General features: G+C 37.0%; 4 protein-coding genes across 6 annotated transcripts; 2 read left to right on the top strand and 2 right to left on the bottom strand.

Moving 5' to 3' along the window:
- Nucleotides 1–22,359: 22,359 nt before the first annotated feature.
- LOC113049532 (forkhead box protein D1-like) lies at nt 22,360–25,538 on the bottom strand. The gene has a single exon (XM_026211949.1). It carries the CDS (start codon nt 23,905–23,907, stop codon nt 22,873–22,875), a length of 1,035 nt encoding a protein of 344 aa, XP_026067734.1. The 5' UTR covers nt 23,908–25,538; the 3' UTR covers nt 22,360–22,872.
- A 2,796-nt stretch (nt 25,539–28,334) lies between these two features.
- LOC113049531 (transcription factor BTF3) lies at nt 28,335–33,594 on the top strand. 2 transcript variants are annotated; one of them, XM_026211948.1, is made up of 6 exons: nt 28,335–28,479; nt 29,258–29,326; nt 29,410–29,523; nt 30,024–30,225; nt 32,187–32,243; nt 33,233–33,594. In XM_026211948.1, exons 2-6 carry the CDS (start codon nt 29,258–29,260, stop codon nt 33,277–33,279), a joined length of 489 nt encoding a protein of 162 aa, XP_026067733.1. In that variant the 5' UTR covers nt 28,335–28,479; the 3' UTR covers nt 33,280–33,594. The 2 variants fall into 2 exon arrangements, with proteins under 2 accessions (XP_026067733.1, XP_026067731.1); XM_026211946.1 differs by having other exon boundaries at nt 28,409–28,542.
- Nucleotides 33,353–37,362, bottom strand: LOC113049530 (ankyrin repeat family A protein 2). Of its 2 annotated transcripts, none has more exons than XM_026211944.1 (9): nt 37,266–37,362; nt 36,284–36,586; nt 36,025–36,183; nt 35,877–35,942; nt 35,341–35,438; nt 35,005–35,130; nt 34,674–34,740; nt 34,499–34,579; nt 33,353–34,338 (listed from the first exon to the last, which is right to left on the bottom strand). In XM_026211944.1, exons 2-9 carry the CDS (start codon nt 36,534–36,536, stop codon nt 34,283–34,285), a joined length of 906 nt encoding a protein of 301 aa, XP_026067729.1. In that variant the 5' UTR covers nt 36,537–36,586; nt 37,266–37,362; the 3' UTR covers nt 33,353–34,282. The 2 variants fall into 2 exon arrangements, with proteins under 2 accessions (XP_026067729.1, XP_026067730.1); XM_026211945.1 differs by having other exon boundaries at nt 36,284–36,657; nt 37,266–37,343.
- A 7,239-nt stretch (nt 37,363–44,601) lies between these two features.
- Nucleotides 44,602–102,679, top strand: LOC113049528 (rho guanine nucleotide exchange factor 28-like). The gene is made up of 36 exons (XM_026211943.1): nt 44,602–44,805; nt 53,393–53,439; nt 61,405–61,555; nt 62,677–63,147; nt 66,924–67,107; nt 67,257–67,446; nt 69,034–69,094; nt 70,143–70,189; nt 70,410–70,476; nt 76,511–76,611; nt 77,236–77,525; nt 78,520–78,715; nt 78,868–78,982; nt 80,851–80,937; nt 81,652–81,694; nt 82,166–82,267; nt 82,791–82,914; nt 83,610–83,745; nt 83,994–84,049; nt 84,261–84,321; nt 84,451–84,583; nt 85,050–85,168; nt 85,276–85,416; nt 85,503–85,753; nt 86,336–86,461; nt 86,567–86,684; nt 86,802–87,053; nt 87,195–87,271; nt 87,661–87,839; nt 87,968–88,053; nt 88,487–88,675; nt 89,141–89,379; nt 90,776–90,823; nt 91,974–92,489; nt 97,065–97,386; nt 101,446–102,679. Exons 2-36 carry the CDS (start codon nt 53,407–53,409, stop codon nt 101,601–101,603), a joined length of 5,469 nt encoding a protein of 1,822 aa, XP_026067728.1. The 5' UTR covers nt 44,602–44,805; nt 53,393–53,406; the 3' UTR covers nt 101,604–102,679.
- Nucleotides 102,680–115,000: the final 12,321 nt, after the last annotated feature.

Here is a 115,000-nt window from a genome sequence, read left to right as displayed (position 1 = left end):
TTCAGTATTCATTGAAAGCTATGAGTGACATAATGATTTTACACAACATATATACAGATAGATAGATAGATAGATAGATAGATAGATAGATAGATAGATAGATAGATAGACAGATAGATAGATTGAGGAATTAATTCGAATTTTGTTAAAGATTTAAAATATAAAACATAAATTCTATATAAAAGAAAATATTATCACATGCTCTTCAACAACATAAATGTGCATAATATTAAACATCTGAATTATAGTCTATTTGTGGCGCCTTTTAAAAAAATGTAAAGACGAAAATTCACCCTTAGTGACTTCTGTTTATTGAGGAGATTCGTTGAGATGGAAACCCTGCTAGAAAATGAGAAGGATTTGTTTACATCAATGGAGATTGTTTTTCATAATCTACCTTTATTTGTATTACTTGCTTTAATTTAAATCAAGACATGCATTGCTGGTTTTAGGTCAACATGCTATATGCTATATTATTTTGGCAATATGTGCGAATTTCCTGTAAATTTCTTTGCCACTAAAATCAGCAATGTTCTGCAATTTATTTCAGCAGCTCATTGACAATAGAGTTTCTTAGCTTTTTTTACTGTTGCGGGCGTTTAGGGTCTTATAAAACTATTTGGAGCTTAAACCAGTTATGAATTGCTTGCTGAAACTATTTGCCTTATTATAATCTTTCTTAAAGCCATTTAAATCACTTCAAGGAGGTCGTGAGGTGTATTTTAAGCAACATTGTCGTTAATTATTTGTTCAGTTAACGGGTATAGGCTATATTTGAATGAAAAATATTTCATTTGTATAATTTTAATTGAAATCTATTTAAGACAATTTTTTGAGGCTTTTGGGAAATGTCATATAAAATGGGAACACAAATTGTTTAATCATAATCAATATCCTATTCGCTAAAAGTTTAAGAGAATGTATCACTATGGACGAGACTGTTTTTAAAAATAGTCTAAAACATGTGAACAAATAATAATTTATCGACAGTCTAAAATGTGCAAACATTTAAGATGGTCCCTCACATTTAAAATACATAATTTGATATAATTTGATATAAAATAAATTGTTATACAGTGATGAAGAATGATGAGACAGTACAAACTGTTTATTTGGAAAAATCTCCACTTTAACTCTAAAGTGCGAAAAGAAAATAAGCAGGTGGCAGAATAGCTGTTTCTGTAATTATATATGATCAGTGAAATTCCTTTTTCCTATTACATAGGCTACATAATTTCTCTCTGCAATCGGCTCGAATTTGCCGTCATGTTTTGGAGCATGTCTCGGGATAGTGTGAGCTCGAAACCAGATGTTAATTCACGTCTCTTTTTGATGCTCAGAATTCGAATGATTTGAAAGAAGTTTGTGACACGGGCATTCTTCTCATATTTCAACTGAGAGAAGAAGGTTATTATGATATCGATTATATGATCTCACCCTCACAGTCACAGACTCAGTAAGTGTTAGAATCAAAGCCGGATCTGTTAGAGATTCGAAACGTTCACTGAACACATGTGCAAAGAGAGATGTGCGTGTGTGTGTGTGTGTTTGGGTGTGTGTGTGTGTGTGTGTGTGTGACAGGGATGCGTCTATGGTTGCCTGAGCGTTGTGGAGTTAAAAATCGCTCCTGAACTTCTTTTCACAAGCGTCTGGTTAGGTTAGTGGTCACGACTCCATAATCCTAAGTCTTGTCACAAGGCTACTCGCTTTTTCTGGTCTTTGCCGACAAGTTACAAAAGGCATTTTATATTTCGGTGCTCAGACCAATAAAATTAAACGAATAGCCTATTCAAATATAAAACTAAATATTAAAATCAACAACATTTCTAACGTATTAGAATGTATCTGAATCTCATACAATATATAAGCAATATATAATGATTACTCATGTTTATAATATCATTATAAAATGTTGCAGTAAATCGTGCATGTTATTAAAACAATTAAAATATTTTTTAAAATAATTAAGTTGGTCACCTAATCAATATTAGATCTAAATAAATATTTAAAATATCCTTTATATCAGAATCTCCCTCGGTCTTATTGGAGATCGTCTCTTGTGAAGATGTGGAGTTCAGTACAGATGTGTGTCTTGCAGTGCGTGTCTGTGAAAATAACAAGTGCGTAAATCTGCCTCTGCTAGCCTGAGCAGAATCAGACATCTCATTCACGCTTGAACGTAGAGGGGTGGGAGAAAACAGGAAGATTTTCCCTGTGCTGCCCGGGGGAAAAATCTCTGCAAATCCACAACTTTTCAGTTAAAAAGCCCGTCTCTGTACCTGTAAGCCTGGACCGACATTTTTGCCTGGTGACAATTATAGTAGGCTAATTTAATTATAGTAGGCTATGCTTAGGTGTCAACTAGGCTACAGTCCAATTTTATTTCAGCGGTACAGCTGCACTACCAAGACAAATAACTCGCTTTAAGAATCAATTCCAAAATATGATAAAGAACTGAAAAAAAAATATATATAGCCTATATATATATTTAGCTTAGCAACAATACGAAAAAAACTATATCTTCGGATCAGCATAAACAGATTTATTGCACTGTGCTCCGAATTAAGATATCTTTGTTAATAATTACACACCATAGTTTACGGCATAGCCTACATGCATCTGCTCAAAAGAACCAAAAATACAGCGCCCCCCTTATCCTTTTAATCGCGACCAGATGTGAAGACCGAGTAATTGATTTACCGCCATTCAGCGGCCCTAATGCAGACTGAGATGGTTAATTGTGTATTTACTCATTTCTTCGGGAAGTAGCTATAGGCGGCAGGCCCATCTTGACACATGAATATTCCTCTGGGTGAATTACAGCAACTTTTACCATGGTTTACCGTGATGTCTTTGCTCCCTCTCCCGTTTCTCTATCTCCCCAGGCTACCTGTCACAAACATCTGAGCGCCACATGTTAGCCTCCCAACCCGTCTCCTTACGCGAACAATCTTCCCTTGCTTCCTTTGCCCCTCCAGGTTTTCTTCCCAACGGATGTTTCGTTCCAGTGACCCCATGCGCGCTCTTTCACACGTCCTCCAGTTTCGGCCGTCTGTGTAAAAATCGGTCTATTTCACAACTAGGCTTTCTGTTTAATTATTCTCTCTTTAACACATCAATATTGTACGCAAAACAGTCACGTCCATACAATTCTTTGAAGCTGAAATTGAGCGCACCGGAAGTAACATCTGCGCGCGTCTTTAAACGGAGTTCCCGCTCCTGTATTGGATATATTGCACGCGACCTTGACAAACCCGCAGCGAGGCATGATAAACTGAGAGGAAATTCCAGCCCGGTCTTCAGGGAGACCATCGGGTGAGCTCTAAGAGTAGGCTAATTCGCCCTTTCGTTTACAGAAGGGAAAATTCTCTAGATTGTAATCGTCAAAATAAGTCTCTATGCTGCTTTAGCTTACACAGATGGCAGTCCCGATATCAGATGAAGTTCAGTAACGGTGTATCTTTACGCTTTGCCAACAGATAAGTCCCCGTTGGTGAAATGTTTGCTTCTGTGTACAATCTATTTTAATGACATCATAAACATATCGTGACACCTATAATGAATAGCCATTATACTGCACAAAGCTTTTCAATGGAGCGCAGTAGTTCAAGGGAATACTTTGGTGTCACGTTGCAAATCCTGGCCAAATAAATTAATTTTCCTTGCCGGACTGTAAACACTCGGCTAGCCAGGGCGGCAGCATCAATAGAAGAAGTGCGCATGGTATATCACAAACATTTTCCCAAACTGCTGCAGACTTCCAGACCAATTAGGGGCATTTTGCTTTGCATGGTGGAGGAAATAGCTCTCCACGCTGCAAAATGTCACAGAAAAGTTCCTGGGGCAAAAGCCTTTTCTTTTTTTTTTTCTTTTTTTTTGTGCATGTGAGTGTAAGCGTATCCCAGAAGTTCTAGTTCCCCATAAAAACGAGCACAGAGAGGGTTGGGATTTTTCATTGGATGTTTTCACTGCCTTTGCTTTGAACAGGTTCACCAAACTGAATGGGAGCTGTTGAGGTATGCATTTATACATTACATAGTCCAGTCAAAGCTTAGCAAAGCCACCTGATTTGCTTGTAATAATGAAATGTTAAAATAGTTCTTATTTCAGGCAGATGCCAAACACAAATGGTATCTGGCAGTTCCCTGACCTTATCTCCAGCTCTTTACTCTGGACTTTGAACTTGTGGATTTGTGCACAATTTGAAACACATATTGGAACATCTGGAGACATTCCTGGCAATTTAACGCCATGTCACGGTTTATTTATTTTGACTTTAATTGTTATTTAAGTTTGTTTATGTGCATTTATCTATCTACTTATGTAGCCCCATCTTGGCTGCTTGGCTGTAAGCGAATCCGTGAGAAAGTGCAGGATTAACCAGATGGGACGTCAGAATGGTAATGCAACTAGTAATATCATCAAATCTCTCTCACCCTTCATTAAAATAATTTAAAGAGTGGCAGTAAGGAAACTGTGGTGCATCTGTTTCGCTCAAGAAAGAAAAACATTTGAGAAATGCAGTTATTCCGGGCCAGTGGCTGCAGCACGTGCGTGAATACTGAGAACATAATTTTCATTTTTGCCATCAGTAAAGACTGATGAAATGCTTGTGAGATCTTCCGAGCATATGTTAGAATTATCCACTCCTCACCCACACAAAACATACATCCTTTTGTTATCATAACCTGTTTTACATTCTTAAAAATAAAGGTTCTGTTTATAACCAATAGGATTTTCACTCTGGTATCATTAGATAATTTTTGTGGGTTCTGCAAAGAACTTTTCTTGTTGATTTATTCCCCCCATGTACTGGTGCTTTAAAGAACCCAGAAACTAAGACTGGTCTGAAGAACCTTAAATGTAATATCAGTAACTTTCCCCCAAAACACTATAGAATCAATATAATTATTGACATGTGGAGAGGGTCCAGCAAAGAACTTTTATTTTAATAGTGTATGAAAAACAATGAAATGTTTATAATGGGTCACTAAAATGACCTCCTTTATTCTTTCATTTTTAAAAGTAACTTAAAATAACTTTATTATACGCCTCTATAATCCTACAATTCCTCTATGATTTTTTTTTTAAGTCAGAATCTCTCAGACTATTTAAATACAGCATTTTATGATAGGACGATTGTTTGATTTCTCAATAACCTGATTCTATCTTCAGCATGTTTTCCTTAACTACATTTTAGATTAAATGCAATGAAATCCAAAATGGATATTGCAAAAGTAAAATCGGTAACACTTTAGAATAAGGTTCCATTAGTTAATGTTAGTTAACTACTTTCGTTAACATGAACTAAGCAAGAACAATCCTTCTAGAGCATTTATAAGTCTTAGTTCATGTTAATTTCAACATTTACTAATGCATTATTTAAATCAAAAGTTGTGCTTGTTAACATTAGTTAATGCACTGTGAATTACCATGGACTAACAATGAATTACTGTATTTTCATTAACTAACATTAACGAAGATGAATAAATACAGTAATAAATGTATTATTCATTGTTTGTTCATGTTAATTAATACATTAACTAACATTAACTAATGGAACCTTATTCTAAAGTGTTACCGTAAAATCTTGTAAAAACTAGTAACAAGTAAAAAGGAGTTGCTACCCTTAAAAAAGCAAACATGCCTAAAATGTGAAAAAGTACTCCAAAGCAGCGTTATTGTGGTCTTTAGTGACCTTTGTGCTTATCTTGTCCAGATTAAGCTTTAAGATTGTGAAAATTTGATGAATATCCATTTGAAACAGATTCTTAGTCCAAGAATAGATTTTAGGGTTTAATTGTGCCTCAAAAAAAAAAAAAAAAGAAGACAAACAGCTGTTAAGATTTAGCATAACTTTGTGCCGGGCTGAGCCACTCTGCCATCGTGCAATTGAAATAATTTGCCTGAGGTTAGCTGCTAACTCTGCCGGGGGGGTTCCGTTCTTTTATGCCCAGCCATTTAGTTAATGAACACGGCATTAGGTTCTCTTGTGTTTTCGCATTAGAACATCCGCTCACCTTTCTTTGCTGAGCTGCGAGTTCTCCAAGAGGCTGGTGGTCAGATGAGTATTGGTAATGTTGTGTGACTCACGCCAGCTTCGATGTGCACACATGAGCAGATCTTTTGCAAGAGAGTCTGCTTTTTAAGCGCAATCTCTGTCCAAGTCAATCACCATGCGCAAGGCTGGGCCTAAACTTTAAATGAACAGAGTGTGTGTGGGTGTGTTTGAAAGCAGAGAGTATTATTATGAGTGATGAAAAGTGAAATGAGCCTTTGATTGAAGGTTTGATTTTTACATGTGTTATTTGTAGCTGAGTGCATAATGTGTGCACATAAGGTCTCTAGTGTTTGCCCATATACAGCTGTGTTGTTGCCCCCACCCTATACCCCTGCCGCTCACAGCCTTAGTGCTCCATGGAAAAGTTCATCAATATTTTGGCCGACCTTTGACATAACCTCTACAATTCTAACAATGGGATTCTGGGTACACTAAATGGCCATGTGGTTGGCAGGGCGGCGGGACTAATGAGGGAATGTCGTCTCGGTTTTACAGTTCAGGCCGAAAGCGGTCAAGTGGAAAAACGGCCCCGGACTGCCTCACGCAAACTTTCAAAGAAGGGGAGCACACAATCCCCACAAGGGCTTTTCTTTCAGTCCGTCACTTCAGCAGCTCACTCTCTGTTTCCCACTCTCTGATCTCTCTATGGTGTCCTATTCATTTTCATCTCTATCTACTCAGCCTATCGAGGTCTTTTTTCTTCTTCTTTTTCTGCTTCTCTCACTTCTCTCACTCGCTCACGCATTCTCTCTCGCTCTCTCTCTGGCTCTCTCTTTTATATTTGGCCAATTATCAGATTAAAGAACACCCAACACAATCTTTTTTGATATAATGAGTATTCACCCTCCCTTGTGAATCATCGTCATTAGAGAGACAGAGCCTGTCATCAGGCCTTCTGTAGTCTGTCTCTTGTGACTGAAGCCTGGTGGCCATCAGTTATGGGTGTTTACAAATGATGGTTTTGTTTTGCTTTATTTTATTAAATAGTTCCAAACAATGCCCGCACTTCTTTTTCAAATCAGCTTGTTAACATTTTTTGACATTTTGAATGTTCCACAAATGGTTTCAGTCAGTTACATTTTGCTCTAATGCATTTATACGAACACACACACACACACACACACACACAAACTCTCATAAATGGAAAATGACAAGATGAATGCAGATCATCACTTACAATAATATACTAACCCACACTCCGAATTCCAGAAAAACCTTGGGATGTTCAAAACCTTTTTTCTGTTTCTTTCTCAGTCATTATCAAAGTTGCTAGATGCATTAATTAATTAATAATCAATCGACTTCTCCGTATTCAGATTATTTGGCAGTTTGAATGATTGCTAGTAAATTTGCTTTCATGTTCCATCAATAAAAAAGAGAATGCAAACAAAGAGAGAAACTCTAAAAACCTGTCACTGGAATTTTCTTGTTAAGGAAATTCTGTGCTCCAGTGCACCCTCACATGAGCATTGTGTGTCTGTATGAGTATGTGCTTTGAGTATGTGTCCTGTAGCCTGTTGATTTGTCTGTCTACAAGTATCCTTTTCCAGTTGTCTGTTTGACCTTGATTTGGTGAGTGCATCCTAATAATATCTGACGCTTGTGAATGGCAGAGTTGCACAGGACAGCAGTATTTCCAGTGTGGCTCCGGATCACAGTCATAGTCACGCAAGTTCTGAAGTGTATTAATGTGTGCTCTCGCACCTCAACCTGCACTTTCTTTTGGTGCGTGTAAGAACTACATTCTGTCACAATACTTATCTGGGCCTGACCCCAAGAAATGCTGATTCTGGATGTGATCTCATCATCGTCTGGCAGAAATTCTAACAGTAAACTCACTCCTGCTTTTCAACACTACTAACAGTTTGAGTTTGGTTTATTATACGTTCTCGTAAAGCAAGCATTATATAAAATAGTCCAATGTTTTCTTACTTTGACAAATATATGCGGTGGGCCTAAAAAGTGTTTGCATTATATTTGACACTTAAAATGTCTGGATTTTCTCAGAACTAAATTCATGGATGTATGAAGGTTCACACAGCTGTCCAATGAGAATGACTGCTGTTGTTCTTATCATATTGACAATAAACATGTTCCGCTGTGTTTGACAACCAAAAAGTGTCCAGGAAATGAAGTCTTCATTTTAAACAATGTCTATTGTTTCATCTTATGAAATTTAATTTAGTTAAATGTTATTATATAGAAGTGTGCTTGTACTATCCTATTTTAAAAATAAATGCAATATTTGATATCTTGTTTCACAAAGCAAATATATTTACTTATTTTAATGGTGTCCAACTGCATATCTATGTCTGTAAATTTACATTTGTCAAATATGTGTGTATGTCCACAAGGATAGAAAAATCAGATTATTTATTTATTTATTTATTTATTCCTTTTAACCTTGTGACATCATTTATTGGTCCCCGTTACTTTTTTTTCAGTGCAAAAAGTTTGCTGTGGGGGTTAGGGGTAGGGATAGAATACACAGTTTGTACTCTATAAAAATGATTATGTCTATGGAAAGTCCCCATAAAACACATAAACTCAATGTGTGTGTGTGTGTGTGTGTGTGTGTGTGTGTTCATTCGTGTGTGGTGGATGCCTTCAGAGGTGGCAAATGCACAAATATACACCCAAGTCTTAGTAAGAAGGAGGTTAGTCAGACATTGAGTGGCTTGTCCTTCCACTAGATTAAACAGATGTTGAAAGGGATACAGATACACAGACAGACACACACATGCGCGCAATAATCCATCATTAATTAAAACCCTTCAGTACAGTCATAGAAAACTGGAGACTTAATCGATTCATGTCTGCAAGATGTCAGTGAGGTATGTAAATTCAACATATGAAGCTCTTGTCATATTAGAAATCCAATTTCCTGTTTGACTTCAGGACAGTGTCTGCTGTTGACTGAGCTCTGAGTTGTTGAATCATCCAACCCCAGTATTTTGTTTCCAATCTTGGGGGAAAATTGTGCAAGCATTGCAAGTTATTCACTGTAGGCAAACCTTCAAACCGACATCTGTGTGGTGCAGAGAGTTATTAGCAGAGAGTGTTTACCTCTTTCTCCTGCAGCATTTCATTAAAAAACTGCACAAACCATCCCTGCCTGTTTCCGAGTCTCGCTGCAAAAAATTTGTGGGTGAGGTGAAAGCTGCTAGGCTTTTTTTCTTCCTCCATTTGTCGGTGTGTGAGACCTTGGGGGATATCAGAGGTGTAACTCATTAATCCAGATGTTTGTGGTAGTTGGAGCACATTTAAGGAAGTCATACACCCTTTAGGCTCAACAGGTTAAATGTCAAAGGACGCACAGCAGAACCTTTGGAAAAACTGACACGTTGTGTGTGTGCGCAACAGGAACACACTCGCCTCGCTCTCTGTTTAGGAAGAAACCTTCATTTCACAGTGTGAGCTTTATTATACAAGTAGCCGTTTGCTTTGAATCTTTTCGAACAAACTGTGGTTGTGCAGAGATAGTCTTTCTGAACTCGGTTTCACTTCGTCCACTCTAAAGTTTTATGACCGCGTGCGAGGGAGAGCGTAAACGGGTCACGACCCGGCATGGTACTTTTTCTTTCAGAGGAGAAGATGGAAGACTTCGAGGGTCACAGAAAGCGAATGATCTGCTCATGACTGTGGAGAATGTGCATGTAATCTGCCACTGTGGAAATCAGTCAGACACGGTCTCTCTCTCTAACACACTCCCTCTCTCACTCGTCCTTCTTTCTGCAGGTCCATAAAGCTGTGGTGGGTTGTAATTCGTCCCAGTAGAGAATGCCTTGGAAAAACAAAGTATGAATGTCTCACATTGATTTGGGTCAGGAATGTGTGTGTGTGTTCTTCTGCCAGTTTGTTAAGTCATATTGGCAGTATATCATAAAACCGGTAAAGACACTATAGAAAACTATTTGACATTCAGCTAATAAAACTTTCAGTAAGAGGAAAAGAAAAACAACAGGTTTTATTGAAATAACTGACACAGAATCTTGATAGCAAGCCATATGGAAAGATAATCAAATGATATCACCATATTGTGGAAGTGTGAGTCACACATTGTGGATCAGGAAAATCACACATTGTGGTGTATGAATCAGATGTGGTTTTATGATTTTTCATTGACCGTCTCTCATAATTACATGAATGCATGTTAAAGTTTTTTTTTTTCATAATTTTAGAGCTCGTCCTCTTCCAGTATGTCATATGACTGCAATGAAATTCTCTCAAACAATCATGCAACTTTACACTTTGTAAACATACATTTTGATAACAAATTGTATTGTTTACATTTTTATCAGACACAGACAGAGATGTTAGAATTCATAATTTTTTTTTTTTAAATGTTAGATATTAACATTCATTAGACACCGACAGATTCTTTGAAATATCTTCTTTTGTGTTTCACAATATATATAAATCATACGTTTTGGAACAACATGACGGTGAGTAAATGATGACATTATTTTCATTTTTGATATACTTTTTTTGCACTCATTCCCAAAAATAGACATTGCACAATAAGCTAGACACTGAGAAACCATTGACCTGATATTCTATGTGTCAGAAATGCTTTTGTGCTCATGTTAAGTGCTTGTTTGCACATTTTTAGGTAATTTATCCAGCATAAATAGATCATTCATACATCAATAACAGAGAAATGTAAGTAGAATTCCCCCAAACTGCAATTTAATGGTTACTAAAACTGCATGTTCACTATGTTTCCTTTGGCACAACTGCTGAGCTTTTGTGTGAGTGTGTGTTTGTGCCCAAATGCGTATGTACTGTCTGTATGTGTCTGCGTGCACAGCTCTATGTCATTCTCAGTGAAGGATTTTCTTGCGCTTTCTCAGCCTAGATGATTTCTTGGATAAAACAACAAACACTCTGGTCAAACAAAGCTGAGAATGTTGTCTTAGGCTCTGGTGAACTATTAGTGAGGGACAAGCATGTGTTTTGTGGAACCTGTCAGAAACGCTGTGCAAATATTATTTCAATGCGAAGATGAATAGAGGCATGTACACTGGCAAATAACAGGGGTCCGAAACCGCCTAATAAAGAATTATAGATGAATTATCAAAAACAAACACAGGATAGCGGATATAATCTGCATGCAAACAATTGTCGCAAAAGGAACAACATGCTCAGTGAAAGACACATTATTTAATTCAGTAGCCAAGAAACAAACACAAACATGCATTAAAAGGTTGTTCATTTAACTACTCTTTCTCTCTCTCTCTATATATAATTTTTTCAGTTGGCAGGCTGATATTTTGCTCTCATTACTCCTAATTATCTGCCATATTATGTCCTTTGACATATAGCTTTTGTTATTAAAATAAAAATGAAATGGTAATCCTAGGGCCTGTTTCATAAAAAAGCTGACCAAATAAGGTTTATTTCAGTTAGTCTTACTTATTTGGAACCAGATCAGCTGATAATAAGTCAGACTAACTGAAATAAACCTGGCTTATTTGGTAAACTTGTTTTATGAAACAAGGTTGACCTTGTCTACAACCTAATATATAACCAATAAACACTTATTTTATTGGGGTGTGTGTAAGTTAATGCAGGTAGTTAAAGTGTGCAGAGACGTTGTGTTTTTATGTGCAGTTTTCTTTTGTAATGGACTCTCTTTACACACTGTAAAAAGTCAAAGTGAACAACTGTTATTTTTTCTTCATGGTCTGACCCTAAACTTTTAGTGTAGCCCAAATTATTAAGGTTGATATATATTGATATAGATAGGTTGGAAAGGTTGATTTAGGTGTTACCACTTTTTTCTTTGTTATAAATATTTTCACACTACGTTTTTTTATTCATTTCCAAAAGAACTGGTTTTGGATTTACTTTTTTTGCAGTATGTTTTGCAGTTTATGTTTTCATTAAAACAGATGGTATATAAAGCCCTATATGATGGCTTTATTTCAGAAACATGCAGACTTCAAACAATGATTAATGAATGGAAATTTGACCAAATAAATATTTGCCATTAGAATAAATCATGTATTAAATGTTATAGATTCCAGTTGTCTTTCTCTGGATGTTCCATAGGGGGACAGAGGGGAGGAATAAAAATGGAATGAAAATGTGAGTGTAGAGGTTTCAAAGAGCTGTGGGTTAAAGAGCAGTGCATTACACAGAGCAGCCGGTGTAATTAATGCTCACCACCCAGCAATAGAGCCCTCCAGCCAAAAAGCTGCAGAGAGGGGACTGAATCACAACTGTTGTGTTTCTGTGTGCATTAACTTATGTGAGTGTGTCTATACATGTACATTTTTCCCATTGAAGTGTTGTATTGACACTTTTTGATAAAGGTATAATTTCCTTATATAAAAGACTGGTGATATTTGAAATTTTGCATGCAAAGCTGAATTTTCAGCAACATTACTCCAATCTTCAGTGTCAAATGACCATTCAGAAATCATGCTCAAGAAACAAGAAACAGTTGTGTTGCTTAATAATTATCTGGAAATTATGAAGCAATATTTCTGGATTCTTTGAAAAACAGCTTTTATTTGAAACTGAAATCTTTTGTAACGTTGCAGCCTTTACTGTCACTTTTGATCAGTTTAATGCATTGCTAAATAAAATTGATTATTGATTTAATATGATAAAAAATGTAATTGGTAGTGTCTACCATGTATTTATGCTAATCAAAATAGTTTCAGTGTGTGATAGTGACATGCATATCAAGAGGTGGATTGGTGACTAAATTAATGCATCAGTGAGAGGGATGGAGAGAGAGAAAGAAAGAGGGGTCTTCTATAGCCAGGATATAATTTAAGAGTAGAAATCTGACAGTCACTTTGTTTGGGAAGAAAAAAAGGTTTACAGGACACTGAGAGAGATCAGCAGTCAAGGAAATCTACAGGCCTTCAGCCACACAGCATCTCACATATATATCCAGTTAACCCCCCACCCACAGACTCCACTCCAACCTCCTCCTGCGATCCGTTCAAAATCTACACACCTCACACACACATTCAAAGACATGCATGCACACTCCGACCACCCCGAAGCGTCAACCTTCAGTCGTCTCGGAGACCCCAACTACCGGCTCAGTTCCAGCCGTGTTGTGACAGGACACAGGAAGCATGTGCTGCCTTGGGAGGAAGTATCAAATCAAACGGCATCTTTTTCTACTTTAGGAGGAGATTCCGCTCTGGTCAGAGGTGCTTTACGCAGACGTTTAAAACGGGCCCTTTGGAAGAGGGGATAAGCAAAAACAAAAGCCTGCATTCATCTGGCCCACATCGGGAAACAAAATGTTATTGCACAGGCTCACTTTTTACCTGAGGGACAGAGAGGGCGAGGGGCCGCAGTCACTGTGAGAGAAAGAGATTGACATTGAGCATAAACCTTTTTTTTTTTTCCAGATAAAGTAATTTATCAACAGACAAAGACTGGAATCTGAAGGAAGACACTTTCAGCAGACATGGTACAACAAAGTCACAAGCCAAGCAAGGCAGGCAGAATTTGTTTTTGCCACAATGAAATGCAGCAGCTCAGGATACTGCTCTTTCTCCACAAAGATTATGCACAAAATTACTACTTTGAGCTGCTCTTGCGGGATTCCACTTCTGTTTTCCATTCTGTTGAAAAAATTAAACATCTGTTGTATTAATGAACGTGAAAGACTTGCACATTACATTTAAACCTGTATGACTCCTATTCTTATGCAGAACCTAAAATAACAGTTTTTGTCCATGCAGTGAAAAACAACATCGGACCCCATTAAGTTTCATTGCATGGAGATATATATATTTTTTTATTCTTCAAATGATTAAATTTTTCATTGTATGTACAAAAGAAAATTTGAAAATCTTGTTTCATGGTTCACAGATGAAATTCATACAGGTTTAGAATGGCATGAGGGTAAGTAAATAATACAGAATTGTCATCTGCATTTATCAAACAAAGGATCAAATCATGATGTATGCTAAATAATGCAGTTAGCTTCCTGTCAAGGACAGAATAATCGCTGTGTGCTTTGGCATTTGACTAATGCTGAACATGTTTCGGTTCACCATATAACCTTGGAAGTGCTACAAGAAGGCTCTGCACGCTTCTTTCCTATCTCATCCCTCCATCATACTACATAAGCCACTTTGACACTGAGGCACGGGCCTTTACCTCAAACCTTGTGATGCCTTTACTCACTGTGTAGTTTTTGATCACTATCTTGCACATTTTCAAAGCCCAATCTGTTTCAGGGGTTGCAGGGATGTTTTGGTGCTGTTTCCTTTATAATAGCAGAGTGGAACAAAGTTGCTGCTGTGTCAGATAATGATGGTGTGAGTCGAGGAGACTTGTGTTACACTGTACTGTACCTTTCACCGCCACCTGGAGAAATCCGTCAGTGACTGATGAAATTACGGCATCACCCTCGATCCAGAAGAAGGAAGTGGAGAAGGGAGGGAATGTATTGAGTAAGAGGCAGACTGAAAGAGCAAGTCTTCATGGGTGGTTCCCTCTGTTGTCTTTGGTTTAGTTGAATGACTGACAAGGGCGTCATGCAAATGCGAAGTTCAGAGAGCAAGCATAGACAGGAACTCTAAAGGTCTGCTTTCAGTGGCCACACACGTGCACGTGCGCTTTCTTTCACACATACACATTTTTGACAGCCATCCTCAAAATGCTTATTTTACCAACAAAATCTATGATTTGGTAGATTCCTTTCTTCTATAAAAACAAAACAAAAACAAAAATGATGGATGGCCTGTGAAACAGATATTGGACAACTTTAGCTTGGCTAACAAACACTGTGAAAATGTTTGATCGGTTAACCTAAAAATATACTTAATGTGGTAGCATTAAGCTAAACATGAACTGTATTAAAAAAAAACACATTAGGGTAATACCAACAAAAACACTTTTAAGATTCAAATTAGCTTCTTAAGCTAACAGATGCACATATTCAGTTTTACAGTGACTTTATCATAGAAATGGATTTTATGACTCAATGTTTAGCAAAGACTATTAAAGGGCAAAACCTTAAGCCAGAGAGAGAGAGAGAGAGAGAGAAAAGGGTAGTGGTGAGCCTCTGGTTAACGTCCAGTGCGGTGTGTGGTGTAGATTACCTATGGGTGTCACTGTGATGAATGGCCCGGCATTGCGTGCTAAAATGTTTATGCTCCAGTGGCGTTATTGCGTGTAACTGGCGTCCACAATCAGGCTGTTTGGGGAAATACGATTGAGTCGGTCATTATAGGATACATGAAAGGTAGGGAAGTGTGTCTGTATAAGCCAGATTTGAACAGACAAATAGTAGCATGTACATATAAAAACACAGAACTAGATTTGGCCCACTGTTCAGTCAGAATGTTTTATTGTACCTTCTATGCCATAAGCATAATCATAATTCTTTCAAATAAAATTTCAGTTAGTGCAATTTATTTAAATACTTATTTATTCCTTTAAAGGAAATAAGGAATAATTGGGTTTGCCAAATCAATACTGATGATTTAATAGATATGTTTATGGAATATTATAGTGATGGACAGTTTTGCTTATCTGGCTTAAACTTGCACATGTAGTGACTGATCCTCTTTCAGGACGTTAAAACCCATCATCTGTAACAAAACAATGTATTTCCCAGGAGTACATGTGCTAATATTGCAGATATCTGCTGTGTCTGTCATAATGGCTGTGGGTGTTGGTTTACATTTGAAATAAGAAATGTACATTTCAAATGTCTATAGTGATTTGATGTTATGTGCATTATACACATGAAGCACTGTCACTAAAAAAAAAAGTGAGCATAAAAACAGTGTTAAGCAAAACCACTGGATTTATATTCATAACCTCTCCACAGGAATCGCCTCAATGCAATGACAACACCGGCAGCGGGGGCAGATAGGAAGATAGGATGGGGAAAATATAGCAATGGACAGTTTTTTAAAGCAAGTACAGAAAAGAGAGAAAGGAGACAACGAAATAAAAGCAGAAAAGGGATAAAGAGAAAGCAGAATTGACAAAAGACAGAAAGAAAGAGAAGAAGAAAAGAGAAAGCATGAAAGGAAGAGAGAAGTAATTGACTGAAGTTGGGTGGCAGAGAGACTAGTGTGTTAGTGGGCTCTCTAACTCTCTCTAATTGGAGCTGTATTCAGACCTGCCTTTAGTTCTCAAACTTGCTAATGGAGCGTAAAACTCACACACACATACACACAAACACACTGTTCGGCTCTATACAGATACAGAGGATAAGTGTTGCTGGGCTACAATGTGAATAGATCAGAAAGGGATGCAACGCCTCCCATGGAGGGCATTCACTGCCTTATTACATCTCTACTTGTAATACCTCTCTTGCTTATTCACACACATGAACACACAATGGATTCTTAAAAGTTACATTAGTAGAGGATGTAATCAAAGTAGTACATAGTGTGTGTAAGCGTGTATCAGGTGAATTCTGCTTTTAATGTGGATTCAGACTTGTGAAACTTATTTGCAAAGCTTGTTCCCGTTACTTTTGCAGTATTTTGATGTGAAATTCCAGTAAATTTTAATGCAGTGTCTTTGATTTTTGAGTTAACCATTTTATTGTTTACCGTGGTTTACAATGTGCTTCTAAACTAAAACAGATTTCACTGTAAAACCTTTTTTTTTTCAATCATACAACCTGAACGTGCTCTGTGTGGTAACATCTAAATAAAAAAAATATATGTATTATATTAAATTGACTGCATTTGTTTTCACCGAAAGTCTTGTTTTTTCAGATCAAATCTGAATAGTCTTAGTTTGCATCATGAAACCGATATTATACAATTAAATTGTCTATAAGTTCTGTTACTGTACCACAACAAGTTTACTTTCACTGAAGATGTTATGATGAGCATAGGCTGTAATGTCATTGTGGGGTGTGACAGACATTTAGCTTTTAGACACTGTGTTATAGCTCTAACCCTGATCTCCATGACCTTTAAACCTGACTTGATAATCTTCTAACCAGGGATCTTGGGTCAAACTCAGCATTCCCACACAATCCTAAACACTTGAAAACAAGGAAGAATATTTCCAGGACTTTGATTGTTTCCAGTTTTGTAAACTGCAGTTTGTTTAAGTTTTGTAAACTCCAGCCTCTTGGTGTGGTTTCCTGGTCCTACTCACCCAATTTTCTGTTCTTTATATTTAAATTGGTTAAGAATTGTGGATGTAACAACATAAATTATGAGCACCAGTGTTTGTGTATTGTTCTTTGGTCTGATGCTGGCCACAAAGACATTCGCTCACTGTGTAGTCCACTCAATCTTCAACTTCCGTTTTTTTTTTCTTTTTCCTTCTCCTTATAGCTTGTCGAAAGAACATATATGAAGTAGAATTTTTGCTGAATTGCTTGAACTGTTATTATTATTATTATTATTATTATTATTGATGATTATGATGATTATGATGATGCATACTTAATTGGATATTGACAATAGACTTCGAATTAAAATAATACTGGTATAGTAATAATATCTTTATATTTTTTTTTAAAAAGAACACTTTATCTTCATATTTATTGTCGTTGTGCACAAGCCCTTTCCCTCCGTATATCTGCACCAGTTCTGTACTTTATGGTGAAGCAATTATTCTGTTAGTTTAGACTTATTTTCTTGATTTCATGAGCAAAAAAATATCTGCAACATATAGATTCTGCTGCTCCTGCTAATAATAAAAAAATTGAATTATGGTTAAATGGCAGTATTTTTTATAAATGTTTTATTCTGTCATTTTGTGTGTAATATATTACTATATTTTATTTTAGACATTGATTTCCTATTTTATAATTGTTTTATAAGCACATGCGTCTGAGACCAGAAGCTGATTCGTTTAAATTGCACAGAAATTGCAGTAGTTTTCGTATTTAAAGGCCAATGTGGTGAAATCAATGCAATTATTAAAATACGACCATAATACTAGTCTGCTTGAATTTTCAAAGATAACATCAGGTACCATTAGATTCGCATATTTTTATAGCATTGTAAATCGTAGTGAAAACTTATGAATCAAAAAGGCAATTATGTGAGCACAGCACTGTGTTATTCTCGAAAACAGTTGATCAGTAGGATATTAATAGGCTACATCACAGGAACATTTTTTAAACAATTCTTTAGATAAATCTATACATAATGCTATATTTATAAATTGTGTTGATAATGTTTATACAATATACAATTAATGTATATATATATATATATATATATATATATATATATATATATATATATATATATATATATATATATATATATATATATATATAAATATATAAATATATATATAGGCTATATATATAGAGAGAGAGGGGGGGGGGGTTGTTCAAAGCAGTCTATATCATAAATTGCCTTAGTTACGTAATCTCTAAGTGTCTGTATTTGAAACATCCATGTGTAGATTAAGTGTTTTTTCTTTATTACATTTGATGTAGGTGGTAAAAAAACGTACAGACACGAAATAATAATAATAATAATATAAAAAGTAAAAAAAGCAGCTTGTCATATATCTGCTTTTATAGGCTATATCTTTATTTGTAGTATCCTAAACTTTTTTGTGTTGTAGGCCTAAACATGCATTGGTGTGTATTGATTCTCTCTCTCTTTTATTTTATTGTATTTATTTATTTTATTTTAATTTTTTGGCAAGAAGAATTAAGGACAGGTGGAATTAAGAGATGAAGTGCTTCTCCCCATCTTGCCCTCCTCTTTCGGTGTGTGTGTGTGCAAATACATATGATTCAATTACGCTTGCTATTAATTATAGGCTATATTTAAAATGGGCATCTTGAAGCCTGGATTTTTTATTGGTCGGTTTTGAGTTCTACTCGGCAACATCCCCTTTAGCTTGTCCGCTAGCATTCTGTCTACACACCAGGACGCTCGGATAGTAACCATCTATAATTTATAAAGCTGGCAAGATGAAAACACTATAGTAGAGTTTAGCACGCGATCAGTCCTTGACTTTGCACGAGCTAAAATAATGTCTGAATGGATGCGCAAAATAAACCCAGGACCTCCCCGAAGCAGTGTAAAAAATAAAGTGGAATAATTGTGTTACAATATATGTTAAACAATTATATGTTAATTTCATACAGTCTGTTTATGCATGTACTTTTGCTGTTGTTTAATTATTTTACCGTGGTATATTTGCACAGATAAGACAAATATAGACTATTGTTTAAGGAAAATGTGCCTTTTCAAGTATATTTCATCTATGAGTTCTCACAAGTTGTCTGCATTAATAGACAAATAAACAAAGAAGTGCATAAATAAATGGATGTTTGGAGGGTAAAAGAGTATTCGCCCCTTCACGTTTATCTCCAGCCAATGGTTACATCATAGTGGCACTACACTCTTTGTGTGCACGTACGCGTGCGAGCGTTTCCTGCTCTATTGGCATACTGAACTATCTCTACTATGCATTTCCTCTGCGTAATCCAGAGAGGCTACTCCAGATTTCCAATAGGGTGACAAAAATCAGACAAATACAACTTTAGAAATAATACATTTGGTTTTATTTTTCATCGAGATTACCCACGGCTCGTTTTGAACCGCATCCGTGGCGCACTTTGATTGCCCAAAAATATTTTTTAATCTGGATTGGTCTCAAACATTTTCTATTGTGGACTTAATTGTCCTGCCTTTGAAGAAGTTTATCTATAATTACAGGCCATTATCCCGTATAAGCATCCCAGCAGCAGTTAATTATGATGGCAATGGCATTTGGTGAAGTTCAGCAAACTGGCCTCGGCATCTCTACACACATGCACGCGCTCTGTGAAACTGGCTGATTTCCTTTTACTATCTCTGGCCCACTCTGTAAATTGAATCCTGGTCCTTACAAATGACAGCAGATGACAAAGAAAAAGTGTTAGAGCGGTGCACTCCCATGGACAGGGCCAGCTGGATCAGATCACGCCGATTATCACCGACCTAAGGGCAGGGAAACAGCGCGTTTCTCACCCCAGTGACACTGTGCTGCCGCTGAGTAGCAATTACAGAGATAAATGTGGGAAACAACATACAGAGATATGTAGCATAGGCCATGATGGGGAACCGATCTACATCGCCGCTCCTGTTGTCTGTTAGTGAGGAGTGAATAGCCTTTAGTAGCCTAGTATTCCAACAATAATTTTGTAATTAGGTACGGGTTAAAAAACAAAGTCAAATTATCTTCTTAAAAGTAACTTTAAAAGTCACACTGATCGAGTGAAATATGCAGATACAGATAATTTATTTAACACGAATATTGCACAAAGCATAGACTGAATGACAGAATATATAATCCATAATATTTTATAACCAAATTATAAATCTTCTTTTTATTTTAGGTACTATTTATTCTGACTTTTTGTTGTGTAAATTATAGGCTAGCCTAATATTTCCTGAACATATTAGCCTAATTCACAATAACTGTGCTCTCTACCTTATAGGGAATAAATTGCGTTCCATCGTTTTATCACAATAATGTTTCAACTTTGCAGTTTCATCGATAAATAGGCTACGTAAGAGTGTCAGTAAATCGAAACCTGGCAGTTTTTCTTCTGAAAAAGGTGGCCACAGTCTTTCTCTCAGGCCTCAGTTGAACTGGACAGCCATAGGCGTATGGGCTACTATCTTTTCCAAATCCATCCTGGAATAATATTCCTGGAGAGTAGAAGTCTTTTACCGACAAAGTTTATCTCGTCATATAGCTCAGACAAAATACTCCCGATGCTGCTTGTCATTACAAAACAGCCCTCATGATAACCTTTACATTAGCGTTCAACTGCTCCTCCACTACCCCCCCCCCCCTCTCTCTGTGTGTGTGTATATATCACAGTCAGATTTCCTCAAGCAATGCATGACGCTGTCAAATGCTGCAACAGCAAAAAACGGCAATCATTGACCCGCGAGCAGAACTGCACAACCTCTTCTTTATGTAGTCTAATATATATTACAAGTATTATCAGGTATTATATATATATATATATATATATATATATATATATATATATATATATATATATATATATATATATATATATATATATATAAACTTTTATTATCCTTTTAAATTTGTCTTCATTGACCTTCTCGTAGTTTGTTGTTGTTTTATTTAATATGTTATATGCCTTAAATGGCTCCTGAAGGTCATGTTGCAGTTAGTTGTTAGTTTGATTGTTGGTTAGAAGTGGCTATATTTATGCATTTGAATCCTGTGCTTGTTTTAGGCCTATTTATTTTTTCAGTATAGCCTCCAAGAGTATCAAGACAACGTGAACACCTGGTTTCAGAGGCAGAAAGTAAGTCATATTATCCTATTTGCAGAGCTGGGTAGATTACAAATCTGAACTCGTTACCGGTTCCAAATTGCATGACAAAATTGTAGTAAGCGAAGCCCAATCCATTAGGCCTACATTACACATTTTAAGTAGTAATATAATCAGGCTTTGATTACTTTTAGATTACTTTTGGCCTAACTCGTTTATCACACCGTGTTTAATAGGTTAATCTTGTGCCATTTTTATATAAAAATACAAAGAGTAAGAAAATATATCCCATTCGTTGTAATTAACAACATGAAGCTCATTAAACATTAGGTTTCTCAAACTGGGGTTCCCAAAGGAGCTGCAGGAGATTCGTGAGTTTAATGGAAAACTAATACGTAATTAAATAATTTTAAAGGAACATTTAGCAATATTACAAAGTGTATATATATATATATATATATATATATATATATATATATATATATATATATATTTTTTTTTTTTTATTTGTTTACCTGCATGTCTCGTGACCATAAACCAAAGTCAGACAACCGTAAACATGCAAATGTGATGCTATTAAAATATTTATTTAGGTAAAAGGTTCAGATGAATAACGTGAATTTGTGCATGTGTTTTAAAGACAAAAGCATTCCAACGACATAGTAATACATGGTTAAATAACCCACTGACTGATAATTCATAGTAGGCCTATTGATGAAATGTTGAAACACTTCTTAAACCTGAAATGATTTTTGTAAATCCAGAGGTCAAATGCTGTGTAGCCCCTGACTAATGACTGTTCTTTGTGTGAATGTCCACAAAACTGGAAGACTTCTGAGTGTGTACTTTTTATAAATATAATTTATTTATATTATGAATAATATGTAATCAATAAAAAAGAAACTGTAGTCTGATTACTAGTAAAAAGTAATTTAATCTAATAACAAGTAGCTACCCTAATTTAAAAATGTGATACGTCGTCCAGATGACAATCATTAATAGGCTACCCAGCTCTAGCATTTAAAGCTATTGATACTATCAATAAGGTAATTTCCACTCCATCTTATTTTGCAAAACAATATTTATTATTAATGAAAAACAGACCTTGTAAAAAATATCACACTCCGAGTATACAATATCAAATAATGTACATTGTTTATTAGGCTACTGAGAAGTACACGTTGTATAAAAAAATGTTCGATTTTCACTCTTGTGAATTTTCATTACAAAGTACAAATAATAAAATCAGTTTGCCAAACTACAAAACATCTGTGTTTTCACACAAAATATATCATTTTAGACAATTTATTTTATAGCCTGTTAAAATGTTGTCCTGAGACGCCCTATATGCAGTGATCACTAGCACACCGACAACGAAAAGTTCGTGGGGGCGGAAATTAGATTGAACTAAAATGTTAACATAAATATATCTTCATATTTCACAGCTTGAATATAGGCACGAACGTGTTAATGTGCACCATTCAGCTGCGTGAAACAAACAATACAAAAAGAATCCTACCTTAAACACAGGAGTGTATCGCTTTAAATGTGACGTTTAGTAAAAAAAAAAAAAAAATTAACAGCCGCTAGTGCCATTGACAATCCGGTTTGCGTAGGATTCGTGTAAAGACATCGGTCCGTGCAAGACTCCCGGCAGAGGGGTTGGGGATTGCTGAGACGCGAGGGTCGGCGGAAGCACCGGGACCACCGGGGAAGTCCGTGAGGCACAATGCGAGTGCGTAGGGCTTAAAGAGCTCCCGATAATGCTGTCTATGGAGAAGGGTGAACGGTGAACCGGGGACTTAGCCGCAGTCTGTATCGGGGAAGAAAGCCCGGGGCTTAGAGGAGGATAGAAGCGAGAACGGGTGAGCTCCATAGTGTTTGGCATGAGGGAAGGCGCGGGGATGAGAGTTCCGGTGTGAGGATGCCGGGAAGAGGGCGGCGGCTGCTGCTGCTGCTGAAAGGCGAGGAGCGCAGAATGCGCATGATAAGACTGCAACTGCAGACCGTATCCACAACCGTAAGGTCCGTAGCCGTAGGCAGCGGCCGCGGGGAGAAAGCCTCCGTGATCGCGGAGAAGTTCAGGCGCCTGCTGGCGCTTAAAGCGTTTCCGGCGGCGTAAAAAGCTCCCGTTATCAAACATGTCGGCGGACTCTGGGTCCAGTGTCCAGTAGTTGCCTTTACCAGGGTTCCCGGGCTCCCGCGGTATCTTGACGAAGCAGTCGTTTAAGGACAGGTTGTGCCGGATAGAGTTCTGCCAAGCTGGAAACTTTTCCCGGTAGTACGGAAATCTGTTACTGATGAAGTCGCAGATCTCGCTGAGCGTCAGGCGCTTTTTGGGACTCTGGAGGATTGCCATGGTGATGAGTGCGATGTAGGAGTATGGGGGCTTCACCAGGGTGTTTTTACTTGCTGGCTTGTAGGGGTCCCGTGCGGCGGAGCCATCCACACAAGACGGTGAACCGCCGAGCAGGATCTCGTCGTGCATCTGAGCCACCTCATCCACGTAGGAGCGCGTCTGGCCGTCACCATCATCTCCCTCTCCGACCACGTCGATGTCGGTCTCCTCCGAGAGCACAGACGCATCCGACATCTCGGAGCTCAAAGTCATGGCTCTCTCGGGTCCCCGATGGGCAACGGTGTGCTGAGCCTGCGTGCTGCCTGCGCTGTCGATTCGAGAGAACTCATAAGACGCGCCGAGCAGATGCGGGAGAGGCGGAGAGGACGTGCCAATGTGTCACCAGTGCCATAGGCTTTTAATGGATTACTGTCGGCACGAAATCAAGAGGTCGCCCAAATCCCAACATCCACGCGCTTATTCTGTCTGGGGAGACCCTCCTAAAGGCCAGACCAGGATTCCAAAGAGGGCGGACCTTTCCATGCGCTTTATACCAGCTCGCTGATCACATGACAAAAAAGCGTCACCGCTTGCTATTGAAGAGATAAAAAAATATCAGTCTTTGAAAAATAATCTAAAGAACTGCGAGGTTCATCTGTTATCTTTAAGCAGTCACCGCTGCTCATTCTGCTGGTTTTGTGGGAATGTTCCTCTCTTGGGTGAAATACCGCTGTCTTCTTTAAAAGCCTATTGACTCGAAGATGTAAGTAGGATGTATGGTAGGACCCTCCCTGCTATTGTTATATTTCTCTTAATAGGATGAAACCCATAATATTTTTTCAAAACTGTATATGTCTGTTCAGGTGCATGGCGTTTAATACGGAAATAATGAAACTGTTGGTGATTTCAGAAATGCTTCAAAACATCCACTCGGTTATCTGCCTCAGTACGCATCGCAGTTTGCGTGACACGGGAGTGCTCTAGATCATCCGCGAGCCATTGGTAATGGAAAAAAGTCAGCTGTTAACTCGCATCAGTCACGCGGATCACGAAAGAGCATTCTAGCTCTGGAAAAGCAGGGCACATGCGCGTCTATTCCGAAAGGCTAACATTTTCATATTCAGAATTAATAGCAATTGGTATTTGGTCGGGCAGCAGTCTCCCTTTTATAAAAAAAAATGTAAACCAGTAGCATATTTGTATACAGTGTACTGAAATATTGGTCGTTTATGAACTGCCATGATTTTCCACATAAAAAGCCAGAGGTGCACATTGAACATCACTGAACAGTGAACTGGCAGTGCGCTTCAAAATGATAAGCGTCCTACGTGCAAACAGGCCTCAATTAAAACAAATAGGCCAATACATGACAATAATTAAAGCATTAAATTAAAGCATTAAAAGGTTAATGAAAAAGTTAATGTTGCTTGAAAATGCACACCCAAAAGTATCCACATATCATCAAAATTAATTAGAAACAGGATTAAAATGAAACTATCACACACGGAATCAAAATCATTTGTAGTTTTTATTTGTTTGTTTGTTAAAAAAAACATACATCTGTACAGTGTTTGTTTAATTTGTTGTTCTTCATTTTAGGGAGATATGTCTTTTTCTTTCTGTTTGCTTTCCCATGTTTGTTTTTTTACAAAGTGAGCCTATAGAGCCCATTCAGGATTAAAATTAAATTATAATACGCAGAATCAAAATCTTTTAGTTTTTCTTTGTTTGTTTGTTAAAAAAAAACATACTGCTGTGTTTAATTTGTTGTTCCTCCTTTTAGGGAGAATGTCTGTCTTTTTCTTTCTGTTTGCTTTCCCACGTTTCTTTTTACAAAGTCAGCCTATAGAGCCGAATGCTAGCTATTACTCTTAATAGATGAACAGGATTAAATAGAAAGGCTATCAAGTGTGACACCTAATTGTTGAGATTAACAAGGCACGTACAAACATTGAATTAAACAATTCAAGTGCGTATTGTTTTGTGTTGTTGTAATTTATTTATTATTTATTTAAATAAACTTAGTCATTAATGTCATCTCTTCACTGAATTATTATTATTATTATTATTATTATTATTAACAACAACTGTAATAATAATAATAATAATAATAATAATAATAATAATAATAATAATAAAACCTTTAGTTTACAAATAATTTTCTGGGCCTAACCTAAAAAACAATAGTCTGTCAAAACACTAGCTCTGCCAATTAAGAGTTAACGCGCTCTGCCAATTAAAAGAAAAACAAAAACATAGAGAAATTGCATATAAAGTTGGATAATAAAACAACTTGTGGTAGGAGTGATGAAAACATACTTGTCCAAAAGACACACAACGCTGACCCATAGAAACTCGTGTACCCGACATAAAATAAAGGTCTTTTCGACCTTCTCTAAATGAATTATCTTTTCCTTTTTTATTACAGTTCCATGTTGGTTCTGGAGGATGCAGTGGGTATAAGGGGTATTTTTGTATGATTACAAAAACATCTGGTCCGGTTTGATGGCCGTTTTATGGTAACTCATGTGGTCAGGCTTGTGTATTTAACATATATTTACTTCATCCAGCAGTTATAAGGGCTGTGAGAGTGCCATCTCGCGGCAGTTCAGTTGACGCCACTTTAAATCCTTTTATCTGTTTAACAAGTTAATGTAGGCAAACTTCTAGGCCTATAGTGTTTTGGTTCCGGATTATTAGTTTAGAATATTTAAAAAAAAAAATGCAGTTGTTTTGCAAGCAATGGGTTTATGTAATTTATTAAGAATAATTTGGCTGATAACTTATTGTATATTTATGATTACATTTATAAACTAGGCTACAAAATATTAAAAACATTAATAATAAAAACGTATCGAACAAAACATACAATTATTAATTATTTAATTATTATTTTTAATTATTATTATTACTTTTCTTGTTGGGTGGTCTTCTATATCTACACTCTAAAATATATGCTGGGTTTCCAACCAACTTGGTCAATAGCCTATGGACTAACAAAGTTTTTTTTTTTTTTAACCCGAAAGTTGGGTAGCTTAAATCCATATTTTTCCCACAATTAGGTTGAAACAACCCAGCACTTTTAAGAGTGATAGGGATTGATGTTGTGTGCCGTTTTATAGCCTACCACAAATCATGGTTGTAGCTATAACTAAAATAGGGTTAACTCAAATAGTTAGCCAAATTAGTTAGCCTACTATATATGGACTAAGTCAAAATGCGATTGTAAGATGATTAAACTATTTAGTGAAAAAAGTTAGACTATTTTAACTCTGAAACGGAAATATTAGCTACATTACAGACGAATATAGATTGCAAATTGTATGCATATTTCGGCACAATTAAAAAAATGATTAGGCTATAGCCTATAAATTGTGAAGATCGAGGTCAGAAAGTCAGACGGTCACAACGCGTTTGCACTGCAGCTAAATGAACTTTCAGCAGGCCAGGGGGACATATTTACCCTTAACAGATATGAGCTCAGGTGAACTGATTATTATTTTTTTAAACTGGATTTGACACTGGATTTGAAATAAATAAAAAATGTAGTTTTTAAAATATAATCAGTCTTTAAAAATAAATCAGCTGGGTGTTAGTAGGCCTGGTGATTAAGGAGGACAGTATGCGCAATCTGACATCACAAGAACTGCCAGTGATGTTCATATTGGCTGTGGTTTAATTATTCTGCCGAGTTTTTGAGAACCGGGGCGCAGTGAGCCGGGTCAGGGCTTGCATGTGTGGTTAAACCACATCTAAAGTGTTTCTAAAGTCCCAGAGGGGTTAGCAGGCGCTTTCCGTGCCACGGGGTACCATGAAAGCACTTCCCTGCCACGGCTGCTCTGGGTGACAAGTCCCATGAATATAATGTGAACTGCAGGGATTCGGATGTAGCCTACTCTACAATACATTTCACATACACGAAATAAAACCGATTGAAAGTTATAATGGTTAGTAGACCTATGTGTGCGTTTCGAAAGTGCTTGAGAAATTCTCCTGCTCTCCAACTAGGAGTAATGTATTTAAATAGCAGCTATTATGATGTAGTAGCCTAATACACAGTAACTATCGGTGTTCTAATATTTCGAGTAAGTGGGAAAATAATTTATTTTAAAATATTCCTCAGTAATAGCTACAACGTTTGGTTACTTCCACAGTTACAGACACGTTTCCCCCAGATTTGCATCCACATGGAAAAAGAAAAATTCTCTGAGGTGTTGGACATCTGCAACGCTCTTTATGATAGCCTACATTTATGTATTTAAATAGGCTACACATATACAATAACAACTGAACTGAGGTTATAGTTGCAACTAAAATAAAGTTACGGTTAGCTCGTTTCAGCATTCCAGATCACACATTTAGCCTATTGAAAGTAAACGCATTTATCCCTGAAAAATAGGTCTGGTTGTTTATACAGTCCTGTATTTCGATTAGTAAAATAATTGATAGTCTTACTCTTTAAGGCTTGAATTTATCTACATTTATTCTGTGTAAATATCGTTCTATAGCTAGGCTATTAATATAGGCTACTTTAATTGATAATAATTTTCCACCCAGCAGTAAATCTGCCAGACTTCTTCTAACAGATGTTATTAATACTTATAAAAAGCATACGCGTATTGATTTGACATTGCATATTGACAAAATCAACATACATTATAGCCTTACACAAATACCGCACAAACTTCGCTGGCTGAGCACTATTCTTGGCCCAGACTTGTACGGGGTGGGCAGGAATGGTTTCTGGATCCAGCCCACTGCGTCGCATTTCAGTCCTGTCGTCACTTCCGTCGTCCTCTCTCGCTTCCATCTTGCTCTCCGCGTGTGTTTGCTGCTAGCGTGCAGGTCAGTGAGGAGCTTTAAAATACTCTATTTCCTGCACAACCGCCCCCGGTTCCGAGGCTCAAGGTAAATAAGTACCTTATTTACCACACGCGGCTGCTGTTTTGTAGGAATCACCCGCGAAAAGATGTTTGAACCGGCTCGGGTGAGACTCGGCCCTGCTGGGGGAGACCCAGGCCTGAGAGCGCGTGAGATTAGCACTCCTGCTAGCTCACTGCAAACAAACCCCATGAGCCATGTTCATACATTAAAATTTACAAACAGAATTCTAATGTCGTTTCCATTTATTTTGCGTCTTCTCCTTCAGCGTTCCTAAAAACGGTTTTCTTAGTGAAACGAGAGCGAGTATCTATTCTGAGCGCAATCCCGTCGCATTGTTTTGTATTTTAAACTTTGAACGGCTGCATAATACTATCGGCCTGGAAGTGTTACGTCGAGGGTGTAAAAACTATCAGATTTTAACTAACTTTAAGTTAATATAGTCGAGTGGTCGCTCTTGCTCAACAGGCCTGACAACCAGCGCCCATAGTCTGCTCCTTTTTATTAACAACTCTTTCTCTACTAAAGGCCGTTTCTGATTTGTTCACAATGTTTGAAAATGAACAAAGACTTGAATTGGACGATTTCGTAATGGATGTGCATTAAGGTTTTCTGTCTTGTGGACTAAAAAAGCTTGTCTGCTGAATGTGTCGTTCAGACCGCACCCCAACAACTCTTTTGTGCTTTATGACTTCACTCCGCCCCACTCAGTAGCATTAACATCTTTCTTTGTGTCTTACAGATGAAAGAAACCATAATGAACCAGGAGAAATTAGCCAAGTTGCAGGCGCAAGTCCGCATCGGTGGAAAGGTAAGATAATATCATGTTAAATAGCTGTCATGTCTAACAAGAGTAGTATCTCGCAGACACACTGATGGTATTTGTTTTGATAGGGTACTGCCCGCAGAAAGAAGAAGGTGGTCCACAGAACGGCCACTGCCGATGACAAAAAGCTCCAGTTCTCCCTGAAGAAATTGGGAGTAAATAACATCTCTGGCATTGAGGAGGTAAGGTTTGGTTTCGGCTGAATACACCCATTCTGTTTACAAATGTGACCAGTCATATGTGACCAGTGATCTGCTTTCAGATGATGTATAAATCTAAGGGACATTTTTATTTGAGATTTATAAAACATCTGAAAGCTGGATAGATTAGCTTTCTATTGATGTATGGTTTGATGTACAAATGTGGCCAAGAGACAGCTATTTGAGGGTGCAAAAAATCTTAATGTTGAGAAAATCACCTTTAAGGTTGTCCAAATGAAGTCCTTAGCAAATACAAATTACTTATAAAAAGAAAATAAGGTAGGAAATGTATAAAACATTTTAATGGAACATGATCTTCAGTTAATATCCTAATGATTTTTGAAAAACCATTAATTTTGACCCATACAATGTATTGTTTGCTATTGCTACGAATATACTTGTGCAACTCGAGTGGTCCAGTGCCACAGATGTCTAAAATGTCTTTCTGTGTACACACACATCATTCAAATTTTGCTTTTCAGGTGAACATGTTCACAAACCAGGGCACAGTGATCCACTTCAACAATCCCAAAGTCCAGGCCTCACTGGCAGCCAACACCTTCACCATCACAGGCCACGCAGAGACCAAGCAGCTGACAGAGATGCTGCCCTCTATACTCAACCAGTTGGGTGCCGACAGCCTGACCAGTCTGCGCAGACTTGCAGAGGCCCTGCCCAAACAAGGTGTGTTCTGTTCTCAAAACTGAGTCAGATTGTACAAGTCTGAGACAGGTCAGGTCACATTTCATTTTGTACATTTTATGCAGCAAGCAGCATAAACTAACTGGCCTCACAAAGTGACTAACAGGTGTAAACTAACAGGTGTAAGCTCATGTTCTGGGGGAGGGGTGTGTCAATGCTGCTGTTCTGTCCCTAGAGAGTAGCCTATGCTTTAAAATAGACTTTTAGTTTGTTGTTTGTCAAGCCCCTGACATTTTTCAAAATGATTCAAAAGTGTCCCCCTCAGACAAATAGCAATAATATTGTGGTCCATAAAACAAATTGCATTTGAATTCTAGTTAACCTGACAAAGTGTAAAAAATGGTACCTAATTGCTCAAAAGTCAGAAAATTCCTGTTTATTTATTAAATGCGTCAATCTGAGGCGTTGCTATGGGTTGCGTGCTTTTCGCTCGACTGACTGATATTCCACAGTCGGTTTGGAAACCTAGACTCTGAAGCCATATATGGTTCTTTCAGTGAGTGGGTCGACAGAAGAAAATAAACCAAATTATATTTTAATTTTTTTTTTTTTTTTTCATCAATCAAAGCTAGTGTGTTGATTTAATTAAAAATCCATGCATTGTATAGTATAGAATATTACCTAATTCTGCAATGCCCATTTTCATTTATAATATACCCACCAATCATGATCTGGCACAAGTTCAAATCTGGATCTGTGGTTTGTCTCATTTTATAAATCAAATTACATCTGAGAAAATGGATTCTGCATGACTACAAAAGCACTACACAAAACCGTGTGGTGCCAAAAAGTTTCAGTAATGGTAATCAGAATTCAATTGACTTATGATTGTGTGATACAGCAGTTAAGTGTCATCTACAGGCCTTTTGTGTGAATATTATCAAGCCTGCATTTATTTGATCAAAAATGCTGAAGAAACTAATTGCGAAATATTACAATTTAAAATAATTTTCTATTTGAATATACTTGAAAATATCATTTATTTCTGTGATGCAATGCTAAATTCTCTGCATACTCCAGTCTTCAGTGCATGATCCTTCAGAAATCATTTTAATATGCTGATCTATAACCATTGTTGAAAATTGTTGTGCTGCTTTTGTTTTTTGTTTTTTTATATTTTTGGAACCTGTGATACTTTTATGGGGTTCATTGATAATTTAAGAACCACAATTACTAAAAATAGAGAGATTTTCAAACAATAGCAATATTTACCATCACTGTTTCCATCAATTTAACAAATCCTTGCTGAATAAAAACTAATTTCTTTAAAAAAAAAAAAATGATCAAGCTTTTGAATTGCAGTGTTGATTACAAAAGTTATATTTTAAATAAATGCTGCTTTTTTAAAAAAATTTTATTTCAACCAAAGAATCCTGAAAAAAGTATACATTGTGTTGATTAGCATTGCAAAAAATTATTTGAAAGTATATTTAAATTTTTTTCAAATAAATGCAGGCTTGATGACCGCAAGTGACTTCTTGCAAAAATATAAAATGGTAACGTTAGACCTATAATTTTTGTTTTTTTTAACATTGCCCCATTTTACGTTTGAGCCCCTGCCCCTGAAGAACTCGCTGCACCTCCAGGACTAACAAACCCCAGTTTGGGAAATATTTGGTCTAAAGAGAGACTAAACCACTTGACACCACGTTCAGATGTCGTCAGTTCTTTAATGTTAGTTAATGGCCACATCATACGCATGCAAACAAAGTAGTTCGTCAATTGTAGTTTTTTTTTTTTTACATTAATTAGTTTTCCTCAATTTACAAACCCCAGTTTGTGTAACCTTAGTCCAAAGCAAGCATGAACTATGTATTTTACTTGTGGTTTGTTTGACCTAGTGGATTTCCCCCCCTAATTTTGGTTAATGTACTTCTGAAGGCTTTGTTAGGAGTGATATTTAATTTTTTGAACGTTATTTTAAATTCTCCATTTTCTTGCAGCTGGTGATGGAAAGGCACCAGTAGCTGGTGGAGAGGAAGATGACGACGAAGTTCCAGGTCAGTATGTTGCTCTGAACCCCCCCCATCCATTTTTAAAAAATCATCCCTTGTATTTTAAATTGTAGCATTAACCATAAGATTATTTGCTTACATTTTCTATTATTCCTTGTGTATTTTATGTCTCCTAGCTTGAGCGTCACAATTATTACCATATGGGTTTCTGTGCGTGTGGTAATGTAAGCAAAGCACACTTGCTTGCGTTAGGACAGAGTCTTAGAAATTTCCAAAAAAGGAGGGTCTCAGCAGGTTGTCTTGGCTCTTACATTGTCATCATATACAAGTGTTTAAAATATCCTCTATTGTTTATGGGCACTGAAGGTTCAGTTTGCTTTCTTTTTAAAGAGAGGGGTTCGAACACATACGGTTGCTATTACAATTCCCCAGTTCTCCTCCCTGAGCAAACTCCAGTTAGTAACCCAAGTCTTGCACATGTACAGTATGATTACATCTCCGACACTGCAAAATTAGCTCACCCGTGTGATGACAAAAACAGTTAACAGCTTGTGCTATTGTGCCCATTACTGAGATTCAGCCCTTTCTGTCCCCTCTGAAAACAAAGTCCAGCCTTCTGTTAGTGATTTCCATTCTGATGCCCTGAGGCAGAAAAGTTGATGTTCCGTTTTATCAGATTTCATCTCCTAAAAGGCAACCTGCTTTTGATCCTCTGTGGTTTCATTTTTACAGCTGTGGACTTTTGAGTCCCCCAGTGCTCGTTTATGTTCTCTATGGAAATTACTTGCACACGTGGGCACACAAGTGAGAGAGAAGCAAAGAAATTGCCTTTCAGATCATGTTTCTATAAACATTTACAGATTGTTTCATAAAGATGAGATTTCGTCTTTCACTCTCCACAATTATTGGATGTCCAGTGTTTCTTCATAAATCCCGTTTTCCACAAGTGTTCAGTTTTTAATCCCTTTGAATTGTCAGTGACTGCATGTAAACCTGGTATTGTTTTACTGAATCCTTGTTTTCTCTCTTTGCAGACCTTGTGGAGAATTTCGATGAGGCTTCAAAGAATGAGGCAAATTAACGTCACGGGAAGGAAAGGCGTTTGAAATCTCTGGTCTCAGCGGAAACTTGTGGGACTTTTTTTTATTTTTTTTATTTTATAAATATATATTGCATCCCCGAATCTCCTATTTTCTTTTCATGCACTGATGTGACCCTCATGTGTCCAAGCTGAGAGTGTGAGATCGATTGTACTACACAAGTTCATGCACAGTTTTGAGTGTGTTTGTGCGGTCCAAGAGGCATCTTTGCCTCCAACCTTCCCTGTTACTGAGGCTCATTCATTGTAGCCTTTTTGAATCAACATCTGGAAATAAATATTTGCTATTGAAAAAAAGCTTATTAAATACTGTTTTGTGTTTTTGTTTTAATTGGGGATGAGATCATTCCATGCTGGTCACTTAAAACAAATCATTTTCAACCCCAATTATTTCTATGTAATTAGTACAAAAAAAGTTGTTTTTCAGACATACGCTCAAGTATAAATTAAGGTTTATTTACAGTGTTGTAACACAAGACTTGCATTAAAAGCGGGCATTCAAAGTGTAAAAACCTGGGAATGAAATAGCAATAACAAGTGACAGTTGAACTAGTACTTTTCTCTCTGTAAATTATGTTTGTTATGGTTTACCATGTTCTTTTCCACTCGAGTGATTCTAAAGTACCCAGATTTAGTTTGATAAACCATAATACCAGTTAAGTTTAATGTGAAAATGATTATTTTTTTAATTTAAATGTCAAAATAAATATATTTTCAAGTACACATTGGAACTAAGTAAAAATCAGTGACCTAAAACACACGTACATGAAACAAAACCCACATATATATATCAGTAGATTCAAAACGGTTAAGTTCCGATCTCATCAATTGCCATATGTTTGTTGATCTGTGCCAAGGTGGATTTAAAAAAAATGACAATTAACTTCATATAAAGTGTGTTCAGCAAACATGCAAAATAGTATTGTCCACTTCATCATAATCAACACTCAAATATTCACTCTAACTCTTCTCGTAGTTGCTCTGGTTATTCTTTGATACCTTGCAGAAGCTTCAGAAGATGGCCCTCCAAGACCTGTTGGACTGGGAGGCAACAATACAAGGAATTACAATGGCCGATGAGACCAACACAAAGACCAGGTATGATATTCTTAAGATGCATTACTTGTACTTAATAAAATAGTCATGTTACGTTTTGGAGACCCTATTCATTTAATGCTGATGGTAATCATGTTATAGCTACCATTTCGGTGTCCCATCGCCACAGCCATGTCCATAGCATTGAACCCAGAGTCAGACTCCATGGTTGGGTCAGCTCCACTCTCTGTCCAGTGATCAGAAATAATACAAATTTTTTTTTTAACAAAAATACCTAAACACTGCATTGCAATGAAATTAGTTCAAAGTAAGCCTTTTACCTAAGAGGATTTCCACACAGCGAACATGATTACCATGCACTGCATAAAGTAACGGTGCTCCACCATTCTGGAAAAACATAAGCGCTGCCTTAGGTGCAAATCAGTTTGCATAAACATTGATTCTGGTTACTAAAGATTAAAGTCATAGAAGTATATTTACACCATATAACAATACCAGGAAACGTCTCAAACTCGACAAACCTTTCCTATCCTTTTGCATAGCTATAAAACTGCCAGCATATTTTGATGAAGGTCACTAACACCAGATTATCATTCACAGGTCATAGCTTTAGATGTATTCAGGAATCGAATCAATAATTTGACCGCTTACCCAATCATACTCATTGACATCAACTCCACAGTCGATAAGCATTTTGACAATATCGGTGTACCCTTTACTGCAGGCTAGTGACAGTGCACTCTCCCTTCCCTTGGCCAAGAGATGAGGATCTGCACCCTGAAATAAAAGAGCTGTGAGCATCTGGAGTTCCAGCTATAGAATTGTATTTTTGCGTTGTGTATCAGGTGATTCTTCAAAGCCTTTTAGCTAAAATCTCAAAAGAATGAAAGAGAGGTGACAGAATGAAGAGCTCATGGAATGAAGATGGCAGCAATGCTAGCTGAGAGCTTTGTGCAGGTAGATTTGGAGTGTGTATGATGCGCTCACACTCTGTAACAGGAACTCCACCACAGCGATCTGTCCATGAGCTGCCGCCCACATCAGTGGGGTGAATCCCTCCTCATCCTGCAGGTTTATTACAGACTCTAATTCAAAGTGAAACAGGAAAGAAGACCTCATTTATTACAATTTTAGACATATATAGCTAAAAATTACACTACTGTTTAAACGTCTGGGGTCGTTCAGGTGTTTTTAGAATAAGTTGATACTAACAAAAATTTTTGACGCACACCTGTTTTCAACATTGTTTATAAAGAAAAATGTTTCTTGAGCACCTAATCAGCATATTAGAAAGACATGACTTTGAAGTGGCTAATGAAATTTCAGCTATCAGATTCTATTTAAAATAGAAAGCATTTTACATCATAATATTCCATGGCATTATTGTTTTTTTTTTGTTTGATCAAATAACTGCAGCATAGGTGAGCATAAGAAACTTGAAAAACCATTACAACCCCAAATTTGAGCAGTAGTGTACTGTATGTAAGTTCAAATTGCTTCACATCACATTAATTTTAACTAGCCTTGTTCTATTCGACTGGCTAAGAACACCATCTCTCCTTGTGCCGCCAACTGATGTATAGACAGAGCTAGAAAAAAATATATATGAAATGGTTAGAGTTTTAAAGATTAGGTTGACAAATACCCTGAGAATGAGAAATAAAGACTTACAGTGAACAAGCAGCGGTGTGGATGAGACCTCATTTCCACGGTGCTTGTTGGTGAGCGTGGTGGACTGCTTTATTGGAGAGAAGTGTTTGGTGGTTGATGGCGTGTAAACATGCCTAACCTGAATACCAGGTGAGGGAGATGTTTGAATATTACACTCCGCTGTAGAGAGAGAAAAAACGGATACAGGATATTTAAAAGAATTTGCTTAAAATTACATTGACTCAAGAGAAGGTTGTTTTGCTCCAATCATTTGCTTCACCTTTAAATAAGACCGAGGCCACCTCCAGATCAGAGTTCACCTGGTCCTGGATATTTTTACTCTCTTCCTCGTTCAGTGACTTCACAAAGCGTGAGCACACGTTCATGTCAAAGCGGTTGGGTAATATAAACTTTATGCCCATGGCATTCTGCGAGTTGGCATCCTCTGCTGAGCCAATGCTGACTGACGGCTCCACCTTGATGCTCGTCACCTCTGGTAATGAGCACAGACCCTCCATCTCCTCTGATGCCATCGGCCACTCACGATCTGTGATATCCCAAAACAAGCTACTGCAGCCTTGTCCTTAAATAGAAATCAAACCCTTACAGTGAGTGGATGATGTTTAGTTCCCATGCAGAATGAAGCTTTTGTACCTGGTATATTTAGAGAGAATTTTACATTAGCTGAAATATTTGAACAATATGATTAATTTGATTTAAAACAATGTAGCTCATATGAACACCTGCAACTCTTGTGGTTAAATCATTTGAAAGGCTGTCTTTTAGTTGACCTTTGTGCCTCACTTTGGTTCTATAACCTCGCAACCATCACTAAGACGACTCCATGAATACCGTTATAGTATTATAACAGATTTTTGTGCTGGAAATTAAACCACACACGTTTGAAAAAGCCCTTTAATCCTGCACAACAATGCATAATCTCACATGCCCGACGAACGCGTTTAATGGCAGCGTGACCAAAACAAGGTCAGCCCTAACGACGGTTATAGGTTGCACTATGTTAACAATAAACAGTAAGTGAAAGAAAAACTGTACATATACTTCTTAATTCAAGCATATGAAGAGAGCGCACCGGGTTAGCCTCACGTTAGGGCATTTTGGAGCATAGCTTGATTTCTAAAGCAGGATTAACGGACTGAGGCCATTGTCTTATTAAAAAAAATGGTTAAACGTATATTAATGAACATTTATATAAATGTAAACCGTCGTTTATTTTAAATATTGCAATCAGTTATACCTACCGAGTATTTAATATCGTTTGTTTTGAAACGACGGGATGTTCTTGAGGTTGAGTGTAAATAAAGTTTTTTCGAACGCAGAGAGGGTGGAGTCAAATGTGTTCATCTAATGTGTGAATACATGCTGTATACTGTACATGGTAAAATGTGTTTTTCACTGCTATTTCTGCAACTATCGCTATAAACTTGGCTATAAGTGTGTTCCATGCAATAAACATTTAAAATTACTTTTTTATTTTCCACTTTATTTTGGTCATAATAGTAAATTTAAGCTTCTGGTCTCTATTATTTTCATAACGAAAGTCTGGGTTTTGGACAAGGGTGAAACAATACTCTAATATAATATAATCTAAAGATAAAGGGCAAGAAATAAATGAAATCATATGTGGGAATTAAAGGTTTTCAAGAAACACCCTGCTGCACTTTTTACTTTATCAAAACGGTCCTTCTTCCAAAACTTTGGTTTAATTTAGGATAATTGAGCCTTTTTTTATCCATTCATCTCAATGTCAAAAATTGACCCAACTGACCTGAATTCACCCTAACGGTTTGAAACTGCAATGACAAAACGGTTTCTACCTGCCTTGCACTATTCACATTTGCATGAATTTTTGATTGACCCCCCCCCCCCCCCCCCCATTTGTTTTAAGTTAATTATTTTTAAATATTTTATTATTATTAATATTATTACATGAGTTCTAACATGAGTGATAGCCTATGTTTGTTTGGAGTCTGAAGCCAATTTTCCATGCCATCTATGAATTGTTTTATTTTATTTTATTTGTTTTTTTTATATATGTTTGAGCATGAGTTTTTGTCATTTGTTTATAACAAAATATTTGTGTAATTTTGGAATTAGTGGTCACTGGATATGTAATCCTCTATCAAAGCCATTCTCAGAACCGAGTGGAGCAATGCCTAAATATTTATGTAAAATCTGGTCCAAACAACAGAAAAGGAAATAAAGTAGACTAGAGTCTGTCCCACTGCAAACCACTGCAAAAACATCCAGATAATAATAACATTTCCATTCTCCACTTGCATAGAACTGAATCAGACAGCTGTATTTCTCACTGTAATATGTAAGGGATGTTTGATGAAGACAATATGAAAACTATGATTGAAAAACATTTGTTTTTTTTGTGATGCATGATTTATTTTAATTTTTATTCATTTTTCATAAAAAGAAGAAAGCAGTTCAACTTCAATGTTTTATCCTCACTATCCAGAAAGTCTGTGCTTTTGAGGGCTATGGCATTTTTCATACTTCATAGCCTCTATGATTTTGTATTCCATTATCAGCTATGCGATCATGCATTTATATTGCTATTTTTTTCCTTCTGGTTGCACAATGCTAATCAGATTATATGGGATATACTTAATATTTCTACACAACCTGTCAAAGTTCTGCTATAGCAGCCTCTAAGCTCCATTCACTTTTCTGTTCTCACTAACTCTCTAGTGCACTGTTTGTCCAGACCCCTGTGTAAATGAAGGAATTTATGCCAGTGATTGAAACAGACACTATTACCAGCCTTCAGCCCCAGTCTTTAAATACACACTGCACATGGAAATGCTTTTGAGGTCAATTAATCACTGTGTTCTTTGTCAAATAACTTTATAAATAATAAATTCAATAACTATATATAAATATATATATACTTTCTGTTGTCTGTCTTTCATCATCCTCGAAATGAAAACTTCAGGTCACATTTAAGAGAGCAGCGACCCCTTTGGTAATATGTTGAATAGCATGGACACAAACAGATCCTAATGTTCTTAAAAATGACTGCAGTACTGTTTTGCCATTGTTTTGTACATTGTATTAGACTACGTTGTCTTAGTGTAAGCTTTAACAAATAAAATTTTAAGATGAATATGTAAATACAAACAATTTCAACGGCCCTGCTTGACCTGTGTGCAGAGAGCTTTTCTCTGAGAAGCTGATCTGAAGGATCTAATTCAGCTGCTTGCTGTTTTTGCTCGACTCTGAACACTCGTGTTTCAAGGCTTTAACTTTTTGTTTGTTTTGAGTTGACTGTGAAACTAACTCACACACATGCCTCTAAAGCTCCAAAGTGGAGATTTCTTAACTGCGTGATTAAAGACTTTGTGGGATGAGGGAGCATTTTAAGCTCTTGTTTAGGACTTAGCCAGTTTATGTTCCACTAATCTGTTTTTTTTTTTTTTTTTTTTGGCTCCGGAAGGCCTGCTTGAGTTGAAACTAAATTTCATCCCAATCCCTACTCAACCATATTCTATGAAATTAGCAATGATTTTCATAAAGGCTAATTTCAGCTACTGAACAACACTCTGTTGACTTGCAAGAAGAATATCTTGATTGTTTGTTTACTGCATGTGCAAAACTCCAAAGAAGATGCACTTGCCCTATGTATGAAAATGCCAAGGCTATAACATCTTAAATAGAGGAATTCTAGGCAATAATTTTACCTGTTTCTATAATTAGAAAGAACAAAATAATAATGCTCATTCAGCTAATAGATTACAAAATCTTAAGTATTTATGATCTCGGACAAATATGAAAGAGTGAATTTGCATTGTTTGAGTTACAGCACTTAACAGAATAATCAAACTCTGTTTCATATGCCGGATAGGATTAGAAGTGATTTGAAGAATGTGATTAATCCAAGTAAAAAAAAAAAAAAAAAAAACTGTAAACTGTTCCAACACAAACAGACATAATGCAGCATTTGTTGAAAACTTTTGTTGAAACTAGGAGATTAATAGTTAAAAAATTAGGCTTTAGAGGCACTGACAATATAAATGGAGGGTAGTTTGGAAAATATGCAGCAATATTGTAGCTGCTTAGGATAGATCAATTAAGGTTAACAAGTTTCATGACTAGGGTCAAAAATTCTGCTCAGAAATGTAAAATACCACTAGTTTGTCTGACATAATTTGTATTTCCTTATTAAAATATAAATAGCCATGGACTGTGACATAGTAAACTTTATAGTTTTTCATAGTTTCTTTCTTTCTTTCTTTCTTTCTTTCTTTTTTCAACTTTTGTTTCCTATGTACAAAGTATTTTACATATCAACATGTGGGGAAAGCATCTTTGTGTAATGCACGTGAGCACTTGAATTTATTATTTTATAAATATATGTATTTAATGACATAATTAGGAAGGTTTATAAGGATAGACTGAAGCTAAGAACATGTTCACCAAAAAAAAAAAAAAAGTGCAAAGTTATAATTGAGTTATAAAGTTGTATTTCTTACATTAAAAGTCATAATTGACATTAAAAAGTCACAAAGTGTATTGTTATTGTGAATTAGTAAAAGAAAGCATTGTTTTCCCAGTCAGTCGCATAATGATGACAGAAGTCTTACACTTAAATAAATGTTCACAAAAGTAAAATATTAAAATTGAACACACATTTAGATTTTTTTCTTAATCGTAACTTCATTTCCTTTTTCTTCCTCTTTTTTTTGGAACAATAAAAAAATAACATTAGTTAATGTGTGATGTTAAAGTGTTACATTTTCTAAGCAAAAATGGAAACAAAGCGTTTCAATAAAACATGATATTTATGTGTTTAGTAGAAAAAGATCTCCTATTTTCACTAATCCAGAGAATTCTTCTTTGTACAGTTCTCCAGTCCAGTGACTTCTGATGGAGTTGAAAAGTAGTAAGAAAGTGCTGTGAAATGTAGCTTGGTGATTGTGTTCAGTGCTGTGCCAATGGAGGGCTCAGGTCAGCCGGAGCGAGAGATTGTTGCCTGACTGAAAGGCCACTCAGAGTGCAGTTGTGTTTACATGAAATGAGCGGGCTCTTGTGATCCCAAAGATCATGTTTTTGGACACCTGGGTCAAATTTGGACTTAGGTCTAAACTTGGATTCCAACTTTCAGATACACATCTACAATAAACAACAGCCAAAGAATACACACCACAACACTTTTCAGCCTGTTGGTTTATTTTTGCAGATATAATGTTGGCTGTGCACTTGCCAGTTTGGCCTGAGCGGTAAAATTATTTTGTTGTTTTATTTTAGCATAGTAAACTGTTGTTTTGTCTTATATTGTCAAACATAAATAATTATATGATAGCACTGTTTGAGAACTGACTGATTTATAAAGTGTCCATTTCTCAGTTATTTTGCCCCTTAGTTTATCTGTCTCTCTATGTTCTGGGATATGAGAACAGGAGGTTGATGGGAGATTGGGGATCTGTCATTCAGGGCTGATGGTGTGACTAAATCAGGAGCCAAAGGGGGGATGCAGTGGGAGACTTGCCTGTTGAATACATGCCGATAACGTGAGACGCTGAACACCCTTGCATGTTCTTCCAGTCAACAGGATTTCTCCTTTATTCAGAAATCATGCTGGAGCTTTTGTGGCCAGTCTTTTTGGGTTCCCCTGCTGTTCTTCACAGCGAGGATGTGGACCATTGCGTGATCCCACTAGTCAGATGGAAAGATTGTGATTGGGGGACTGTTTCTGTAGTTTTTTTATTTGATTGTTGGTGTTGTTTGTGCATTTGATCACTAGAGAGATCAGAGGGTTAAAGGCACTTTTTGGGTCACAGCCCAGCTCCAGTCCACAGGAAGGATGGTGGTTTGCTCTGTTGGAGATTTCTTCCCTTCCACCTCATGCAGTGAATGTCCGGTTGCATTATTGTTGACTGTTAATTTTCAAGTGAGGCCAAAATCGTATAACCAATCAAAACATGGCTTTTTTTTATATATGTCAAAGTACTTATAAATTCTCTTAACTGTTCATACCTTCGCTCTGTTTTCACCACTTTAAAAGTCACATTTTATGTCACCACCAAACTTTTCACTATTGTCAATTATTTCTGCTTAGTTGTTTTGTGAGATGCCTGTCAAAGAAAGTTGTATGAGAAAATAAATGAAAGAATTGTACATTTGTAGGTTTGTAAGTTAAAATTTCCCCTTCTCCCTTTATATTTTACATATATTTACATCTCTTTACTCTTCATCAGTAGCTATTTAATAAAACACAACAAAAAAATTACCCTTTGAGACCTGTTATGGGGTAAAGGTCATTTAATTCGGAACAGCATAGTAGCATAACACTTTACTATTTCTGCTTTAAAATGATATGGTAAAAATAGTAAAAGTAGTAGGCTATGCTAGTTTGCTGTTCTGAATTCATTGTGCAGAGATGTCCAGAAGATGGCAGTGTAAACTCATATTACTGAAACTCACCAATTGGCTTGATCACGACACGAGGTTAACGATAACTGGCGCATTAATAAAGTAATAAATCAAAACTATTTTTTTTTCAATACAATAATTAAGCAGACATGTTGTACGAATCATTACTTTTTCGTTATTTCTTTCTGTGATTTTGTTTGCCTTTAAATAATCACGGCATTGAGTGAGAATGTTACTGTCTTTTTTTTATTGTTATTTTTTTTCCAGGTTAGATTAGACAGAAAAATCAACCAGAGGTTCACAGAGAAGAAGAAAAATTAAAATGTGGACAGACGCCTATAAACATTTGTCTTTCAAAAATATGAATTCATGCAGTCCTTCATTATAAACATTAGGGGGCACCACACATATTTTGTGTTTCATTTATTCATGTTACGACACAAAATAATGTTATTACCTATTAGAATTCTGCTTTCTGTTTACTATCTCAATTATGCCAAGGATTCACAAGAATAATGAATGGCATGACTTTCCCACAGATTCATACACAGTTTTTTTAGACTCATTAAACATCTCCAACGAGCTTGCCACTGATCAACCACTAGGTGGAACTCTATTTGTATTTGATTAAAGCACAGACTCTGATGGGTTTCCTGGTAAAATCCAAGGGGCAAGGAACTCGACCGGAAGTTGAAGTCGGGTGGGGGCTGCCATCTTTTAGCAGAACTTCACATGCGTTAGCATTCCCATTGACTCCCATTCATTTTGGCGTCACTTTGACAGCGAATAACTTTACATCTGAGGCGTTTGAAGACACTGTTTGTCCATTATTTATTTCTAAAGATACACGACAATGTATAAAGGGCTCCATTACCTTCTATGTTACATTATGGCCCCGTATGAACAGTTTTTGTAAAAAATAGGCTAACGATTGCGTCATAACCACTCGGCTCTCTGTCGCATTACCGTACACACAGGTGGGAAGCTCGCAGGCAATTAACTTAATATGGCGTACTGTCGGTACATTTTAAAATACTATACAAAATAATTAATCAGAATACTTACTCCTGCTCACTCACGACAAAGAACTCCCCGCTCAAGCTCGCCTACTCTGCAAGATTAACGATGGCAGTTTTCACGCACAGCTACTAGAAGATTTACATCTGCCAGACAGGTCGCTGACGTCGTCAAGCTTCGTTTGAGTCTGCGCGTCAGAAACGGAAGTGCTAAAAAACGCTAAAACTGGGCTTCATTTGTCTCAATTGAGTTCCAATGGGGTCGCTGTGTCCATTTCTTTTACTGTCTATGGTAAAATCCTGTGATCTTTGGACTCAGTCCAGCCTGTTGGAGAACAGACAGGAAGGGTGGGCACACTGATTGACTTCCTCTCCATTTCCTGTTCAATTGCCAGGGGCACTTTGTGCAAACTGATCCTTTGACCTTAAGAGGGACGCATCTTGACATGTTTTTTTTTAAATCTAGCTATACCGACCAGGCACAGTAGGTGTTAGATGATTTAAGATTTAACAGTGATATGGTTGTTTATTCTGTTTCACAAGCATGATTTTTTTATATTTAACATAGATTATGTCTGGCTTAAACCGAGAGGTTACTCCCAGCTGTGCTCTCTATCACTCAGGTTTGATCTTATAATAGAAGGTAAAAGAATAGAACCTAATAGTCTCTATGTTCTTTACATATTATTTTATGCATGACACCTTTTCGCCTCTGCATTTCTGAAAATAATAATTTAAAAGACATTAAAATGTACAAATGTATTGTCATCTATCTGGCTAATAAAACCTGTTTATAAGGAGTATACTTTCTCAAAAGATAATTACTCTTAGCAGCATAATACTGTATGTTTAAATAAGAACTTAAACACCAGTTTTACAATCTGTGTTTGAAACAAGTCTGAACATGATGAATACAAATTAAGGATTAACAAGGCCTCAAGTCTTCTAGGTAAACCAGCCTGACAGTGTATAGTCCCTAAACACGTGACTGTGCTGTTGTAGTTCTCTCGCTCTCCTAATTGAACGTACAAGTCCTACTATGACGAAGGTTTAGCTCTTGAATATTAATGACGTTGCCTGGTTACCTTTTCTGCGGTGTTCAGTCAAGTAGCCTACTTAATATTCATAAGGCAGCCCTTCACCGTAGTAGGATTGGTTAACGTGCTCGTTGGGGGGCAGGGCTATATTCACACACGGCGTTGAAGAGAGTGAGGACCGGTGGTGCATCCACAACCCGTGTGTCAATTCAAAACAGTCGGCATTGTGTACAAGGGCAAGTCACGCACACGGATGTACTGACCGTGAAGCAGTCGGGATACTTTGTACAAGCAGTTTGAAAGAGTAACTTTTGGAAGTTGAAGGGATTACAGTCGTATGGAGTGAGGTAAGAGCTCAGTTATCGCATGTCTTGTACAGGTGCGGACGCACTTTCGATAAATAAAGTGCTGGGAAGTATTTTCCCCCTCGCGGTTTCTATAATGGAATCTTCTTTTCGCCCTCGAATAATGGTATACATGTTTTGGAATTGCGGTGAAGTTTTGCCGGGAAAAAGGAAGCTCCAGTGAAATCTTGTTTGTAGCCAGTTGACAGTCGCAGCTATGGGAACTGGAGAGAAAGCACAGTAAAAATGTTATTAGTATTATAGCAATATCCTCGTTTGCATCAGTTTAATCTATCTAAATAATTTCTGTCATTCGTGCTCGATTTTATTTAAAGTGGTGAAAACATTTAATGAATTTATCAGTATAGGTTTCAACTTTGACATCACTGGTTTTAGTGTAGTTTTTTTTAGCCACCTAAGTTAGTGCATTGTTATTCATATTGCATATTACTACAAATGCTGTTGCAATAACAAAGACTGTTTTCATGCACATAATATTTTGGGTTTATATTATTATTATTATTGATGTCATGCTTTAACCCGATTGCCATAACCAGATTAAGATAATATTCTGATTTAGAAATCTGAAAATTGTAATTTTGGAGAATGTAAAAAAAAAAAAGAAAATAAATATCCTCAGTAAATGAATACATGGGTATGTGTGAATATATGTAAATGTACAAACGTATTTGTGAATGGTTAAGCTAAAACAATTTGGCAGCAAGAAGGCTCAACCCTTCTTTCTTTCTTTCTTTCTTTCTTTTAAACAAACACTGTGCTATCATTAAAAAGTGTCTCATAACAGTGGAAAAATTGGGAAATTGTGTGGGGCAGTTGCAAAACATCAGATCTGCATGCAGTATTTATACCCTATATGTTTACTTGGAGCCTTCAGTGACTCTAACACAAACCTTTCTCTTATCTTAAACTTTAACCTGTGTGAATTTGAATTAATAAGTGCATACAAGGAAGAAGACCCTTAAGATAAACTTTCTACCCAGACTATGCAGTTACACAGTTTTATGGTGGTTATCACATTGTGACAGAGCTATATTACTCCTCGCTAATCAGACTCAAGTTAGTTGTGTCCATGCAATTGAAACTTCATTATGATTGTTGCCATCTAGCTAGCAGAGCTGTCATCAGAAGTGTTTTAAGCACTTGATTGTACAATGTTGAGGTTGCAGCCATGATTATGTTTACAGAATTTTAGATACACACTTGAGGCCATTGGCTGCATCAGAGCCAAACTGGAGGATGCAGCGAGAAGAGGGGGTGAAGGCATTGTGTCCTGGTAATCAGGAGCGATTTTAACTTCCTCCTTCTCCTGTTGTATCCTGCATGAATGGCATGGCCTGAGAGAGTCCCAGCCCTCACTTTCAGGCCAGAGAAAGAGAAATAGGAGGGTCTGGCATGAAAGGCACTTTGAAGTGCGCTCCTCATCAGTCTTTGTCTCTCTTCTTTGCTCTGTTGAATACTGAGCAAACAGAAGCAACAAAAGAATGCTTCACAGGCCTACAGGGTAGCTAACGAATATCCCACAAGACTAATGTTAGACTAGTCTAGGGATGTCAACGATTAATCGATGATCGATTAATTGTCGATAAGAGATGCAATCGATTAAGGCTATCGATGGTCGGTTAACCGATTCAATGTTGGGCTGCGTGCGGCTCATGCGCACTCAACACGTGCGAGCGGCTGTGAGTGACGGTGACGATATATAAAAGCATCATCATTCATTCACAATGTACAAATTAAGCTTTTAATGTGATTTAAACTTTAAAGTACACTAAAATAGAAACAACATAAAAGTTCTTCAACATTAAATGCAATAGAAATGTAGTTACTAATCATTTCATCAGATAACTGTTTTATATCGTGCGCTTTGCAGGGCTGCGGGACACAGTGACAGGACAGGTAGTCTATTCATTCCTACAACTTGTTAATTCATTCCTACGAATTATTAATGTGGCAATTGTCCATGTTTCATTAATTCTGTTCCCTAAATAACCCATGATTTAAGTGAAATAAGGGAACAAATTAATAAATCGAACGAATTCTTAATTCATGAAATCTTTAATTTCCCTTCCCATTTTTACCACAGCTGCGAAAACAGTTATTAAAAGCGAAAGATAATAAAATAAACCTGGGAAATTAGAGGGTTAGACTATGAAGATTTAGGAAAAGAAACAATGCCTAAATATACTGAATTTGTGGAAATTCGTGACCAACCGGCAAACCAGAATAAAGCCGCGTAAATGAAGACTATGGGGGATTAAAAGCATGGTCGCGATGTAACATTTTCCAGTTAACCTATTATTCCTCTAATAAACAAAGCTTTTATACCACACTTGTCATAATCAGATCTTATCATTTCTAAATAAATAATTGCTGGATTCAAAACAGCGATTAATAGGCGCTGTGACCGACACATTCCTGGAGCATTCAGTTTAAATAGACCGTAGTATACCGGTCCTCTCTGCTGTTATGCCAAGGACGTTTTTGCTCATATGAAGAGGATCATCTTTTCCGTCTATATGCGAATGCGTGTTAAGTACAAGCCTAGTTTACATTATAAATAATAGTTTAACATTCAAATACATTGCGAATATGGAAACATTTCGATTTGTGCCGAATGAGACATGAGCAATAACCTCCAAATAAATCTAGCCAAATCCGCGCTCGCTCATCCTCGACTGCACGCATGCACTGTCACGATCTAATGCGCTGTATGCCGGATTTTTAAAAATCTGACATTTTCTAGGACAGAATCCAGCAGCAGGATCAAATTAATGTGAGCAACTGTGTTTTGGTGCAGCAGCGCCGATGTAGTTCACTTAATGTGCAGCGCAGTCACACGCGCTCCACATTTCGGATAATTTTATACAATAATGTCAGTTGAAAACATTGCAATTGTGCTTTAAAATACAACAACGAGCACCACAAAACCATTTAAAGATGCGCGTTCAGCGTTCTCCGTGTGGGATTGGAAACTGTCAACAAAGTAAAATGACCTCAAAAGTATGGCGCGCTCTCTTCATTTTATCAAATGATCATAATCGCATCTATTCATTTTATAATCCTGCTACTAGCATTTTATTCAGACTAAAACCTCTTTAATTCAAGTGAGAAAGCGTTTTGTGTGTGTGTGTGGCTTTTGCACATCCTGTCATACCGCTGACTGTGTGCCTGCAATAGACGCATTTTGCAGTATTATGGTTAACGATTAATCGATTAATTGATCGTTAATTTAAACGACGATCGATCATGGAAATAATCGAAATTTGACATCCCTAGACTAGTCACATTTTAGGCTTTCTTACAGAAAATGTTGTCTCTCATACATTTTTTAAGCTGAATATAAGTTAAGCTTAATCAACAATGTTTGTGGCCTAATATTGACTACCATGAATAATTTTAATCCATTGTTAGTATGGTGGGGTATGTTGTAGTATTGTAAACGCATTGCATTAACTATTCTTTTAAAGCCTAAAAACTCTAAAAAGCTGTAAAACAGGTTATTTTTTCAGTGCTAAAATCATGTTGCACATAGGCTACACTTACAGTCTTACAGCTATATTATTAAAACAATAAATTGTATTGGCTTTTATTGGCCCAGTTCACTTCCATCGTACTTGCCTTATTGTAAACCAAATTTATTTATTTTTTTAAAACATTTTTTAAAGGGAAAACTTGAAGTTACCATGGAATATTATATTATTATTAAATAATAATACATTTTAACATATTGATGTTATGTATGATGTTATATATAAGTTATAGATGCTATATATATACTATTTTCTGTAATTTAATAACTTTCATAAATATGCAATAGAGCATTGCCATACTGAACCATTATGTTTGCATTAGGCTAGCTTTTTTGCATTGTAGTCAAAGTTTTTGTAATTTTGTAATGTGCTTTTTAAATATTTATTCATAAAACAATATTTTATATATATATATATATATATATATATATATATATATATGAACGACTAAGTTTCCTTTTTTAGAAATTTTTATTTTTATTTTTTAAATGCATAGAATGCAATACATACATCAAAAATAAACATTTAATTATTATCGATTATTTCTCTGACTGTACTTGTACTGTGAACAATAACAAAGTTGACAAAATGAACTTAGTGCATTTAAGTGCCATTCATTTAGGGTAGCACTTTTGGAGCATTTAGGAGGCAAATACACATGGACAGGAACTTGGAACAAGAGAATCATGTCAGCTGCTTGCTCAGTGGAACATGAAGTAGCTGTCCGCACATATCTGTCCATACGAAGCTGTGATGATTTACTGAAAAAGAAATTTTCAGTAATTTTTTTTTAAATTTATTACGAAGCTAAAATATCATTATCATACAGTAAGTTAATGGCTGTGCATTTAGAAATCTTATTCACGGCAATAAAACTAAAATGAACAAAGACTCAAATTGGAGCACATTAGGCTTAGGGACATGATTATAACATGTATTCAAACAAAAGTATCGACTGAGTATTCAGAGGCATGGTATAAAGCATCAAAAAAGTTGTGAATAATATAATAATTTGTATTATGGCTGCACGATATTGAAGAGAAATGTGATATGCGATAACTTGCAATGTTCGATATACAATCATGGGCTAATGTTTTGAGAGTGTAAAATAAATTAAAATGTAGAACGTTAACCAGCATACATGTTTTCACATTCTTTCACATTATAAAGAAAGTATTTAATGGTAAAAGCCATTCACAACTTTTTTGGGCAGTAAATTAACTCCTTTGGTAGCCGTGGTATAAACTAAGCTGTTAAATAATCTGGTGGTATAACGGCCCTTCCATATCCGCATGCAGTATATTTTCACATAATTGTACTGCCTGTCGTGGGTTGTCCCATACATAGTTAACATACTTTATTTAACAGCATTCATCTCGACATTAGAGATGAATGCATCTCGTCAATTTAATGCTACATTAAATTGACCTTGTCCCGGGTGACGGTCCTCTGGTCTCTGAGTAGAGTGGATGTTTTCTGTTCTTTTTTCCCCCAAATTCCATTTAATTTTTTTCAAATTCTGTTTACATTTTTCTGGATTCCATTTTTTTTTTTTTTTTTACTTTTTAAATTTAGATAAAGCTCCAATTTGAGTCTTGGTTCATTTTAGTTTGATTGCCGTGAATAAGATTTCTAAATGCACAGCCATTAACTTACTGTATGATAATTATATTTTAGCTTAGTAATAAATTTCAATAATTTTTTTTTCACCTCTTTTTCAGTAAATCATCACAGCTTCGTATGGACAGATATGTGTGGACAGCTACTTCATGTTCCACTGAGCAAGCAGCTGAGTTTTCAGAGAGCATTTTAAACATGATTCTCTTGTTCCAAGTTCCTGTCCATGTGTATTTGCCTCCTAAATGCTACAAAAATGCTACCCTAAATGAATGGCACTTAAATGCACTAAGTTCATCTGTCAACTTTGTTATTGTTCACAGTACAAGTACAGTCAGAGAAAAAGAAATGCATGTTGTAAGACAATGAAAGTGTTTTTTTGTACTTGCATGCATGTCAACCTATTGTTGGGGACTCCCAAAACCAAATATATTGTTGCCCATAATAGGTCACTTTAAAGATAACCATACTGTTTTGAACTTGTTCTGTGCAAAGCCATACCCATAACACACTACACCGAATCATTAAATGGTGCTGGGAACCAAACTTTTATAAGTTCTTGTGTATGTTTCACCCCATCACCAGACTTTAAGTGCAAGCTCAAAAACCTCATATTTATTGTTGCTACCATTTTGACCTGTTAAAGGTTATAATTGTGATGGATTTAAAGGTTACTCAGAGTGATAAAGAGGACATCTGGCATGTGTCAGTAGACTGCAGGTGGAATCTGAGTGAAGTCAGCTTGATTTCACCAAGAGAAACCGAAGCAGACACAGGTCACTCAGGGCACCTCTCTCTCTCTCTCTCTCGCTCTCTCTGTTCACTCTCTCCATTTGCGTTTTGCCTTTATGCTGTTTATTTGCTCCATCTTGTTAATATGGTTTGCCTGTGTGTTTTTTTTTTTAGATGTAGTTTCATGAAATCTATTTTTGTGTATGTGTGTGTGTGTGTGTGTGTGTGTGTGTGTGTGTTTGTTTTTAAGAGATGTTAGTTTAGTTGGTATCATAGAGTAAGTCATTCATAGGCTATTTGTTTTTGAAACAGCAAGTTGTGGCAATTACACCATAAAAGCCCTGATAACACTCCAAACCCCTTTAATGCCTTCCAGATAAAACGGAATTTGCTGGTGAGTGCGAGAGAGACAGAGATTGTGAAAATACTGTGTAATTGCTCTTTTCATAAAAAAAAAAAAAAAAAAAAAAAAATATATAATTTTTCCATCATTTTTGGACTCCAAAGCACCTGCTGGAATACTGTGGTGGTTTAGATGGAGAGAAGACATTCGTTCCCAGAGTTTGGGGCCTGACTGGTTGGGATTGTGTAACAGTGGCTCAGTCTCTATCTAAAGGTCGATCACAGCTAATGAGTCTCTGAGCTCCTGGTGAAACCGTCTGACAACAAACATCTGTTTCATGTTTTCCTTATTTACGCATTCAGTCTTGCACACACATATATTCATATACAAAATACATCTGGGATATGTTCACCGGGGGTGTAGGACTAACTATTCAGCTTTCATGGTTTCTGTCTCACAGTGTGTTTGTGTGTGAGTGTATGCGTTATTGGATCTGTAGGCTGTATTGAGTTACAGCTGACGTCATCGTCTCATGAAAAGTCAGCCACTACGCTAACATCTGTGTGAAAACAACAGACAGGACGCTTGTTTTTAATGTCACGCAATTTACACTTTTTGTGATTCACACCTGTCCAACTTGTAGATGTGTAGAAAGAACTGATGTCTGAAACGCATAACATGGTGACCATGACCAAACCATTCCATTCCATAATAATCTCTTAAAAAGAAAGACTGCAGCTAAAACCTAGAATATTTTTACAGTCTGGTGCCATTAGAGAACCATTTCCACAAACACATTTTTTCTTTCTTTTTTTTTTTTGGTTCTTTAGAAAACCATCTGTGTATGACAACCCAGTCACAGTCTTAAAACCTGGAAACAAGTCTGCGTTTTTTAGACATTTGGTTCCATTGATTGTCCCAAAGTCAGTGCTAAAATGTTTCTTGTTTTATTTCATTTTACCGCCTTGTTTGTCTAAACATTATTTACACTCTTGCAAACCTTTCTAAAGTGAAAAAAAGTGACGTGACATACGGCCAAGTATGGTGACCCATACTCAGAATTCGTGCTCTGCTTTTAACCCATCCAAAGTGCACACACACACACACACACACACACACACACACACACACACACACATACACTGTGAACACACACCCGGAGCAGTGGGCAGCCATTTGTGCTGCGGTGCCGGGTGAGCAGTTGGGGGTTTGGTGCCTTGCTCAAGTGAACCTAAGTCATGGTACTGAAGTAGGAGAAAGAACTGTACATGCACTCCCCCCACCCACAATTCCTGCTGGCCCGAGACTCGAACTCACAACCTTCCGATTGCAAGTCAGACTCCCTAATCATTAGGCCACGACTTCCCACTTCTAACTCAAACATTCTGAATTGTAGGTTTTAAAGAAAGAATAAATATTAGTTGTCTGAAACTTTGTGATGGTGCTGTTAAAATCATGCAACCATCGTTCATTTATGGCCAAACTTTCTTTCTTCTACAAAATTAGATCATCCATGCAGCACTCCAAATGCTCATCTAAAGCCCTTATGTGTAAAGGGACATACCACCTTCATGTCAATCCAGACTTGTGTGGTCTCCTGTGGACCACAAAAAAAGGACCACATTGATTTTCATTGTATAGATCAAAAAATAAGAAGTTGTTAACCTTTGAAGTATTTTAACACGTTGAAAGCACAACTCCACAAATTATAGTACACATCCATTCCACATGTGTCGTCTATCTGGCCCGGCTCTCCCAGCGTCAGCGGGGCTCAGGCCGAGAGCAGTTAGTTAGACCGAGAGAGGGCTGCGTTTTGATGGACGCTGTGTTCTGACATTTGGAGGATCAAAAGATTAAGCCCTCTGTTGTCTGCACAGCCATGTGAACATGTCCCAATTAAAAGGCAAGGTTTTTGTTCCCATCCCTCTCTGAGGATTTGGCCTAATTAAAAGAGAAGTCAGGTGACTCTATGAGTCAGCGAAATGAAAGGACGGACAAACAGACAGACAGTGAGGTTTCATTGTGATGCCCTTGTTTTTCATGTTTGTTTATGACTGGCCATAATGGACAGTCAAATACTCTTTCTCCAGTGGCTTTTTGTTGCTTGTGTACTATATTGTCTTTCTCCCTCTGAGCCAGCGTTCAGTTGAAATGTCATGTTTTGTTTTTGTGGTGAATAGACGTTTGTTCTCTCAGAGTTTTGAAAACTGGTTTCCACGTACTGTGCAGCGCTTGCATTTGAGGGTCTGTTCTGCTCGACTGTAGTTATTTATACAGATGTGTTTGGTGTATTTGTGGGTGTGTGTGTCTTTGGTGTGTTTTATACATATGTACTTTCTCTTTTCAGGTGCCGCTGCAGTAATGGAGCTCAGCAGGGGAGAGGTGCCACTTTATGTGAGTCTGACAGAGCAGTCGTGTTTCCTTCTCTCCGTTCTTTTTTCCAGATGTCCCGTTTCTCTCCGTTTAACTTATAAAATTATATTCTTTCATTATTCCTTTAGGATTTGTCCTTTCATTTTCTGACTTTACATACACATCTGTCTATGCATGAGCGAAAACTACTCTATTTACTCTATTTATAAACTATTTTGTTCATCCCAGTTTCTGCATTTTGTGGACAGCGTCTCTCATAATTGCATTTTACATTCAATATAGAAAACATGAACGAAAAGTTGATCAAAGTCTAACACCATACAAACGGTGCGGTACAGTTTGTGTTTTCAGTTGCTCATTACCTTAGTCTTGTGAAATTGTCTGTTTGCAAATAAGTACAATTGTGTCTTAAAGAGACGTTTTGTGATCATTTACTCATCTTCATGTCAATTCAAACCTGAAAAACATTTTTTGTTTGGGTGGACTATACCTTTAAATCACGAACCTTTTCAAAATTTCTGGGGGTTTAACCTTCATCGATATTTATTATTATTATAATTGTGACAGAGACCAAAAGAAAATGCTTTCTCTAAGCCCTAAGGTTTGTGACCTGACTTTCAACTTTTTCAACCTGCTGTTTCAATTTTTTTTTTTCTCCATTCATTAACTTCCTTAGATTATTACTAAGAAAACATTACACTACTGTTACAGTCTTTTTCCACCTTTTTGTAATTATTTACAGCTCTCTCAACCTGAATTTCTAATGAAATGGCTTAAATGACATTTATATGTGTGTATTTGGCAGCCTAGTTTATGGTAAGTCACTTGCAGTATATACAAGCCATACAGTTAAAACCATATTTGCTTGATCAGGGATTCAAACCCATGACCTTTGGCATGAAAACATAATCTAGTTTCTTATCTACAAGTTTTTTTTTTCTCTCTCTCTATAATGCTTTACCAATAGTTTTTTTTTTTTTTTTAACAAATTGACAGAAGCAATTCTGTTAGAGAAACCTGCGTCACTCCTTGCACGTTTCAAACCTGCAACCTTTTTATTACTAACCCAAAACTTTGAGACCGTGTCTACAGGAGTAAATGTTTGAGAGGTGTTGATCACTGGACAGGAGGCTGTTGTGAGTTCTGAAGCCCTTTTCATCGTTTGCTGGCTCAGCTGTATAATCACAGTGTGTGGGGTGAACGAGAGTCGCACAATCCTTCTCTGTGACCTCATTATGAAAGAGGGGCACTATGTGTTAGTTGTGTAAGCTTTTGAAGGTGTGTGTGACTGTGATGGGGATAATGTGTTATTGTAAGGGGATATGTTGAGAGTTATAGCAGACTTGTATAGTGTCGACTCTCAACTCCCAATGCGGCACTGAAGACAAACAGTCTCATTCACTCAGAGCTAAAAGCAATTAGTGTGTGTATGTGTGTTAAATGCTTTCAAGTGTTCTTAGGTATGTGTTTTTTTCACTTTCAAAGATGTGATTCTTGATCAGTAGGTTAGTCTGAACAAATGGTTTATATATGAACCAAAGGCGTGTATTTTTTTCACACCAAAATTACTCTAATGGCAAATTTACTTGTCGTTGCTTTTGAAAGAAGTCTCTTATGTTCGCTAAAGGCTGTATTTATTTGAACAAAGTCAAAAAAATAGGCTCATGGCATGAGCTTCTTGGATGCGAGTTTACACATGAAGAAACAGACAAACGCTGTAGTCCTTATGGTTGAGTGTAACAAACTGCTGTAGTGTCTTCGCTGTTGCCATGACTTTATAAATGAAGTGAGTGGGTGTGGACATTATTAACTGAAGTCATCATGATCGTATTGTATGTGCTCCTTCAGTAGAACTGAGTGGGTTCTGTGTGTGTGTGTGTGTGTGTGTGTTAGCATGGCCCTGTGTGCCAGGGTGTGTCTGGATATTGTTGGCCAGCCCCGAGTCTCACCTGTTGTGCAGAGCCACGAGGAATGTTTAATGAGTCACAGTCAAGGAGAGCAAGTTTCAAATCACTCGGTAAAGGTCACAAGAAAATAGTCTCAGCCTCAGACGTCACGCCCATGGACCGTTGGCTGAACGTCTGATGGCACACAAAAATGGAAACACTTCAGGAGTTTCAAAGTCATCTTCGGATTGGTTGAGTTATACCAGATTTCCGTGAGACATGTGTGTCACATTCTTTAAAGTTCCACCTGGAAACAAAGATGCCATGATGCCAAACCTCACTGAAGAAGAAAGCCGTCGTGTTTACTACTGTGAAGATGAGCGCTTATCAGGATCAACTAAACGCTGATCCAACTGAAAGTATGCTAAATATTTATAGTTCGCAGCATAGAATCTTTAAAATATGTCAGAGAGTTTTACACACTGGTCTGTTAGTGTGGGACATTTCCAAGCCCTGAAACGTGATGCTGAAATTAAATGAACTATGATTGGTTGTTTGACATGTCGGTCAAATGGCCTCATGGATGGGCTTTGCCAATGAAAGCTGCCATGGATTCCAGACCTTCAACATTTTTGCAACAAATTTGCATTTGAATGTGGATTTTCTTTTTGATAGCCCTAGTGGAAAGAAAATTACTATGTCTGTGTACCGGAAAACACTGGTTTAGCTAGCAGTTGGTTGTCTTAATATTCAGCCTTCTACATTAGGTGGATTCGGAGTGTTATGTGATGGGGGTCATGACTGGCATGACTCCTTCAGAAATTGTAATTTAGAATACGCTCTTTGATGTCTTTGGAAAGCTGCAATCTTGTGAGTCATGTTGAGTCCATAGGGGACAATTTGGACAATCCTGTCATGTTATTTCTGTGTTCTGCTTTGGATATCAGTTGGAATCGCAAGGAAGGCATTTCCTCAATGAACACATGATACTCTGTTCTAGTTAAACACTTACCTGCAGATGCAAACATTTCAGATTAAAGGAAAATAATTTTGTGCTGATGTTGACCTAAATAAACCTCCCTATTTTTGTATGACACATATATAAAAAGATGTTATCAGCATTCAGCACTTGCTAGCTGATCAAATGACTCTTATGGATCGGCCCTGTGTGCTAGTGCCTAGCTTTAATGACCTAATATTTGACTAAATATATTGAATGTGACGTCCACTAAGACTTGTTAATATGCTTTGTCTTTGAATCTTGTTTATTTATCCTCTTTATTGCTTTAAAGCATAACAAACACTTTTTTTGTGGTTTACCTTATCAGATGATGTAATTTCATAATATTAATTAGGTGAAAATCCTTTATACTATTTTTACCCTCATTTGGAGCCATTAGTCCAGGTCATACGCACTCCCACAAAGATATTCTGAGATATTACATTCTTTGACATTCCTTCTCTGTTTTGTTGGGACAGGATCACCATGATCAAAGAAAATCCAACCGGCCATTATCTCTAATAAAGAGGATATTTCAAGAAATACTATTTCAGCTCACTAAGACGATTATGCCTTGCACAGTGTTCATATTACATAGCTAGTCAGCTTGAGCTGTTTGTTTAGGTAGATTGTCTTTTAAAAGTCAGCTACTATCTATACATATTGGGTGGTTAATGTCAACTAAATATGTATTTTATGTATTATTTAATTATCTGATTAATAATGGCTTAATATTAATGAAAATGAATGGTCATCACAAGCCTCTAATGTCTATCTGCAATTTTTTACACACAGAATTACTGGAACACATAAACAGTCAGTCAGAAATAGCATTCACTTAATTCTCATCCCTCATACAACAGTTTAATGCTCATGACAGAGGAGTGATTCTACATTAATCATGAAAATAATAGTAGGTTTACTATGGTTTATAATAATGGTACTTCACATCCATGATGAGTCATGTAATTGACTGAACCGCCAGTAAATATGTCACAATTGATGTGTTTGTTTCTGCTTTTAAATCTTTGGTACATTGTTCAGAAACTAACTCTACTGGTTAGAAATAGGAAACATTTAAACAAAATTGCTCAGACCTTTATCACTTAGAGTTGCACCTATTTCTGAATGCCTAGACTAAAATGGATTTATTCCAAGTCTTTAAAAATTGCTATATTTTGTTACATTTAAAGGGATCAAATGATGGAAAGACTGAAGTCTCAAACCCAAAGAGATATTTTTTGTAAGAGTTAAGACTCGTTCACGCCTTCCTTCACTGCCTCATTCAAACACGCCCCCACATGTCTATGCCATGATGTGGGAAGATTTGTATAATGCATAATGTTTAATGTGTGTTTCGTTACAAAAGAGAAATTACTTTGTTTGGCTTTCCAAAAGAGTACTCGACTAGAAATCAGTGGTTAAGTTGTATTTACAACACTGTTCTAGAACAGTTCAACACACACATTCAGATTTGTGCAGCGCATTTTATGGAGGACTGCTTCCTGATCCTGGGAGACTAGACTACAATGCCAGCTGTTCTGACTCAAAATCTGTAAGTATGTTTACATATTTAAAGGCTTTACCACTGACGGTTCAAATGCGAGTTTTAAGCAGTGTAGAGTAGCACTTGTTGATTGTCGTTTCTCCAATCACAAATGCAGACATGGTTTTATGTTTACGCGGTGTGATGCAATGCGTAAAAGGACAGTATAAGTCATATTCAATATTGTCCCCACTGGATGCAACAAATGCCTCGTTTATAATAGGTTTGACTTTTTTTGCCTTGGTGCGCCGGTGTGCTGATACAGAATGACAGTATATTAGGGGGCGTAACATTTACATCACACACTTGAGGCATTTGGCCAATCACAATGCACTGGATAGCTGGACAGTCAAAGCACATCTTGCTTTTCAGAATGATGAGCTTTGTAAAAATCAACGTGTTTCAGAAAGACAGGGCATAGAGGAGCAACAATTGTGTACAGTATGTGGAAAATAAGTTTTTTTTTTTCTTCTTTTTTTTTACTGCATAAACACATTTTATTACACTATATACACCAAACAATGTTCTTTTTAGTGACATCATATGACCCCTTTAAATGTTGTGTATCAGTCTAGATGATCTTTCTAAAAAGAAAAAAAAAAAAGACATGACACTACTGAAAGCAATGCTTACCTAAACATGCATTTGGACAGGAATCCTGTTTGAACATGAGAACCCATACACACCCTTCTCAAATGGCAGTGGTTAGGTCATCGTTAAGGAAACACACATGCTGTCCATAGGGACCAAATTATTAGCGAGGTGTTTTTCTTCCAGGAACTAGTTTGCAACCAGGTGCTGGAGACAATAACATCCCCTCATTGATCCAAGAAGTAGCTGCAGTAATTCAGCTTCTGCTCTTTTCTTCATTTATAAGCCAGCATGACAAGAAGACTAAACAGGACCAAATATACACTCGCTAACTGCTCCGTTCCATCTGTTGCATACAATATTTGAAATATAATCATGAGCTTTAGTAAATATTGTTGATGAGACTATAGCATAATTTTCTAAATCAGTATTTTTGGCTCGTTTTCTTATAAAGCAGCTGTTTTTCCACTTAAATGTCCAGTTATTCATGTCACTCTTATGATTAATCTTGTCTTTTGTATTTGTCTAGTTTCCAAATAAAACAAGAAAATAATCAATTAACTTTCTTGAATTGTTATTTACTTTACTGGATTATCTAAAAATGGAAAGTACCACACGAGGATTTAAATAGAAACCATTTTTAAACATGACTCATGTTGTGATGTAAGATTTTGGCCACAACAGTACCCATAATGTTTGCAAGCTGAACTCAAGCTGGATCTGTTAGATTAAGGATTTGTGAGTTTTACTGCTCTGAAACGACAGCAGGACTGTGTGGGAAGAGAGAGGAACGCTGTCAGTCTGCACAACTGATAGACAGGGTGAAGAAAGAAATGAGAGGAGGAGCAGAGAGAATCCCTTGCTCATCATTCATCCCTATGTATACTATACAGAGCCTGAGAAAATAGGAGAGACCTTACCTTTCCCTCATTCACACACCAAACCTGCTCTGTATCCCTCCTCTCTCCCTCCATCAGTATTTCTGCAGGGCCTCTTAAATGAGAGGAAGTGAGGGAGACGTCTGGTGAAGGAAGGCAAACAATCAAACGGGGGCTTTATGTTGAATGGAGGGAGAAAGAGAAAAGTGCCTTGTCACACACATGCCTCCGGCGAGACTGAATTTACTGTTCACCTCCCTCTTTTACGGGGTGTTTCTTTGATCCAGGGTCTGTTTAATGAAATCAGAGCATGGAATTATGGGTAAATTTCAATGGACCGTGTGTTGTTAAGCGCGTGTGAATGCCTGCATTGATGATGAATGATTGTGCTTATGGATTTGTTGTTTTTTGTCTGCTTGTGTTGAAATACACAGTGGCCCTGTATTCTTTTAGAATAACTTTCCATGCTTCTGGAAGTATTTTGTTTGAGATTTTTTTTGGCTCTTTATTTCTTCTCATGCATTTAGCACACTTGTTCTTTTGTTTATTGTATTCATGCCATTCTGTAGTATGGTACGGTATTGGACATGAATATAAAGATGGTAACACTTCACTATACAGTTCATTTAATAGCATTCAAAACATGTATCATGTCATGTTAAATTCAAATAGCCATATACAGTATTTGTAAAGTTGTTTAAATATTCGTGAACTATTGATCTGTTAAACATCAGGCATATAATATTTGTAATAACAAACTACTTGTAGATATTTACTGGAAAAAAATAGAGTTGAGCACCGTATGACCTTATACTTTTGATAATGAGTCCAGCCTCTGATTAATCACCCCTATTACTCTGTTTAAACAATCTAAAAATCAGCAGTTAAGACTCCCAATATGAAATAAACAACATTTTATTAGTTTCCCATATTTGAACTTCACTTGGTAAGAGTAAAATAATTGCTTCACAATCGGGTTCAATACCAGCACAATCAGTTCATTTCCATTTGTCTCTCGTAGTGTCAGTCTGACGGTACTGTTGATCTGCAACATCTGCATCTGAAACCAGAAAGACCCAGCCCAAAGCTCCCTCTCTCTCTCTCTCTCTCTCTCTCTCTCTCTCTCTCTCTCACTCACTCACTCACTCACTCACTCACTCACTCACTCACTCACACACACACACACGTTTACTTTGCTGTCTAGATGGGGATATTGAATAGACTCCGTTTGTTTTTGTATATACAGCTAGTTATAAATGCTATACCCTAACACTATGACCAACATCCTAGTACTAACCTAAACAGAAAACTTTCTGCATTTTTACAATAATTAAAAGAAAACATCAATTACTTTATTTTCATACAGTTTTTACAAGACTTCTGGGTGCAAGTTTGTCCCAAGGATATGGTTAAGTAGGTACACCTTTTCACAAAATGTCCAATAGCATTTTGCAGTAACTACTTAAGTTTTCTGTGTTACAATCATGGTTCAGTCTAAGGCCTTAAGAGCTGGGCTGATGTGTGGGTGGGCGGGTTTTTTTTTTTTTTTTGCTTTTTTTTTTTTTGCTTTAAATTTACATCATGATTTGGCTATGTCCTTTGCTGTGGTATAACCAAATATCCATGCAAATAAGTCTGTAGAAGAGGAGCCCAGTATTATTCAGTGAACAAATGAAATTGGCTGGAGATAATAGAGAACATTTTTATATCCTCCTTATTCATCAAACTCTGCCAAATCAAAGACATTGGTGGTCTGGATTACCCAACTCAACTCTCATATGGTCTCAGTCTTCAGTGTACTTCACCACTGCAGTTCCAAACATCATATTAACAGCATTAGCAAGCTAATATTAACAAAAACAACAAGAATCTCTGTCGTTCTTCTCTCTTTGTCATTATTTCTCTCTGTTTTGGTTCATTTTCATCTTCGCTAATGTAAAATTTCATTAAACTTTATTTGCCTGAATATAAGTTCCATTTTTTTTTTTTAAAGATTTGTCTTGGCTTTAAAAATATATTTTTTGGACAAATTCATTCTGGCATATGGTGTGTATCATAATGTGGATGTAATTGTCTTTCTCCCAGGGTCAAGTGGAGGTCTGTGTGAAGCTGCAGGTGTCGCCGGGTGTTCAGGAAGAAGCCGACTACTTTGTGGTCCTTCTGGGCTCGTCCCTACACCATGTAACCAAAGCTCACAGGGCCGAGGATCAAGGCTCAGTTAAATTCACTGTGCCTGGTGAGACACTAAATAAATCACAGAGCGTAATAGATGTCTATAGAGCGATGATTTTCTTTGAATGTGTAAAGGCCTGCAAGATTGATAACTATAACGATAACTATATTGGCTGGAAAAATTATTCCAGTGCTATTGTTGCTCTGTGTTGTTGTTATTATTATAGTTGTGGTGTGGTCTTAATTATTTTCGTAGAATTAGAAGGATTATTAAAACTTTTTATAGTTATAGTTACCTTTATGCTCACCGTCCTTTGTGTGAACAGGACTGTAAGGGGATTTCCTGTTTACATGGAAAAGTATAGTTCTGTACAATAGTAGCGCTTGTTTGTATATGTTGAGGTGTAATGAATAAGTGTTTCTATGGAAACAAATAGTCAGAAGGCAACAGATACCTGAAAGAAACAGTTCAGGCCTAAAACATTATGAAATAGAAATATGAGCTTATGTTACCTGATCGTTTTATAAGTGTCTGTAAAAACAAAAATGAGCCAGTGCCTGATTTCTTCCTTTAATATAAAGTTCCAGTGTTCATAACATCCTGTTTTTGTATTTTGCCATGTGACCTGAATCAAGACCGTAACACAAGACAATACTGTGATGTACAAATATTACCCTAGTTTTTAGTCTTTCAGACATATTAAAAGACTTGTCCATCCTTCAGCAGCCTTTGGTTTAAGATGCTGTAAAACAAAGCTAAAAAAAAAAAAAAAAACCTGACCCTGGCTGTGAAAACCCAGCTAAAGTCACTGTTTTCTACATAAAATTGTTCTTCATAAAGATGAAGAACATACTGTGAAAATATAACCTTTATATATTTAATATTGACTGAGTAAGGCCATGTCAAAGATTGAAATCATAGTGAAATTAATGGCCGAAATCAAACTTTTATGCTTATCTTATAATAAGATTTTGAGACTTTAGCCTGGATTTCACAGACAGGGTCAAACATGACAAAATGTAAAAAGTAGACCAAGCATCTGTCGGGGAATGTTGAGGGAAACAAGCAAAATAAAGCAAAAACAGTGCGTTTTACACAAGATGATCAAAATGTAGTTCATGATGAGCAGATGGAAGAGGTATCATTTCACATATTTGAACCTTTTTCACCTTTTCTCCATCAAGGCCACGATGTTCCAGAGAAAGTATCTGTGGAGGTCTACTGCTGTTCGAGGGACAGCAGGAGTCCCACCAGCGTCCTCTGCAATTCAGGAGAGCTCTCTCTGGAGTACATACGGGATGAGGCACAAGAGGTGGCAGAGGAGCTCGTGAACCTGACGTCCAGCAGCTATCAGGATATCCTAAGGAAATTCTGCCCAGAGAAAATGTTTGCATCTGAGACTAACCATTTAGACCAGACTGGCCAGCCTGTGACTGATGGGGTTTGCGATCCAAAGGAATCATTTCGATTGGGAAGTCTAGCAGAACAGGGGCTCAGTATTTATGAACAGGGGCATTTCAGCCAGAGAGAAGCCTCGGAAACATCAGAGTTTAATCCAGTGGGACAACACAGTGCAGTTGATGAAAAAATCACACAGGCCCTGGCTAACTTGCACTTTCTGGGATGGGACAGCCAAGCTGGACAGGAGAAGCAAGGTCAGTCAGTTTCACTTCGTCTTTACTGCTAACCTTTATTTTATTCCTGTCTACTACACTAGATTCTGAACATTATGTACAAATAGAGTGGGCAAAGTCTTCAAACAAGTTAGTTATCAGAAGAAAGTACACTTCTAAGCACCATACCCCAGGCTGCCATTAAATTCATGTGATTTATGTTTTGGAAACACAGATCACCTTTCTGAAACATTTAGAGCCTCTTGTGATCTTTACAGATGTGCCATTGCCATTTAAGAAACCGCTTGAATGAACTGTATGAATTACATTCTGATTGCATTAGCCATGTGGGTGTATAACTAACTTTTGTTTTGGACAGGTTTAGATGTATGGAGCTCTTCACCATGTTTGTTATGGCTCGTTAGTGGAACACAGGATTCAGTTCAACAGCACTTTAGTTACAACTGAGTAACTCTAAGTAATAGTGTTTTGGGTTCACTTAAAAGCTAGACTTATTAAAGAGAATGGGTTTAGGGTCCTGAGCCAATAAATCTGTGCATTTTATATATATATATATATATATATATATATATATATATATATATATATATATATATATATGTATGTGTGTGTGTGTGTGTGAGAGAGAGAGAGAGAGAGATAGGGAGAGAGAGAGAGAATGGCTGACACAAAAATAAAAGATTAAGATAAAATAAAATAAAAAACATTAGGGATTTTTAATCCACATATTACATTATTATTATTTTTTTTGTGCAATGGGGATTTCCAATTTGAGGAAACACTGTTGCGTCAGAGCAAGTTATCAGGATGAGTGTTAGGAACATGCTGCTCATGTGACAGACAGCCAATATTAACAAACAGCGATATAGACTAAAATAGTGCACAATAATTTGACTAGTCTTGTTGGCCAGAGCACAGTTTCAGCTATAGCTGTTTAACTCCTGGAACTTTGTTCATGGAATATTTTATTTCACATACATGATTTATGTTTCTTTAAAAGCGTTTTAATAGGAGTGTTCAGTTTGAATGATATATTGAAATAATTCATTAAAATATATTTGTGTGTATTTACTTCTTTCCTTTATGTTGGCTTCATTTAATTACAGTAGAATTAGGAGATTTTTCGGAATGAGGAAATCTTACAAAAAATAAATACAATTCCTATTGGTCTTTACATGCATATTGATAATAAGAAAAATGTTCAATGCAGAATATTCTGGAATGAAAACATTAATGCTATATAGGTTCAATATTTTAATATGGACAGTAGATAGATGTTTTGTATAAAAATGTGTGTGTGTGTGTGTGTGTGTGTGTAATACAGTGTAGTGTAGAAGTTGTCATGGTCTGGAGTTCTGTCTAAGTGAGAATGGATACAGTGCTCGTTCCATCATGGCACATTAACTAATTTCTTGAACAGTGAGAATGAAGAGAGATTTAAAGAATGTCTCTAGAGCACACAGGGCCCCTTACATAACACTAACGATTGTTTGCGGTAAATTGCACAGCTGAATTAGCGTTCATTTCATTGCTTTGTCTGAAGAACAGCGTGTCAGCTCTGATTAATGACAGCACTCTTTACCAACATTCTTGTTGTTCTCAGGGAAAGTAACAGCAATTTATCTCTCAAGTGTTACTGCTTCTTTTAAGTGTATAAAAAAACCCTGGACGTTCACTTATTGGATAGGAATATGTTTATCTAATCCTTTAAATTAGTTCCCCTGAAAACTTTTGTTGTTGGCACAGTTTGCTGAGAAAAACCGCTTTAGCATGCTGTACTTTAGAAATTTCACCAACAAAAATCAAGCAAAAGCAATCCTTTATATCTCAACCAAATAACTGGTTCGGTTTCTGCAACTTCTTGCAAAATATATAAGTGATGTGCTTGCAGAAAACTGAGATCAGTGTGATTTGGGTATGGAAATGTGGCCTTACCTCGCTGACAAATCAAAACAGCAGTTCGACTACCACTATCAACATAAGCAAAGAGACGTAGACATCTGTTCAATCAATTACTGCGCATGTGTGTGCAGTGTTTTACAAACACACCGGTGTAGTTTAGAGTCCCCTCATTAGTTTGTCTGTCAACACTCAGTAACTTGTGCTCAGTTCCACTGAACCAGGACAAAGAAAATAATCCCACACCTATTCAAGGCTTTATCCACTTGATTCTTTATGTCCTGACCCGCCCTAATTTAATTCATACTAAGATGAACGGATTGTTTATGATGAATCTACTTGATGAAAATCATTTTAAATTTGTGTTTGCTGAGTATCGTTATAACCTGATGAGCAGGTTCTACACATTCTATATCTGAGGCTCATGCACACTTATGGGAAACACTTATACAATGAAGAGGAAAACAGAAAGGGTGCCATATTCATTGTAGTTTGTAGACCAGATTGAATAAAAAAAAATCTTTAAATATTCTAAAAGGCTGACTGGATTCCTCCATGGACCATATTCAACCCTTGGGCCCTTTCTTTGACACCCCTTTATTATACACCTCATAGAGACCATGTGGAAAGTGCTTGCTGTAAGTGTTTGTCACCCTACAGCATGTTTATGACCAGATGTGTACCACACAGAGATTAGCTGTCTGTTTGAACTCTAAACCATCAATGTGGATGTCAACAAAGGCATTTCTTTTTTAGACAGCATTATACCTATCAGTCTGCTGCTTGTTTGCACAGAGCACAAAGAACAGATGGGCTCGCATACAAACATCAAAACAACATTTTGTGTGCATTTTAGAACTTTTAGACTTATATGCCAAATGGGGTTCTGATTTCTTGTAGTTGTGGAGATTTTATTAATAGTATTATTTAAATATATAAAAAGTATTAGAAATTGATGTGTGGTTTAATATACTGTATATTCCTCAATACGAACAATATTTATTGATGGTGAAAAAAGATTAATGGACTAAACATGGGGTTGGAATTAAAGAGAACTTTGCCATGCATCATTGAAAAGCATGACACACTCTCTACAAATTACAATATCATGCTTACACATAGGGGTGGGTGATATAATGCTAGACACTATTAACTGAGAAAGAAAACACATGTGTAACAGTATATTGTATCCAGGCAGCTCTTAAAGTGATAGCAGTCTAATATTCCTGATGTCTTGTCATTCATCATGTTAATCAAACAAAAATAAAAAGAAAGATCACTCACTGCACTCGAGTAAATCGAGTAAATTTGTGACTTTAATAAGAAGAAATATCTTTATTTAACACCGTGAAGAATATGCAGTGTTTTAATAAATTATATTACTTTATACAATGTATGTAGCATTTCTCATTGATTTGTTCTACTGTAGTTCTTTTTCTATTAAGGTTATTATTCTTATTTACTCACTGTTTTATTCAGTTAACTTGAGTTTTTATTTATTTTTTTTAATAAATTTTTAAATTTAGACTAGTATTGTTTTTTTTGTGATATTGATACTGGTGACAAGAATTATGAAATTGCAAAGGTACCAAAATGTTGATATTGTAAATACCTTATTTAAAGCAAAAATAATTATATCGTGATCCATAGTTTTGGTTTTAGGTTTTGATCATATTGCCCACCACTACCAACATTACTTTAATGCTTGTACACTTTATGAACTAATTTTTCAAAAAAAAAAAAAAAAAAAAAAGGAAAGGGAGATTTTTTTCGTGTATATTATTATATTTGTCAGTGAAATTAAATAAATAGAACATTTTTGTAAATATAAAAAAAAAAATCTACTATAGGAAAAAGTTTCCCAAGTTTGATTATTTATCGTTCTCTTTCTCTTTTAGATCTCCTTTCCGGGGCAACGCCTCTACATGTGGCCATACATATGGGGTTCCCCCACCTCAGTCACTTCCTCTTCCAGGAGTCTGAAGGTCAGAGGATGGTTCCCATAGTTGACAAGGAAGGCCACAGTCCTCTCACGCTGGCTCAGAAGCACGGAGACCCAACGCTCATCAGCGCTCTAACAGAGTGAGTCACTCTGTCCTGCCTGACACAATACACTATAATTAGATTACATGTTAAAATGCTCCTTTAATAACTGGTGTGTCACCTCAGTCATTGATCCAGTGTACAGTAGGGGCTGAGTTTCATGTGTCTTATGACTTTGTTATGACCAGTCCCTCGAGTTGCAGTGCGTGGAGGCCAGTGTGGATGTGTCAGATTTGGACAGACGGCTCTAACCAGCTTCGTATCTGCCCTGTCACCGAATCTATTAGTCTGACTGTGAAGAACAGCACACATATAAATGCACAGCACAGTATCCAGCTGTACAGAGAGAAGAGCCGAGAGCCAGATGCACTTGCAAGGGTGAGTCTGCATTGAACACAAACTTCAAGGAAACGCTTTCTTTTTTTCCTGTCTAAAGAGCTATATAAAAAATTTGGAAATCGCATGGTCATTGTTTGCAAAAGGAGGGACTGAGAAAAGACAGACAACAAAAACCGAGAGGATCAAATTATTTTTACCTAAACGTAGTGGTTATTTATAGCAATAAAGACAGAAGACGATAACTCCTAAGATGAGCCTTAACCGTCTGGTTTAAATTTTTTGACTTTCATTGTTAGTGACTCTCTATAAATCTTGGACATTGTTTCATCTCTGCCTAAAAAGCAGAGAAATACGGAAAAATAAGGAACAGAAAACGTTTTTTTGCCTAAGCTTCACAATAAGCTTCTCTGATTATTTCTGCTTTTTGCTCTTATAAAGTTTTACCAGTTAAAAGGAAACAAATTAATTTCTGTGCCATTACAGAACATTATAGTAAAACTGATGACAGTTTTTTTTATATTGCTTTCAAATACAAATTTCAAACACTGCCCCAATTTGCTGGTGATTCAAATCAAATGTCCATGGTTCAGCTGGTTAGCATAGACTTGTTAGCCTCTGCTGGTAAATGCTGTAAATGCATCATCTAGACCCCACTGACAGAAAATGATCTGTGTATTCTGAGTAAATATATGATATAATATTCATTTTATTATGGATTAAATATTTGACATGCTTACAATATGTTATGGAAGAGAATGTGTTTCAACTCTCCATGTGAAACAATCCCCTTTTGAAATGTACCTCTCAGCTGTCCACCCCCTCTTCATTTTTCATCATAAACCTCTGATAGCAGGTTAAAGGAGAATGATGTGTGAATCAGAGTTTTATGAGTCTATAAATGACTAAAGTCATAACTTTGGAAACTTTTATTGCAGTTTACAGTATCGTTTACAGATATTGCTTTGAGCAGCAGACTGGTATTTCTCATATAACAACTGCTGGCAGACAGAACAAGATTACTAGAGATTACAAGTGCTGTAACTCATGTACCTGTGATGCTTCTTTAAACTGTTTTTATAAGTAATTTGACATCGTTGAATAAGGAAATGTACAGTACCATTTAAAGGTTTAGGATTGGCTTTTAAATATTTTTAAAAGAAGTCTCTTATGCTCATGAAGACGACAATTATTTGATTAAAAATACAGTAAAAAAAGTTATATTGTGAAAAAATATTTGTAACAATCCTCACATTTTTCTATTTGAATGTATTCTAAAATGTAATTTATTCCTTTCACTTTTGATTTATTGCATCCTTGCAGAATAAAAGCATTAATTTCTTTAAAAAATCTTTCTGACTCCAAACTTTTGAATGTAGTATATGTCCATTTAAAAATAAGATTTTTAAAATGCTTCGTTGACCTTGTGTATTTTAGATTTCCAGAACATATGTGTATAAATCCATGGGAAAGCTTCAATGTTTAGTCAGATTAATTACACCCATTATGTGAATTATTCCCAAACCAAAAAGGTTGATCAGCAATCCACTTCATTCCAAACAGTTATTCCACTGCTGTCAAATGCAAATGTGATTTCTGTATCAGACCTGACGGTTTAATATGTTACAGGTGGGACGACTGAGTGAGCCGCCAGAAGAGAGCATACACAGATCTGATATATGTGACACAGGTAAGTCAGAGCTCATTTGTATGCATTTTACCCCAATACACAGACTAAAATGTCTGTCAGTTTTTTTTTTTTTTTTTACCCTTGTTAGCAATAATAAACTTAATCTGAACTATTAAAAAAAATTCAGCAGCAGTCTGGGATTACACCTGATATTTATATTTGTGGCTTTCTGGAAAGTAGATTTAAGCCGTGTGGTGGGAATTCAAACTCCACAAGATCATTTCTGGCCATATTGTCCATATTATTATTATTATTATTCACTTTATTTTAGTCCTCCTGTCTTGGGTTTATTTTATGACTAGTTTCTATATTTTGCTCTCGCCAAGGTCTTATCACGTTTCATCCTGCTGATGTGATAAATTTTCTTCTCTTCTGGCTCTCACTTAACCTCAATCCTCCTTCTGTTATTCCACTTTCTCTTTTTCTGTTTGTCTTTTGTTCCTTTCCCTCTTCTTGACCCCAGCTCTCCCCACACCCGACTCTCTCTCTCTCTCTCTCTCTCTCTCTGTCTGTCACTGTGAGTTAGGTCTGGCAGGGTTGTTAGAGTACATTGGGTGAATTTGGCTCAGTCAGGAGGACATTGTGGTAGAATGTGGGATGAGGAGTACACATACACTAATACACACACATACACAGAGCAGGCTTTGTGAGGGACCTCCGGCTGGTTTCCCAAACATGTCCAGTATGAGGAGACACATTCCTCCTGGGTGGGTCGAGAGACAGAGACACTAAATGTTTGGGAGGGGTAAGAGAGGGCAAAATGAGAGAAAAAATCAGCCTATAGTTTGACAGATCAAGAAGGAACGGCGTGATGTAAATGCTGTAAAGAGACACAGAGAGATTGCCAGCTTGTCGTGTTGACAGCAGGAACTCAGGGTTTAGTCTCTGTGACCCTGTGAACTTAATGTGAAGAAACTTCCTGTCACTGCTTACCCTTTTGATAGGTGTCTTGGTTTTCCAGCAGAAAGGCTTGTTTGTGCTCAAGTTGGCAACTGTGTACAAGTGGAAATCTGTTTTTGTGTTGTATTTGTTTTTTTCTGCTCCTCAGATTTGAACAGCCAGCTGAGAATCGAGGATGAAGCCCTGGTGGATAGTGTGAGTGGAGTTATTTTTGTGTGTGAGTGTGTCTCGGTCAATTCCTGGAATCAGAAACACGATAATGGATCACTTAGTCTTCTTCAGACCTGCCATATGTGTGTTTTTCTGTTTGCTAATGGACAGATGTTTATGCCCGTGTTCTTATTTCGGTCTGTTTCCTTCTTGAAAAGGGCTGAATTGTGGTGTATGAGTGTGTTTTTCTCGTCTTGTTTGTCAGGTCTTTGAAGAACAGCTTGTTCTCTGTCTGGATGAAGAGGACGAAGATCTAAACACATTTAACTCAGGTATACATGCCATGCGTGCATCCAAGAATAGTTCTATTTTCCACAAAAATATTATTCAACACAACTGTTTTAAACACTGATAATAATGTTGAACAGCAAAACGGCAGATTAGAATGATTTCTGAAGGTTCATGTGACCCTGAAGACTGAAAATTTAGTTTTGCCATCACTGGAATAAATTACATTTTAAAATATATTAAAATAAATATCAGTTATTATACATTTTAATAAAATGTCACTATATTGCTGTTTTTCCTGTATTTTTTTAACAAAACAAATGCAGCCTTCTCTCAAAAAAAGTAAAAAAAAAAAAAAAAAAAAAAATCTGGTCAAATGTGAATTATGCACTTTTCACTAAAACTCTGTTTATAATAACTGAAGCTGTTTACACTGCAAAATCAGTCTTTTGCGTCTGTTCTTTAATTTATTGTTTATGCTGATAAGAGCATTTGTGAATAGAGATTCAGAACTAGTCAATGAGTACAGTACAGACCAACAGTTTGGACACACCTTCTCATTCAAAGAGTTTTCTTTATTTTCATGGCTATGAAAATTGTAGATTCACACTGAAGGCATCAAAACTATGAATTAACACATGTGGAATTATATATGGAATTATATACATAACAAAAAAGTGTGAAACAACTGAAAATATGTCATATTCAAGGTTCTTCAAAGTAGCCACCTTTTGCTTTGATTACTGCTTTGCTCACTCTTGGCATTCTCTTGATGAGCTTCAAGAGCTAGTCACCTGAAATGGTCTTCCAACAGTCTTGAAGGAGTTCCCTGAGAGATGCTTAGCACTTGTTGGCCCTTTTGCCTTCTGTCTGCGGTCCAGCTCACCCCTAAACCATCTGGATTGGGTTCAGGTCCGGTGACTGTGGAGGCCAGGTCATCTGGCGCAGCACCCCATCACTCTTTCTCCTTCTTGGTCAAATAGCCCTTGATGCCTTCAGTGTGACTCTACAATTTTCATAGTCATGAAAATAAAGAAAACTCTTTGAATGAGAAGGTGTGTCCAAACTTTTGGTCTGTACTGTATGTGCACATAACAGTTCTTCGTATTGACGGATCAAAATTGCTCAACGCTGCTTAAAAAATAAATTTGATGCAACGTATTAAAGCAAATGTACAGTTAAAGCAAGTAAATGTAATGCTACAATCAACACTTTTCATTCATTTCACATTGCACTTTAATCATAACAGTCGTAATAGATCTAGTAACCACAACTACAAAGGTATAACTTCTATGAAATGAAATTGAATGGATAGCTGTGGAATAGTTAATCGCAGGTGTTCAACTAATGAAGATCTTCAATGCAGACAAACAGTAGCATTTGCAGGTTTGGTTTCAATTAAGTGTAGATGAACAAATCATTCAAACAGATCCATGAACCAATTCAGACCATTTTGCCAACATGTTTGATCAAAGGCCTTGAACAGAATCAGTGTAGCAAAGTTAAAGTACCCACTTTTATATTTACTCTTTACTTGAATACATTTACTCAAGTAAATGGATTAAATGTACTTTGTTACTACCCACCTCTGCCTATGAAGTTCTTATATTTAAACATCAACAAGGAAATCTGATGTTGACTGCTGTTGCTTTGTGTTGCATGCATGAGAGGGGCTTATTGAATATGCAAAAGCCATGAATTTTCTTATTGGGCTGATGTTAACTCAATTTACTTCAGTGCAGTTGCATCCGTTTTTCACTTTAATTTAAAAGGACTCTTTTTTGGTTAGAGCAAAATCGTGTTCATTCAAAACAGACATCTTGTGTTTTTAAACATACTCTGTGTATTACAAGGACAATTACAAAGTAGGAGGCACTGGCAACTGAACATTACCATCTAAATGAAATTGTGCAGACCTTCTGTTCAGTTTTCATTGAATAGTTTCATGTTTTTGCTCAAGGGGAAAAAGCGTCTTCTGTATTGTAGGCACTGCTATTGATCTTAAAGATCTGCTGTCCTTGGTTCAAAAACTACAATATATATATATATATATAATATATAATTTTTTTTTTGTATTTTTTTTTTACTTTTGGACGGGAGAATTGTTGCTCAGCAAAGGAATCCTCAAGGTGGAACTCTTTTCTTTTGCAATGGCTTTGGCCCCTTTAACCCAACCACCCACACAGACATTCACAGTTTCAACTGTAAAGTGGAGGCAGGAATGTTAACAAGCTTAGATTTTTGAACTTGCACAAAAGCTGACATTTAAGATGATGCTTTAAAATTGAGCCCATCCTACAGAACGTGTTCCTCATCTTAATACAGATGCTTTCACCGATTACCCAGTTACCTTGTTCATGAAGTAAATAATTCCCAAACAGCTCTATGTTTCGTATATTATTGAGGTCTTTGGACAGATTTGAATTTAGTTTGGTTAAACCTTGTTTTTTTGCCCATAACTTTTGGAAAGCAGTAGTACTTACACATGATAATGATTATAAAAGCATATTTTTATTGATATATATGACTATTTATTCATTCATACTCGCATACAGTATGCAACCCATTCTCTTCATTTGAGCTATACTGAACTATCATTCCCTTATTTCTCATTTTAAAACACAAACTCAGACTCTCACACACAGACGGTTAGCCACTAACAACTCTGGAGGGAGGAGAGAGCTGGGGTTGGAGCCCAGATTTCATGAGAGACTGAAACCGTTACAGTCCACAGAAAAGAGCAGGCCGACTGGAAGCAAACCTTTTGGAGGTCTCTATTTAAACTGAATGGACAATTCTGCTGTCAGAGAAATAAAGGAATAAGAGCACATACAAAAGGATCTAAGAAAAAAGGAACTAAATCCGACATTTTTGTGTGCTCACCTTCACCTATCAGGGGATCTGTTTTCATAAGGAGGATTTTCGAAGAAGCTGCACCCAGAATTATATAATTATTGAGTTGCTGCATGGTACCATTTAAAAAAATCCTAACCTGTAAAATAAAAGACTTTTGTTGGTTTTTGAGACCTTTGGTGAACTGAATGAGTCTGCAGTTTGGATTACTGGAGCACATGTTCCCGCTGAAGGATAGATCCATACACACACTGAGTGGTTCTCTAGCAGAGACTGAATGTCCACCACATGCAGAGAGTAATCCATCTCGTCTCAGACACACACACACACACACACAGACACACACACCTGGCTGTAACGCTGCTTTTGAAAAGTTCCTGGCTGGTTGTGACTTGGCTTTTTAGATGTAATGTGTGTCTTTGCATTTTAGCGGCTTTGATTTTGTGAATTGAGTCTCTGTCAGATTTGGTTTGTGCTGTTGATTTTAAGTAGGGTACTTTTTATATATAGTTGGATTTAATTTCAATGTTATGTTCATATAAATTTCTATTTTACTATATACAATTACAGTAATATTACTGATATATTTAATTTATTAATTATTAGCTATCAGCTCAGCATGACTAGTTTTGACTATTTTTTCAGTAATGTCATATTTTAAATAGAGATAAATTCATACTGCAGGATAGATTTCCTAGCAAAATGTCAGATGGAAAATTCTGACACTCACCCAGAATTTAGTCTTTGATTTATACAGCTGTTTATAAAATTGTAGATCATGTTCTAGATTATGTTGTGGGCCACCACTCTGGAATTGGTTTGGGATTGTTATTAAAATTAATGAATGTGGGTTGCAAATCAGTTTGGCCCACCCTTTTACAGTTTTTGAGGCGATACATGACTCATTCCCGCCTTTGAGAAGTTGCATTAAAAATTTGATTGCTTTGCATCATGAATTTATGAAAGCTTAATTATTGTAATTTGTTCCACAGTGAAATTGCAGTTAGTTGTATTATTTGTTTATAAAGAGTAAGAGGTAGTGTGTGTCCTTTCGCATCCCGGGACCTTGTGGGGTTTTTATTAGCGTGTATGGTTAATGATTCCTAAACCTTGGCTGACCTTTCAGATTCCTACAGACACCTTCATTTGAAAATCCCACAGTCGTGCTCTCTCCCAGGTCCAGTTTGAGTTCTGACTCTGCCTGCAAGAAAGAAGTGGGAGTATAGAGAGTCGAGACTGAGCCCACCTTCTCCGATATACTCGCAAGCACTCGCAGACTCCTCTCCTCAATGCTTATCTGAGGAATCTGCATTTTTTAGAAAGGTGTTCTCAAACTCCTGACTAACTCCTTGGCGATTTTACTGTTATGTGTTTCTCAAAACGGAGCAGTTGAGGAAAATTAAAAACATGGACTCTGACTCAGACTCTCCGTTTAACTACTCGTGGCCATCCTTCCCAAAGATGAGAATTCGGAGACGGACATCAAAAGCAGGTAACTAGAGATGGTCTGCACGAATGATGCATGCAACAAAGGCACTCAAGTACAACGCATGAAGAAATCACACATACACATCCTAGGAGTCTTTGATTGTCTCACACGACTTCAGTTTGTGTGTTTTTGTCCACTGTTTCTGGTCTGTGGTGCAGGGCAGATTTACAGGCTTAATTCAGCAATGAGTCAGAGCTCAAATAGCTGGTTTTGGTTCTGTACAATGGGACTTTCAAGCCAGGCTTGCAGTGAGATGTTTTTGATAGGACATTACAGTGGTTGTTCTGCTGCTGGTGGTTTTTCAAATATCACCTCAGAAATGTGTATGGTCATCCTGACCGAAAATGCTGTAGTCAAAGGAAGGATAAAAGAAAGCTGCCAAATTAAGTGAGTCATCATTAATCATTTGAAAGAGAACCGCATTATCCAGTTATTGTGATCTTATTACAGATGTTTTAGATCTGCTTTTGAGTTGATGGGAATTCAGCACACGTGAGTCCTGCGTTTAGGTTTCCTTCAGACGTGTGATTCACCAAGTATCTGAATGAATAAAGTCTGTGTGTGTGTGTGTGTGTGTTTGTGAAGTTGACGTCAGTATCTGGTTTTTCCGTTACTGTTGGAAGGCCTTCACATGCATCCTTTATTAAGGGGTTCCCCGGCAAGTTATCGGAATAAATTTTTACCAAGACACACACACAACTGATTATATGCCAAAATATACAGATCTTTCCATTGAAAATGTAATGTTGGTGTTTTTGTGTTTATTTGACCGTGTCGGTGGAGGTTTTTGTCATGTGAACGGATAGGTGTAAGTCTGTGTTTGTACACCAGAGCTGTAAATGTTGTTATAAGTGTGTGTGTGTGTGAGAAAGAAGAAACAGACATTTAGCCTGTTTTCTTTACACACTGCAGCACTTTAACTGCATTGGGACCACTAATTTTGTTTGTGTGTGCCCAGAAGATAATTTATTTTTCAATGGTTTCTTTTTCATAGTTTAGGATTTATTAATGGAGTTCTCTGTTATTTAAGTTAGTAGCAGATTCGCTTAGATAATTGCTTACTTTTTTAAAATTTCTCATTTCTAATTATTATTTCTTATTCATATTTATTATCATCTTTATTTAAGTCTTCAATGTCACATTATACTTCAGAAATCATTCTAATATACTGATTTGGTTCTCATTAAGCATTTCTAGTAAGTAAGTTAACAGCCTTTTTTTGAAATATAAATCTATAATGTTACATATTTCTTTATACTCACTTTTGATAAATGTGATGTGTCCTTGCTGAATATGGACAGCAGATGTAATTTAGCTTTGTACCTAATTCTAGGGTGGTTTTTGACTGTCTGGTGTCTCTGTTAAATGACAAATAAATAAAAATAATAAATGTATTTATTTATTTATATATAAAAAAAAATGCAGTGTCTGTATATAGAGTTAACTGTGCAAAAGCCTTCCTGAAAATGAAACAGGAAATGTACTGGCCATAAAGAGACCATTTTCTGTTTTACTGGTTTCTTCTGCCATCTTGGCATTCAGAGATTATCAAAATACTTGAGCACACACATGCACACAAAAGTTTCCTAACGGAACAAAGGCAGCAGGCTGTAAAATGGCAGCTGATATTTACATTATTGTTTTGATTAGCTAACTTTTAAATATCACTGACACTGCATTTCCATCCAGTTGTATTGGCACACACATCAATCTGACAGCGTGTTTTGTTTTGACAGAGAAGCTGTGTTCCTCTCCTGGCTCCTGCACTCCATTTCACCTTCATTCCTCAGACGCTGCTGCCGTCAGACTCACAGCCATGCTCAGAGGCTCCGCTAAGGTCAGACGCCACACATATCGCTGCTCCTACAAATCAGCTCACTCAGTATGCCAGATCTGCAGACACTCAGCTGAAACCTCTTTCATCCAAATCCCTTCTCCTCCCTTCATTTACTGCCTTTATCCTGTGATTGATCTCTGTGAAAGTCTTAGGGAAAGTCTTTATTTGATTTTGAAACGTTGTGGCCTGGATCTCAAACCACAGCCCTTCTGCTGCCACAAAAGACTTTAGTTTGACATTATTAAAGACATGCTGCTATGCTTTTATGAGACATCAGGCCTTGTGTGTAAATTCTTAGAACCCTATGGCAAAAGAACCGTTTTAATTGAGTCTGACTGTGTTAAAGGGATAGTTCACTCAAAAATGAAAATCATCATCATCATTTACTTCCAAACCTGTATGATTTTATTTCATCCATTTCAGACAGAAGAAGATATTTTTTTAAATGTGCAATGAAAGTCAGTGGGGACCACTAATGTTTTGGATCTAAAAAAATAAAAAAAAATTGTGTGAACTAACCCTGTTCCTTCTTGTTGCTTAATACTTCTTCTACTTATATATTTGTATAGCATGTACACATATTGCACATGTACAATTTTTTCTTTGTGTTCTCTTCTGATGTAGGACAGTGACCTCAATATGAAGTACGCTGTTTCAGGTGTCACAGAGGACAGCTCTGGGACAGATAGTGGTGTGTGGCGAATGTCAGATACGGGGGTCTTGTCACCAGGGACTGTAGATATCCCTACGGCTGTTAAAGATGATGAAGGGCAGAGAGGACGGCAACATGCTTCTCATTCTTTCTCTCCCACCTCCCCTGCGGGACTGATGCTGGAAAGACTCATGCGTGCCACACGACCTGCTGAATTGACATATAACAGCTCAAGCTCACCTACAGAGTCATGTGACCTAAGGTAAGCATGCTAACATCGATGTTTTGTTCTGACAGTCATTTTGACACTTTACATTTTATATGCCATGCAAAAGTTTGGGGTCGGTAAGTATATTATGCTTACCAAGGATGCATGTATTTGATCATAAATACAGAAAAAAACACTTCTCTTCAAAATACATTTAATTTGCTTAATTTTAGCAGACATCACTCCAGTGTTCAATGTCACATGATCCTTCAGAAATCATTTTAATGTGCTGATTTGGTGTTCAAGAAACATTTAGTTATTATTAGCAATATTGAAAACAGTAAAAAAAGTTTAATGCATTCTTGCAAAAAAAAAAAAAAGGGCTCAATTTATGAAAATATAAAAAAAATTACCAACCCCAAACTATTGAATATTAGTTTACGTCCTCGGTTTATACTTGAAGTAGCCACATCAGGCACATGCCAACATGGATGGGTTGCATGACATGAACAAATAATTCATACATTAGTTGCAAGTTTACTGACATGTTGTATAAAAATGGTTTCTTTTGTGTTGACCACATGTGTTTTTGCGCAATGAATTCTTGGCTGCCGAGAGCATGGACCCAACAGTCTGATGAATTTCATTGTTTGGAAAACATTTTAAGGACATTTCGTTTACTTGGGTACAATAACACATTTTTACTCTATTGGGCACCACTTTCTTTCTGAAGCAAAGACTTCTGCAGTAGAAGAACTGTGAAATCAGACAAGCAAACAAAAAACAAACCCAGGGCAAACTGACAAGTTACCTGGCCCTGTTTTGCTGAATGCATTTGCCTTGTAAAGCAGGAATGCAGTTGTTATGCATAAACCCAGAATCAATTTGAAAAATGTTTCCATGATTTAGAAACATTTGCCTTTTTGTGGGATTTCAGCATAGTTGGTGGCACACACAAAATGTATGAATTATTTACAAAGCACAAGTGCAGCTCGTCTTACTCACAGTGGTTGTTGAGAATTCTTAGAAGTCCAATCCTCTCTCTAAGCCCGAGTCTGGTGGCCTTGGAAATGGACAGCGAGGAGGACGATGATGATGACATTTTAATGAAGAAGCCCCTCCCCCAGCTACAGCCGGAGCTCAAAAACAGCCCAGATGAACGGATTATGTTTAAGCCCGCCCCTGATCTTACCTGCACACGTTCTCACTCCGCCTCCTCTGCCTGTAACCCCACCCCTGCAAAGGTATCGCACTTATATTCCCTTTTCTCAACAGTGAAGCAAACTGCACAAATACAGATATCTGACTACAGATACTACACATGATCATTATTACTACATTTTTGAGCACTGTGAGATGGAAGCTGAATGAAAATGTCCATTGTTTCTTTTTTCAGGATATTGAGCAGGGCATCCGTCTTCGTTCATATTCCTACACCTCGCCCAAAATCAGCCTGCTGCCTCCACGATTCAGTAGGGATGCCCACCCTCCACCTACTGACCTCAACCAGGGTCAGAACCTCTTACCTTTCTCCATCCACCTCTCACTTTACTTGCATTATGTCCCAAATGATGTGTGCTTTTGCCAAGGTTAGTGTTTAGTGTTACAGGGACAGATGACAGGAAGTAGAGTCAAATGTGAAAAAAAAGCAATCAAGTTGATTGGGTACATTATTCTATTTTTACATACAGGTAATAATAAAACTAGATAATCACAGGGCCTAAACAAAAAGTATTAAGTTTCTGAAAACATCTGTTTTTTCTTTGTTTGTCTTTTTCTTAAGGCTGAGAGTGACTGAGCATAGTCATAACATCTCTTATATTTCCTGTCTAGTCTGTTTTAAGCATGATGAGCTTTTAAGGGATAAAAGGATTTTATCCTCACTGAAAACTGAATATTTTCTTTTTATTTAGTTTTTTGTAGCAAGATCAGAACATTTATTTATATATGACCTGTTTGACACTGTGAATGTAAGCATGTGTGAATGTAAGTGGATATTTATGTTAGCGCCTACTAAATTTTTTTTTTTTTTTAATTGATAGCCTGAATCTGTAAGCCTGTAAGTTGCTTTGGATAAAAGCGTCTGCTAAATGCATAAATTTTATTTTATTTAATTTTACTGGTTAAAGCATTCACAGTGTATTGTGCAGTAAATCAGAACCTAGATCATTTGTGTTTTTTTTGTGTTGTTTGTGTCCTGTTCTGTGTAGATTAATTTCCATTTGGATGTAAATCAAGTAAATATTATATTTAATGATGATTAAGTTCACATACACTCCCAATTACAAACACTCCCAATAATGATTTTTTATATTGTCAATGGAAAAGCAGAACACAGTGCTGTTATAGTCACGATTGTGCCTTGATTGTGCACTGCTTACATATACAGTGTGAAACAAGCCTACTTTCTTACTGTGTGATGGATATTAAGCTAAAATTGACAGTATTTCGCTCATGATCTCCTTTTTATCAGTTGTTTTATCTTTTTATAAAGGCTGTAACTACAAATTTTAGCCTGTTTGTAATTCCCCTCGGATGATCTGCATTCATTAACATCCAGTGAGTCAGAGTATCTCCCAATAATTGCCAGTGTCTGTGGCAGTTAACGATGCTGAATGCCATTCGGCAGCATAATCAAGCATGTTCTATTCTATTATTCCAAAGCTGTTTAGTAGATTATTAATGTTTATAGGAAAATTCTGAAGATATTCCTTTCTAGTTCTAATGTCTGAAAAGTAATTTATGGACACCCACATAATAGCTGTACATAATAACCTCTACACTTGATCATGGGTTGGATTTTGCACTTGATTACTAACAAAAATGTAGTGAACAGACACACTACTAACAAATATCCCCAAAACCAAGTAGTTAGCTAATATAGATTGCTTTTTTTGGGCATCATCCCTGCTGGAAACACCAATTTAAGATTGTAATTGTGTTTTTTGGTACATGGTTGTGGGACTAAACTGTTCTGAAGCTTGTTTAGCTGTCATGGATCAGCAATCCATCTCCTACATCGTCTGACAAGCTTCATATGGTCCGCTGGTAGTCCACCCGACGATGAACTTAGAATGACCAGCTATGACCAGTTAACCACCTACCATGTTCCAAAACACAGCTGCACGCTTGAGTTGAATTTTCTAGCAGGGGCAGGCATGTTTGAATGTTTGGTTTTGAGACCGATGATCCAGACATCATTAATAGAGGAACCAATCATCAAATCACCTAGTTTTTTTTTTTTTTTTTAGTTTTTTTTGGTTCTTTCTGCTATAACATTTCATAATTTATAAAAATCCTTCCATTCAAAACCAGCACAGTCTGTATGTGTAGAGTAGTGGCGGGCTGTAGTGAGTGTCATGTCCGCTGTGTCCTGTAGATGGCGCCCTCTCCAGCAGCAGTGGCAGCAGGTCTCTACTACAGGCACTGTCTCTGTCTAAATCTCTGTCTCTGCTCAACCCTGTTAGTAAGTACGGCCACGCCTGCTCGCCTGCTCACCCGCTCACCCGCCTCTTATGCCGCACGCTGCTAACAACATAGCGCAATACTTCTGCTGCTGAAAGCACTCTGTGTTTAATGTGGGAGAAGGTGAATTATAAAAATGGATGGGTTTTGTGTTTGTATAGTGTGTCAGTGTTATTTTATTATTATTTATATAAAATCTCAATATTTTTAATTTTCCTTTTGTTTTTATACTTTATATCTTTGCTTTTTTGTTTTTTTTGCTATGTGCACCTATAATTTTTTTTTTTACATTTCAGTAATTTTGGTACTTTTGCTCAGGCTTTTTAAGTTTACATTTTCATCTAATATTTATATTTTATTTTATGTCAGATTTGTTTAAATGATCTAAAAAAAATGTGTTTTTGTTAACGATAACATCACAGGTCTGGTGTGTGTACAGTATGAGTGAAGTTGCAAATCTCCATGGCTTTGCTTGCTGGTTGTGGAAGCCTAATTGCAGTGCGTCTGCCTTCGACCTCAAGGGGTTTCATCATTATTTGATAAGATGTTGCTGGAAAGGAAGGATGGTGTCATCAGTCTGTAGATGAATGTTTATTATGTCTATAAGGAAACCTATTGTAAATTCTCAAATTCGTTTCTTTCAGTGTTTCAAAAGCCAATAAAAAAAGTGGTCTTGACAGAAGCAGTCTAAATTATACAGTTCTCTTTTCCACAGAACATCGTGCCTGCAGCACATCAGAGCAGCCTCAAGAGAAAAGGTAATCCAGTCCTCTAACAACCTCTCATCTCCTCTGATCCCAGTGTTAGATATTAACCAGAGAATAAAAATGTTGAGTACAATTCTACATGGATGCCAGGTGACAAGATGCTTTCTGTTGATTTTTGAAGCACGTGGCAACTTTTTCAGGTGTTAACCGTTCCAAAGTGAATGCTATTTGATAGTGTTGTTTCTGTTTAATGAGCAAAAATATTTATGTAAATGGACACATAGATATGAATGCAGTAGTTGGTGACTGCCATACAGTATGTCATATTGCAGCTCATATCATCGTCATCCATATCTTTCAACTTATTTCCCTGCATTGTTTTTTTCTTAATGTTTTTTTTTACAGCAAAGCACAATAGCGCCCTCCAGAGACAGTCTGTGTGTGTGTGGAGTGTGGATACTTTACAATGTAAATGTATGTTGTGTGTATGAACACTCAGAGTGCTGTACTGTACCTCTGTAGGGAGTTAAGGTTTCGTAGACGTGCTCAGTCAGCCGACGATGAGACCAGCGCAGAGCTGGCCAGCTCCCTCCAACACCTCACGCTGTCCGAATTCCTCAAAGAGTATGTCAATACAGAGTAGCCCCAAAACACCAGCAACACCCTTGGCATGATCGTCTTAATAACCTAACCAGAATGCACTGTCACCCACGGGCATGAAATCAAATCTAATGCTTCTTAACCTTTGTGAAATAACTCTAAATGATGCTTTCACTTCACGGTGTTGACACTAAAATATGTAATAACACTGTTTGTGTACCTAACTGTGGTCCTTGTCTCACAACTCACCTCCCACCAAGCAAAGATTTCTAATCAAGAATGTTTGAAATGCAGAGAATGTCCGCACTGCTCAGGTGGTATGTCCTAGTTATGGCACGGAGGCTGATGCTGATGACTAATTATTAATTTTCCTGTTGCCAGGAAAAGAATGCATGACTTAGCCTGAAACAAATGCATTAATGAAACCGCTTCACTGCATCACGGTCTGAAAATAAAAGTTGTATTGTCATTAAACACTCACTGGATAGGCATGCGTTTGTGTTTATAATGCACAGGTGATTAATATAAGCGGGCTTTTGTGTTTCAGGATCGAGGAAGAGGAATGGGACAAATATATCATCCCTTCCAAAACCGAGTCAGAAAAATACAAAGTCAGCCGCACATTCAGCTTTATAAAGAGCCGGATGTATAGCACTCGCAACAAGAACAAGGTAAACATACGTGTTATGTATACTGTAATTATATTTATACACTGCTTTTAAAACTTTAGGAGTGAGGGAGGTAAGCAAGGATGACCGTAAAGCTATTTATGATGCTACAAAAGATTTCTCTATCAAATAAATGCTGTTATTTTCAAACATTTTTTAAGCACATTCATTAAAGAATACTGAAATAAGTGTTGCAGTTTTTACATAAATATTAAAATGCATTGATGATATGAAGAAATGTTACTTGGGGGGGAAAAATGCATTATAATATTACATAAAAGCAATATGTTAAAATATCAAACATTGGTTTATAGTCTTAAAATTTCTGTTATACAATACATATTATTTTATACAATTCTTTTTTTCTTCAAAAACTGAACTGAACTATTTCCCGGGTTTTGCACAAAATATTGTTTAATAGCCATTCAAGGTGAATGAAAGAGAGATTGGGGTAAAGACTGATTGTTAGTCCCAAAAACAACCAGAGGTGTCTCTTTTAATCATTAAACCTTCATTTGACTGTAACTGTTTTACCAGCAGCAAACTCTCCCGTGGCTTTTTTTTGTCACACAAGCATGTCAGACTAACTTAACAAGCAGAAAACATGTAGTGATCAAAATGTTGAGTGTAATGTGCAGTCATGGCAGGTGGTGATGTGGACTGTGAGAGATCTAATGGCTTTCCCTCGGTTCTTTAAGGGGAAAGGAAAAGAGAGAGAGACCAAAGACAAGCAGGTCAATGGACACCAGTTCACAGCGGGATCTGTCCTGGGGTCGACACTTTGTGAGATCTGCGGCAAGCCAGCCCTTGGGAAAGAGGTCCTCCACTGCACACGTGAGTTCGTTTAATGAAATGAAATGGTTTTAATGAAACCGATATTTTAAATAATAAAACTGTCATAGTTGTAACTTTAAAAGATGTACTGTTTCTTGTAAGAAGGAGGTATATAATGAGTCATTTCATTTTTGTCTATTTTTGAAAATTAGTTCTTGGAAGTTTGTCAGGTGTAGTGTAATAGGTGTTTTTCTGTATTATATATTTATGTTGTTTCTTTGGATTTGTTTGTTTCTCTTGACTCCTAGACTGTGCAGTGAGTGTCCATAAGGGCTGTAAGGACTCATCTACGCCATGCCTGAAGGTGGACTGTGCTTGCGTTAACACTTCTGTTTTTTTCTCAATATCTAAGTCTGATAGATTGCCTAAGATTAATATTTAAACACAAAGTAGGCTCTGTGATGAGTCTGATTGTTACAAAACAGAACACTGGTAATCAGTGTAACAAACGTGGAAGTAATGTTAAGTTAAAAAAATTAATTTAATAATACTTACTTTTTTTTTTTTTTTTACAGAAACCTCAAGATAAATCTTCTGTTATGACAGTAAAAAGCAGGACAGCCTCCCTTCCTCAGAGTGAGTTTTACCAGCTTTATAAAACATGTGAAGGAAAATCGGTATAACTCCCGCTATCATATTGATTTTTTTTATGCAGTTACACTTTTGCCTTGGTTTTGCTCTCACCTTTTTGTCTGTCACCTTTAGATTTTATAGTGCGTGAAAGTTCCTCCTCGTCCTCTCTGATCCCCACCTCTGCCTCTCTTCCTGTGATGACATCACGAGACTCTGCTCCCCTTCCTTGCCCTCTGTCTAGAAGTGTGCCAGCAGTCACAGAAAGGTCCGAAACTCTTACTGTGTTGTATTATTCAATAAAAAGTATCTAGATAAATGAACCCTATATGGTAATGCCCAATAAATGATCTGTACAATCTCAAATATATACCACAAATCAACTGTGCAAATTAATTTTTTTTTTTTGTTTTTTTTTTTATACTGTTGTGATATTACATATTTAAAATAATATCAGTTGAAAGGTGCATTTGGTCCAAAATTAACTGCTGCTTATTTATTTTCAGTTTGACAGTTTCAGACATAATATGGATGTTTATGTAGTCTTAACACACCACAAATGAATTGAAGCTAACTATATTTTATGATTTTTATTTCCTCTGTAAATGGTGAATAATTGCTTCTACTTGACTTTAACTGTTTGGATAATCAGTGGGTGCCCGGAGTTTGTATTTGTTGAGTGATTATGGTTCCTTAGTGTTCTAATCAACATTTATGACATTTTTTCCTGTCAGGCTTAGTGGTAGCCCAGAGGCAGATAGTGACACCCCCCTGTGGCGGAACCACATCCAATCAGAGGAGCTCCTCCAAACCATGGAGTCCTCAACATCCACTGATTCCTCGCTTATTGAAGGTCAAACAGGTGGATTTTTAATGAAGGAAATCGCCAGTGAAATAACTCCAACTGCACATACATAAAACACAACAATTAACAATTTTGTCTGTTCCACATTTCCATAGACTCTGTAGATTCCCCCATACAGAATGAGCTGGTAATGAATGCTGCTGATTTGGAGGTGGAGTCATGGAGCTTAGCGGTGGAGCCCCAGTTCTGTAAGATGCAAGAAAAACGCATCATCAAGAGACAGGATGTCATTTACGGTCAGCTAGAACTCACTCAAAATAGTTTTGTTCGATTAAGTTCTGTACATCATTTGATAGTATTTTGTTCTCTTGGTCTTTCTCAGAGTTCATGCAGACTGAGCGCCACCACGTACAGACGCTCATGATAATGGCGGAGGTCTTCAGGCGGGGAATGCGGGAGGAAGTCGGGCTGGATGTGGACACTATTGGTCGGATTTTCCCTTGCTTAGATGAGCTGCTTCTCCTCCACCGTGACTTCCTGTCAGCGATGAGGGAACGGAGACAAAGCAGCATTCAGCCCAACAGCAGCAAGAACTACCTCATCCACCGTGTGGGTGACATTTTTCTGCAACAGGTACACAGTTATAGTTGTTGTATATATGTCTTTATGAGTGCACAATTGAAAATTCAGTGTCCTGATCAATTTAATTGTAACACTTTATAATAAGTTATACCTTATTGTAAATTGTTGCAGTTAAATTTATAAGTTTGCATTTGTTCATTTTAGTTGCATTTACTAGCTATGAGCAATACATTTGCAATAATATTTGTTCATCTTTTTTAATGTTTGTTAATATAACTGTTCTTAGTTCATGTTAGCTCAGGTGCTGAAATTAACATTAAATACTTTCAAATCTTTTATTGTTAGTTTATATTAACTAATGTAGTTGACTCATTTTAACAAGTGAAACCTAATTGCAAGGTATTACCATCTAAGTGGATGTTATATCATGACCATGACTAAGCAGTTCATCCATTTGGAAGGTTCATGAGAAAAAGTTACAATGCCCATTCCACGAATAATTCATTTTTTGAGTCAAATATTTTTCAGTGAATCAGTTCACAAAACAGGTCTGGATAGCATTTGTTATTGGTATCAGTATTATGTATATATAGAGTTCAGTACATCATAGGTGTGTGTCTGTGTTCATTGTAGTTCTCCCAGGAGAATGCAGACAAGATGAAGCAGGTGTATGGCGAGTTTTGCAGTCGTCACACAGACGCGGTCAGCTATTTCAAAGAGCTTCAGCAGCAGAATAAGAGATTTCAGCTCTTCATCAAAGTGAGAGCCAAATCACTCGATGACTGTATCAGTCACGTTTTAATGTATTATGGATGCTTTGGGCAGCACTGAATTCTAGCTAATCTGATCTTTTTGGTTCCACAGCAACAGAGTAGCAACTTGTTGGTAAAGAGGCGAGAAATCCCAGAATGCATTTTGTTAGTGACGCAGCGGATTACAAAGTATCCCGTCCTCCTGGAAAGAATACTGCATTATACAGAGGGTATTTTTCCTCACCCACAGTACTTACTGTACATGCACACAAAATCACATCCAAGCTCAAACGTATACTGTGTGTACACATTTGTTTAGACTCCATTTCTCTGGCTCTTTGTTTCAGAGGGCACAGAAGAACATGCTGACCTGTCTCGTGCACTAGTCCTGATCCGAGAGCTGATATCCGCTGTGGACCAGCGTGTGAGTCAGTACGAGCAGAACCAGAAGCTGAGTGAGGTCCTGGGCCGCATGGAGAACAAGTGCTCGACTAAACTCAAGAGCGGTTACACCTTCCGCAAGCAGGACATCACCAGTGGCAGGGCTCTGCTGCACCAGGGACCGCTGCTCTGGAAGACGGCCACGGGAAGACTGAAAGGTGAGAAAATGAACTGTCACAATATATTACACAGTAGTCAGTAGAAAGGATGTATGAACAGCCATCTGTTCTTGTGATTCTTATCTGGCTCGGTAGATGAAAGATCGGGTTACATTATTTGATTGTTCTGGTCATCCACAGATGTTCTGGCGTTTTTGCTGTCTGATTCGTTGGTGTTCCTTCAGGAGAAAGATCAGAAATACATCTTTGCTGCTGTGGTTGGTTTTTGAGATTACTATGCATTTTCATCTTCATAAAGCATATATATCAAATAATGGTGCTCTATTGTAATGTATGAATTTTCAGCAGCCGTTGCAGCCTTAAGTGACACATGATCCTTCAGAAATCCTTTTAATATCCTTATTTACTCAAGAACCATTTCTTAGTATTATCAATGCTGAAACCATTTGTGCTGCAAAAAAACTTTTTTTTTTTCAGGATTCAAAAGATTTAAAAGGCATAACTTAACTTAATGACACCAGACTTTTGAGAAAATGTGTAATCATTCGTGTGCTAGGAATAGCCTACATTTAGATTTTTTTTGTAGTGAGTGTTGGGTGAATGATAGTTTGTTTTTGTTCAAATAGTTATTCTCTTACTTTCCCAGGACCAGAAGCCTCCAGTGATCTCTCTCCAGAAGCTGATCGTGCGTGAGGTGGCCAATGAGGAGAGAGGCATGTTTCTGATCAGTGCGTCTTCAGCTGGGCCTGAGATGTATGAAGTACACGCTGCTTCTAAAGATGAACGCAATGCTTGGATGAGACTCATCAGGGAGGCTGTGGAGAGGTGTGTAGAGAAGGAACGGAGCATGTCATTCTTGATTCTTATCTATAAGGGCAGCTGAGCGGGAAGCAAATTAGTGTGTGTGGGTGATTGTACGAATTTTAAGTTACATTTTTTTTTTATTTGCCAAGTTGCCCTGAAGAGGAGGATGAAACTACAAGTGAGTCAGAAGAGGAAAGGAGAGTCACAGAAGCAAAGGTCCAAAAGATCCACAGGAATACAAGGTACAACCTACCAGATAGGGACGATGGATAACAGTTTATAATAGCTGAAATTTATAATATCTATAAATAGCTATCCATTTGCACACCCCCATTCATCTTTCATCTGCGGTGCAGGCCATTACTGTGGATATGTAAGAAAATGACATTGATATAGCGATTGGCTAATGACACCTCAAGAATGCATACATTTCTTAGCCGTTACTGAAGTATATTTGAAGAGCTCTTATAGCATGACTTACACTGGCTGTATTGTCAATTACTGTTAAAATATCTAATAATTCAATGAAATACACAAGGTTTGTATGTTGCTTTTATTACTTCATTAGAATATGCAGTCGAATAGTGGTCAGTGAATGTGTTTTCTAAATGATTTGTGTCAGCTAGAGAATAATATTTTTTTTTGAACATGGCAACCATCCTCCCCTTTCACAGAGTCTTTGTGTGGCCACGATAACCTCATCTGTGCCAATCTGGAGGAGAAGCTACACATCTACGCTGAGCTGTCAGTCATGGCAGGACGACGTGAGACAGGACCGGAGCCCAGACTGCTGGTACGGCCCAGCACTGAAGACATCCCTCAGGCCGGAGTACTGCTCAGTGCCGCTCTTAAAGAGGGTGAGAGTCCACTGATAATAATAGTTGTTGTGTTGTATAATAATAAAAGTTTATTACCCACCAAATTAGCATATTGGAATAATTTCTTCAGGACCATGGACACTGAAAACTTGGGTAACAGGTGCTAAAAATTCAGTATTGCCATCACAGGCTTAATTACATTTAAAATATATTAAACCAGAAAACATTTACTTTAAATTGTAGTAATATTTCACTATTAGTTTTTACTGTGTTTTTGATCAAATAAATGCAGCCTTGGTTAGCATAAGGGACTTTTAAACATTTTGACTTAAACTTTTGAACGATAGGTATGGATATATTCACACTCACATATTTATAGACCCAACATACTTCAAGAGGCACCTTTTACAGTACGTTTTAACAATGCAACCAGCTTCCGTTTTTTGCACTGCAATACACATAAGTGCATGCATAGTAATCCTGCTGTCTCTATCTCCCCATTAGCGGAGAACCTGAAAGCAGCCCTCTCTTCTCACTGTGCTTCTACTGCCGCTGTCCCGTCTTGTCCAGAAGAGCAGACCCAACTCGAGCCTTGCTCTCCTTCCTCCCCTCTGTCCCCTGAGAACCAGAGTCCACTGATGGACCCCGTCCAGAGGAATGAGGAAGAGGGGAGAGGAGAGGAAGGCTTAGAAACACAGGCCTTTAATCACAGCTCAGATGCTGACTACAATATACACCTAAAGGTAAACAGCACTTAAACATCTATTATTTGCACACAGGATTGCTACTAGAAGATGAATTGTGGTAGTATTATGCCAGAGCATGGTTACTAATAGAAATATACTAATATGGGTAGGAAATATTTAATATTTCCCATTATAAGTGATTTAAATTGCAGCCTTACCAAAAAGGCTGTGTTCAGCATTGGAGGTACAGTCGCCCTGCATGAATAATTCACATTCTTCTTCCACTATCACATCTCATTCTTTATGTTACTAAGTATTAATGAGCTTAAAATAAGAGGAGTCCATTTCACTGCCTCAAGGGTCCCGTTTCATTAAATATAAAAGCGAAGAATTAGGCTTTCGTTTTTCTTGGATCTCTTTTCTGCTGTCGATGCCGTCTTGCAGTGCACTGCACAGTATGTCATGCTGATAAGGTTTTTTGTGCTGCTGACGTGAGCACAAGGTCATGAGATTATAAATATTTAAAAGGTATTTACATTTTATTGCTCCCAAACAAAGGATTCTTGTTAAATGTTAAATAAATGTTATTTCTTTTCAACGTTTATTTGGGGTTTTTAAGATTTAGATTATCACTAATATTAAGTTATATTTGCATTCTGTGTAGTAACAGATTTTAGCTAAATTTATCCTGTTCTACATGAGCAGTAACAGACATAGTTGTGTGTCCACTAGGTGGTGCTGTAAACTTAATGTCCATATAGATAAGACATAAATCTTGCCTTAAGAGGGCAGACTTGTTTTGTGTTGAATTCACTTGAACGTCAAGACTGCCACTAAAGTGCCGTAATATTATTAGTTCTCTCTTATATAAAACAAATATTCAATCCAACACAAAGTTTAATAACACAGGAAACTATGCAACTCCAGATATGGTGACTGTAGGGGTATAACACCCATTAACAGGCATTTTTTTCTCATATTCTCTCACCTTGTGGGAAGTTATCAATACTGGTGTCTTAATTTGTCCCCCCACATTACTCAAGCATCCTTGAGTGAACACTTTGCCTTGCTCATTTATAAACCTACTTGGCTGGAAGGAAGTTTTCTTTAACCCAGGTCACTGCCCTCTGTTTCCTGTGCTGCCTGTCGACTTTGTAATGAACCAAATGGTGTTCGAGTCAACAGATGCTGAAATGTTTAATCATCCCTAGGAACCTGCTGAAATACACATGGTGTTTGCAGTTTTCTCAAATTTGCTCCAGGAAGCAGATGTCTGACAAAAATGTAAATGAAATATCTGTTGTTTGTTTGCAATAGAACAGAACATATTGCTATACACACAGCTATTCTGTTCTCTTTCCAGGATGAAGAGACATTTGTTGGAGTAGACTCCTAGTTTTGATTTAAAGGTCTTTACTTTGTTGCTCATAGTTTGTTTGTTGTCCTAATGTAGGTGAGTCAGAGTGTGCAGAGCTTGACTCAACTGCTATACAGTCTACAGGTGAGCTCATGTCACACAACCACATACCAACTGAACGAATAATTATAGTGGACAGGCCTTACGTCAGGCACACATAAACACAAGACATGACTCACTTCAGGCTTTTATAAAAGATGCATTAATTTGAACATAAGTGACATATTTTCTTAGTTTTATATATAATATGAATACAGTTTTCACAGTCAGCTTTCTCTGAGAATGAATCTGAACCTGAGTGTAGTTGAGCCAGACTGAGTCTAAGAGGCTATTTTTACATAATAGTTCATTGCTTTCATCACAATGTTGGAAATATTTATGTTTTAAACCAGGGATGCCCACACTTTGTTTTGTGTGATGATCTACTTTTCAAATGAGAAACTCACTGAAATCTACCAAGTGAAAATAGCTTGTTGGGATGTATTTTTATATTGCATTCATTTAATTTTTTATTTAAAAAACAAAATAATAAAAAAATATTCAATTCTTAGTACCCCCGTAGAACTGTGCCTGCATTTACCTAAAGCAGTGGTGCTCAACCATATAAACTACTGTACGGGTCCATTCAGAATCACTAAACACACCAAAATACAAATGAAGAATGAAACCATTCTGAACTCAGCGATCTGAAGGCGCCTCGATTCCATCAGTGAATAGTTCCTCTATCAGAACACTGTTTGGAGCATCTGATGCACATGTACATAAACACACCACTGATCCTCAGAAAGTTCTCCAAAACACGTGAGCTGTATTAAAGCAGAAATATGTTATAGTGATCAGTGCACCCAGAGCACACATACACGGTTTATGCTACTAGTGTGACACTGGCTTCTTTTATCCAGCCAAGAGCTGTAGTTTGCGATCATGTGCTCATGAAAGCAATGGTACTGAGAACATTATTTTTCATGCACTTTAAGCTTTTTTATTTTCCAAATGTAATATGATTAGTCCAACTAATCATTCGGTTTGTAATGCGTACCGGACCGAAAGTCTCGTACAGCAACGGTTCAGTACAAATACGTTTATATTTACACCCCTACATAGTTTATATACTGTGCTCTACCATTTAAAAGTTAAGAAAATAGATAAATAAAAACATGAACATGTTTGAAGACATGGTAATTTTTTCTGTAAGGGAACTAATTCTTTAAACACCCTTTCTTTTTGTAAATAGGCAGCAGTCACCATCCAAGACAGTTGCTATGAAGTCCAGAAGCTCCTCCTCCTCCTGTTATCAAGCCCCTCCCCTCACCCACACTCCCGCCCACTGCCTATCACTCGCAGCAACCAGACCCTGCAGGAGCAGGAGCGCCAGCGGGAGGCGGAGCGTCGGCGAGAGGAGCTGGCGGATGTGGCCCGTCTACGGGGCACACTGGTACGAGAGAGGCAGCAGTGGGAACGGGAGTGCCAGGTGCGCCAGCTTCAACAGTCTGAGCTGGAGGCATCACTGGAGCAGAGGGAGCTGGTGTGCCACCTAGAGGAGGGGAGGCTGCAGAGCGAGCGACAGGAGCTCGAAGAGCAACTGCAGGAGTACCAGCAAAGCCTGGAGAGACTTCGAGAAGGCCAGAGGACTGTGGAAAAGGAGAAGGAGAAGCTGGATGCTCAGCGGAGGCTGCTGGAGAGTTTGAAGCAGGGCTACCAGCAGAACCTGCCAGCTATGGTCATACCATTGGATGGACTCCAGACACAGGTGATGATTAGTGAGTGGATGGGAATGTGTGGGATTCAGTGGTGGTCTATGTGATGTGGAAATCAAAGCCACCATTCATTAACAGGGATGAAGTAGAAGCCACCACTTTAAAAGCCACCGAGCACTTGCATGTTTTCCCTATTTAAAGACAGTTACATGGGGATTTTATTTTGGGTCACCATACTTACTCATGTAAATACTCATGTAACCGTCTTTAAATAGGGAAAACATGGAAGTGTTTGGTGGCTTCTAAATTCATCCCTGTTTGGATCTTAAGGAATGAATGGTGCTAAGCTAAACGCTAACATAGTGGTGCCGCGCGCTACAGCGATTAAGTGCAGGCACTGAGACGGTAGAGCTACGTATCAACTCATCTAAGTTGAGGGAAGAAAATAGTGAAATATGGAAAAGCAGTGGCGTTTTCCTTTAAGCTACCATTTTATATTACTCTGACACCTGGTCAAATGAGATTTAGCTCTGTAGGATAAAGGTTAGGATCATGATACACACCATAAATGTATGTTGCTACTGTTTTTTGTTCGCTTTTGGGATCACATAAGAGTGTTTTAATCTGGAAACATCAGTGTGTGACGTCAAATTTAAAGGTGCAGTAGGACATATTGGGAAATGCTAACTTTAGCCTGATAGCACTGAAAGTGTACGTCGCATCCTTCCTGCAAATCGTTGTCCAATGCCACGCCCCTGAATGCATATACGCAGACAGACCAGACGACCCAGATATAACATCATTGCAATACATCATGTGTCATTCATTGATGAGAAAACATTAAAGTACAGTTTGTAAAAGTTCTACAATACCAGGAAAGAAGATCAGGTTGTTGATGTACGTGAATGCGCTGATGACGTATCCTGTCGGTGCCAACGGGGATGCAGAGGTATGCAAATACATATGTTGACAGGAAGGTAGGAAAGTCAATCAAAACCCTCGGGACAAGAGACTTTTAACCAGCATAACAAAAAATGTCTATGAAGACAATCAACTACTGCACCTTTAAGTAGATTAGCAAGCAAGAACAATCCAGTCAATTAATTATAGACAAAATCAAATCCCGCCCTACATTTTTTTTCTTTGTTCGAGAAGCCTACCTTGCAGTAGGGAAGAATTTATGTTTTTTCAATTTCCGTTTCATACTGACTTTATCATTGCTCACACCTGCTCATCTTGCATCATAACAATGAAAGATCGTTGTAGGTTTCTTTTTTGTTGAAAACTGCTTAATACATAGATGACAGGTATCTTAATAATCATAAAATCATGTTACTTTCTTTACATCCGTTGTGCTTTGGCACTTCTCTTATGAGCAAATGTAGCTGATGGTTTGAGGTTTACTTGTGTTTACCTGTGGAAATGCAAGGTGGAATGACAAATGTTTTGTAGGCAGTAATAAATCAGGGTGGGACAAGAATATGATTTTGAAAATATTTTTTTATTTCCTGGCTGAATAGTAGTATTTTGTTTATTTGAACTAAAACTGAAAGAAAAATTAATTTATTGTGATACTGTTTTAAAAACCAGCCAGCTACTTGAATGGATCAAATCATGTGCAGTCTATGGTTTTTACAAACATCCTCTAATGAATTGATTACGGTAGTTAAGATTGCTCATTTATCTGTAAGGAGACAGTCCTTCTTTTTAATTCTCCTTTTCCCTTTTCTGCCACATTTTTTTCATTTTGCATGTTTATTTTTGGATTGGTCAGTTTATACATCAGAGAAGACTTTTGGCTGTCAGCCTTCTATGTTCTTGTAAAATGATTTGAACTTGCTTAGACTTTTACCATTTAAAAATACATATTTATGCATTTGAGTCATATACATTAGTGAGAGGTTGATTAAAGTCGTTTCATTAGTCTATTTAGAGTAATATGTGTGGAATCTAAGGCTGTTCCCTCCTGAGGTCCCTCCACTAGTGGCACTAAGGGTGCTTTTGTCTTGCTCTTGGGACTTTGTAGTTTCTTCCTGTTTATTCATATGCGCGTGTATGCGTGTTCTTCATAGCTGTTTGTGTATGTTTGAAATATTCCTAAAAGCTTTAGCTGTGAGCTGTGGATATGTCATAAAAGCCTTTGTGCACAGTGTGAGTCTGGAGACGCAGCTGTCTTCTAAACTGAAATATTTCTTTGCTCCTCTGCTCTTTCCTCATCCCTCCTTTACTCTTTTGCCAAAACACCCAGGTAGTAGTGTCAGAGGAAAGCTCTCCCAAATCCCCTCTCATCTGGCTTTGAAGATGGGAACCAAACTGTCAGTTATGAATTCAAGGCAGGAGGATATATATATTTTCTGTTATTCTAGATCCCATTTGCTTTTTTTCTGTCTTGTAATCCCCTTCAGTCTCATTTTGTTCTTCTTTTTCTTTCTGTTCCTTACATATTTCAACTGTTTTGCATTCTTGTCTCCATTTATGTCTTTCTCACTCTTTTGTCTCTCTTCTAAATTAAAGTACTATACGCTAAAATTCAAAATTAAATTTGAATGTTATAGGCTACATTTATTTAATAAAAAAAATACAGTAAAAAAAGTAACATGAAATATTATTAAAATTAAAATTTCTTCTAATTTATTAATGTATTCTTATTATGACAGAGCTGATTTTTTTGTGTCTTTTAGTGTCTCATGGCCTTTCAGAAATCATTCCAATATTCTGTTGTGCTGCTAAATATTTTTGTGGAAACCTTAATATGTATATGTTTTAGGATTCTTTGAGCATTTATACTTTACTTTTTTTGACCTTCATGTTTGATCAGTTTAATACATCTTTGCTGAATTAAGTAAATTATTTCTTACAAAAAAAAAAAAAAAAAACCTCTCTTCAGGTTGCTCTTATTGTTTCTAAGTGTGCATGTTTCTCTCTTTCTTTCTTTTTGTCTTTGGGGTGAACAGTGTTTTGGATTATTGGATTAAATTTAGTGACCATTCCTTACAAACCGTGCCTTGACAAATAAATAAGTCTACGCCAGAAAACCCAAACACAATGGAATTTCTAAGGTCCAAAGCCAATGCTGTTGTTTTTTTCAAGCCGAGTCAAATCAGGAAAATAACATTTCTTTCCTTCAAACTCTTGTACACAGGGAGGATTCAGTTGCGGTCAAGCGTCTGTTTTTCACACACAGCTAAGCCTCTGATTCATTACCTGGGATAATGAGAGCAATTCATGGCTCATCAGTCTAAGGCCATGTGAGGCAGTCTTAGTTTTAGCCTCTTGTCTGTGTGCTAATAAACAAGCTAATGATTAATGGTAATTGAAAAGCCCCTACCAAGTCAAGATAATTAAAAACAACTCGGTGTGCTTCATTCTGCAGGTCAGGGAAGTGATATTTCATTTTTTTTTTTGTGTGAAGTTTGATTAGAATGAGCGAAAAGAGGATGAGTGCAAGGGTGAGGTGTAGGTCAATAGCATCCATCTGAAGGCTAACTGTTCTGGAGTGTCTTCACTAGATATAAAACACAGCATTGGGGAGTAACTATACAACTATATTGGGGAGTATCACAATAAAAATACATTCAAATGGAGATGTCTTTTGAAATCCAATAGCAAAGTTGTCTTACCAATGTTGTATGTGAAAAACCATTTGTATCAGGATGCTTTAATTTACAGTGCTGTTTGGAGTCTTGTTGTAGCAACATTCTCCATTTAGATATTTTATAAACACAGCAACAATCTGAGAGGTGAAATCTTTTCCAAAGCCTCTTATTGTTTATTGCTATTGCATGGATTCCCCGTCAGAATGGCATTTGTGATACCACAACTTTAAATAGCTTGTGAGTGTGTATCCAATATCTAAGCATTGACCTTTTGGGGAATATATTTCTGTGTCTGCCTTTAAGATGCTCCCACACACATGAACCGCCTCAGGCCCAAGTTTTATATATGGTATTGTTTGTAGGGGCTGATAAGCACAGAACAGTGATTTTGAGCTTGGGTCAGTGATTCAGTCTAGGCTTTAATTCACATATGTAACCAACCAACTGAATAAATGAGGAAGTCTCAGGAAAATGGGTGAAGAGGTGGATATGATGTCTGATGGAAAAACAGCATCACGCCGTAGGCTCTGCTGTCACTTTTCTAAAGTCTAAATAAAGCTATGGGGAAAAAAAAGGAAAGTCTTTTGAATGACCAGGTGATGTCAGGTCGAGGTAATTAAAAATAATTCAGTTTGTGCTAATAGAGGTAAGCTGGAAATTCAAACTTAATTCAGCATACAGCAAAAATTATAATTACATTTTAGATGCATCAAATTTCGCTATTTGTTCCCCAAATTTAACCATATTATTTCTTGTAATTATTTCTTATTGTTTTCCAAACAATTTTTTAGAATTAAACCGATTATGTAAGTTTACTACTTCTATATGTTCTGTATCATGGTTTTAAAGGTGTGGAAAAGTTGTGTGTCATAAATCTGAAACTGCTGAACACACCTTTGCTAGAAGTCGTACGTCTGGGCATTATATAATTTAAATGAGGTGCTTGAGTATGTCATAATTGCATTGATTATAGATGAGTTGTATTATATATATTATAGTAATATGTGAGGGATGCACATGTCTGTCTTTCAGGACACGGGTCACCATAACCTAAGTGGACCGGATGAGCGCGGATCTATTTTTGTGAATGAGGCAGCATTTATGTCTCCCTCCATGAACAACAGGCACATCCATCTTCAACATCATCCACACCGTCATCATCAGACTGTCCACCTGCACTCAGGATACTCGGATTCTCCCAGCGCTCAGAACAGTCTCAATTCACTCCTGGCACGATCCAACCACAGACAGAGCTCTGCTGGAGTATCCGATGCTCCTGCAGGGCACGAGAGCTGGACTGGAGGAACAGTGTACTTGACCCCTCGGAGAAGTCCAACAGAGATCCCAAACAATGGTAATATTTTTACTGCAATCACTAGTAACTGGGCGGAATGAGGAGTCATATGTTGCAGTGTGAATTGAACTGTTTTTTTTCTCTTAATTTTTGGTGCACATTCCCCACCCCCTAAAATAAAAATGATATGCATTTATTTGATCAAAAGTAAGAGGTCAGAATATTGTGAAATATTATAACCCATTTAAGATGACTGTTTTCTGTATTAATGTTTTAAAATGCAATTTATCCCTTTGATGGCAAAGCTGAATTTTCAGCAGCTATTACTCTAGTCTTCAGTGTCACATGTTCCTTCAGAAATCATTCATATATGCTGATTTGCTCAAGAAACATTTATTAATATTAACAACGTTTAAACATTTGTGCTCTTTAATATTTTGTGTAAACCATAATATATTTTGGTAACACTTTACTAAAGCCTATTTATAACGCATTATAAAAGTTTATTAAGCATAATGCATTATAATTATAATAATAAAGTTTTAATTACATTATATCTTGTAGGAAATGATAACCAAATTTGAAATGCATATGCACAATGAATTGATAAGTATTATAATGAATTAACTGTGGTAACAATTTGTCATGAGATTGTACAATGCATGTTAAAGTGCATTACAAGGCATTAAAACTATTTTAGTTTTACACATAAAGGCTTTAAGTAATGTGTTACCTAGATTTTTAAATAATATTTTCATAATATAAGTCGCAAACCAAAGGGGAAGTAGCTACACGTTACGTAACATTTGAGTTAAAAACGAGACTCAAAAAAGAAATGAATTACAAATGATTGGATGAGCTGGTTAAAATACCTGTTGTGACATTAATTGGCAACTGTAAACAACTATGTCATAAGTACAAGCGTCCATCTGCAGTACACTTTGTAATGTGTGCTACAGTTTTCTTTCACAGATATATACCTCAATATAAAAGGTATTTCAGAATCTCTAATGATTGGCATATTTTTACCATTATATAGCTGCCTATAATTAGCAACATGGCAGAAAGTCAGGCTGGACTTGTTTGGCCCTTAACTATGCCATAGAAGCAAAAGAAAGATTTGATTTCATCACATCAACTTGTGAATCGTTGCTAAGACTTGCATTGCAACAGTGAAGGTTGATTTTTCTCTCTTTGTGTTGTTAATCTGCGTTTAATAACAAAGATTCATCTTCACTCTATCACACACAGGTACAAACACACACAGATATACATCTGTCTCTGCGATCAATTACGCATTCTTTCTATTGACTGGGGTGACAGTGCTGTGTGAATCAGGGGCCTCCAGCTACGGGAGACTGATTGGAACATTGATCTAAAAAATCTTTACCAAACTCATTATAGAGTGACCTGTCATCTTACAAGGGCGAGGAGGGGAGAGGAACAGAAACGTATTCATCTGTTTTTCACACACGAGCTGTCTGAGATGTCTGTTTAACATTATGAATTGTCTCTCTCTCACACACAAACACACTACATTTAATCTCTGTACCTTCTATGGGAACTTGTTTATCACGCAATTGAAATTCAAGTTTTTGCAGATGAATATTACAGTAGATAACATCTTATTTACAGTATTATTTACTTGCTTTAAAGGTTGTAAACTGTGTGTGTATTGACCACCTCATTAACCCTCTTTCATTATTGACAGAGCATGCAAAGGTGCATGTTTAGCTAGATTAGTGTCCCACTTCATAGCTAATCTTACCATTTATAGGGTCTTATTTAACTTAAATGCACATTTACTACATTTGTTTATCTAGAATTCCCTACTTTTTACAGGAAAACTCTATAACACTGCACTTAATGGCATGGCATGGCTTAGTTAGCATGTGCTAGAAGTTATGTTTCTGAACTGAATGCATTTATTTATTATTTAAACTTCATACTTGATCAAAAGTGACAGCAGAGACATTAATAATGTTACAAAAAATATATGTCAAATAAATGTTGTTGTTCTTTTAAACTTTTTAACTCAGCAGAGAGAAGAAAATGTTTCAGTTTCATAAACGTATTAAGCAGCTCAACCTTTATCAACATTGTCACATCATCATTCAGAAATTTGCTTCTCAAGAAAGGTTTATTATTATTATCACTGAAGACTGAACCAGTGGCTGCTGAAAATTCAGCTTTGAATACAAGTTATTTTACATTTTAATAATGTTTTTTTATTTTATTTTATTTTTTAATATTTTTGACCAAATAAATGCAGCCCTGGTGAGCATAAGAGACTTTTTTCAAAAACAATAATAAAATCCTTGGTTGTACTGGATCACTTCATCTGGGGGTTTTGATGGGGCGATCAAGAAAGAGTGAGCTAAAGTTCTGAAACAGATGACCCTGTTATTGACATGACACCTTAATTTAATTAAATCCTAAACCTCTATGGCCAAAAAAGATTATGCTGAGGACAAATGCACATGCTTAAACCTATAGCTGAACAAAGGAGAGTTTCAGTAGAAGTGAAACAGGTGAAGGCCATAATTAAATATATTTGTGTTTCCACAATGCTCATGATTCACTCAGCAAACTGAAAGATCTCCTTACAGTCTACCGTACCTGTTTTTTTTTTTTAAGTAAATAAATATGAATGTTGCCTGTCCTATAAAAGCCTTGATTGAAGTGCTGGTTAAATCAACAAGCATATAACTCTGCTTTGTTTCACTATTTATTCAGAGGTGAAGACCATGGCCTCACAGTAGTTAATGTTTGACCTTCACTGTTCACCCAGTGCTCAGCTAACAACATTACCTCACATACACAAACATTCAGAATGGAGGTGGGTCATAGACCCTGTTGAGAGATGGGTAATTAAATGAGAGGGATCCATCAGTTTCTTTCACAACATCACGTGAATGTTAATGACATGTGATAGCGCTTGAGCTGAACCCCTTGTGTGGATTAGCCCTAGATGTTTTTTCTTACTCTTTTACGTATATGTAGTACAGTGGCCCACTAGTGCACAACACAACAAAGTCAACACAATACAAAGAAATTGCCACAACACAACGCATAGAACTAATTTTGTGGATTGTTTCTATTATGTTGTACTAATTTCGTTGTGTTGTGGCTTGTTTCTATTATGTTGTGCTTATTTCGTTGTGTTGCGGCTTGTTTCTATTATGTTGTGCTTATTTCGTTGTGTTGCGGCTTGTTTCTATTATGTTGTGCTTATTTCGTTGTGTTGCGGCTTGTTTCTGTTATGTTGTGCTTATTTCGTTGTGTTGCGGCTTGTTTCTGTTATGTTGTGCTTATTTCGTTGTGTTGCGGCTTGTTTCTATTATGTTGTGCTTATTTCGTTGTGTTGCGGCTTGTTTCTATTATGTTGTGCTTATTTCGTTGTGTTGCGGCTTGTTTCTGTTATGTTTTGCTTATTTCGTTGTGTTGCGGCTTGTTTCTATTATGTTGTGCTTATTTCGTTGTGTTGCGGCTTGTTTCTATTATGTTGTGCTTATTTCGTTGTGTTGCGGCTTGTTTCTGTTATGTTTTGCTTATTTCGTTGTGTTGCGGCTTGTTTCTATTATGTTGTGCTTATTTCGTTGTGTTGCGGCTTGTTTCTATTATGTTGTGCTTATTTCGTTGTGTTGCGGCTTGTTTCTATTATGTTGTGCTTATTTCGTTGTGTTGCGGCTTGTTTCTGTTATGTTGTGCTTATTTCGTTGTGTTGCGGCTTGTTTCTGTTATGTTGTGCTTATTTCGTTGTGTTGCGGCTTGTTTCTGTTATGTTGTGCTTATTTCGTTGTGTTGCGGCTTGTTTCTATTATGTTGTGCTTATTTCGTTGTGTTGTGCATAACTGGGCCACCATAATTTGGTAACATGAAAATGAACGAAATAGCCATATTACTTTCTTTGGTCAAACACAAAAGGAGTTTCTGCTCTTCATACAATGAACTTCTTAAATCATAAAATATCATCCACCATCCAAAATCCACAGTTGTATGCAAAGCGTTCTGCTTCAGATCTCCTTTTGTTTCACTGAAGAAGGAAAATGATGGATCATGTAACTGGTGACTGTTGATGACAGTGATGAATAGTAACATCCGATCTTGTCTTCACAGATGTGGGTCAGCTCGGCCTTGTCCAAGACTCTTGGTCAGCTGGTGTAACAGGGGCGGGGCTTCACCAAGCCGACGTCCCGCTCGTCAACCAGCCCTTTGTTACCATGGAGACAGAGAACAGAGATACTGATGGAGAGGAGAATATTGTGTATCTTTGAAATGAACAAACAATCTTTGGATTTGCAGTTTGAGATTTGGACCAGGATCTGATCCCACTCCTTCTGTTGTGTTTTTTGATTCTTCCTTTAATCTTAGCAAACTTTCAGCCTTCTGTGACATTCTCCAGACTTCGTAGCACTTTCTTTGGTCCGTGTGTGAGATGGGGCTTGTCTGAGTGGCTGTATTTTGCTTTATAGCCTGGAGCCTTCAGTGACAGAATCAGGTTAGGCAGTTTCAGCACACGTTCAAGCACACACACAAAAGTCCCCGAATCACATTGCCACACAATGTATTTTTCTCCAACTGTCCATGTCAGTTTACATCAGGACACAAAAATACTGACCCTCTCTTTCAGGAGATGAACGATGACTTGGTTTATAAAAGCATTCACCAACTACTACATGAGTCAGGATTATGTGTGCATGTTAGGATAAGGAATCACATTGCCACCTTTCAGATTCAATCTCTCACATTTGGAAACCGGTTGACATGTCCATATGGAGGAGAATGTGTAATATGTGTCATGCTTTACTTTTCTGAAACTGTTCAGAAGCATTGGTGCTCAAGAACCATTGCCTATATATAAAACTAGTCTCATCAGCGTTGGGATTGCAAACTGGCATTCAAATATATTTCTTGATTCTTTTAGGTCGTAATGTTGCTGTATCGGCCTATAGGCTTTATTCGTGCATTTTGCATATTGTCGGTTATATAAATTAGTAAATTCAGGCTTTCTGTTATTTCAGTCACAAACAAAAAAAGTCCCAATTAAAATTCAAGACATAATTGTTGACTGCTGACCAGCACTAGGTGTGAATATTGTTTGTACTTGAGTTAAAGTGACAAGAATTCAGTGTGTGTTTGCTTTTTTAAATGCTATTGTTCTAATGAAAAACACATTTCACTGCGCATAAGAACACTTGCTTTTCTTTGTGTTTTGATTATTCCAATGCATAAACTTTATTTATTGTTAAAATTTGTAAGAAATCATTTTATGTACATAGAGCATGTTTTGTATAATTGTTGTATGTAGTCAGGTGTATAAGGTGTATATGTAGTAAACGTTCATACAGCAGCTGTTGTGTTTTTTCTTGTTTTAAACTATTTTCATCCATTTTATTAGCATTATGTTGTCTAATTTTCACTTGTGTACATAGCTGCTGGACAACAGCTTCAACTAAATATTTTCAGTTCTTTATCTATAGCTTATGTCATACAAATGTAGTAAAGAACAGGTCCTGAAGTCTGATTTTCAGAATAGAGTGTTCTTAGACCGAATATATTAGACTGTAATTGCAGATTCAAAAATTATTTAGATATTTTCTTTCCATTATTGTAAAAAGGCATCGACTAGTGTGAATAATATGATCAAATTGCCAATTCCAAACTTTAGAACTAATTGATTAATCATCCACATAGTACAGTCTTTCAGTAGTCTGTAAGAAAGTTATCAGTGCAAGAAAAGCATGCTGCTTGTCAGAAAAAAACTATGCTAATTTTTACCTTTGTAAATGTTCACATTTCAATTTCAACATTCTCTCCTAAAAAAAAAAGCTAACTTCTTAAAGCAAATATATATTGTCTGTAGAAATAGGGAAAAGCCTCACTGCAAATACCACTGTATACATTATTATTTTGGTAAAATCTCTGATTTGTTACATTCAGCAAAACCTCCATTTCTCTTAATCCTTTCCCCTGTTATTTGGGGACCTCTAAAAGTTATTTGCACACAATTAGCGACTAACAAAGTCAATATATACTACTGCTGAGTAATGCATCTGTGGCTGGGGACCGCAACCAACAGTACAAAACAGCTCCCCATGGCACTGTAATGACTTCAGGAGGAGTTCCACTGTAAACCTGTCATCCCAGCAAATAAATAACAGCCATTAACTAGTATCCCACCTATAGCACTTTTAAAGAAGAAACCCCTTTCCTGTGCATATTCTACATTTTACTTTGACGTGTGTGTTAATCTTCAGACACAAGGGGACCCAAAAGTAATCAACATCCAAAATGGCTACTAGTTCATTTTAAGTTAATTATCGTATTTAAAAAAAGAAAATAAAGAAAACCAGTCACCCCCACATTTTACTGCACTCATTTTTTGTGCTGATTTGTTTTTCTTTGTAAACATTTCTTTGAATGTTTTTCCACATTGTATGTGGTGACTTGTGCTTGAGCACTGTGTTTACAGAGATCAGTGTGGGGAAAGCAATTCATAAGCAAATGTCCAGTAAAAACTCAACATTCATGGCTTGCTTTATGTAGCAACATTTTTTTAGCTGTGACCATCAATAAATAACTGACAGAACTGAATATTCTTCATCATTTTAAATTCTGATGTTGTTATTTGGGTTTATTGTGCAAAATATGATTATTTTTTGTTTTGTTTCTGGCTTGAAAACATGCCTGGCTTACTGGCAATAAAAATGTGTCAAAAATAGTTATTGTATACAAGCAATATCACACTTGCAATTGTGCAGCCATCACGACTGCAGGTGTTATATTGCTTTTATAGAATAGCAATACCAATATGGCTGTGACCGATGGATAATCAAAAATTATTGCTTGTGTGATATTGAAATCATTTCTCAATTGAGAGAAAAAAAATTATTTATACTTTGTGGGTGTCCATTTCTGGTGTGTTTTCTCATCAGATATTTGGGGTGGGTTCAGAAAGGGTCAGAGAAATAGATATGTATACATTTTTGTCATGTAACCTGCGTGGGCAACAGTGAATCACACACTGACACACATCTGCACACACCGCTCCCTTCAGCTACAAAGGAAAGCCGCATCCCGGTTTACTAAACGCACAGTAATTACACAGGCACATAACTGAGCTTTGATGCCGAGCAGAGGCCCATAGCCATCACACACAATCAAGTGTTTAGTGCTCTCGCACTCTTTCGTTTCTAACTAATCCCTCTGTTTCTCAATTCGCTCTTCCTCAGGGAACGCCAAAGCTGTCTTTCATCACCTGACAGAATAAGACAAGCACTTCCCAATTTGTTCTTCTTTAAGCCATCACGAACACACAAACACACACACACACAAGCACATATGTTATCGCCTCATGAGCTCTGGTAATTAGAGGATTCAGGGTTGACTGAAAAGCCGGTCACTATAGTCTGCGTGTGGCATGTGAGCAACATTTTGAAGTCTTTTATCTCACATGAACCATGAAAAGTCTATACTTCTGCTGTTAGTGTCAAAACGCATCATTATATCTTTTTAGTGGCGTGTGAGCGGTGTTTTGTACGGTAATAAAGTTCCGCTGTGAAAGATGCTTAGGGAGTGGGTTTTACCACGGGTCAGTGGAGCACTTATGCACACACGCAGATCTTCATCTGAAGTACGGCACACTTAAGTAGATATCTCATACGAGTGTCACTTGCGTTAAATCCTCCAATCCCTAAAGCCTCTGAGTCAACAAGACACTTATTCACTGTATCAATTTGAAGGCCTGTATCCGTCAAAACTGTAAGAGTGACAGTCCACAAATACACACAGCCTTCAGTCAAAGCGAAGCCTCTATTCTAGAGCTGTCAGCACAAATACACACACACACACAAACTGAAGTGCATGCAATTTTCTTCAAAAAACATTCCATGTATTAATATCATTTTGAGAGGATGTCAGTCAAAGAAATACCAGAGGATGTCAGAAAGAGATTAGAGAGAGAGAGAGAGAGAGAGAGAGAGAGAAAGGAAAGAGGCTGTGTACCTGTCAGATAAAAACTTTTAAATGTTGCAGGGTGTGTACAGCACTTTGAAGTGTCTCTGAATTACAGTCTCTTTGCCAGTTTAATAGATCAACAGAACATTTACCACACAAATGGAAAACAGGTACAGAAACAATAAATATAATTTAAAAACATAATCAAGGTGTTCAAAAGTTCAAAAGTCTGGGGTTTGTAGATTTTTAAAATGTTTTTAAAAGTCTCTTATACAATACAGTAAAAACAGTAATATTGTGAAATATTATGATTTAAAATAAACATTTGGATATATTTTAAAATGCAGTTTATTCTTGCGATGGCAAAGTTGAATTCTCAGCATCATTACTCCAGTCTTCAGAGTCACATGATCCTTCAGAAATCATTCTAATATTCTAATTTGGTGCTCAAGAATTTTTCTTTTCAATTATCATTATATTTGCACAATAAAGTATTAATTTCTTACTAATCCCAAACTTTGAATGCTACATACTGTACAAACAGAACTGTTTGTTATATAATGGTCATATTAAAACTGTAATGGAAACACTTCTCTATACCTTCCTGCTTTACCTTTTAACAGTTCTCTATAGATTTTTCTGTACATTCAATTGTATAATGTGGAAATACATCAGTAAAATAAATTATCACATTTAAAATCTGATAATCAAAACTAAGAATAAAAATACATTAACCATTTTCGATTTTCATATTTAATGTGTAAAATGATTCTGGTAAACTTCTAAATAAATATGGCTTTGTCATTTCCACCACACCACAAGGCCCATAGTAAAAATAGATAGCTATATAGATGCTTTATTTGTCTGTATTTGTCTGATATCGTTTGGCCTTTGCGGCTTGTGTGGGTGAATACACTCAGGCATATTCAACCTTTCAACATGTCACTACTGTGGACAATAACAAACACACGCACACCTGTCACTTTGTGTGTGTTACTAATGCCGTTTTTTCAATGGCTCAATACAGCTAGTGTGTGCATGTGCATGGAGCAGCAGGGCAGTATTATGAAGTCTGCATGATAGAAAACGAAGGCTCTTTCTGCAGTTCAGCTGACTACAGTTATTACTATCCCAGTCGACCACCTGCTCTCTCAGCAGTGAGCTTCTGGAGGTGGCTTTGTTCCCTTAAATTACCCCACTGTGTGTCTCTGCGTGTTGACACGCATCCTATATCATGCCTATTGTGAAAAAGTGTCTCATAAGAATGTGCATGTGACTTGTGCTTTGTCTTATAATGAAAGGTTCTTATTTCATTCAGGCAGTCACAAGGGCAGCATCTACAGTAATAGCTGTCCTTATTGGCCTGTCATCAGAAGCCATCCCAGCTTATTAGAAAGTATACACCTCCATCTGTCTTCATTAGGACCAGTGCCCCTCTCTGCCCTGTGTCCTCATAAAGATATCCCCATACATCCAAAGTAGTAATGATGCCACATTTCATACTTTACCACCGTGTCCTTGCTCTGCAGTGTATGCACTAGTTTTCTTTTGGCTCAGTCAGAGACTTTTCTGAAGAAGAAGAACAATACAATGAAACGTTTTATATTCCCAAGTATGCCTGAATCTCTCTAGCATGCTTTTTGGCGTGTACTACTATTGCAGACAAATAGACACAATTAGAGTAGGAGTACCCTGTAAACATCCACCAAGATTTAGTTTTCATCTTCACAAATATATACTACCATTCATGTATTTTTGATTAAATCACTGCAGCTTTGGAGAGCGTTAGAGACTTTTTCAAAAATGATGAATGCTGTATGTTTTATTTTTATTTTCCCCTATAGTGAAAACTTGCACAAGGACACTATACACAAATATTACACTATCAAATCAAAATACTAAGAATATCGCCTTTAAAGTTGTCTAAATGAAGTTCTTAGCAATGCATATTACTGATCAAAAATTATGTTTTTATATATTTATGGTAGGAAATGTACAAAATATCTTCATGGAGCATGATCTTTACTTAACATACTAGTGTTTTTTGGCATAAAAGAAAAATCGACAATTTTGATCCAGACAATGCATTTTGGCTATTGCTACAAATATACCCGTGCTACTTATATGTATAATGGTAATTTTATTTATTGTTTATGATTGGATAAGATTGTGGGCATTGTAACGAATGTGTAGCTGTATGTGATCCCTAAAAATAATTAAGCATTAACATACAAGTGGACACTCAATTAATATTTCTGTTGCATAAAAGTGTCTCGTTTTGATTCTTGAACCATTAACTCCTTATAACTCATATGATGACCACAGCTGCATAACATGAACAAAAAGCACATACAAACTTCTCATTGTGTAGAAAACCTTTTTAAAAAAGCAACAACAATCAACAAAAGAAAGGGCAAAACCATGCAGATTGTGGGATTACATATAATTTAGCTAAACCAACTCATCACTTTAGAAAGTGTCTTTGTGGATACACAAAATCTGTCATTATTGTCATGAATCAGAAGGACTAGCAGCTTTTAAACTAAGTATCAGTCATTAACACCCCGCTGTGTGTGACCTCCAAGCAAATGCTTAATATCTCTCATGAACTCAGCGATCCACAAAGATTGCAGCTGTAATATAACATTACAGCTCCCTAGCTAACCCACACACCACATCACAGCCATGTGTAATCCAGGAACTGCAGCTGGTTATTAATAAATCCTCTGGATGATGAGAATGCATAATGATAACATGGTAATTGTTGCTGACAGTGACATTTGACATTTATATACATTTTATAAACTAGTACTGGCTGATTAAATCATTAAAAGAGATTCATCTTACAATTACATTTATTATAGTAACATTTTATAAAACAATTCTGAACCTAAAATCTGCCAAACATTTTGTGAATAGGCCTTCACTGCAAAATATGAGCAACAACAAATACAGACCCTTTGTTCCTCCTTTGGCGGTTATGAGGGCGTAACAGAATCTGTTCAAATTGGACAAGTTCTGGTCTTTCACGTGCCAGCTCGAACACTATTCCAGTGCTCTACATTTAAGCTCTCTGTTGGTCAAGGCTGGTACAGTCCTGGACAAACCACTACAAGGTGGTTTGGAGTACTTTAGATAACTAACTCAGCATGATCAGATATGCAGGCTTGTTTCAAGATCAATGCTGAGCACAGCCTTCTTAATGGAAAGTGGTAAATTAAGTCTGCTTGTAAGACACTGAGCACTGTGACCTAAGATGACATGCATACAAAACAATTTGCATGCTAAAATGTCTACCAGAATGTTTTTGCAAGCGGTAACAGTCTTCACATAAATGTAAATTGTAAAATGACTAATGAGCACTTACTATATATGTGCACACATATGCACTCACAGTTTGTATTGCATGATCTGCATTATAAAGCTATTAGATTAATACCAAATCAATGCATGATGGGCATGTAACATAATTCACGTTAATTCACATCAAGCCATGACTAATGAACAACCCATGAGGTACCATTAATCAGCTATGCAAATCAATATGTTATAATACATCCATTTCTCTTTCTCTTATTTTCACGTTCAGTATGAGTTATTGGCATGGGAAAGGATGGTACATTTGTATTGCCAAGGCACCAGCCAGTTCAGCAATAGCTACTGAAGTCTGTCTTTTTCTCTTCTGTCTTTTTCTCCTACACACATAGGTAGATGAGGAGTGCAAGCGAGAGTTGCAGAATAGTAATTTCATTGATTTCTTTTACATAAACCCAAGGCCCAGTAACATAGTTCAAACTGCAATGGATTTACCTTCATTTGCAGAAGGAGAATGCAGTACTTTTAAATCATAACTCAAACAGAAGTTGACTCTTTTTGTTCATAACTGGCAACAACACTATCTATCTATCTATCTATCTATCTATCTATCTATCTATCTATCTATCTATCTATCTATCTAGCTAGCTAGCTAGCTAGCTAGCTAGCTAGCTATCTATCTATCTAGCTATCTAGCTATCTATCTATAACATGAAAGATAGCGAGTGCTTTACATTTTATGTGTAGCTCTTGCCATACTTTTTCCTGTAATGTTTTAATGCAATACAGAGAAAGAAAGTTCTAAGAAGTGTAGCCTCGGGCTTCCCCGCTAGCATTCTGAAGTTGTACATTTGGGTAAACTGCTGAGATAAGTGAATTACTTCTTATACATCCCTGAGGAGTCACACAGAGTGATCACAAACAGAACGTTCAACGCTGGAGGAATGATAGACGGAACTGGTGCAGCATCAACTGAAAATAAACACAGTGATCCAAATACAGCATCTGGTCAACATTAGCAGTGTAAGCTTTAAATGAAGCTCTGTCCTTGAATATATAAATATCATACTTTAATGTCACCATGCTTAAAGTGTATTTAATTTAAAGTTACATAAACAGCACAACTATCGCAACTATCTTCATGCATTCATGTAAAACATCTGAAATCTGAAAGTCACAATGATTCACACACAGTGTCTGGTCAATGTTAGTGTTGCAAACTTTAAATAAACAAAGACCTGAAAGTTTGAAGTCACGTAGCATCACAGCACTTGTTATTCATGGGATAGTAATATAGGAGCAAATGATTCTCTAGTTCTGTTTTCCAATGAAGAAACAAACTCATCTAAAGCCCAAAACATACTGCACAATTTTAGCAATCCTATAAGATCACACTGTGCAACTTGGCTACGACATGTGTAGACTGCGATGACTTGTACGATGTCATCGCATCGTACGCACGATACAATACTTATCGTACACACCATGCGATGCACGTTACTATAGAAGAATAATGCGCTAGTGCTAAACAAAAAGAAAATGATAAATCACACTTTAGCAGTTGTATTTTTTTATGCGTGCTGAAAAAAAGTGGAAGCAGTGAAACTGGAAGGTATAAGAGCTTGCGCTGCGCATTTTTATGTTTTAGAACTATTTTGCATTGAATTCATGTTGCATTTTAATTGGTTAGTGGAAAATTGTGCAGTTTGTTTAGGGCTTAACTCAGTCTCAACCAAGCCAAAATTGTATTGGCTTCTCGTGCAATGCAGTCATAGCTTTCACAGATCTTTTTTTTTTATTTTTTATTGGAAATACATTTGTAGACTTTGATTGTAGGCTCTAGGGAGCACAGGACAGGACTTCTCACATAGTCTATGTCAGCAGCTGTGTCATGTCAGTGAATACATGCCTGCAAGTCTGCTGAGGGCCATTTTTTAATAAGGGAATACAGTATCAGCGGTTTAAAGTACAAAATGAGGGAGGACTAAAACGAAATGAAATTGATATAATAACACAACTCTTTGTTTACACTTGTCTGGTGCATTTATCTTTTTTTATTCCTGCTCTTCTTGTTGCTCATCTAGTCTGAACCAACGATGCTGAGCGTCAAATTCTGAACCTCAATGCCAATGCTCAGAGTCTAGTGCAAGTATTAATTAAAGCAAGTGGCCACAAAACAGAAGTCTTTGTCAAGTGCCTGCCATCTGTCATGTATGTGTGCGTGTGTTTTACTGTGGAAAGAGCTCAGAGGTGTTGGAGGATCAATAACATTTTTTTTATTGCATGAGTCATTGCTTGTGAAACAAAAACACTTTAAAATGGAAACTTTGGAAAATACTCACTCTAAACACTTTTATCTGCTATGTAACGACTTTTTTTATCCTTGTTCTTGAGGGTTTGCTATACACAATTGGCTACTAGGGAGTTTTCCACCAGCATGGTGCCAAATCGTTTGGCAATACATCTGGTGTTCCTGATCATTCAAATTCTAGTAGGAAATGCTGACAATGAATGCTGTTGATTTTACATCATGTTAAGTCAATGCGTCACATTTAGCTCAGGGGTTTCAATTGATGTGTTTATTCAGAATCTGTTTGTGATTCAAATCAAATGCTAATGAGAAATGCTGCTTTGATTGTGTTTTTGGCTTTGATTGTGTTTAACGTTGGATTTTTCTGATGCATATTAGTATTTGAGGGACTTGATGGGTACAATACAATAAAAAATAAAAGGGATGATGCATCTGTCCCTGACAGGAAATGAAGTTGAAGGAAAGATGGACAGAACTGTAATGGACAACAAAAGTCAGGACTCCAACTCAGGTCGGCAAAACTGCAACCATGCAATGTATAATTTAAAGATTGGACAATTGCAATGGTCTACTGAAACCAGCTCCACTAAGCCTTCTCAGATGATCCAGAATGCGGCAGTCTGTCTGCTCTTCAGTCAGCCAAAGAGAACCTGTGTCACACCCCTTCTGATCTCACTACACTGGCTCCCAGTTGTGGTTAGAATCAAATTTGAGGTTTTGATGCTGGTTTCAGGACTGCCACTGAAGGGGCACCTCCCTACCCCAATTCACTCCTAGAAGTTTACAATCCATCCCACCAGCTCAGGCCATGGAATAAATGACACGCTGTTGTTCCTTCACAACGAGGCAAAAGTCACTCTCCAAAACCTTTACCCTCTCTGTTCCTCTCTGGTGGAATGAGCTGCCAACTCAAAGAGCATCTTTCAACAGGCAGCTGAAGAAAAAAAGTCTAATAAACATGGCATTTTGTTCAACAAATATCGCTGGCTCTTTGATGAATCGCTCTGTTCCTCTTTTGTAATTTGCTTTGGGTAAAAGCATCTGCATAAATATAAATGTACCATCTCTCTCTCTATCACACTCTTTTGGCTTATTCCCTTTATCAGGGGTCGCCACAGCAGAGTTATCTGCACTACTGATTTGGCAACATTCCTGTCACAACCCAGCTAATTCATGCAACCCCAGTGCTGAAACACACTTACTCATCCATACACTCACCTACTACATGCAATTTACTTTATCCAATTTACATGTACTGCATATTTTTGGATTGTGGGGGAAACCAGAGCATCGAAAACGGTTTGCCATAATCCTTCATTATTAATTTCAGGCTAAATTACTAACTTTTGAAAAACATTTGTTTGCAGAATCAACGTCATGTAACGTGACTCTTCAAAAACGTGATTGTTATGAATGTAATAATAATAATTTGATACACTCACATGTATTCAATAATTTAGTTTTTCCCTTTCTTTATTGTAGACTCTCTTATATTTCAGTGACCTGACAACCATCAATGGTATAATTCCATGGGCGAGTTAACATGCAAACAATTTGTGTGTTGACAAAAGTGTTGACAGCCGAAACCCAGTGTAGAAAATGAATGCTCTCTGTCTGTTGTGCTTCCTTTGTTTCATCATTATGGCTCATGGGTGAAAAGAGCATGACAGGTTTGTGTGTCTGATCACCTTTCCTCCCCTCTTGCTATAAAAATGTTCCTTTGTCCATCAATCACTGCATGCAGCATCACACCTGTATAGTTGGACCTTCACTATCATGAAGAAAAGACGAGAGAAGGAGAAAGTGTCATGTGCAATTAGATGGGCCTGTGGCGGCCTGACGGTCACCTCCACCACTGCACACACACACACACACACACACAACAGTGCTAATGATGAAGCACTTGTGTGTTGTTTTCTGAGGGCGTTTTGAGTTCAGTACTCTGTCATCTTGATGTGTCATTTGCACTTGAAAATAAACTACATTTGAGCACTGACTTGTTCCTTTTTAAGGTCTCCCTAACTTCTTTTCTAGAACTTCTTGTCATTGACATCCCTCATTTCTCTTTCTGTCTCCTCCATTTCTCTCCTCAGGTAGCGGGGGGGAGCTGAGGGTCCTTTTATGACTCTATAAATCTCCAGACGCCATGGGCCAGGCAGCCCAGAGCAGTAGATCACCGCCAGCCTGTCACACACACGCGCTTAATGAGCGAATCGCAGCCCGCGGGGAGCACAGGGTGGCACAGGGCCGTTTAGTCAGAGGACTGTCAATCACACAGACATACACACACAAACGAGATGGGGACAATTAGGAGTCCCAGCACAAAGCGAGGACTCTGAAGGTTGGATTTAAGCGGACACACTAGCTGTGACTGGTAATGGATGGTGTGTCGATTACATCGGTAAAGTACACCTGAGATTAGAATGCAATGTCTGCCCTGTGTGTTTGGCAGCTCTACATGCTGTGGCTTATTTCAACAGCAAGAACAACAGCTGATAGCATCATACTGCATTAGTGCTGACAATTGACAGTAACTGATGGTCTTGTGGGGAGAAGATAATTATATGATAAACACAGACACATAAACACACAAACACATTGTTGACATCTTCGCAAAATTTAAGGGGAAAAAAACAGCTGCACTTTGAACTTTCAATATATAGAATTTAAATAAATATATTTAAAAAAAATAGATAATAATGACTTTTAGCTCTCATCCTATTCAATACAGGCTCTGCAAGTGTCTGAGGCTATTTAACTCGTCAGGAGTTTTCAGTTTCAGCTTGATTTTATTAATCAGTAATTCAATTCAAAGTGGTCATAAAACAGCAATGAACTTTCACTGCAGGATGTAACTTTGATTTTACTCGAAAATTTAAGGCAGCAATTAAAATCAAGTTTTCAATTTCAGAGGGCTGCAATTTTTATAGCTCAAAAAGGTTCATAAAAAAAAAGTGTCGTGCTGGCTCAGAAACTGCTAGAAATTCCAGATTCATCTTTACTTGACTTTTGAACACGGGCTGTAAAAGACTTGACTAATGCCTAGAAATGACATCCTGACTGCATGATGGCAACAAAACCATGATACATGATGCATTGTAAGCATTCATTTAGACAAGAAATCTTTTGTAACATTAGCCATTCCCATTTATAATAAAAAATTTAAAGGACCTAAGATATGGTCATGCAGAATAAGCCATTAGTATGTCCTTTATAAGTGCTAATAAACAGCCAACATGCTAGTAATATGCATGGTAATTGGTACCTAAACTAAAGGGTTACCAATATTTATTTTTCATTTTACATCAGAAACTGTAAAATGTGTTTATTTCCAGATTAAAGTTATATTTTGAAACTCTTCATAGCAACTATAGGCCTACTTTATGTTGTTGGCAAAAAAATACACAGCTAATTTTGGACAGCGATAAATATTCTTTTTGCAGTCATAAACCTTGACCACTTGATTATAATTGTTTCACATGCCAAAGAAAAAAATGTCTGCTACATTATATCTCACCAGAAATACCGGTTCATGACCCCGTGAAACACACACGAGATGTCTCTGCTTCACTTTTATTCTCGTTCTAGCTGAGGGAAAAACCTGACCTTTTCTTATTTTTAACATCTGTCCGTTTCCTCCCCAGTAATTTATTTTGGCCATCTCCAATTCATGAGTTCAGTCTCGCATTGTGTTTTGTTGTGTAAGGATAATTCTATCAGTCTTATACAATATGCGCTCTGCCTTTACCTTCATGCTCCAGTGACTCTTCCATTAGTCAGGGAGGGTGTTGTCTCTTTCTCTTCCTCTGACGTTTCCTTACCTTCTCTTTTGTGTTTGAGCTTATTTCAAACAGCATTCTCATCTGCATTACACAAAGCTGCATATTTTTGTTTTTTGTTTGGTGATTCTCGATGGAAGTTTCGCTGCAGTCAAATGTGGGGAGAATGCAGAAAGCAGTGGGACTGTCTTTATGTTTGTATTAACCAGCAAATCTTGCTCATAAGTATCAACATTCATTAAAATATTATTATGAAGAACCTGCCGTTACTAACACCGAATTTAATATCTCAATGTTTTATAAGATAAAC

This window comes from Carassius auratus, chromosome 30, assembly GCF_003368295.1.
Source record: "Carassius auratus strain Wakin chromosome 30, ASM336829v1, whole genome shotgun sequence".
NCBI classification, from domain to species: Eukaryota; Metazoa; Chordata; class Actinopteri; order Cypriniformes; family Cyprinidae; genus Carassius; species Carassius auratus.
This window is presented reverse-complemented; position numbering and strand designations above follow the sequence as displayed.

Coding starts and splice junctions, on each gene's coding strand:
- LOC113049532 (XM_026211949.1), bottom strand. CDS start 23,907: ATGACTTTGAGCTCCGAGATGTCGGATGCGTCTGTGCTCTCGGAGGAG.
- LOC113049531 (XM_026211948.1), top strand. CDS start 29,258: ATGAAAGAAACCATAATGAACCAGGAGAAATTAGCCAAGTTGCAGGCG. Junction 29,327..29,409: donor AAGTCCGCATCGGTGGAAAG/GTAAGATAATAT, acceptor TTGTTTTGATAG/GGTACTGCCCGCAGAAAGAA. Junction 32,244..33,232: donor AGATGACGACGAAGTTCCAG/GTCAGTATGTTG, acceptor CTCTCTTTGCAG/ACCTTGTGGAGAATTTCGAT.
- LOC113049528 (XM_026211943.1), top strand. CDS start 53,407: ATGGAGCTCAGCAGGGGAGAGGTGCCACTTTAT. Junction 63,148..66,923: donor AGCTGGACAGGAGAAGCAAG/GTCAGTCAGTTT, acceptor TTTCTCTTTTAG/ATCTCCTTTCCGGGGCAACG. Junction 70,477..76,510: donor TCTAAACACATTTAACTCAG/GTATACATGCCA, acceptor TTGTTTTGACAG/AGAAGCTGTGTTCCTCTCCT.
- LOC113049530 (XM_026211944.1), bottom strand. CDS start 36,536: ATGGCATCAGAGGAGATGGAGGGTCTGTGCTCATTACCAGAGGTGACG. Junction 35,943..36,024: donor CACACCGCTGCTTGTTCACT/GTAAGTCTTTAT, acceptor ATTTTTTTCTAG/CTCTGTCTATACATCAGTTG. Junction 34,339..34,498: donor GGCGATGGGACACCGAAATG/GTAGCTATAACA, acceptor GTTGCCTCCCAG/TCCAACAGGTCTTGGAGGGC.